Raw genomic sequence first — 142,888 nt, 5'->3', positions numbered from 1 at the left:
CAGAGCTTCATCTCAGTTTTCTTCCCAAACAACTTTTAGGCTGATTTGCAGAGCCCCAAGGTCCAAAGCACAATTGGAGGCAGAGACGATGTTTTCCAAACTGGATTTCAAAAGAGCTAAAGTGTAAGTGAGAGATGGAAAAGAATCATATTTTGCAAGAGGAACCAGTCTGGAGACACAAAGAAAAATCACCCTCAATGCATGCAGTTGGACTGAAAATCATATTCTGAACACTTTAAGAAATCACTCTCTTAAACAGGGGAGCAGTAGCAGAATATTTTTTAGCCCATGCTACATAAAGCATGGCATGAGAACAGCCTTCCTGGAGAGAGGACACACAGTGGAGAATTCACAAGTCCCAAGAACATGGAGTGAATAAGAAAAGGCATGGTTGGATCAATGAGAGGAGTAAGGACAGTGAGGAGGAGGAGGAAGGAATACCTTTGTTGTTTTGTTTTGCTATATAATACTGAGATAGACTAGTACATGAGTGAGTGGTCATCACTGCCACCCTCAACCCCTCTCTGGGAAGCAGTAGGAGAGGGAGGACTAAAGAGTACCACCAGCATCCAGCACTTTCAGAGAGTGCCTGGATGCTGGTGCATCACAGAAGGCAGGTGGTTCAAGTGTTAAAACTGCCCATTCCTCTTCAGACCAAAACTGTCTTTTTGGAAAACACAGCTCTAGCTGAATGTGCACGTGCTTTTCTAGGCCTTTTCTCTCTAATATAATGAGCCAAACCCCAGATCTGGTGTGCAACTACATGGCTGTAGTCCATCTCTAAATTACATCCAGCTACTCTCAGGGACCTTTCCCATTAACCTTCTATCTGCCTTTTGCTAATAACACTATCCAAATATCAAACACTGTCTGACAAGTTGCAGAACAGCTTGCAATATGCAACTGATGCAGAAATTATATTCAAGTCTGTGATTATTTGGTCTGTGTTGCCTTCATCCAAATGACTAAGCTGACTTTCCTTGGTATCACAGAGTGCAGAGCCTTTAGCATGGGGCACACCCAGTGTGCAGGACATTTCCGGTTTGTAGAAAACCACAGAGTCCCTTCATCCTGAGGCTTTTTACAAAGGCACCACTGAGCTCTGGGACAGGTTCTCTAGCTCACTAGGGCCTCCTCCCTCTGAAGAAAAGGGTCCAAATGAAAATGAAGCTGGGCAGTGAGGAATTCCTCTTGTACTGGGGTTATGCAGGGAAGTGGCTGCTTGCGATGGGCATGAAGAGGAGAAGGCAGAGCATGAGAAGAGCAAGGAGACTTAATGCTAAGGCATCAAGGTAATGCTGGAAGTCAGGGCTACCTTTGTAGCATGAAAGCAGTGGCTGTGAAAGAAAGGACTAGAGACCATAAAAGTAAAGGTCGAGAAGACTGGACCTCACATGCAGCGTGTGACAGTCACCGAGTCCACAACAGAATTGCAGCACTGACAGTGCCAGACTGAGAAGGGCAAACACTTTCAACCTGGGTAGCTGGCTTGGTATTTATGCTCTCATTAATTTATGCTCTCTCTACAGCCACCTGTAGATCTGCTGAGTACTTTCATCCCCAAAAACCAGCTCTAAAAATAGTAGCAGCTAGTGAAAGTAACACTGCGCTGTTAACTGACAGTGGCTTTCCCTTGCCTTTGGGACTTTTCTTGCCTTCAAAGAATCATGGGCATCTCCTGCACTTTTAAAATACTATTTTATTGGGAAAGAAGTTTGCTTCATTGCTGACTTCTCAACCTTTAGCTGCTTAGAGGCCAGTGACTGAGCATCTGTCCCTGGCACCACTGAGTCTGTGAAGTCTCCGCTGCAACTCAGCCTTTTGCTCAGAGACTACGAGGTCACTTGGGGAATGTGGGATTTTTTTATTCCAAACGGATTTCCAACACAGACATGATGTCAGGGCAAGGCAGGGCCATGCTATTGAACAGCTCTGTTCATGCATGATAGCAGATTGTGCAGTTATATAGCGCACAACCCTGGATAACGATACCCCTCCCTCAAACAAAGTTATCTTCTGGGGATCTGCTTAGCTAGGAAGTGGCACACGCTTCCTGTTCTTCTGCTGAACACACAGGCCTCTCCCTCGTGGCTGAGGCTGGACACTGGGCACATTCAGCCTCCCTGCAAGAAGCTGGGACCTTCCCAGTTCTCTAGTAACACATGTCCTTGTCCATCCCAGGGCCAAAGTGATGCATCCTCTGATCACCAGGACCAGTCTCCCAGATTTTATCATCTCTCTGCCACCTACTGGTCTCAGAAATCATCTAAGTGTAACCAGCCCTGGACAAATCTTTAAGCAGACCTTACCATGTCCCTGCAAGCCTGGCAAATGTCACTGCCTGCCTTTTTAGGGCCAGGCTCCCAGATTTTTCCAGGACTCTCTCCAGGCAGTGGTGGGTGTGAATTGCTGGGGAATATATTTTGCCAGGGAGCTGCAAGCAAACCATAAAGAAAAGACTGGAAGGAAGATATAAAGCATGAAGGAGGAAGTAAACTGGGGAAGTATGTAACAGAAGGGCAGGACACAGAAGAGGTGAAGCTAGGGCTGGGTTGTGCTGAGCCTCAAGGGGAGGATGAATACTTATGGGAAACATGTTTTTAATTTAAGGGATGGAACCAAACTAGACAATTAATAAAGATAAGCAGGGCAAAAGTGGAATGTCTTTCAATATCTGTTAAATGCAGTTCTTCTCTGAAAATTACTGTTCTAGGGGGACCCGGGGAATTATAGGCCAGTCAGCCTAACTGTGATACCTAGAGAGATACTGGAACCAATTATGAAACAATCAATTTATAAGCAGCTAAAGGACAATATGCAGATAAGAAACAACCAGCAGGGAATTTTGAAGAACAAATCATGTCAAACTAAGCTAATTTCCCTCTTTGACTAACAGGCCTGGTAGATGAGGAGGAAACTGGGAGGTGTAAAATACTTTAACTTCAGTGGACACTCAGAAAGTATCTAGATTACAGACTCCCAGGGCAGCACACAAAGTCACTGTGCAGAGGGTACAAAGGTTGAAGTACCATAATCAAGGGTAATTATCAAGGTTTCACTTTTCCAGCTGGGAGAATTGTGTCCCTGAAATTCTGCCTCCAGGGCTGCTCAGTATTTCCTTGAGTGTCTTGGATAACAGACTAGAGGACAAAACGAAGAGGATGACAGCTGGGCTGGGGGTCAGCAGTCCCCCCGAAGGCAGGAGGCTGAAGTGATTGGAATTTGAGAGGAATGTGAGACACTGGGGAGCTGGGCTGCCTCTGCAAAGGTGACTGTGCCGAGATCCAGTTTAGGAGCGGTGGCTGCACAGACACCGGCAGTGCTGCTCCAAACTGAATTGTGTGACCAGTCCAGCAGAGAGAGCTGGGGTGGGACCCAACATGTGTCTGTCAAGGGAGATCCCCACAGAAGAGGACAAATCTCATTCTGAGGTGCTTTAATGCAGATTTTGCCTATAAGGCAACGGAAGCAATTATTTTGTGCATTTACTCGATACTGCTGAGCTCCCGGCGGGAACAGTGTGTCCACTCCCAGGCACTACATTTTACAAGAGATGCAGACAAGCTGGAGAAAGTCCAAGACAGAACAGCAAAATGATAAGAGAGGTGAAAAAAAAATACTTATAAGGAATGGATAAAATAATTGAGTTTGTTTGCTCTAGGAAAAGAACAACAGGAGGGGAGGCATGATAACAGTCTTCCAGAACATAAACATTTGTTGTAGTGGGTGGAGAGACTAAACAGTTGTCCCCTACATTCACCAAAAGTAGAAGAGGAAATAATCAGCTTAATTTGCAATAAAAATGATATAGCTAAACATTAGAAAAACACTTTGCAATGGCAAGAATAGCAAAGCACAGCAGCACACTGCTTGGGGAGGCTGTAGAATCGCAGGAGGCTTTTATGAAGAGGTAAACAAACATCTGTTAAGGATGCTCTTACCTCATAAGCAGAAAAACAAGCAAGGGGAGAGGGAGGCTTTCTGAGGTCTTTGGCCTTGTGGGTTTGGGTAGGGCCAAAGACCTGAAGATATCTCAGAGAAATATTTTCAGCTGGGAAAAAAAAAAAAAAAAAAAAAAAAAAAAAAAAAAAAAAAAAAAAAAAAAAAAAAAAAAAAAAAAAAAAATTTGTTCTGAAAACCCTGCCTGGGCACTGCGGGTTGTCTACACCACCCAGTGCAAGGCTGACCCGGGGGGACACAGCTCAGGAATTGCGCTCGAGTTACTGATCTCCTCCGGAGCGGGGCTGCTTAGCCGGGGCAGCGTGAAGCGCGGAGGTGCCGCACTGCTTCCCAGCGCTCCCCCCAGCTGTCTCCACGCTGCCCAGCGAGGAGGGCTGGCCCCAGGGCACCTTCAGGCCAGTCACCAGCGCGTTCTTTGCCTCCAGCGAGGGCGCTGAACGTGCGGCAGGGTTTGGAGGCGTTTGCTGACCATAGCCCCGTTCGAACCAATTCGCTCCGTGTTCTCGCCCAGCCCGGCGAGGGCCCTTCCCGGGGATGCTGACTCGGCCCCGGTGCGGCTGCTGGAGCAGCGTCAGCGGAGCGGCGGGAGCGGCGCATCCCGCAGCCCGGGCCGCTAGCGGGCGGTGCGTCCTCATCCATGCGCCGGCGCCGCGGGCACGCTGTGCCTTCTTCTCCCGGCTACACCCGAGCCTTCTCCTCGCTCATTCCGTGAACAACTTCTGCGGGGACAAAGCTAAGCGCGGCAGACGCTGGGGAGGTGCGGTGATGCTGTAAGGACGGTCCTGAATACGGTTTTTTACAGTAGTTTCGCAGTGGTTAAACAGATGGAGTTAAACCGACGTGAAGATCGTTTTGATGTCTAATTTTACCTATAGACTCGGTGTAAACTTTGTTGCCAACGTGCCTTTTTTACTAGTAAAAACCTGTGTTTTCACCTGCACCTGCATCCCTTTTCCAGCAAATACTTCACAGGTGTACCAGGTGACCTGTATGGTTTTCCCTTTAACAATAACATGGTTAATAATGGAAACGTCACTAAAAGTATCTCAACAGTAAAAATTCATTGAAACTACAAAGAACTAGTAAGGCAAAAAAAAAAGATGAATTCTCATGTCTCAAAGGTAGGTGCTGTGCTACTGCAGCAGCAGCAGCACCAGGGCCAGGAAGAGAAGAATACTCCTTTAGATGCATGATTTAATGGATCTGCATAATTTCACTTAAAACCTGACCAGTCTATTTCTAGAAGCACAGACCTTTACTAGAGCATGTTAGTTAGAAATTCTAAGTTCTTTGAGCATCTGCAATGGCATTTCTGAAGAGCAGCACTGGGACAGGGCCCAGAGCTCATGGGCAAATTGTTAAACATGCATTTTGCAGGCATCAGACACAAAATGCCTTTCCCTAGGCCCCCATATAACCTCCCCTGACCTGTCGTCCCTTTCTCTGACTCCTGCCTAAAACTTTCCCCCCTGTCACAGAGGTGGAGCACATCACTGAGAAGATATAAAAACACAGGCATGCTGCATACTGAAGTGGTCCACGGACTCAAATTTCTTTCAGCATATATTCAAAGTTATGGCACTTCCACCAGTGCTGAGATCCTCAGGAGAGGAGCAGAGGAGCTGTTATCAGGAGTTGTGAGGTATCAGGCCAGTCAGGGAACATGTTGCTTACAGCCAGTCTGGGCTATGTGAAGTGGATCCAGGGAAAGCAGTGACAAGTACCTGATAATACTTCTGGTAATAATTAATTGCTCCAGGCCTGCCAGTAAAAGAGGAGCTAATAATATCTCCCAGCCTCTTGAGGGGATCTCCATATGTTTGTTTTATCAAGACTTTTTGTACAATCTCTTAACATTCCCAGGCACTAGGAGCTAGAAGGGACAAAGCTCCTGAAAGACGGGAACAAGTCTGTGTGTCTGGAAGCATCCCGTGTCACCTCACTGTCCATGGGGGTTTTTGCCATCCAGTTTTTGATGGGGGCTCATTCCCTACTCCTTTCTCACTTCTTCTGGGCTCTTCTCACACCACCAAGGCCTGCCCTGCTGAGTGGTAGGCTCAGGGCTCTCAGGAACGTTGTCACCACCCACTCTCCACCTTTATCTCCCTGCCTTCACTTCCACACCACGCAATGACACAGCGGAGGTGCACTCTGCACGCAAGGTGCGAAGGTGGCCCAGGGGAGCTCAGCAGCAGGCCAGGGTAGGGATGGGGATGACAAAGCAGGCCATTATCTACTCTTCCCATCCCAAAAGATGTGCATACCTGCTGTGCACTTTGGCTGACCTCTGCTTCCCATTTCCCAAAGCAGAGCGTGTTCCCAGCCTCTCTGGGGAGGACATCCGTGGGGATGGTTCCTGTTTCCCTGCCCTTTCAGTCTTCCTGAGCCTGATATGATTGTTTCTTTGGGCACAGTGTAAAAGATGCCAGCAAGGAACGGAAGCATCTCATGCCTCAGCAATTCATTAAGAAGTAAAGGAGGTTATTGAACTTGGAAGCTGTTGAGCCAGTCATTCTCTTTTCCTGATCGAGAAGACAACATGTCCATAGATAACATCATTCATGCAGAGGTGTTCAGCATTCACTGAGACAATTTGGCTTCAAAGTAATAAACAGCCAGATGGAAGGAGCCAAGGATTATCTGTGTACAGACCTGCCAGAAGACATAGGTGGGAGAGCCAAAGGGCTTATCCAGGTTGGAGAGGACTGGAGGGTTTTTTCTTCATTATTTCCAGCAAACTTCAATCTCCTGCAGCCCTTCACTGCTCAGTGAATATGATATTCTTAGGAAGAAAATGGCTTAAAGAATATCGGGATCCTTTTAAAAGAAGCACTAAGACTCTCTGGGGATCCCTTGTCCAATGTGAAACCTGGCAGAAATTTCAGGAGCTGCTTCTAAATCCCACCTTGGCAACTGCTGAATACTGTCCCACATGCCCTGGGCTATGAGGCCCCATTCTTGCCTGATTGATAAACACCATCCCAGTGGATGCAGCTATTACAGGTAGTTCCTCAGCAAAATACAGGCATGTTTTTTAATGGGCTGTGTCTCTCCAGCTCCCACAGCTCTGAAGCGAGGACATGAGCTCTAATATTTCAGTTTGCACCCCTGCTTTGGCCCAGGGTGCAGAAGGTTTGGTGGGTTTCTACTCCCCCTGAGCAGTGCTGAGTTTATGCAGCTGCAGCCCTGGCTCTGCCTTTCCAAAGCGAACCCTCTTTTACAGGAGCACAATGCAGAAGTCAAGTCCATTCCAGTACATCCTCTTTAGCTGCATACAGTTGTGGCATTCCTTTACAGCTTATGTTCATCAAGGCTTTGCCTGCCCAGGGGACTACAGCTGTAAGACATTGGAATAAATGCTGGCATGGTTTGTAAGACCATATTAAAATCAATAGGTACAGCCCTAAGACAGAAGGAGTGGAGCAAAAATAAAAGTGCTTGCTAGCTTGTTTGTGACTTTGAACCACAATTTCCTAGCTATCAGTATTTGATATTTGTGAGTGGGTGCTCCAGTAACAGGACTGATGATTTGGATGGATAACCAAGAAAAACTGGAATATGGCAACACTGGTTACTCAAGCACTCACCAAAGAAAAAACCTAAGTTATTTCTTAGTTTAATGCATGGTGACATTGCTGACTCAACAAACAGCCTTGGGGATTCTTAAATGTTCTTAACAGCTTCCTTAACAGCAAACTTTAAATGCAAATTGAACAAAACTCATATTTCCCCTATCAGGATGGGTAAAGTGGTGACAGAAATGAGAGGCTGGTAGCAAGTTCACTGATTCCCCAGCTCACTGCACTCTTATATGAATGCAGAAGAAAGTCCAAACTGGTAATGCAATGCTTTAAAAGAGATGTTGCTTTAAAAAGTCCCGTCTCCCAGCCCTGAAAAGAATTCTGGGCTAAATAAACACAAAGAAAGTATTAAAATACAAAAATATAAATAATCACTAGCAGCTGCTTAAAAATCATTTACAAGGCACCAAAAATACACAACTCCCCAGTAAAGGAAGAAAAGTCCAACTGAAAAAAGACAACCTGATGGAAATTTGAAATGAGGCAGCTTTAAATAAGTGAGGTATAACACATGTAACTAATAGCATGAGAGAAGCTGAATATAAATAAGAATTATAAAAAATACAATGGAGGTGAAAGCTGGGGGGGAAAGACTGACAAAGACATTTTTTAAAAAAGTAAATTAAGACGAGAATGAGTCCAACTCACAGTATTGATCTGTTATCAGATGGAAATCTTAGATTATTCAATAACAATGCAGAGAACAACAAAAGAAATCAATAAATACTCCTATCCTACTGCTGAGAGGAAAGAAAGTAGTTGATGAAGACCTTGTTAATGATACGTCTATTCTGGTAGTGTCTCAGAGGAGTTAAATACCACCTACTAAAATCAGGCATTTTAAATCACCAGGACTAGGTACCTTGTGCTGAAAATTTCTATCTTTTTTCCATTTTGGGTTTGTTTTTGTTTTTTTTCATAAGCTGCATACATAATTCCATGATTATGTTGATCTTCTGTACTTCTTGGTGCAGTGGGTAAGTCCTGGAGGAGAAGAAGAAATCCCATAGTCTGGCATTTTGTAAAGACTATGTAGAAGGGCATCATTATTTTACAATTATTTCATAATTACTGACAGGTAACTGCAGACCTGTGACAGGATCTCAGACCTGAACTAAGTAATGAAGTGGCTAACAAAGAACACAGGGAATAAAAAGAGGAAAATATAATTAGGGGCAACCAACACAGGTTTATAGAAGATTCACCCCCACTGAACTGTGCTACTACTTTTCTCTGAGGAAATCGCGTGTACAATTGTTAAATATAACAAAGCTGGTAAAATATACTTGAGATCCTGGAAGGCGGTTTCCCTTCTATCATGTGGCACTATGATTAAAGAACTTGCTTGGCATGAAAATAAGACAGCAGTCATTAAACGGACTATAAATGACCTATCAGACTGGTTCCAAAACACAACTGAGAACTGGAAGCGATTAGGGGTTTTTTAGTAGTATGTTGGTACCAAGATCCTGGAGGCTGTTTGGCATCAGGATATTTTTAGTCAATAACCTGGAAGAAAACATCAAACACTTTACAAAAGTCACCAAGTCCTGGAGTGGGGTGGATCGTGAAAAAGGGGACTGCTGATCTAGAGCACACCTGATGGCTCAGAGGGCTGGACAGACACAGACTGGGTTTGCGGAAGGGAAAGGGAAAGTCAGTTCCTGTCCTTCTGCAGGAGAACTGCTGTAGCTCTGCTGTGGAGAGCTTTGTCCCAGGAAGCAGTGACTTTGTGGAGGACCCTGAGCTCAGGGTAGTTGAGGAGCTGCATATGAACTCCCACCTTAGGGTTGACACCTAGAGGCAAGGGGGATACACCTCAGTCCTGCCCTGGTTTATCCTCCAATTTTCATGGAAGCCCTCTGCTGTCAAAAGCTCCCATAACGTGTTCTCCATGACCCCTAAATCATCAAATTAGAAAAAGAGTGCTTATTTTCTGGTTCAAAAGCCAGCTTATTTTATTGACTCCCTGGCAGTTTGAATGAAGGTGTCAAGGTACCCCCCAGAAGTGTCTTCTTACCTTGTACAGATCACATGAGATTGCAGATCTATGCGTGGGCTGCTGGTGTGTAATTTTAGGGGCTCAAATCTGCTCATCTCCACTCCACCTCCCAGAAAGAATTTATGATTTGTGAGGTAGCACAAAAGCAGAGTAACAAGTGCTGAAGTGCTGCATCATCCTGAGGATTCTTACACAGCGTGAGGGTGCCACCAACCCCCTTTTTGGTACTGCACCATTTCAACTCCATTGGAGCGCAAACACCAATCCTGCAGAGCTGCTGGTGAACCTACAGAGACTTCTGAACAACCTGGAGACAGACACTTGCATGAACAATTGTCTTGCCTCTCCCTGATGCCAAAGACCAGTCAATGACAAATCTCGGATGTCAAAGGCTGGAGCCACTACATTTTTCTGCAAACAGTCGCATTCTTTGAATGTCAAAGCACAGAAAACATGGATGTCTTCGAAACATCAGTCCTGGGAAAGCCAAAGTCTGCCAAAGAATTTAAGGAAAGGTTCTTTGTTTAAGGAAAGGATGCCTGAGCTTGTCTGGGCAGAAAGGTCTCACTCATGGAACAACAGAACAAAATAAACAATACAGGGTTTCTCCTAGTGTGGGGAAAAGGGCAGGCTGAGGCTGGGACTTCTAGAGGCAGAATTTAATCTACAATATGTCCTTAGAAAAAAGATAGAGCTTCTGTCTACTGCCATGAAAGGAGATTTGTGAAAGTGCCAAGGGATTCTGATGATCCAGGCCCAACTCTCCCTTTTAGGCAAGGTATTTAAGAGTGACAAAAGTAGAGATGGTTGTAGGCAAGACCACTCATCCCTGACCCATGGAAACCACTGCAGTAGGCTGGGCCTGGGCCCTGAAGGACTGCATTTATTTATCCAAGAGGTTTCAACAGCTTTTGGATAAATATCCAAGAGTGTTTGCTACAGAGAGGGGAGTGAGCTTTTTGGGAAGGATTTCCATCCGGGCAGCGAAGTCCGCATGCAGCAGTAGCATGGACCGAGCGTTCTTAATGACTCATTAACTCATCTGTTTTGCACAGCAATAAACCCTGGATAAGGAAAGAGCCAAGAGCAAGCCCTGATTGCCAGGGAGGGCTGGGACAGAGCTGAGATCCTGCTTCAGGGTCTGACAAAACCCTTCACCTTTACTCCTCACAACCAGATCTCCACCTCGGTGGCATAAGTCATCCACGAGCACAGCCAGTTCTGGTACCACTGGAGACAAAACCACGGAACGGGGCCGTGGCATATTTCTGGCAAGAGCCGTCGAGGCCAAAAGCTGTAAGGCCTGGAGAAAGTCTCCTGGGGCCCCCTGTGCGAGCACAGCCGTCCTGACCATGTGCTGGCTCTCAGCGATAACATTGTGTGCCGAGGTTGGCACACAGTCCAGGTGAAGTCACAAGAGGAAAAAGCTTCCCACCCGGCACAGCCTCGGCGGTCACATCCACAGATCCTCGCACGCCCCACCCAGCCAGCCCTGCTGCCCTGCCTGGCTTTCCTCTGCTGCCCTGGGCTAGGGCTGGCTCACAAGTGGCCATTGTGTTTCCTAGGAAGTTCTGTTACAGCAAGGACCTGGCCGTGCTGGCTGTGTGCAAAGGCTCAGAGCCTCTGCTGGCACCTCTTGATGCTGTCCCAGCCTCCACCTGCATCAACACCCATCCTTCTCCTGCTCTCAGACCTCATTTCCTTTGGCACATTCCACCTCTGATTCTTCCACAGGCACAGACTTGGCCTCTGACAAAGTTTAAGTCTGAGGGGAGTAAGGTAAGAAATAAAGCAAAACCTGGCATCATGGGAATATAGCTTTTCCATTAAAAAAAAAAAATTAAAAAAATAAGATGTTCATTGAGGTAGCAGAAGAAAAAACTCATTCTAGTTTGGCTAAGAAATACAAGAGAGTAACAAGGTTAAAAGTTTGAAATGGATGACAGAGCCATAGATGGTGGTATGTAAAAGGAATGCCCTCATTTGGCTAGAAGGGAATTAAAGCACTGTCAATAGATGACAATTAGTCATCGCTGACCACTTCACTGGGCACTAATGAAGCTTCATTTACTTTGGGAATATCAGTGCAACATTATCCAATAAAAAGGTGAACCAAGCACAGGTGAGTGTTTGCACAGGGCAGGGTGAAAAGGAGCAATGCCTGGGCTGAGAGGGCATGCCTTTGGTCCCAGTTCTCAACCCCAGAGCTGCCAACAGCTATGAGCCAACATCTGTAATGTGTGTAATGCCAGAAAGAAGTGGCACGATCGTCCAGACCCACATCTTCACAAACCTGCGTCAGAAAACCTGGCAGAAGTCGCTCCCATCTCTACAAGGGTCCGCTTTCTGACAAGAATCCAGCCACAACTTTAAAGCCTTGTGGGAAGGATCTTCCAAAAGCCTCACTGTTTTTCTAGTGGTTAATTACAGGTGATGTTAAAAAATAGTGCTTTTTCTCATATAATGTTTTGGGGTTTTGTTATTTTTTTAATCCAGTTTCATTCCTGGTTTTGGGTCTTAGTGCCCCTCAGTCTACTAGACCATAGAAAATTTGTTCTCCTTGTAGGTACATCTAGACACTGAAAAAAGTTAGCCTTCAGCTTTCCCTTTTCACTCCACCTCTTCAACTTCTTTTACTGGAAGGCACACTTCCAATTCTTTAACACTGTCAGGCATTGTCCCTGAAACCTCTTCCATCCAGGAATTACCAACAAAAGCTCTAAACAGAGTACATGGGAAGTGACATGTTAGTGCTAAATCACACACACACATACTCAGCCCTTCCTAGAACCATTCAGTTTGAGGCTATTTACTGAAATCTACGTGAGTTCCCCCAGCTACAGCATCCTCCTGGAATTCTCTAGTCAGCCAGGGAGCTGCACCAGCCCCCACTCCTTCCCGAGACAAACTTGCCAACTGATAAATGTAGCCTGTATTCCTTATTCTCTGACATCTGACTTAGAGCAGCTAATGTTATGCTTGGCCCCATCTTTCTGAGTCATCCAGACTATTGCAGTAATGGGGTTTTTTTTTTGGTTTGTGGCTGGGATTTCATTTTTTTTTGCAGATCGCTGATTTCTGAGTCATTCCTACTGATCAGTTACTATCTTGTTGTCCTGCTCAACAGCATTCAGCCACAAACTTTCCAATGTTTACTCCTCCCTACAACTACACATCTCCACCCATCTGGAGAACTGATGGGTTTCCCCTAAAATCCTAACATTTGCATTGCAAAAAACCAGCAGCAACAAACCTCTCTAGAGGCATTGTAGCACCACCATCTATTCCTGGCTCTGCCTACCTCGTGTGATTTGATTCTAAGAGCTTTAAGTCAACATTTGGTGAGTGTTTCTGTAGAGCCTACCGCAAACAGGCTCCTAATGAAGAAAGCTTTCCCCCCTCTGGCTGGGACAAAACCAAGCTTAAGCACACTCTCAGCTCCATCCTGTGTCAGAAAAGCCAGTCTCAATGCACGATGAAATACAGGATTTCCACAGGACTGGGCACTGGGAAGATGACCTGCAACAGGGGAGGTGAAACAGGAGGTTAGACAGTCATAATTTGCTTTATACTGTTGTAAACCCAAACTTCTTCTCACATCATCTTTTGAGTTGTTAAATACACAAATATGGGATTACATTCCCATGCCTGGTTGCCTCAGGGGCAGTACACAAATTACAAATAAGCAAATGTATGGATTCCTTGACTTCCAAGGGATTTTTTTAAGATTAACTACTTAACCCTTAATTATACCAACACTAGCTGGCTAGTGAATAAGGTGAGGCAACACCCTTGGGTGGTTAGATTCACAAGGAAAAAAAAGGAATTCATCCCAGGAAGGAAAAGAGCTCATGGGCCTGGCTTACCATGCAGATTTCCCATCTGGGACAGAGTCACATAGCCTGTACCCGCAGGAATATCTGAAGTTTCACATTTTACTGTAGGATCACTGTACAAGAAGGTATGAAATCCCATGGGTTTGCTCTGTGTAAACAAAGGGTCCAGGTGAAACAGACCCTTACCTGGTCAGGCACTTTCCCCTCCCACTCTCACAGCTGATGAGTGTGAGGACAACCTACCTCCTAGAAGATTTTAGTTTAGCTATAAGGGACACCTCTGTTCCTGCATCACCCAAGTGGTTTGCATTTTAGTAACCTTTACTTCAGTCCCCTGCCTAGGACTAGGCAAAACAGAGCAATGCCTTACAAATAATTCCAAAGCACCAACACCCTGCACATCCTGCACCCCAAGAATTGGCTGTGGCCTGTGGTGACAGACCCTTGGAGATTTTTAATGCCAAAAGAACACGCCAAGAACAGCTTCAGAGACTCAAGCTGCAGCACCACTGTCTTCAAGCTGGCAAGAAGGGTGAGGATAAACACAGCATCTGTGACTACTGCATGTGGCACTTGCCCTGTGATCCACACTCCCTTGCTCATATCAATCTTCACATTGCTTTGGGGAAGACAGGCTTACTCGGAAATCTGATAGAGAGGAGCCAGACCATGCTGGAGCCACAGCACCTCCCCCCAGATGAATTCAGGATCATTATATAGGTGATAAATTCTACTCTCATTGAGAGAGCAGCAAGGCTCAGGGACCCATCATTTGTGTGCTTGCCCCCAGAGAGGCCATTAGCCCAGCTAGCTGAAAAAATGCAGTGTTTATGGGGTGTATTTAATGGCTGAGCCCCTTCTCCACTGTACAAAACAATGCTAATAGTCCTCCCACCTTTGCCTAATTATTTTCTTCCTGCTTTTTGTTTTAATTCTTTCCCCTTTGTGTCTCTGTCGGCTTCAGCTTGATGGGACTTTGATTTCTTCTTTGCCCCAAGACTCTGTCTTCAATAACAACTTCTTGGACGATCTGCACCAATAGCACTGGGCACTGCTGTCCCCACAAGTGATGGGCTTAATCCTCCCCACAGAAGCAGATCTCAGTATTATCAGACCTGTTCAGAAAAGCAGACAGCTCCTGAGTGCTGTTAGATCCTTATTGTTTCATACAGGAAAAGCCTGTTTATAGCCTGGAGCTTGCAAGGAATTTGAAATGCCTTCTCCTTCCACTTGGAGGGCAAGCAGCTGAAGAGAGCAGGAATCCTGCCTCCCCTCACAAATATCTTGGCATTCCAGATATCAGCCTTACCTTTAGATCCTGCAGCCCAGCAAATATGCTATCACATATCCCAGTGTTTACCCAGCCTATGCAATCTGAGAGGCCACCTATATTGGAGGGGGTGATTAACATCTAAGAAGGGATGGGAGGTAACCTTCCCCACATCCATGATATATTTTTGGAAGGGCAAGGCGAAGTCAGAAGGTCTTACTAAACTCTTTGATCATTTAAGTTTCTGGTTACCAAATAACCACCAGTATCCTTTCCATAAAGGCATCTATTCTTAGCTGCATGCATTCCCATCCCCACTTCTGCAACATTAGTGTCTAACTCCTAGGCTACATCTTTCCTCCCAGCTACCCCACATCCCCCAGCAGCTCCAGTAACCCATTCCCCAAATGCTTTCCTTTTCCTCACTGAAAACATACCATGCATCCTGCTAGCTGCACCCTTCTCTCGCCTCCTGCAACATCTCAATCACTTGACATGAGCAGCCAGCAGGACTCACTTTGGAAACTTCCACTCCTAAGACCTCCACACAAAGAAAAGAAGAGAATCTACTTAATTCATGGATTTCTCATAGCTTCTCTCATTCCCCTGACAGTTGTACAGCTGTTACATTCACATCTGCTGCTGCTAACTAGACTCGCTTTTAGCAAAGCGCAGCAGGAGCTAAAGAAACCAAATTCTGGCAACGTTATGACACCAGAAATACTCCCCCACTTTCATTAACTTCATGCTCCGCTTTTTATTTCCTCTATTCCCTTTTTCTCCTCCTCCTCCCTTTTTTTTGCTGGCATGGTGAACTTTTTCACTAGGTCAGCAGCAAACAGGAGCAGCTCAGCTGGCAGCTCGCATCCCCTCAGTGCTGCACAAAGAGTGGAGGTGGCTGGCACTGGGTGCCTCAGAGGAGCACCAGGGAATACCTGCACCCTTAGGGGATTCCACATTAGATATCCATGGAAAAACAGTTGCTGAGGGCATGGTTTCATAAGGGCATGGATATCTCACACCGATCTGTAGCGTGTGAATCCCTCTGAAATTGGGACTCACCACCTTGATGTCTTTCCTGGTCTATGTACAAAATGCAGGGCGGGGAGTGTCATAAAGCACTCAAGGAAAAAAAAAAAAAAAAACACTATAATAAGTCAGGCTGGTGGTAAAGTGGCCCAATAAGTCACTAATTAGGATGTTTCACTAGAATGTGTGAAAAAAGCAGAAAAAAGAAAAATCAAGATCAACAATTTGTCCACTTGACCTCGAGTGTCTTGGACAAAAGGCTCTGCCCTTTCAGGCTGGAGCACATTCTGGAATAAAATTCACTGAAATCTGAAGTGGAAGCTCCTTGAAAGAGCTCCTTAAATGTCAAAGAAAAACCTGTATGAGATCTAGCCCTGACAGAGGGATCCCAGTGGACAGAAGCAAGACCTAGACGCCATCCTCAGGCTGTTACAAAATACAGACTTTGAGGGCAATCCAAGAATCCAAGTACTGCTCTCAAAGGGCTAACAGTGGGTGCCAGGTGGCATGCTGGCAACAAACACCTCAGTGCTCCCTTGCCTAACTCCTAGGTGAGCAGACAATCAGTATTCATGTCAAGGGGAATTAGTCATTCACTCTTTTCAAGGTGTTGTGGCCTCAACCCTGCCTAGTATGAACAGAGCCAAAAAAAAAAAAAAAAAAAAAAAAAAAAAAAAAAAAAAAAAAAAAAAAACCCAAACAAACACAACAACAATATTGAAGTGCAGTACAGTAAATTTTGAAGGTTTGGAAAAGAGGCATAAAGGAGCTTTGCAGTCAGACGGTAGAGGCAAAAAGTCAGGTTTCAGAGGGAAAAAATGGTGAGATTTTATAGGTTCATCTGCAAGACAGAGCTTAGATACAGTAAAAGGTGTGGGATCTGAATGTCACTGTCAGGGAGAAGAGCAGGAGTGCTGAGGGTGACGAAGAGTGGTGGTCTTGGGAAAAGGCTCAGGTTTCCCACACAGAGGTCGAGGTGTTGGCGGGGGATGACAGAAGACTGGAGAAATGGTGAGATTCCAAAATAAAGAGATGCTAGTACAAGATGCTGGGCAGAAACAAAAGAAAGCAGAAGAGGAGAACACTTCAAATGCACAGGAAAGATCAAAGTTGGTGGAGAAAAAAGTAAGAGACTCCTAAAGGTGACTGGGGCAACACTAGATATTCCTGTGAGAAGAGCTTTGGGACTATGATTTAGAAAATAAACCTTGAGGTATCCCAGCAAGTACTGGAGAATAAGAACTTGGCAAAGCTCATGTCAATACAGGGAATATGGAGGGAGTTTGTTCCAAGCTGCAAGTCTGCAGCATGTGGAAGTGATTACAGGGACGATTGCAAGAGCAGTGCTATAAAAGAGATCTGGGATAATAACATTCAATGAACAACACAGTGCACAGTAGAGCTCTAGCCAAAGAAGAAAAAAAAAGAAAATGCCAAGAGCTGCGTAAGCCTATTTTCTGAATAAGATGCAAAAGAAGAAGTCAAATTGAAACCTTTCATTGATTTCACTGCAAGTTTCTGTTGTTAACTATAATTCCCTCCTCCAAAGTCCCTTGTTTCACCTTTAATCATTTAGAATATTTGCACCAGTAAAGGTGAAGGCAAAACTTCAACCATGAATCAAAGGAAAAGTCTTTGACCCCAGGTTCCGTGGTAAAAACTTTAGAGGTTTTTCTCAGCAAGGAACTCTGGCATAATGGATTTTTTCTCCAGTTTAGGACAGTTTAGGAAGTTTCTCCAGTTTAGGAAGGACACTAAGTTTAAGACCATTTCAAATTTTTTAACAAAATAAAAATAAAGGAAAAGCACATACTCTATATTTCAGTCTCAGAAGGAAAATTCTTCTTTCCAGCCAGTCAGGTTTCATTGTTCTCTAGTGACAAGACACTGTTCACCACTTTGGCAGCATTTGCAAGTTTCAAAAGTTACATACCTGCTCAGTAGACGCTCAGGGTCTTATATTCAGGGGCCCTCAGCTCAAACCCATCAAGAAGACTCTTCCATGTGTATCAGTGCAAGCTGCTCACCTGTTTAAAAAAAAAAAAAAAAAAAATTAACCTACTTTTAAAAATAGCTCTGTGCAGAAATGAAAGGTTTCCTAGATAGGAAGGCCTAGAGGTAATGTAGCAGTAACGTGGGAAAATAATACTCTGTTTTAGTGATAACTAAGGTTTGTATCAGAACTGCTTAGGTGCTTAATACCCCAAGAGAGAGAAATGTTATTACTAGAGAAGAAAGAAGAAGAAGAAAAAAATGCTAAGGGGAAAAAAAACCAAAAAACCATACCAAACAAAAAACCCCCTGGGCATTCCTTCCCGACTCTATTGTTTACAGCTCTGAGAACTAACATCCTGCAATCGCTTCACGTGGCTTACACTTCCAGCTCTGCTAGATATGGGAAAGTCACAGCGAGCCCAACTTTCGCAAACCCCTACTCTGACCCAAAATTCCCTTTGCTGCCGTGCCAGTCCCACCGTATCCACCTTGGAGATCATCCCGCCCTCGCCCTGCCCCAGCTTAGGAGCGTTCCTGCGTTACCTTGCTCTGCCCTGGAGCCCCGGGCTGGTGGCTGGCAGCTCGGGCTCCCATGCTCTGCAGGGTTTTCTGCGGGGCCGCTCAGCAGATCGCCGCGGCCGTGGCATTTTATCGGCGCCGCGCGAGGTGAGCGCAGACACGATAAGGAAGCGCTAAAAGTCAACGAGGTGCCGCTGACAAGGGCCGAAGCTGGCCTCACGCTTCCCCACGGGCCACGTGTGTGGTGACACTGAGCAGCCCGGGCTCCTTCCCGCCAGCTGCTGCCTTGGAAGGAGGCGCCTTTCGCCCTCTCCCCTCGGTACGCAGCCTCCTGTCCGTCCGTCCGTCCGTCCATCCATCCCATCTCCGCTGTCACAACACCAGCCCTGCAGAGAACAAATCTTTTCCTGTGAAACGCCCGTGCGTCCCTCGGTGAGCATTTAAGGGATTTTTTGATGGACGCATCCCCCGGTTGCTTCATGCCTGCCCCTCGTTCCCTCCCAGGGAGGAAAGATTTGCTGCCTGAAGTGACTTCTTCCCCAGGCAAGCACTCCCATACGCCCGGAGCAGAGCCCCCAGGAGCAGGATTGGCATACACCCCACAGGGATTAGCCCCCTGCTCAGGCAAGCCCCAAGGCCTGGGAAACCTGCTGTGACTAACAGCTTGATTAGGACTTGAGCCTTTTTCCACCAGATTTGCAGGGGAAGGCGAACAAGCTCGTGAGAAATTTATTTCTGTTGTGCACCCACAGTCCCTGAGCTGAGTCCCACAAAAGAAATGCAGGTTTAACCAGAACACAGGGCAACATGTGCTATCAGAGCAACAACATCCTGGATCCATCCTTGGCATGGTGACCATTAACTCCACATGGCAGGAACAGAGACAGCCCCACTGGCCACAGACTGATTGATGTGTTTCAAAACAACCTGAAACTCAGGAATCTGGGCCCAAACGTGTACCAAGGACACCCCCACTACCCGGGCTACCACAGGTGGGGCCCAGTGGCTCAAGCAACACTACTCTGGAGAGCAACCAACTCACCACAGCCCTGCTGCCAGGCTCTGACACCCAGCAAACCCCCACCACCTCTGTACGAAGCTAAAGGACTCCCTTGTATTCCCATGGGGTGGGTGTGGTTGGCTCAGCTGCTCCCTTTCCCAGCTGGTGCCAATGAAGCCCTTTGGAGCAGCCTCAGCACAGACACCCAGGCCTGAAAAGAAATGTTCAGTTCACCTCCAAGGAGTCCCCACCTGTGCAAGGCTGAGCTGCACTGAGCTTTTAACCAGCGCAGCTCCGTGATCCTCCGGCACCCTGAATTTACATTGACAGAGAGGGAGGAGAGAGTCACTTTTTCTTGGTGTGTGCTTTTTGGAAAACACCCCCTGAGATATCCATGCTTTCTGTTTCCTAGTTTCCATGAAGGCGTCATGGGCAAAAAGAGCCTGTCCCTGAGATCCGATACAAAACCACATCTCACCAGTGCAGCTCACAGGCAGCAGCAGGACAGGCAGATCCTCCTGCTCACTCCCAGGACAGCAGGCACGTAGGGTTTAGGGGTGAGAGCTTGCTGTTGGGCCAGGCCAACCCTCCCCATGCCATACCATGCTTGTGTTGGCAGGCACCACTTCCCGTGCTGTGAAAAACACATCCGAGGCTCCCAGGAGACTCAAGCGCTCCGGGATATCACTAAAGGGAGATGTTGCTTTCCCAGGAGAAGCAGATTTCCTATGTGGGAACTCTGTCGCACACTTAGACGTGGATGCTGACCTGTTTATATCTGCACAGAGGGAGGAGGCTGTGGTGGTATCTGTATTGTGTGTTGCTGCAGGGGTATCAGTGAGCAGCAATCAGAGACTACGTGCAGGAAAGGCCCCGCTCAAATATCTCGTAGATGCTATTTCAGCTTAATTTGAAATCATTTCTCCTGTGTCTGTAATTTCTGTTTCCCTCTCCACCCCTACCCCTCTCTCTGGTTCCTGACAGGCATCTGCAGCTCCTGATTCCTCCGTGCCATCAATCCTCAAGCATTTCAGTCGAGAGCCTGGCAAGCTCCTCACGGACTCGATGGATAGCGGCTGAAGGTCTGCTCCCAGCCCCAGACAGGAGCAGCTTGCCAGTCTGCCAGGCTTCTCCCCAGCATTTTCAGGACCACTTGCTTACCTTGTTTGAGCTTCAGAGAGTTCAGTTTGGGGTGAAGGGTAGGTCAGCTCTTATCTCACATCTGCACGCGCAAATGTAACCCTTCGCCAATTCCCCCTGCAGCTCCTGCAGTTCCTGCCCGGCGGCACAGCCAGGACCAAGCTCTGCCCCTCTGCTGAGGCCTTTCAGGGGAGACAAGCAGGGCCAAAGAGCCACAAAGATATCCTGGGGACCCCCAAGCCCTGAGGAAAATCCTGAAGGTCTCTGAGCTTTCTCCTCCACAGCCTTTGGCGCAGATGAAGGAGCAGAGCCACAGTTTCCCCTGCCCCACTCCAGGCTGGTGAGAGGAGATCTGGGGTGATGCTCGGGGATGACAGGAGCTGGATGAAACCCCCAAAGAGGATCCTGCACGGCCTCATGGGATTCAGAGATTTAAAAAATCCTCCCTGGCTCCCTTCTCCTCCTGGAAAATGTTTTTAGTGCATCTGAGGTGGATTCAAGAGCTTGAGCTACTGAATCTTGCAGTTTGTTTAAGCAAATATCACTTCTGTCAATTTTCCAAATGTCTGTTCACACACCGACTGTCTTAGCATCCTGCCAGGGCTCTAAACACTCTTTTATGGAGAAATTTTCTGGAAACTTGTGCCTGCGTCCCTGTCTTGCCTTCTGACCATTTTAAAACCAAACACATAAATGTGGGTGTGAAAGAGTGCATTCTGTAAAGCCTTGCAGGAGTGTGTCACTCAGGGTGCCCTGCTCAGACCACAGTCACCTTGCGCTGGCCACAGCACATCACACTCAGCTCCAAGTCCAAACCAGCAAATCACATCCCTCTCCCTCACTGCTGGAGGCCACCACGGGACAAAGACAGCAAAACAGCGTGGGGGTGGTGTGGGAAGGGAATGGTGGAGCAGGCAGAGACACTCGGTCCTGAGTGTTTTCTTTCCTTGAAGATAAAACTTCACCCCAGTCAAATGAGAAATCAGGAACAATGTAGGAATTTTAAAGAGGCCCGAGCTGCCACCTGACTCAGCGTCTAGGCAGGATATCGATTAGCAAGGCCATTCTTTATCCCTCTGCTATTGTTCAAGACCGGCCTCCCTCATGACAGCAACAGGCGTGGGAACACAGCAGCTTTGGTGTTAAAAAAGTGCTTTTATCACTGAGCTGAGGAGAGAGGTCTCTGGGAACCAGAGATGGTTGTGCCTGATAGTCAAGGGAATGCATTCAAACCGAGAACCTTATTCTAAGATCTCTGAGGCACACCAACACCGTGCAGCACACCCCCCATCCACCATTTCTACTGAGCTGGTGAATTTAGAGGAAGAAAGAACCTCTGGCTGCTAAAAATTCTTGGATTTCTCCTTGATCTGCAGTAGCTGCAGTAGTGATGGCCGTCCCTACCAGACCTTGTGTTTAAACAAGCCACGTTGAGTTCTGTAACTCGTGTGGCACAGCACAGAGAACAGGCTCACCACCAATGTCTTATCCCTCCTCCTGAGCAGGTTTTTTCACCAGTTTTTTGCAGGGTTATTTTTTTGCAGGACGGGCTCCAGCCTGCATTCTAGCTACCAGAATGATGTCAGTAGGTGAGGGCATCTCCTCCTTGTTCAACAGACCGAACAACTGTAGGGTGTTACACGTCACTGCCACTTAAATTACACAGCTGTCTGCAACACAAGTCCCGACCAAGTGAACTGACAGACACTTACACAGCTTCCTGGGAGCTCCAGGCAGGAATAAAGAAAATCTTTGGCTTCTTGGTAATTCACAGTGCATTAAAAAGCAACACGCTTCAGTACTTGAACACTTTGAGTGATTTGGCTGAGTAGAGGACAAGCAGTGGCTAAGAACCAGGTTTTCAGCAAGCCAAAATAGTTCTGGCCATCCACAGAGCCACACAATTGGCTCCTGATTTTATATTCTTGGTAGGTTTGTTCTTCATTTGCAAAAAAATCTCATCTCCACCTTATATATACACACATGGTGGTCTTTATTATCACCTACCCGTAACATAAAATATAAAAATGAAAGTCCTTCAGGTACTGACTGGGCAAACATCAATATACAAATTCACTTCAAAGACACCCCAAATGAAAGAGCACAGTGCACTAGGGAGTGGATCTCCAGACACAGCACGTGCTCTCTGCAGATAAAAGGTATTTATTCCAGCATCTAGAAATGCTCTGCAAAGTTGTCTGTGTAAGACTGCACAGTTTGGTAATAGTGTGACTGCATCAACTTTTCCTGCAGGCTTTCATGCTCCAGTTTCATTCTTTACACAAATTTTTCACCTTCCAAGAGCTGAAAAGCAGTCAGGAATCAGCCAAGATTCTCCTCCTCCAATCTGTGACAAGTGGACAACCGGCTAAACTTAGATGTTTAATAGCTGATGGCTCCCCTTCTACAAAAAGCAGAGTTAGTGCACAAGCACTGTTTTCAAAAGATGATGGACACGTTGTCTCAGGACTGACTGCCTCCCTGCCAGCTTGTATTCAGTGCCCAGCACAGAACGAGCCATGCACAGTTTGGGAATTCTGATGCCCAGAGCTTGGCTCACTCTGCTCATGGAGGTACCACAGACACAAAAGGCTGGAGCCACTTGGCTCTGCAAAAGCCAGACCTACTCCAGCACCAACCTGCACATCAGTCCAGAGCTACTCCAAGTAGCTACTGCATTGGCTCATCAGTTGAGCAAAGGGGATGATTATGTCCTTATCCACTTCTTTGGGCAGCCAGGAGTTGAGGATTCCATCACCTTATCCACTGCCAAAAAGCAGTCCAATAAGTGCAGCAGGTTGCGATTTAAGGGACTTAATTTTTCCTCTCTCCCTGAGCTCAGAGGCATGATCATAATTTCATTGTTTACTTTGTGACCTTCCTCCTCTTCCAAACCTAGTGTGCTCTCAGACAGTGAAGGTCCATCCAAAACTCACAAACAGGACCAAGGCACAGGCCCCAGTCTAATCCCAGTACCATCAGTGCTGCTGAACACTCAGCGTGCTCCCTGGCCATGATGCTCTCCCAGGATGATCCAGGAGGTTGGCTTGGTGAAGAACAGCTCCCACAAGACGCCATGGACAAATGCACCCAGCTTGAGGTCTGAGGGAGGAAGGGAGGCAAAGGAAAGACAAATGGACTAAGCTGTGCTCCATCAGTTGTTCTCAAGATGAGCGGAGCAGTCTCTCGTCAATATTAAGACATTGTCTTTTCACCTCCAGCAATAAGCCCCATGTTTGGGCAATCATGCCTCTCTTGTCAGGGAGCTGCTCACAAGAATGCTTCCTACAACCTTTTCTGTGAGGAGTTAAGGTTACCCTGGAGCCTGGAGTACTTAAAGATCATTACACTTCCTCTGCCAGTGCAGCAGCTCATATTCCTCACCGGGGTTTCTGCTGCTACTGCACTGCTTCGTTTCCTGCCCATTTTAAATTGCTCCATCACAGGAGTCCGGGCTGCAGCCCCCACAGGACTTGTGCCATGGTGTCTCAGAGCAGGAGAGATGGCTCTTTGGGACAGCCTCAGAAATCCCCTGGCACGTGAAAAGAGAGATCCATCTCTGAGGCACTTCAGCAATTGTTCCCTAAATGGAACGGGAACTTGGAGGTGAGAATAGGCTCTGTGAAACCTGGGGACAAAGAATCCTCTGCCAAAGGAGTCTCAATCACAGAATAATGTTCCAGGGAAAGAAAACTAATCCAGAATGTCTGTATCCAGAAGGTATGTTTTTCAGGACTCCTTCTTACTGAGAAAAGCTGGCCATGGAAAAAAATTGATACATTTATTTCTAACCAGGAAAACCCAAGCAACTGAAAAAAAAAAAAGCCCCTCTGACAGATATGCACCTAGAAAAGTAAATAAAATGGGTCAAAACATAGAAGAGACCTCGTCAATGAGCAATTTTACCCCCCAAATTAGGAATGTTATTGATGCCATGGGACATATGTGCCTATGTATAACACTGCTTACCAGATACATACATCAGTAGGTAGATACATTTGCACTAGTGACGATTTTGGTCATGTTCTTGTTCCTTTTCAGGTCACTACCATGTATTTTAAACAGTATCTGTGCTTTGGGATATGTCCCTTTATTTTTTTTTTTTTTTCTGTGTTAGATTGGCAAACTCCTTCATTAATTTCCTTCTTTTTACTTATTCATGATCTGTAACAACGCTTCCTTCTCAAACCAAGGCCCCTTGGTCCCCTTAACAGCCTGATCTGAGGGGTTTTTTTGAAAAATAACACAAATAATTTCTCATTTTACTACTTTTCTTGAAATGCTGAAGAAATTCTGTTCATTGATATTATTTACCTGTATAGATGACGCTGCATTGACCTCGACCTGCTGCATACCCTCTGCTCCCAACAATTTATAAACACAGCGTAATTCAGGTGGGAAGGGACATCAAGAGACTTGAACTTCTTGTTCTTTAATTTTATCAGCTGAGATCAGCCTTCCTTTTTGACACCAGTTCTTCCAGCAGCCCATCTTTTTTTTTTTTTCCAGAGAGACTAGGAGTCTAACCTGGATGGTGGCAAAGCTGAGGAGGAGTAAACTGTTACCAGATAGAGCTGCTTGGAGGCTGCTCTGGGTAATGCAAGAAGCCTCAAACAGCTCCAGAACTCTGAGGGCTTTAAGGTGGCTCAAGGTACAGAAGTGATGGGTCTTCTCTGCTGTGACTCCACTCTCCCTCGCCTCACAGTCCAGTCCAGGATGAATTTCTTCATATTATCCACACTGACTATGTCACCATAGTCAGCACAGCTCCGCTCCAACAACAGGAAATGCTGCAGGACATTTCTGACCATCACCAGCTGGGTTCAGCCACTTGGACAGGAGGTAACAGCAGAAGACTAGGGGAAGCAGAAGGCCCAGAAATTTCCATCTTTGGAGAACTCTGACCATTACCAAGGCCAGATAATATTAATGTTGGCATCACATTAAGTTTCTTCATCTCCACCATCTTTTTTTTTTCTGTGGCTGAACCATCTCACAGCTTTGTTGTGCTTGGAAACAAAATGTGAGTTCCCATGCAGGTGAGCACAGAGCAGATTAAAAGCAGGCCAGATACCAGTCCACAGATCACCACTGACCTCTGCATGGATTCCTCTGAGGCTGCTCTGTTTGTTTACACACCTGCAGGCTCCTAGCTCACATCACCTTGGTAGCTGAAAGATAATTTTGCGTCGTTCCTGTGCTAGAGTTTTCACATGGGCCCACTTTTCAGGTTGGAGAATAATTCTTTTTGACTATATGAAGTAGTTTATCAAAGCACCTTTTATAATGCAAGAATGATATCTGAGAGGAGGAGGAGAAATTAAAAGGATGGCTCAGGTGGAACGAAAAGTTGTGCAACCTGGATTAGAAAGAATTTGACTGGAAGGCTGGCTTGGATTTGTTTAGACCTACCAGATAGAAAGTCACATTTAGATTCGCCCTAAACTGTGGTACTTTGAGAGTTCTCCAGCTCTTAGGAATCTGGTGGCATTAAGGCATCAGCCTCTGCTCTCAAGGCAGCATTTCTCATGTTTTCCAAACAATTTGGGGACTGCACATCGGTGCAGATTTCTCAGCTCAGTAATTGTGGTGTTGCCTCAGCATTTTTCTATCGGGATTCTTCAAAGCTCTTTAGATTCTCTCCCCAAACGCAGCCATCCATCCTCCTTCATGAAATCCCAGACCTTACTGATTATTACCAATAAAATTATTGATGTTGGAAGTGCTGATACAGGAGGATGAGGCCATTTAGGAGTGTTTTACCAGATGCTGGTTGAGCGATACTGCGTCTTTTCATGCAGCACATCACAAAACCTCTTTCTTCCCTGCTGTGTTAAATTGTTACTTTCCCTGAGGGAGAAACGTGGCTCTTCACAAATCTGGCCTGAGAGGAAAGCGGGGAAAGAGTGTGGGAGTAGCAGACAACATCAAGGATTCCCATTTCCCTATTCTCTGCTTCTTGTGAGCAATCTTGCATGGCTTTTACCCACTGCCACTCGTTTTCTGAAGTGCTCTTTCAGTGGCCACATCCTGTGCTGTCTCTGGTTTGGTGACAGCACTCCTAAATACTGAGAGCATTGTCAGAAAAATCATTCTTGGGTTCCTCTTGGGCTGAAAGGACCAATTTACTGCTCTCCTTCAACAGGCACAGGATAATTATAGGAAGTCCCTGTGCCACATCACATGGGCATCACATGCAAAAAACCATATATCCTACTAACGTGCACTGCTTAGGCATCTCTGTTTCTCACACACAGAAAGATGAAACCGATCACCCCCAACCAGGAAAAAAAATGCTTATTATTTTGATAGCTATTTTTTCATATCCCAATTGAACCTGAGGGGTAGTTTTAAAGGAAAATGAATTTCACATTTCTCACCAAGAAGCCAAAAACAACTGCAAGATTCAGAACAAAACCAATGAATTTATAGCTACTTCAGCTTGTTTCAATCAAGTTGAAATACTTCTTCCTTTTCCACCATTTCAAGGAAAGCAATAAACATCAGCAAGCAAACACAATCCTGTCTGACATCACTTACTGGTCAGATTTTATCCCCAGGTTTCTGCATGAGCTCATACAGGGGCTCTTCCACATTGCAAGCCCATTTTGATAACGTCTGTCAATCACTAAAGCAGAGAGATAAAAGACATTAACCCACAAATGAAACATTTCTGTACAGGTAACAATTTTGGGGATGGTTTTCTCTTAGGTGTCCTGTGGTCATACTTCATCTTTGCCTCCACTCAGCGTTAAAAACAAGAAGCTCCAGCATGCAAAGGACCCAGTGGGAATGCAGTGCCTGGATTTATGTGGAGCAGGGCATCACACTGTGTATGAGCACCAAGAGAGAACTCAAATAAAATGGGAAGCTAGGTGGGGAAAGCTCTATATTAGGCAGGACTTCAGTCCCCAGAGAACTCCCTAGCCTCCTCCCCACTCCTTGTAGCTTTAGACATGAGCTTGTGGCCACCTGGAGAGCCAGCAGGGCTGTGGGGAGAAGCCAGGGCACCACTTCCTTGGCTTTGTGGCTGCAGGTGACTCATGCACACACCTGTTTCCTCTGCAGCCTCTCACCTCTCTGGGCAGGGGGGTCCTGGTAGACAGACAGGGTTTTGCCAGGAAACCCAGGTGTCCAGAAAAACAATTAAGGAGATTTGAATTGACCAAATCCCTCACCCTTCCAGAAAGCAAAACTGTGTACAAATATTTTCCTCTTTCCAGAGCTTTCCTCTGATAAATCCTCTGGACACCACGTGCCTGGTGCATGCCTGTGAGAGGATTTGCCTTGGTGCAGCCACACAGAAGCGCAGCATGAAGGAGCAGGGCTGCCTGCTTCTCTCACAGGGCTCGTGGCACACTTTGGAAAGGAAAGCCCCTTGAAAGGCACCTTCCCTGCCCCACAGCACTGCTGGGCTCGTGAGCTCTTGCACACACATGGATATTTGGTCTTCTAGTATAAAATGCACCCTTCCAATCTGCTTGGGCCAGCAGTGTCCTCACGCTCCACCCCACCACCCCCCCATCCCCATTTGCTGTGATTTACTTTACAGAAGGCTTCAGAATCCAGCCAACACACATGACAAAACTGGTGGGAAGCACCATGATTCGTGGATTTTTTTCAATTAATCGAGTTATTAATTTTACCCGGGAGGTCGCGCCTTGAGATTCTTTCAGACCATCACAAAAGGGAACAAGCTGGCTGGGAGCAATGAGCACCATCTGAGAATCCTCCCCTAGCTCAGGCTTTTCAGTTTCACTCACCATCACCCAAGCACACATCTCCTTTCCTTCAAATCCTTTCAGCTGTTCCTTCCTCTGAAGATCACTCCCAGGGAAAGCTCTAGAGGACTTTGCCTTCAGAGCAGATTCACGTCCTGATTTCTCTTCCCTCTGTGGAGAAAGTATAGAGCAGACTGAGGTCCTTCTACCCCACAGCTTGCTTTAGGAAGAGACATGTCCCTGTGATTCTTTCCACCTTGGCAGACTTTTCCTAAAGCCTCAAGATTTAGAGCTGGGATCTTGCAGCAGCACAACTCCTTAATTCCAGGATGGGAGAGCACATCCCAGAAGGAACTTGGTGCCAGCATGGGCACCACATGGCTGCATGTCACAGCCTTCTTGGGTGGAAAGTCCCCCAGCAGACATATGTGCAGCAGGCTTGGAACTGCTGTCATTCCAGAAGTTTCTAAGAAACCATGTTTCAGGAGTTTCAGCAATCTACAGCGTTTTCCAGTCTATGACATTTGTGCACAGGGGACCTTCTCCACACACACGGCCCCAAGCTGTAACTATATCAAGTCACTCACATGACCAAAACTGTGCAGTACCTCAGCCTCAGGGGCTACCAAGAGTCCGGCAGGCCCGAGAGACTGACAAAAAGACTCTCACAGCTCACACTCAGGATCAAAACACTACTCCCTAGAACAAAGCACAGACTAAGTGATGTCAGCCCAGATGACGCAGACCCCAAATAAGTGCAAGTAGAATATTTTTCTGCTGCCAAAACACCATCATGCGATTTGCACGTGGCATCTTTTCCTGCAGAAGCTATGGACAAGTGTATCCACTATCTGCTGCCTGCCTTGGAATTCCCCCAGGAAAGCTGGCCTGGCTGGCAGAGTAGGGTGCCTAACTTCCAGACTATTAAATTACACTGCAATCAGTGCAACTGAAGAGTGTACTTAGTTTTAAGTAAACACCTACAGATCGTGATGAACTAGGATGCTGCATTGCTCAGCGCACTTCTTTGGCTGATTTGATCATCAAGGCAGTATCTCAGAGGGACAAAAATTACAGAAACCTTCTAAAAGCTGCAAGGATACCTTAAATAAAGGGGAGACTGTTGCATTTACATTAAAACTACCAAGTTTTTAAGGCCCAGTTTCTTAAGCCATTACAGAGAAAACGCACTCAGTTTGACTCTTTTATAAACACCTAACCTGGATAAATTAAAAGGAACATATAACCAAGTTCTTCTACAACTTGCCAATACAAGATGCATTATTGCCCCAGGCCTCAGAGAAAACTGCAGCTTTGCATTCCCACTTTTAGTTAAGCTAATGAGGAGAAGAAGGAAGAGAATTTTTGAGGTGGGCTCCTCTTCCTTTCATCTGAAAAGTGGTTACTGGTCTGTGCAAAACCTGCGTGCATAGCTCTGCGAGCTCAGTACCTCAGCACCTGAATTCCTAGAGACTGCACCGCTGAAAGGAGAGGTGAGTTCTTCCTATATCCTCCCTGGAAGCTGGTTAACCACTCAGTTAGCAGGGAGCCCTCTGAACAAGGGATATAGCTTTGCACTGGGTAGAGTTTGCAAACGCTTCTCAGTTACCTGCTTTGCTCTCTTCTTGTTTCGTTGCGAACCGTGAAGCTCCTCAGGAGGGTTCAGGCTCACAGACACTTTGTGACTCTGATGGTTTGGCTGCCCATTCTTCCCACCAGCCACATGCCAGAGTGCATTCAGTGACTTCATGGTGTGGCTGCTTTGGGGGAGCTGGATGGGGAAGCAGACTGCAGCTGCTTCTGAAGGATATAAATATTTTTTGCAGCCGAGGGGCTCCAGCAGTCCAACAGAGTCAGGGACACCTGGGCTCTATTCCTGGCTCCCCTGCAGACCTGCTGCATTGTTTCGCTCCTTTCAGTAGCTCTAAATGAAGACCTTTTCCTGCCAAATTTGTTTTCTTAGGTGTCAGGCTTCCACCTGAAAATCTGAGCCGCAGTAAGGAATTTGGGGTGATGGGACTGGCCTGTGAATTCAAGTCCAGGCATTCATTTGATAGCAAATCCCACAAAAGCCATTGCGCTGGTGAGCGCCACGAACGGCTCACAGGCCAACCTTACTCACACCATTTACCAGTTAGCCATCTGCTCCCTTCAGATATTATTTTATGGCTTTCCTTTGTTTTCACTAAGGCCCAAACAGGAATGAAATCGTGGGTCCTGTAGCTAGCCCTTTCAAATAAATAGTTCTGCCATCGCTCTAATAAGTTTGACAAGTTGGTCACAGGCCCTGGGCAGGAAGCTAATAAACTTCAAGTTGCTTTTCTATTGTTTTCCTAAAACAATTTGACTTCCTTTCTGATAGCCTCAAATTCCTTCAATAAAAATAGAGTAGCCGGGAGCCAGAGGAAGAGCTGAACCTGAGCCAAGTTGTGCTTACAATGCCGCCTGCGTAAGATCACATTTTATCCCGATCCACGAAGACCCTTTAAAAGAATAGCAGGCAGACAGCTGCCAGTGCATGTCAGGAACAGCTCAGGAGCGAGTCTCCCCCAGCACTGGTCCTCCAGGCTGGAGGGGATCTCCAGCCAGTGAGACAGTGTCAGACCACAGGCTGAGCTCCTGGGAGCTGACCGGGGTTCGCTCACCCTGCCCAGAGTGAACTCAGCCTCCCTCAGATGCTCCAGGATCTCTTCTGGGAGCCGAACACTGGTGCAGAGGTGGGCTCCAGCAAGACCAAAGGGCTGTGCTAAAGCTCTGCCACCCTTCAGTCAACTTTACCTGTTCCTCTCTCTACCTGTGCAGGCTCAGCAAAAAGAGGTAAAGGTCTGTTCTTTCTTTTCTTCTTTTGGAAACATATCTGTGTATACATGTATACACCACATATTTCTGTCAAGCAGCAATTCCTCCAGCGGGAGGTTTGCAGGACAAGATGAATGTCTGGTGGCTAGGTAGATTGGAGACTCCTCGCTTTAAAATGACTTGCTGATCCCTTTGGACAAATCCTTTATGCTCTCCGTGGTTCCTCCACCTGTAAAACAAGGAGGGTGTTCATAGGAGCTGCAATTTCATTATCATCTGCAAAGCACTTCTCAACTACTCAGAGATGCTGCAGAGTTGAGAACTGGAAGCAGGAGGGGTGAGAGGGTCATACTTTTTTCCCAGTAACATAAAGCTGGCAGCTGAGCACTTATATTGGGATAGATGGCAATTCCTCCTCAGTGAGATGAAAACCTCTTCCAGTTTTTCTTGCTGAAAACTTCACTGGCAAATGAGCCTGACACAGAGTGGTGTTTCACAACTTGCTGTTTCTTGTTTCCTCTTCTCTCACTCTGTGCTAGTATGGTACTCTGGGTTGGGAAGATGAAAACATCCATCCATATGGAATAATTAGGGGTTTTTTACTAAATGAGGAACTGTGACTATAAAACTGTTCTTATTCAGAGGCCTTTGCTACTCATCTTCCCTTGGGCTCAGCCTGTCCTTGGGAATTTTACTCCTGCTGGAGGATGCCTTCAAACTGTCTCCAGAGGTCTGATGTATGACAGAGAACTTCCCTCTCTGGCCTTCTCTTTCAATCACGTCCATGCAGGGGGATTTGAGATAAAATGTTTCATCATGAAGGTACCATCCCCTGGTGCTTTAGAGAAGGTACTAGAGGTGCCTGTCCAGCATGGAACATTATGAAGAACCAGAATAAGTGCAGTGCTTTGGCCAGGCAGCAGAGATTAACTCAACCACTGTTGGGTGGTGGGTTTTTTTCTGAAATTTCCCAGTGCAGTAAACCTGACATCCTCCTCAAGGACAAATTCCTCGGTAAAGGCAGGAATGTACAAGACACTTTCCCTTCAGATGACCTCTTTCAGTTTTCACATCTCAAGAGAGCATCTAGCTGCATTTGAGACAACCTTCCAGCAAAGCCAGATGCTCTGGGAAAACCTGTTTTATGTGAAGAAGCTCTTTCATATGTGAGCTCTCATCCACACTACGGCATATTTGCAGACCTTCTCCACACATCATCTTGGCTTGCTCTTTTTGTTTGTTTAAATCTCAGGCACAGAATGAATCCCTCCATTCAATATCCATGGGATCAGTGATAAAAAGCTCATCACACAAACTCTGCTCCAGATTTACCTGGCTTTTGTATGCAGGGGTGCAGATCTGATAAGGCACTAAGGCAAGTACAGGAAATAGAATGAAAAAGGGACCTCTTGGCTTATCAGGTTCAATCCCTTTGAATAACGGGCAAGTACAAAACAAATGGCCTTTTCTAAACTTCCTAAACTCTGTCCTAAATCTCATTAGGTTTCCACCCTAACTTGTGCTGCTAAAATGCTGTTCCAGCACCTCCTTGCCTGCTCGGTTGCTTAGAAACCTTCTGATTTCCAACCTAAATTCATTCATGGCCAATTTTTATCTATTTATTCTTGTGCCACATTGTCCTTTAGCTTATGTAGCTCTGCTCTCTCCCAAGCACTTACTTTCCCAGCCCCCAATTCCTAAAAGTATTTATAGGCAGCAAATCTCTCCTCTCTTAACCTTTGTTCTGCCAGACTAAGTAACGAAGCTCCCTTATAGTATTCACCCTGCAGGCACATCACACGGTTTAATTACTTTGTGTAGCTGCACTAGCATGAAGTTCAGTGCAAAATAATTAATGCTGAAAAGCTCAGACCGGTAGCACATCTATTTTCAAATTAGCTCAAACATCTCTGTGCAGTCACTGCTGTGACTGATGAGTAAACACTCTGCTGGCTGGGACACCTTCTATCCCTCTGACCACCCCACTGCCTTCCTCTGCACCTGCTCCAGGCTGAATATCCTCCTTGCACGTGGGGAAGCAGCACTGCAGACACTAATTTGGAGAAGTCTCATTCTCTTGGATGACCTTACTTCCACTCACTGCAACTGGAAATACTGCTCAATCCTCAAAGTTTGCTTGCCTTTTTCACCCCCACATAGCATTGCTGGTTCCTCCTCCTTTGAACCTTGAACCTTCCCCATCTTTCTCCATCACCCTCTCCTGGGAGATGGAGATGGAGATTCCTGTTAGACTTCAAGCAACAAGTTCATGGTGTGTGACTTTGCACTCTCCCACTTGACCTCACCTTGATCACCCCAGTCACAAGGAGCTTTCAGCTCTTGTAGTGCTGGAATCCACCTCTACCCTCATGATACCTCCCAGCTTGGTTCCATCAGCAGATTTCATTAGTGTTTCCACATTCCGTGCCAAGGTAATTAACAGAAATATAAAAAAAAAAAAAGATCAGTCCTAAGAGCAATCTTTAAGCAGCCTCACAGATAATTTCCCTTCAACCTATTAAGGAATCAATTCTGCCAGTCTCTTGCCCACTTGAGGATTTATTTAATAATCCCTGTCTTCTTCAGCTGAATCTTCTACACTAATTTGCTACTTCTGGGACACCATATCATATGGTTTACTGAGCTCCAGGTAGATAAGGTCTGCTAGGTTTCTTTTACCTAGGGGGTCGGGAATCCTAATCCAAGAAAGCTCTTAAATTTTGGACAAAAGATAGTACATGTTGTTTTATTTTCCCTTTCCCTCCCCGTTTTATTTCTGCTTTCCTTCAAAACGCATTGCACAGCATCACAAACTGCTGGGACCTGCGAGCTGCATATGGCAAGCTGTCAGCTGTTCTCCTCATTCCCACTGTTCTGGGGGAGCATTCCCTTCCACTTGCTCTCCTCACGCAAGTTTTGCCTAACAGGCTCTTGGGGAGGGGAGTCAAAATTCCTCTTCCCTGCCTAAGATTGAGCAAACCAGCTATTTTCCTAGCTGAGGGGCTGGAGAAGCTGCCAGGACACCTCTGTTTTCCCTTGAAGAGGGTGCAGTAGAGAAGGGATGACACATCGAGGGCTGGCTGAAATATCTGTACAGCGTCTCTTTCTGTCTTTTGTCTCCCTGTCTGCCTTCTACCGTTGCCTTTCCGTGCATCAAAATCCAAATAGTTACCACCAGCACCAAAACAAAAAGAGCTCGTAACAGGTACCTCCTGTGCATCATGCCAGTGTTGGACAGAAGAAACCTTCTCCCCTCCCTCATGCATTCAGCAGAAGCAGACTTTATCTGCTGGGTTCAGCGTACCTCTGTACGCTGCTCAGGAACAACACCTGGGCAGGAAACGCAAAGGAGTGAGCAGGGACAATCAGACCTGATCACACTGAGTGTACAGCAAAGTGTCAGCCACGCAGGGAGGTGAGTGTATTTCAGACAGCTCTCTCACAGGACCTGTCTCTCTGCAGCATGTGAAAAACACTTGACAAGCCTTATCCCCAGCCTATCCCAAAGCCATCTGTGAGCTAGACCTGTATTATTAACACCTTTTTTTTTTGGACACTTCTGTGATGAAGTCCCTGACAATCTCACTGGCATAAAATCAACATGAGTTTACATAATAATGCTTTGTGGAATTTACTCTAGAAAGACAAAAAGCTGGAATGATATTCTCCTTCTCACGAATTTCCATTGCGGATACACAACTGCCACACAGGAGAGGGAGAAACAACTCCAGAAACATTTCTATTTTCTTAAAAGCCACAGAAGGGCTTTCAATAAAGTTAGAAATGTAGCAGCAGATGACTATAGCAGGAGGTCACTGAGCTGCTGTGGGAATTTACTGTGCACTCCTTGTCCTGCATCCTGCGCTAACCATCAGTGAGGATACAGCCCTCCTGGAAAAGAGTTTGCACTCCTAGTTTCAGAGTGAGAGTGTCCACATAGGACATACTTCCAGAGGTAGCCTCTGCACAGCACTGTCCCTCTGTAGACTGGCTTTCAATCTTGTGATTAAAGGAGTTATTAAATTAGTGGGAGGAAAGTTATTAGAAGAGCTGTGTTGTGTTTCAGTCCCTGGATTGCTTTTGTTTCGTGATCTGCACTCACTGATGCAGAGAGGCCACCAGGCAATGTTGTGGGTGGGAGATACCTAGCCTGGGGAGGATTGCTGGAGGGATAACCACCAAAGCTTGTGTGCAGCAAGTCAGTTCTCAGGTCAGCAGGGTCCTCCGTGCAAATCTTGCTCTCCTGCCACCGGTTCTTTGAGACCTTTATCAAAGCCAGAAGGCATCTGTGATTCTGCCTCCTCACTGGGCCATTCCTGAGGTGCAGGGATCAGGGCCTCAGCTTGACACATCCATGAAATACAAGACCTTCAGACAGCTGGTATATCAAAAACATTTTTAAGAGAGGCCCAAATGCTCATGTATCTGACTTGTGTGTGCGGGGAGGTGGTGGTAGGGTGGCGTGACAAAAAACACCTCTCTTGACAGGCAGATTATTCTCTATTTATCAGTACAAGAGCGTGTAAAAAGTTCTTGGGAAGCATTTGGTGCCCTCTGGGACAAGGCTGCAGCTGTGCTGGGCCCTTGGTCCAAGCCAGCAGAGCAAGTTCTGTGTGATTTGAAGAGGTGGAAGACCCTGCTCCACATGATCTCTGCTTTGGCAGATTAAGCTCGAGCGAGTCAGAAATATGTCCTTTGTTGGTTGAATTGTCTTTTGTCCTGCATGGAAAAAGCTTTCCAGGGTCTGGCTGGTGTGAACTGTGGGGCAAGGCTGTCTCTTTTCGTTCGGGGAAGGCTTAGACCATAGAATGTTATCTGTGGGAAGATGTGCAAAGGAACAGTAGCAGCAGTGACTGGAAGGGACCGCGCGCGAAGCCGGCAGCGAATGCATCCTGTCGGCATGAGGAGGGTGGCACGGGGAGAGGCTGAGAATGGAGAGGGAGGAATGAGATCCATGGTCTTTAAAGGAAAAACAACAGGAAACCAGGTTTGAAAATAGAAAGATTAGTCTGGAGGGGGTGGGAGAGACAAGAAAAGTAGGTGAAGAAAGAAGAGGGGGAAAGGCGGAGAGGCAGTGGGGAAGACAGAAAGTGACACAGAAAGGGGGTGGAGAAAAAGAGAGGAAGAGAGAGAGAGAGAGAGAACCATATTAAAGGAATAAAACGAAGCAACTGAGGAGAACAAGGAGTTCAACTTAACTACAACAAAGGAAAGTGCTAAAGCAAGGAAAAGAGACTGAAGACGAGACACTGGAAATCAGGTAAGCAACCATGAGGGGGAAATAATAGAACTGCAGAAGTGCCGATGGTAGATCAAGTTATTACACTCAAGGGGAAAACAACATGAGGGAAAAAAAGGATTTGGAGAGGCAGGAAAAGAAGGATGGCCAAAAATAACTTAAGATATTTACTTTTTCTTTAATTTTCTCTTCAATTCATTCCCACTAGTAACATGGTGAGTTTTGGGACATTTTAAAAATTAAACTGTTTTGCTACAGGCAGCTACAGAAATAGCAAGTAACTTCCCTGCGATGAACCTAAATACCAATAGATTCCAATGCATAGGAAAACGGGACAGGAGCCCCAAACCTCCTCCCTCAGACAGTATAAAGTGCAAATTGCCATTTCTGTCAGATCCCATTTCAGCATGCTGTCAAGCTGCTCAGGGGGCAGTGGTGAAGGGAACTCTTACCTAGGAGAGGCTCTCGGAGCATAAACATTTTATCGAGTGTCTGCATTAACCGCCGATATTCTGAAGCGCGCAGGACGCTTTCAGAACACCGCAGTTTTCTTTTCCTTGAGAGTATTGTGTCCTGGCTGGTCTGTGACAGGGAGCTTGGGAATGTAACTCCAGTGTAGAGAAGTGCCTTGCTGGTATCTCGCAGTCACACGTTCTGTGCGCGCCGCCAGGGAATGAATGCCTTTCTCCTCCATCCCGACACTGCCCGTGGCAGCCTCAGCAAGGAGGCACGCAGACCTGAAGGGACAAATGTCCTCTCCCACGCCAGCAGCCGCTGCTTCTTTTTTATTTGCCTTCCTAACATTTCTCCCCCCTTTTTGTCCTTGGAATAATTATGCAATTACATTTATATAATTTAATGCGGATTTTTCAAAGAATAGCCCACCTTGAGAACATGGTACCCCTGGAACACACCCACCCGGAAAGAAGCAGGATCTCACTGAGTGTAAAGGTTGCTGACTGATTGCCACCTCAGATCTGCGGTGGCTCCTTTGATTTCCTGAAGGGTCGTTTGACTGCCCATTTGTCGTGTCTAAGGAGCTTTGTGGCATTCTGGTTTTAACAACTCAGGTAAACTGAGGCAGTGCCCCTGTTCCTCAAGTACTGTAACAGCCTGTAGAGAATCATGTAAGTGGCTTCTCTGGACAAACCTCAGTTACAAATGAGCTTTAGGCATTGAACTCTCCTTCCATGATGATAAACCCATCAAAATTCCTTGGTGAAGCACCGTGTATGAGAGTTTTCCCCTACTGCTGCCTATGTGTCCCTCTCTTTAAAGAGCTCCTGCATGTAACGTGTGTGCATATGTGTGTTCAGCAAGCAGCAGCTTAAACAGTTATTCAGAAGCCTCACAGTTATTCAGCATTTGTACCAGAAGCCAAAAAATTCTGCATTTGCTGCTATTTTCAAAAGCTGCTCTGAGAAGAGCACACATTTCTAACTTTGTTCCCCTTTTCCTTGGGACCCAAGCAGTACTGTAGGAGAATTCCTGAGGCTTCAGGGTTTAAAATATTCATCAGGCTCTGGTCACTTGGGAACTATGTTAAGCATTCTTGTTACTATAAGTATTTGGGGCTGGTTGTTTTTTCTTTTTTTTTTTTTTTTCCACTCAACAGTATATATTATCACAGTATTTTTAGTATTGTATGGGCATTAAAAAGTTTAAGCTCTGACAGAACACACAGGACTTCATCCCTTAGTCTCTTTTCTCTTTCTGACCTTCAGACAGATTTCACACATTTTGCACACATTTGCCCATTTTTCGACTTACCTTGCAGCATTGAAAATTGACAAGGAGGGATGAGTAATCCAGCACTACACTAGGGAGTCATTAGGGAGCAGAGTTTTGCTCCACGCTTTAGGTGCTGTTGTATGAGGCCCAAGGACAGAGGCTTAAAATTAGAAATAATTCCCAGAAGACAACAGAGGGACTTCAATATTTGGGCTAAGAATCCATAAGGGGAGAGGAATCAATTTTATTGCTATCGATAAGCAACGGAGATTTCTGTGAACAATACTCAGCATGCTAGCTCTTCCCTGAGACAAAGGAATATTCATGCCACACAGCATGCAATGAGCAGAGAGATGCACTCTTTTAAGTCTCTCCAGTGTATCTTTGAAGAGAGGTCAGGGGGGTTTAATGAAAGAACTACAGAGTTTACACTTATATTTCTGCCCTTCTCCGTTTTTTATGTCATTACGGACACGCTTTGAGAATGGCTGAGAATTTCCATACGAAACTGCTCTCCCTTAGAAGCAGAAAAGCTGACAGATGCCTTGGTCAGGGCACAGGGTTGCTCGGAAAGTGAAGCAGCCTGGCAAGGGTGACGCCTGCAGAGCTCCAGGGTCTGCTGCTGCACTCAGATGCCTGGTGAGGAAAGGAGGGAATAGTGGGATGGGAGAAAATCTGTCTCCAGTTTGTAACCAGATAAAGCTATCCAAGAGGTCTGGGCTTAATTCTTGCTTCCTAGTCCAAATTCCTCTGTCATGATGAGGCTAATCACTTGAGGCACATCCCCCCACAAATGCCCATTTCTTGTCTTTTGGGTACCTGACTTCTACATGTGGTGCAACTGCTGGAAGTGATAAACTCTCCCACTCCAGCACAAACCAGACAGAGCTCTGCTTTGAGTACACATTATACACTGCTAAGTACACTGGGGGGAAAAAGCACCAACAGATTAGTCACATCACCAAAGAGCTTCCAAAATTAATGAACAGTTTCTTATGTTAATCTCTCCCTGCCTTAGTTCCTCGGCTGCACAGCTGATCTAATACCACCTCCTCACCTCTGGGTGGTAATGAAAGTAAGTAGATTTATAATTGTGAAGCGATCAGATACTGTTGTGATGAAAGCCATAGGAAAACCCATGAGGAAACTAATAATTCTGTCTTTAGAGCTGGACTTGAATAATGTACAGTAAATGAGGCACAGGCCACCCACGGAACAATGAGGAGAAAACAAAACATTGAATAGCTGCTGTTCAAGAAAGCCCCCGCCAGGCTGGCACAGAACAAGGCAGGCATCCTGTGCAAAGAATGAGGTGACAATGTGAGGATGTGGTTAAGGACTCTGAGAGGCACAGGCACAAAGAGATTGAATTAAGATTACTGAGAACAGTAGCCCCGGCATTTCCTAACTCCCTACTGCTGGGCTTTGCCAATTTAGTGTTAGCTGTTTGCAAAGGGGGGTGCATTTTTGTGCATATATATATATATATATATATATATATATATGGTGCATACACTGAGTACAAAAAAATTATCCACTCACGTAGCCAGACTGAGGGAAGGATACAGCAATGAGGCTGGAGTGTGAAAAGAATCCCACAGATTTTTGGGAAGAAGGAAGAAAAGAGATTTGACAAGGTAGTAATAAGTGGGAAATAGATAGTCCTTTCTAAGGCTGAAAGAATTAGCAATTTGGGTGCTGTGTAGAGTCAGCTGGTCAAAACTGCTGAAAAACTGAGGCAACGCTCTCTGGGGGAGCCAGACTGTAGGGAAACCATGGGGAACTGATAGTCAGGGAGATACTGGGGCAAAAGGAAGGAAGAAAGGACGGGAAAAGTCTGAATGAGAGCTCCTCCTTCTCCTATTACCTCTCCGGTCTGTTTTATTTCAGCACCGTAACGAGTTGCAGCTCATGCAGTGTGTGAAGGAGCCTAAAATCACACGGGCAGGTTTAATTGCTGCTGTGCTGTGCCCAGTGTGAGGCCTGCCATCGCTGCACATCTCCTTGCACCAGCCTTCCCCACTGACTGAGCAGCGCTTGAGGTCAGCTCCTCTCGGCAGAGCTCGGGGACAGCTTTTACTACAGCAGCCCTCAAATTTCTCAGCTTGTTTTTGTTTTCCAGAGCTCCTTATGCCTTCTTTGGCTATCTCCTCACCTCTATTTTTGCCCAATTTAGTATCATCTGCAAATTCATGCAGGTCAGCTTCTCTCTGCAAAGAAAAAGATATTGGAAAGAGCATCAAGTTTCCAGCATTTACATTACAGAGAGAATTTATGGGGTGTTTTTTGGTTGTTTTGTTGGGTTTTTTTTTCCCTTAAGAAAAGCACAGTGACCCTTCATTTAGTTTATCCCAAGTCCAGTTTTGTCACATCTGTTGTGGTCTCTAGGCACCCACATTTCTCTAAGGCAAAGAGAGAATCCCAAGAGAATTAGAAGATGCTCCCTGCATTTTGAGTGTAAGCCTGGATACAACTATTGTGTAACTATTTGATGCCAGCTTTTCAAAGACAGTGGGACAAATTCATCCCTCAGCTTGACTCATCCGAGTTCAAGGTCTCTTCTCTCCTTGGTCTCCTGAGACTACATCAGGCAGAACTTGGCCCTACTATTTGGATATATGAAAGCACATGGGGAGAAATAGCATTAGATGTTCTGGACAGACAACTAATAAAAATTCAACTGACTGGGAGCCTGCAGCTTCCACCATCACTTCAGATGAAAATATTCTACATATTATTATCATCGGTGTGTGTAACACATCCCTGATGTACACACTTGAAGGTGTTGAGTGATTCCCCTCTGTCTGTGTCCCTGTGTGCGTCAGGGCTGTGTGCCCGTGTGTGTAGGAGGTGAGGGGTCATTCAACTCCCTTATCTTCTCACCCACTCTCCTTCTCGTGAACTCTGAGATTTTCCACATTTGGAGGGGAGGGGGAAAGCACACCTCGTCAAGGAATAACAAGCTGTCTGCAACTACAAGTAGGGCCAGTGGTCTGGATACCAGTGTGACCCTTCCAGAAATTACAGTGAACTTGGGAGGAGGAGAAAGATAAGAAACATTGGATGTCTGTCTCCCAGGACAAGAGCTGTTAACACAGAGCTGTTCTTCTTCCATGAGACTTCAGCTCTAGAGTCAAAGTCACTCTGATGCTGGCTCAACACAAGACTTTGAACTAGAAACTAGGAACCAAGGAACTAGAATGGAACCAATGAAAACATGTCCACTATTCTTCTTTAAAAGTACAAAGCTATTTTTTCCGGGTTCATGTGCAGATCAGAGTTACAAATCTGGCTAATGGATTGGCCTGGTTCAGGCAGAAACTTCTCATATGAAGCCAGAGATATGATGTTGGACAAAAATGCCTAATAGGTTGTTGCTTGTCTATTGTATATCCATGAGAAGGAGCCAATGCCAGCAAACTCAAAAAAAAAAAAAAAAAAAAAAAAAAGATACCTGCTGAGGTGGGCTTTAGCATCACAAATCCTCTGTAATCCAAAGCACTGCACCCACTCTGCACAGTAAGCATTTCTAACTCTATTCATCATTTAATATTGTAAGCCACATGTCCCCACGAAGGAAAACAAAACAAAACAAAACAAAACAAAACAAAACAAAGCGCCTCTGGTTCTGCCAGGTGTACCTGCTCTAGAAGGGCAGCAGGAGAGGGTTTTGTTTCAGGTGACCAATACAGTGTTGTCTGAGAGCACAGGAGCAAAGGGCTGTGGTCTGTAGAAGCAGATGTGCTGTAGAAGCAGTGTTGTCTTCCTGTCATGAGGTTTAAGAAGCAGCTTTGCACAGGAAAAAGGACCCAGTCTTGCAAGTAGCAACCCCTGAGCTCTGTCCCTAAACTGTCTCTAACACAGTGACCTCAAACAAGCAGTTTGTCCCTTCTGTACCCCAGGGGTCACCATCTGCAAGACAGAGGTGAAAACATCTGCACTGCATGGGATGCTGAGGCTACTAACAAGGGGCTGGAGGTCCTTAAGTAAAGTAGCATTAACCAGCCTCCACTCCTGTCTGGGTTCAGCCCAACAAGTGTGAGCACAGGGCAAAGATCTCTGCCCACACACCCACCATGATCTGCTGTGCCACGTGCGGGCCTGGACCTGTATGGGATAACACAGCTGGAGGGAGGGAAGCCACGAGAAATTCCCAGGCACTGACCATGCCCCAGCCAGCCTGGATGCCCCTGCAATGTCACTGCTCACATGCCCAGTCCCCAGAGGGGACAGCTGCCTCCACATTCGGTAGCTTGGAGGGGATGCGCTCCTTGCATGGCCTCCACGCACAGCCACGTGTCCGGGTCCTGAGTGTGAGCTTCCTAAAACATCCCGGGCCCTCCACTTCATTGTGAAATCTCACTAATCCCCAGAGACACACATTTGCACCTGATTGAGAAAACCAGGAACAGAGATCGGGCAAAAATGCAATGGCTTTGAATGCGATACTTTCCCCCTCCCTGGGAACTGTGCTTGCCTCACACAAAGGAGCCCTCCTCGGAGAGCCTCTCCAGGTGCCCCTGGGATCTGCCACGGGGAAGAGGTGAGCTCAGCAAGGGAGAGCGAAAACAGTGTTATAATCAGACCCTCCGCTTTATTTTAGAAACATCCCCCAGAGAAGGCGACCTCCTGTCACCTTCCTTGTGGGAAAAGCTAGCTTGAAGTGTTGAGCTCAGCTATTTATATCACTGCTGATAGTCTCGCCCATCTTCTAAAGAGGGGAAAACTTTCTTCCTAGCGGCCCCCAGGGAAATAAAGTCGTATAAAGATGATTGCAGGGGAACAGCCCTCCTGGCTCCCTGGTGTGGATTTGCTAGCTGTTCATCCGAGCCTTGGCTAGTTCCAGCCAGAATGAGCGTGCCGGCCGGAGCCAGCAGCAGTGATGTGGAATGCTCGCCCGTCTTTCAGAGCACGTGGCATCACCAAGAGGATGGGCAAAACTGCTCCGAGGGCAGCAGACGCTTCCCCTCCCGCAGATAAAGGCAGTGCAAAAAAGGAATGGCAGAGAGCAGCCCACGGCTGGCGAGGCAGCCCGGCCTACTGGCAGGTGCCGTCCCCGCTGGGGTATTTTTATCGTGGAATTTGGCAGTCACAAGGCAGCCTGGAGCTGAGCAGGCTCCGTGCTTGGCCTGTGGGGTGATGCTCAGTTTTCCTCAGCCTCAGTGGCGTTCCAGGTGATGATTGAGCCGGGCTGGCCACGTCGCTGGGTTTGTGCCAAGCTGCGCTGGTCTGTGTCACACACGCGTGCCAGGATCCCGTGACGGCGGCGCCCGGCTCCCGTGAGGATCCTGCAGAAAGCTGCCAGCCAAAAGCAGGGAAGGGCAGTGGCACAGCCCATGACTCCTCATGAATATGCATGACCCTGCTGCCAAGACTGTCTTCTACCCACAAAAATACCCAGAGGTGTTTTTTGCCCTGTGACACCAGAGTTAGACAAGATTTGTCCCACTGAGCCCAAACTAGGAATATAAAAGGCTGCAGATGCTCAGCCGCTGAGAGGTCAAAGCATGTCAGGGCAACAGTAGTCTGGGAATGAGGAAAAGGAACTATATGGAAAATTCCCAAGAATAGTAAAGCTATGAGGAGAAAGGCTAGGTCAGGGGCAGCTCTGCATGGCCAGGAAAAGCTGTCAGGAGGTGACAATCCTTCTTTTCTTGCTGGCAGCAGAGAACTAGATGCTCTCAAAGACCCTTGGTCTGGCACCGCAAAAATAGCTCACTAATAAGTATCATATGTCTAAGCCAAAAATGCTGCTCTAGGAGGGGAACTCCTTCTCTTGGTTTCCAAAATCCCTTCCCCTGTGGCCGCCTACGCCCTTGCAGCAGCCACCTCAGCTCTCTACGGGGCTGTAGCGGGATGATCAGGGGGCACCTGCAGGCAGTCCCTTCTTTAGACAGTCTGTGCAGGAGTGGGTAGAGGAAGTGTCCCTATTATCTACCCTAAGCCTCACGACTGCCAGCCTCAGATCCCTCTGATTTACAGCTTCTTGAAATTTTCTCTGTATATGTGAGAGAGGTAAATTGCTGTTCTTCTCGCATCCATAAACATTTTTTATCTCTGGATTCCTCTTGCACTTACATTTTCTTTACCTTGTGTCCCGCACATTCTGATTTTTACAATTTGCAAGTGTCTAGGCTTAGAAGTCTTCCCTGGGGAAGACAAGCTGTTGAAAAACCCCAAACAACCTGCACACAGGAGAACGGATGGGAAGAGGGGCTCAGTTTGTGACTGTACTTCCCTATGGCAGTAAGAAAAACTCTGAGCCTTTGCACAGCCAAGGAGAACTGTGTCTATATTTACACTGCCAAGCAAGGTGAAACAAGAAAAGGCATGTGTAAACAACATAAACTCACCTGGAGAAGTGAGGACACCCACCACTGTTCATGCTGCCTTGTAAGGAATGTTCCACACATACAGCCGTGCTACAGCATAGTGATGTAGGACACACGTAACTCTGAGATGTAAGGAGCTGGTTGCCTTTCTGCACTCTGGGGGAAAAAAAAGCAAACACACTGATTTCAGTGTCACAGTCTGTAAATATTTCCCATCACTGATTTATCTGCCTGTATTTAATCCCCTGGTGCTCCTGGAACAAAGCCATATGCTAATTCCCCCAGAATGCAGAAAGTGCACCAAAGCCATTTGGAAAGGTAAGACAGACCCACACGTCCACCAGTTTGCACCAGTGCAGATGAGAGGAGTCAGAAAGACCAGCTGCTTTTCTGTCTTAGTGCTCCTCCAGCTCTGGGCTGGCAGCAGAGCAAAGCTTCTGCACGTGCCAAGCAGCCACCAGGATCTCCATCAGCGTGAGTGCAGCATGCCTGCCAGGGCAGGAAAGAGCCAGACCCCGTCCTTTGCTTCCTGTATGTTCCTGTATGTTCCTGTATGTTCCTGTACGTTCCTTCTCCCTGCTCACATGGCTTCTGACAGGTGGTGGGGCACCAGGTGGCCACTGCCCTGTCTCCATACCTGGGCAGCCCTCAGCAGCACCAGGAATTTGAGGATTCGGCTTTTGCTCTTTGTCCCATCCATCCTCGCAGCTGGACACAACATAGGAACAAACGATGGGATGAATGATGGTGTGTGCTGCTACATTAAATTATATCACTCATATAACTAGAGGAGAGGATATTTTTCCCTCAAGAAGTGTATCTGTTCTCCAGCTTTTGCTCACATGAAATCTACACAATATTGCTACAGTAAATTTTCAGCTTTTAACAGTGCCTGCTCTCCACAAATATTCTTTGAACTATAAAAATAATTGGCTCCTAAAGACAGGACAAGGAACAATAAAGGAGAGTTAACATTTTGGTCCCTGTGGCTTTGGAATTTACCTTGACTAGTGTTTTCAATATTTCATTATGATGATTATTTTTACATTTACTTATTAAAATGCTATTTTCCAAAGGAATGACTGTGGGAGGACATTAGCTCCAAGGTAATAGTGCATGCTTTATAGCACCCAGCCCTTAACTCTCACCGGGGAGAGCTTTGCAGTGCCCTGGGAAAGTATGGTGAGCATAACCGGATCAAATGATTGCTCAAGCACTCCCACAGAGCCCCACAAAAGATGGATTAAACCCACTGCTCTCTTTTTATCCATCAGGTTAAGTGACTTGGCCAGAAACAGTCAGTCAGAGTCAGGAACAAAACTGAAGCAGGCTCTCCTGCATCTCCACTTTGCAATCTTACTCCCAGTCCAGCAACCTTGCCTGTCATCAGACCACCTACCAACAGCACTTCCCAGGAGTTGCTGGTCCCCGGGAGGCGCTTCAAAGGAAGCGTTTTTCCTTGTCTGTTTCATTTGAACTGTGAATTTTTCCTCAGAATTTAAGTAAAGCAGAAGGAGCAAGACCCAACATTTAGATTTTGCAGCAGTTACCTCTCAGAGAGGCATGACAGGGTGGCAGTGGATTAGCATTCCTGGCACAGCCCACCAAAGTCTTACACTTCCCTAAACATTTTCAGCTTGTAAAGGAAACCCCTGTTGCAGCTGGCAACACTGGAAAACCAAAGCAGAACCGATGGATGGGGAGCAGGTGGGCAACAGAAAGGTTTTCTCTGCGCTTCACTGGTGGCACTGAGCTCATAAAGGAAGCCCAGAGCTGCACACACTTCACATCCCAGGTGTTGGCACAGGTATTACACACAGGCAACATCTGACAGTGCCACTGCTCAGGCCAGGCTGTAGATTCCAATCTTATCTCCCAGGGATCAGCCCACTAAGGATTTTCAAGAATGCAGTCCACAGGCAGATGAACGCTGCTTTAAATCCCTGGCCCACAGAGGATGCAATATGCAGATCACAGTGAAAGGACTTTCTGAATCAAAAATAAGGTTTTGGGAAACTCATTTAGCAGGCTGTAGATGAGTTATGTATAAAAGGTAATTTTTCTGTTTCCGTAGCTGAATTTAAAAAGAAAGAAATATCCCCAACACAACGCAAGATTACCAGCGGATGTGAAACAAAGTTTTCGGCAAACCAGACCTCATACATTTCAGATCAAATGAAAACATTTCCTCTGACACAAACCATAAAAACCCATTTCACTCTCTCCATTACCAGATGGGCATTACCTTACCCCTCCTCAGAACCACTCTCTGTTTTCTCCCCACAGAGGCTTGCACTCAGCTCTCAAGGCTTCTCACCCCTCCTGGTGAGCAGAGATGGGAGAGTGGAGTTTCCTGGGAGACTTCCTCGAGAAGGTCCACAAACACTCCACGGTGGTGGGGAAAGTCTGGCTGACCGTGCTCTTCATCTTCCGGATGCTGGTGCTGGGAACAGCGGCGGAGTCCTCCTGGGGGGACGAGCAGTCTGACTTCATGTGCGACACCCAGCAGCCCGGCTGCGAGAACGTCTGCTACGACAAGGCCTTCCCCATCTCCCACGTGCGCTTCTGGGTCCTGCAGATCATCTTCGTCTCCACCCCGTCCCTGGTCTACATGGGCCACGCCATGCACACGGTGCGCATGGAGGAGAAGAGGAAGATGAAGGAGGCAGAGATAGAGGCCCGAGAGAACAAAAACGGTGGCAGCACGTACTACCAGCAGAAGTGCTCCGTGGCAGAGGAGACGAAGCTGTCTGGCTGGGACGAAGCGGGAGGCCAAATCATACTGAGGGGCAGCCTGCTGAACACCTACGTCTACAGCATTTTGATTCGAACTGCCATGGAAGTGGCCTTCATCGTGGGGCAGTACGTCCTCTACGGGATCTTCCTGGAGACCCTGTACATCTGCCAGCGGGCGCCGTGCCCCCACCCTGTCAACTGCTACGTGTCCCGCCCCACGGAGAAGAACGTCTTCATCGTCTTCATGCTGGCTGTGGCAGTGCTCTCCCTCTTCCTCAGCCTGGCCGAGCTGTACCACTTGGGCTGGAAGAAGGCCAAGGAGAGGTGCTCCCGGTCTTACAAGGCCGGCCCCAGCGCAGCCCCCGGCAGGCTGGAGTCCGCCCCGCAGGCGGAGAGGGCGCAGATGTACACCCCGCCGCCGGATTTTAACCAGTGCTTGTCAAGTCCCAACGGGAAGTTCATCAGCCCCTTCAGCAACAAGGTGGCCTCCCAGCAGAACACCGCCAACTTCGCCACCGAGAGGGTCCACGGCCAGGAGGATGCTGCCGGGGAAGGGCCCTTCATTAAGTCCAGCTACGTGGAGAGTCCGGAGGTGGCCAGCGAGTGCGCAGCACCTGCCTTCCCCGAGAACTACTTCAACGAGAAGCGCCGGTTCAGCAAGGCCAGCCGTGCCAGCAGCAAGGCAAGGTCGGATGATTTGTCTGTGTGACCCGTCCCCAGCAGGGATGAGGAGAAGGAGCTGTCCCAGCACTCAGTAGAACTTCTGCAAAGTGGACTCCAGACTCTCGCCCCTAACCTCCCTGTTTTAATATCCTCTCTCTATCCTTTCCAGACAGCACCTCTCACAGCTCAAGGCAGGGGCAGCCACAGGCACTGAAGAGAGACACCAGTCTCGGGATATGAAGCCCCCAGCTGTATTTTCACCACGGGACCCACGGGGGTTAGAGACTCCCCACCCTCAGCCTGGCAGAGCTCAGGCCGGCAGAATCCTGCCCAGTGGGTATCCACGGCGACACAGTATTCAACAGACTGACGGGACCTCCACGCCTTCTGTGGTCTCTATTCAACATCTGCAACATCAGCTTGGCAGTCATACTGAGCTGAAGCTTCTCTCACCTGCGGGGAGCAGAAACACACCAGTCGGCTTTCTGAAAGAAAGATTTTTCTCATCCGCTTCATTTTGGCTCTTTCTAACCCTCCCTTTCTCTACCTGAGCCCAGATATTTTGTACCAGTTTACCTACACAATAAATCCTACTTGAATTTTTTGACGCTGTGTATATAACAACTCCTCCCCATAAATAAGGACAACCGTGGTCCCCAGTGCACAGCTGCCTCGTGTCGAACGTTGGAATCCCTTCCTCATTCCTAAGTCAGCGAAGCAGACTGGCCCCAGGGAAATCACTTAGATGACCAGTTGATGAAGACTGGGGAATTTTCCCAAGATACTTATGTCATCAATCCTAAGCAAGACATCCATTAATAGGAAGAGAGACTCTCCTGTGAGAACAGATATCTCACGAGTATCATGTAGAAACAAAGCGGTTTTTCCCTTTTCGAAACTCATCTTTCAAGCAACCTGAATTCTGCTGAAAGGGTGCTGCCAGCTGCCCACTTGAGAGAAAAGCATCCTCTGTTTATCTGCGGAAGAGGTACGGCCTGTGTCTCCTCACCAACCTACCAAAACACTCCAGCATCCTCTGCAAGCAGAAAGAGACCTGCTCAGCTCCCGCACAACATTCAGCTCCCCCCTGCTCTCTCAAGCTTGCCAGCCGGCACAAGTCAAGTTATTTGTCCCCACATCAAGGCTCTGCTCTGCCGCCAGGCCTTCCTCTCCCCTCCTTCCCTGGCACACGTGGTGCTAGAAATTCGCCCATGGACCGGGTCTTCCTTTTTCTTCTCAGAGCAACCACTGGGGCCCGAGGCTGCACTGTGATTCTGGTGGGTGAGGTCTGCAGGCAGCTCCCACTCAAGATGCATTTTCTCAGTGCAGAGCTGACATCCCTCTGTCAAAGATCTGCTAAACAGAGCCAAGCTGCTCCCTGTTGTCTACCCTGCACTGCCCTTTCAGACACAGGCCACAGCTTCCCAACGCTGCACTGCACAAGCAATGGCCTGGGACCAGCTGATGAGGGGACTGAGCCATTCCCTCTCTTAGGGCCACTGAAAGTGAATCCCTGCTCCTGATACACAGCTTTGGTACAGCTCCCTGTACATTTAAATACACGTTCACGCTCAGACAGGGGAAACCGTGTTTTTGTTTGTAAGTTTTTATATATTTGTTGGGTTTTTTTAATCCTGAAAAGACCTGTGTGTTTTCCTTAACATGAGATTTTAGTTAGTCGTGTCTAGGTTTCTCCTAATAAAGTTCTAACCCTATCTCTCCTTGTGGATGTTTCTCCTCTCACATGGCTGAGAATGCAGGGATCAGGCTGCCCGCCAGCCTTTGCTGCTCAGAGATCGCAAAAATTCCCATTGCCCAGAGTGGCAGGAATGAGGGGAGGGTTTGGCCAGGGGGATAAATAAAAAACATAGGGAAAAGATTGATTGACTGGCTAACAGGAACCCTCCCCACCACCCCAGCTCCCCAGCCTGCCTCTGCATTACCAAGGAAGGAGGAGCTGGTCGGGGAGCAGAGCTTCCATCCTCTTGCAAACCCTAGCTCCCTGCATCTCCTTGCACATCCTAGCACACCTCTGTACCCTGTGCTGTGAAGCCAACTCAGCAGGAAGAGGGAAGCAAAACCTCTCCCTTGTGCATCTGATTGCCTGTCCATGCAGCAACCAAGCCCTGAAGTCTTTAAAAAGACAAGGCCCTGGGAGAATCCACCGCTAACCATCTCTGCAGCGTTCCCGTGGGTACTCAGATCTCTCAAGATGTATTTGCCCAGCCCAAAGAAATTCCTTTTCTTCCTTCAGCTGTGTCTTTCCTCTGAAATTTATCCTTTGCTCTCCCACTTTCCAACTTTCACAGGCTCCCTCCTTCTGGCCCTGGTTCCCCCTGTCCACCCAAAGGAAGTGCCCTTCTTCACTTTCTCCGCACAATCTCCCATCCCGTGGGATTCTGCAGGCTGGGAAGATGGAGAACAGTGAAGTACTGGGTCCCAGCAAGGAGCCTGAGAGGGGACATAAAGAATGAATCCAGAATTCACTGTGCACACTGGGACAAGGACCTTTAACTGCATTAGAAACTGCAGGGACCCTTTAAGATTAAGGAGCTGTGGTTTGGGGGTTTTCAGCTCGGGAGCGAGGATGCCGCCCGAGCAGCCACAGCCCCGCGATGCAGCAAGAAGGCAGGATGGGTCCTGCAGACCCGGGGTTTTTAACTGGCATGTGTACAGCCCAGAGCATGCCCGTCCCTTAGGGTGCCACCTCGCTGCGAGAGACAGGCAGCAGGGAAGGCAGGAGCGCTCCCCATGGAACACTTGGCTACTGAGTGACATTAATGTCTACTAAAGCCACTGGAGCACGAACACAGACCTTGTTTAATAAACCATGCTGGTTTAAAACAAGCAGTAGTTCAAACTTTAAATACTCTGAGCTACACTCTCTGCTGGAGGGCAAGGAAGGGCTGCAAAAAGAGGACAAGGATCTCCTTTGTGCTGTCTCAGACCTCTGTGATCCAGCGACGTTCACATGTGGGGTTTTGGTGATCTTTGAGACCAGGGCAGCACAACCATCCCAGCTCTCTCTCATCCTGGAGACTGAATGCATCAAAGCAGATAATTTCCCTCTGCCACCCATTTCTTAATGCCTCCATGGTTCTGTCTCCTATATAACACGTGGGGGATATTTCATGGAGGGATGTTTGCACTAGCTGACAGACCATAAACTTGTGATTCTTGGAACCCGCTGGCCAGGCTGTCACACCACGATAGGAGCACATTTACTTCAGGGTGGCCTGGCCTTTCGGACAGATTTAGTATATATTGCTTTGTACCAGATGGATGGGTAGACAATCTTACAGCAGCAACTTGAATCAACATTACTTATTAAATTCAGTCCTTGGATAGGTACTCAATCTTTGAATGGCGGCATTACAAAGACAATGCCCTGAGGGGGAGCAAAGAGGAAACAGAAGAGCTTTTCATTCTTTTCTTGCCCCTCTTTTCTCCAATTCTACCTGCTGGGACTGCTCAGACTATCTGAACTGTGAATTCCCCAGCAAGAGCTGGAACCAACATTTGACAGAAACACCCACCCCAGTCATCTCCTCGGTCAGCACACCTCAAACCGTTTCCTCCTCTAGCTGGTGTCTGAAGGAGCCAGAAGTCGGTTCTGATCTACAGCTTTGTGCTGATCAGCTGCTGAGCCTGAGATAGGAAAAGAGAGAAACCTGTTTCAACAAGCCTTTAAACCAGAAATATTTAATCCTATAAAAGGAAAACCCATATTTAAAAATACATAGAATGCCAAAACTAATAAAGTATTGAACCAAGACAAGGTCATGCCTCTTGAGTTCTTCTCCACAAACAGCACAGTGGGACAGCTGAACAGGCTAAGAGAAATTTGAAGGAGAAATTGAGGGAGAGACTGAAAGTAGTGGCTGATCCGAAGGACATGGGTCAAGCAAGTTTTTTCCTCTTTCAGAATATGTGGGCGAGACAATACTCAGGCAAATTCAACGCTGATAATGTTTCAGACTGTTAGAAGGGAATAGGTAAGAAGATGACAGACTGCACAATCCCCCTTCAAACACTTTTCCATGAAGCATCACTGAGGCCAAGGAATTAGGAAGACCCAAACCCCGAAGAACAAAAGTGCCCGGTGTTCACAGGAATGAGACCGTGTTTGACTGGACTGCAAATGGCCAAAGTACAAAGAAGGCAGAAATTCAGAACTCAAAAAGTCAGCGTAGCAGAGCAGAGAGCCTGACACACAGCAATGGCAGGTACTCCAGAGCAGCTTCCCTGCTGGCATTGCTCCCTCCTGGGAAGCCTAGGACTAACAGAGGCACAAGGGGAACTGCTGTTCCCTGGGGAGCTCCCTTGGGAGGCTCACAGCAACCCTGCAGCGTGGCCAGAAGGCTCTAAGTGCCCCTGAGGGAAGCCAGCACCTTCTCCCAGCAGGGGTGACAGGAGGGGATCCTGAACGGGGCTGATGGCAGGATCTGCACTTGTTTGTGAATAAAGAACATTTCAGTGATTCGGGTTAGTGGCGGCACCAGAGGTATGGATAGACTGAGAATGAGGATGGAGAGTGGCAGCTCTGTAAGATACACTTGGTAGGGGAGAAAACCTGTGACTTTGAAGTGCAAAATTAATAGCTTTGCTTGTGCCTGAAGTGTTTGTTGCTTGTATGATCTAGGTGATTAAAGATCTTTCTGGGGAGCTCGGGAATTGTCATACCATACATATATAACTTTGTCATGAAAACCTGATGACAGAAAAAGAAAGAGGATCAAATGAGCTTGTAAGACTCACTGCAGCCAAATAATGCAGAAATGTTTCATTTTTTTCTCCTGCAAACATTTTTAAAAATGAATTTGCTGAGGCCACATTCACATACCACCACCGGTTTCCCACAGACATTTGAGCAATTGAGTTTGACGGGCAACAGAGTTCTCTGAAAGTAAATGTCAGTCAAGGAAACCAAATTTTAAATTCATCTGGGCCAATATCCGCCCCAGAGGCAGCTCTGTGTTTCTCCAGCCCTCGGGAAGCACAAACAACATTGTGTAACCAATCCAGTGATGTGTAGCCAATCACAAACCAAACAAAACACCTCCACTGGAGACTTTATGCAATAAATTCTCATCAAAAGACATTTAAAGGACCGTTAAATGCATTTAGATTAGTAATAGAAAACACCGAAGAGAACCATGATGCACTGCCTAGTGGAAATGGGGTTTACAGCACCAAGCCTGACAGAGTTCAAGAAGTGTTTGGACAACGGTCTCAGGCACATGGTGTGATTATTGGGGTGTCCTGTGCAGCGCCAGGAGTTGGACTTGATGAGCCTGATGGGTTCCTGCCAACCCAACACATTCTATGATTCTGTGGTTCTATGATTCCATGAGCACACTGCTGCACCAGCATAAATCCCGCTCCCCTTTCCTCTAACGTGCCAGGGTTCATAGCCAACCCATTAACACAAACCCACTGGTCTCTGAGTGATTAAAAGCAACCATCCCACGTTACGCTGGAATAAAGTACTCCCCCAGAGCAAGTCAGAAAGCAAAATGCAGAAAAGCTGCAATATTTACATATTCCTTTGAAATTATTCCCCGACTGAGGACTGTAGGTCTGCTACATTAAGCCACTCTCCTCCCCTGAGGTGGCTACATTTTATTAGAAGATTAGGCAGTTTTTTCTCTTTTTATTCCTGTACTACAAACTCTCTTTGGCTGGCGTATGACAGGCAAGAGAAACAACCCCACTGCAGCATTTGCAGGAGCAAGACCAAGTCTGCTGCAGACCCCTGCTATTTTTTGAGAGGACATCTCCACCTCTTGGGGCTGGATCACAGCAGGGAGCTGCTCAGGGATTACTCAGAGCTGGGATTTGTGACTCACTGTTCGTATGCAAGAGCTCCTCTTTACGATAAAGTTGGTTTAGACAGCAAGGGGTAAAGCAGCTAGGGGTCAAAATGAACTGGTAGGGACCCGGAAGAGAGTTAAATTTCATGCTCTTACTGGACGTGAACATAATCTTAAGAAGGCATGTCAGTGATGGTCAGCCATATGACAATATAAAGAATGCAAAAGAAGTATCGGAAGATTTTCCTAGAAACTGGATACGGGTGTGTGGCCATGACATTTTTATCAGCAGCTCCAGCAAAACCCAACACTCTCATATTCAGCTGCAAGCGGGGTTTCACTAGAAATCACGTTAACCACCAGCTCCTACCCTTAAAAGGAATCAGATTAGCAGCAAGAGGCAAGCCTGAGGTCAGAAACTTGCTGCTATTTGTTTGGGTTTTGGAGTAAATGCCATGCCAGCTCTTCAGCCTGGGAACAAAGTTTGAGGTTGAAAAGTGCTTCTGACAGAAACGGTTTGATACACGCCAGGCTACAGGCAAGACTTTTCAGAAGCAAGTGTCCAAAATTAGCCATTGCAAAATCATGTAGTCCAGTGAAACCATCTGTTCTTTCCCACCTCGCTTTTCTTACACTACTCTAGAAAGCACTTAGGTACAAGTACATAGCAGAAATTACCATCATCTTTGCTGCACATTCACAGAAAAATGCACTTTTTGCCAATTCATATTAATTTTTCACATTCAGTTCAATTCTTTTTTTTTTTTTTTTTTTTTTTCCCCCAACCCTTGCATATCGTAAGAACTCTTTTCTCACCTGCTTTTTTCCTCTGAAATTAAGTTCTGGATTATTTTTTCCCTCTGTGGTCTTGTATTTTCTTAGGACATAGTTACACTTTGCTTTTCCTATTTCTAGCTTCACGAGCTTCATCTCTGACATTTCCAGAGAAATGCCAAATTTGAGGACTTTCTGAAAAGTTCATTAAAGTACTCAGTCCTAAATCAACAATAAAGACATTCATTAAATGAAAGAGAACTCGGAATAATCCTCACTGATTCCTGATGGATATCTCTGACCGCTCGAGCACGTCACGGTGAGGTGCCTGAGAGCTCCAGAGCACCAAAGGCAAAAAGACGAGATACGTTTTCCCTTTTCCTGCCCTAGTGCACGCCTGGCACACTCCAAAGCACTCCTCCCACTCCCCAAATCAGGGCTGCCATCATACCAGGTGCATTTCTGAGCAAGCTGCAAGGCTGCAGAGCACATCCACCTCGCAGCATCACACATCCACAGCATCTCAGGCACACAAACACAGACACAGAGAGGCCTGGCTGCTCTGCGCTTCCCTGCAGTGGCACCTCCCGTGCCGCCCCCAGCATCTCTGCAACACGGGCTGGCCTGCAGTGGGAGTCTGCAGCTTGCTCTGTTTCACTTCCCAAGACAAAGGTGAGAAAGGTTTCAATCCTGATATGCGGGTTCTTGCCAAAAGGAACAACATTTCTGACAGCTGCCTGCTCTTCTAACAGAAGCACTCTTACAATGAGAAGTATTATTTAATTAACAATCGGAAAGCACAGTCTAGGGATGAGGTAATTTCTAATTATTGTGATGGGATTTAAAAAGGTGTGCACTGGTACCAATAGAAGTTACTGACCCCATTGGAAATGATGGGGTAAGGTCCTCTCCCCTACACTAAGCAAGCAGCCAGACCAGTCACCCCAGCATTAAAACCTACAAATCTGTGGAAATGTCACTGTGGTTGATACACTGCAGCTCATAATGACTATTTTTTGTCCACAGTGCTGCTGTTTGTTTCAAACCATTTAGCAATATTCATTAGCTCCCCACTTCAAATTAGGGTAATTGAGATTAGGAGAACATGCAATCAAGTTTTTTACTAAAGGAGACGTGCCCCTTCTCTGATTCAAGCGTTGACTCTGTTGACTTGCAGTCAGGCTTTACCAGGAATCTTTTCAAAAATGCCAAATGCATCACGAAAAATGTTGTGCTGCCTATTTCTTAAAATCTCACCATCACTGGAAATTTTAAAACATAAGTTTCTCCTCCCACTTATTCTATTTATTTACAAGAGAAGGAAATTAAACTCCAACACCAAGACAGTCGTGCCTCTGACCCTATTTTATGGCTGAAACCACAGATCCCGAAGCCCAAGAAAAATCATGTGTGTCAACAGTCCTTAAAATTAATATTAAAACATAGTCTTACGACAAAAAACTATGTCAGCCATACCATTGTCTGAGATACTTGGAATTCTTCCTCTCCAGGAAGAATCTCAGTCACCTGCATTAAATGACTCCCAATTGAGACATGAGAACTGGCAGCAGCATAAATACCCACGGAGCACTGGCTGGTACAGCTGACAGCCAGATGGGATCAGAACAGCAGCAAAAGATAACACTGAGCCTGGACAAGCAGCTCAGGCACCAGCCTGGAAATTTGGAGAGTGCCCTCAGGTTCCTACTCCGAGAAGTTTTATGTCTGACAACAGGCCAGGCATCTTTGGCTTTGCCTGCCTGAAATTCCCATCTGAAATAAAGACAGCGGCCCCTGCCTTTCACTAAGGAGGTGCTGAGAGCTTACAGGAATGCCATGAGATAGGCAATAGATGTACAGGGGAGCCAGAATAAAAAACCTTTGTGTCTTCAGAAAAATCAGTTGCATGGCAAGACAAATTGGGATAAAAGAGTTTTAAACTCCGTGTCTTCAACAACACTCTGTGTGTACCTGTGCAACACGCACAAAAGCAACCCAACTATTTCCATTTTGTAATAGCAGTGTTTTCATAACCATAAGGGTCTGGAGCTGTCAGAAAAGACCTGAAGGAAAGGTCGTGTCTGTCATTCAAACAGTCACTAATACAGTGTGAAAAAACAGCTGAGCTCCTGCATATACAAAGCCTCCTGCATGTACTTTTGCTACCTCACAGCCTTCCTGGAGAGACAGGGAGTAAGTGCTACTCCCATCTGCCAAAAGATAATCCGAGTTTGAACGGCCTGCTGAATGCTGCATGAGAAACCACCCTGACTTTGATTTAGCTCGAGTTCCCGGCGCTCCCTCCAGGCTCCTCACTGTGCATCAGGACCCAGCTTCAAGTTCATTACCTTCGTGTTTTGAATTAGCGCCTACTGCCTGCATACAAATGTACTGTTTGCAGCCAACATTCCAACAGCTTTCCAAACCTGGGAAAACTCTCAGAAGAGATGCAGCTCACTCCTTCTGGCACTGTTGCATGAGTCAGGTTCCTGTGTGCTGTTGCCTGTTTTGCCATGGATTCTCAGCAGCACCAGGGCACTCCGTTAAGTCTCCTCCCAATGCCTTCTCTTCTGGGTGGACACCTGGAATCACCAGGATGTGTGTAGGACTTCACCAGGGAACAGTGCAAATGAACAACTGCAACCTGACTTGCACTGCATAGATGGGACACTTCCAAACCATGGACCATAAAGTTAATAAGGGACAATTTCTTAAAATTACCAACTGCTGCTCTGTACTGGATTTCTCTTGCTGATTGCATGAAACAGCAAAATACATGTCCTTTATTTATGAATGTAAAAAACCATGGTATGTCTCTGCTAGTCTCTCTGCTAGTTCTTGATAACGAGGAGCATTCACCTTGTGATTCTGCAACTGGTGTCACCCCAGAAGTGGAGACTGCCCAACCTCTGCCGTAATTCAGCTGGTTTTATACTTCCTCAGAGCTGGCGCTGGGGAGCTAACTGCTGTTGGCTCCCTGACATTTTACACCATCCAGCGCCTGTATCAGCCTGATAAGTGAAACAGCTTCTCCATTCCACCATATGAAACACATTAAAGAGACGTGACACACATTTGCAATTAGGTGATGAAAAATAAAGTGACAAGACTCAGTGTCTGCTTTGAAAAAACTCTTGTTAAGGCCAACAAGTCAGATTTCCACAAACACGTAGGGGAAAATGTAGTTTTTAAAAAGTTCCTTGTTTTTTTGGTTTTTTTTTTTCTTTTATTTTTTCCAGGGCATGAGAGCTGCAAGACCAAGAATAGAAGGATGAGGTATAAACCTTTCAAAGCAGAGATTTAGCATGGAAATTCTGACAACCATCAATGTGAGCAATGCTGCCAGGCACCACTCACAATCCACAGCATCCTTCAAACCTGTCGGGGGTTTTTAGGAAGGGCTAAAAATAAATGCATAAATGCAGCAATACACACACACACACACACACACGTATTATTGTTCAAAAAAAGAACAGGTGGTCCTGCCAGCAGTGTAAACACAGATTACTCTTGAAAACAGCTAACAAACACCCAGCTGAGCAGATTTTCCTAGCCATACAAGCAGCACTTTGAGAAGTTTCCTTGAGTTCTCCCAGCCAGAATCATCTGGGATCCAGACTCTCTGTCATGGCAAGGCCTGGGTACTCCCAAGCATCTTGATTTCCTTCACCCAAACATGGAATATTTACACAATTCCACCCTCTTGACCTCCTGTGGATTATTGCGCTTCTGAAAATAACACACATGGAACAGCTGGTGGGGCCAGAAATGTCTTAAATGTAAATAGCACAAGTCCCTGTTTTCTAGCTCCCCACCACTTGATCTGACCCCTCATGTAAAGAGAGGAGAATCTACTGAAGGGGGGAAAGGATCAGGGCACTAGGGACAGCCCAGAAGGATTCAAGCAGCAAACGTGAGTGGCTGCACGTTGAAAGCCATCAAGTCCACTACTTGCAGGGGAAAGTGAAGAAGAAAATATGAAGCAGTGCTGGAGTCTCAACAATTATCCTAAAGGGGAAAGAAAAAAAAAAAGAAAAAAAAAAAAAAAAAAAAAAAAAAAAAAACACATAACATTTCAACCCAGATTTTGGTTATGTCTCCTCTGCCCACCACAGGAAGAAGACTGATGTCACAGGCTGAATCACACACATAAATCATCCTCCTGCATGGTCACTTCTCTCTGAATAAGAAAGCATAACAGAACAAGGAGTCCACTGTAAGGCTCAACATAATCTCTTTGCAGCTCTCCCCTCCTGGCTGTTTTGAAAAAGAGCAAAAGTAATCTACACTTGCACCATCTCCTTTTTAATTTCTTATCATCCCAAAACATTTGGTTTAATAGAAATACCCTTGGTTCAATATATATCCACAAAAAGTAAATGAGGTGATAAAGCTTAAAAGTGCCAAATGGTTAAGTGCTTCCACAGGGGAGTACATCTGTCACGGCATCGGAGCACCAAGTCCCAGGATACAGCATCTCGGGCACGGTGACAGACTGGCAGCTCTCCCACCAGACCTGGACTGCACAGGCACGGAGAGTCCACCTGACATGGCTGGGAACTGCTTATCCAGCTTGCTGCTGGAGGCTCCTACTTCTCTCAGCCTTCCTGTGCAAAGGAAAAGCACTCTTTCAAAGCTGAAGAGAAAACCGGCCTGCTGTTCTCCCAGAGCGGCGCATAATTGAGTCGGCGTGATGCCGCAGACTACCAAGTGCAGCAGATGGCTGCAGGCATCATCCAGTTTAGGATGACAAAGTTGGAACAAAAGAAAAACAGAAGGCAGGGAATGCATCTTCTGCGCTGGGTTCCTGGGCAGGGGCTGAACCTTGGCGCAGTTAGTCCGTCTGCACACAGCAAGCTTCCAGCTCTTCCAGTGCCACACCAACAATGACCAAGTGCCCAAGCCTGGAAACAACAAAGAAAAGTGAGGGAAAGCCACATCTTTCCAGGTAAAGAGTCAGAAAACTACCAATTGTCTGATGACCTGTTTCTAAAATACATAGAAGAAAATCTCCAAAAATGTCCTCACGATGTCAACCCTAAATATGAACTCTGACTTCCCGGACTCTCCCACGTAACCTGCAGGAATTCAGAAATCAAATTATGACCTCTAAGTATCGACATACATCATTTCACTGCTGGAAGTGATGTGAAGGCATGCAGAAAATGAGACAAGATGCGTCAGATCTGTACAGTGTACCGTGAATGGTGTCGTGCTGGGAGAGCTCAGTCTGCGGTGGCATTTAGGGGTTTATTTTTGCCAATTCCACCCCAAAGGATCACAGACTTTAGGAGTGGAAACATTCCTCCCATTTCCCCAGGCGCCTTGCTCACAAAGCAGCTGGCTACTAGGTTCACCACAACAGACAGGCTGGAGGAGACAAGAGTGATACGGCTCCACAGGAAGCAGACCAGCACGCTCAAACAATTTATAAATAAAGTTCAGCCCTTTGTGAAGGCAATACAGCTTCCATACCCAGACTGACCGGTTTATAATAGCCACTGTGGTCAGCAGTCCTTGCAGACACAGAGACATCACCATTAGCTCCAGAGCTGGGAATGGAGAAAGCTCCTTCGGCTGCAGGATGCAGCAGCCTGTGATTCCAAACATGAATCCCGCACAAACTCCTGCCCACGTTGCATTTGAGATTTCGGTACCTGTGATCACTTCAAGGAACCAGAGCAAAAGCACCTTCATTGCACTCAGAAAGCCAGCCATGGGAACATTTTGGGGTGGAAGAAGTTTTTTGGAAGGGCAGGAAAACACTTTGCGCTACAGCAGAGCAGCCCATACTCCACCCAGAGGTGGAGTTGCCCAAAACAAGGCTGGCACACAGAGATATTATGCTTGGCAGGAGCTGCTTGTGGCCCTCTTTGGGCAGTCACACCAGGCTGGTTAAGCCACCCTTCTCCAGCGGCCAGGCTCCCAGCCCAGCTGCAGCCTGCATGGGGAAGAGCTGTGGGAGAACACTTCCAGTTCACTCTCCTTGCTGAGCAAAACACACTTGGGAAAGGAACCAAAGAAAGCAACACGTCTACTTTCTGACCCCTGCCAATCGGGGGGAAATAAACCCACCTCCTTTAGGGACATCCAAATGCTACTTGTGCCTCTACCATGCATTTTATGGTAAACCTCTGATTTACACCATAAAGAGATGAGGACCTTTCATAGAATGATTTGGGTTGGAAGGGGACCTTGAAGATCATCCAGTTCCAATCCCCCCATGGGCAGGGACACCTTCAACAGGTTGCTCAGAGCACCATCCAACCTGGCCATCCTTTACCTTTGTTCAGGGACAAGGTGTTCACTTTGTCAAAAAAACCCCAATAAAACACACAAACTCGTTAGGTTAGATTGTTTATTTTGTGGGGTTTTTTTAAGCATTATTTAATTTCAATCCACGTTGCAGAACAAAAAAAAAAAAAAATCCAATCTAACTGGCCTCACACCTTATCAATTTATCAGCCACGCAACAACTTAGTGACTTGGTCAAACTACAAAACTCACTATGACTCAGTTTCCTCTTCAAAAAAAGGAGGATGTAAATGCAAACTTATCAAACCAGACTGTTCTGGCATGATACACTTTTGCAGCCCTGTAAAAGGCAAATGACAGCAATGGTAATATTTTGCAAAGATAGCAATCATTGCAATTTGGTTACAATTCCAAACAGGAGGAAATTTGCCCTCTGCTTTCAGAGTGGAAAGTTTCCTGAAACTTGCTTGTTCATTAGAGCTCATTACTTCAGTGAAAAAAATTTCACCCCTGGTGGCCATTGGATTAGCCTTCTGCTCCTCGTCTGGTCACAAAAAGCAACAGAAGGGTAAAAATAACACGTCCTTTGAAAATGCTTCTGTAAAGATGGTGCATCTTAGAATAAATTTCTACACAGTTGGACAAAGAAAAAAAAAAAAAAAACAGGGCAACACCACTTGCTAAAAAATTGACAGCCGCCTGCTATTTTGGAGATCTCTCCTCTAATTGCACGCACCTGCTGTGGCGTGGTGTACTGTAAAATATATCTCACCAGTAATGCTGCTTGGCAGCAGCCAGGGCCACCCAGGAGGGACCCTGCAGGCCCAGTCTTCACAACTTTACAGGAACTGGGGTTTTCTTCCAGGGTAACATTTATATGGAAATACAGATAAATTCACTGTGAGCCTCTCTCCCTGCTCACTTCTATCACATCACCTCTGTCTCTCGTCCACTATCCCTCGTAACTACTTTTTCCTGTTCCCTCAGCATTCTTGAACACTCACTCTCTTGCAACACAAGATTTAGGCTTGATTCCTTCATTTGTTATTTTCTTGGCTTCTGAAATGTTGGGTTTTTTTCCCTTCTCTCTCTGCTCCTGTGCCTCTGTGTTTCACATACTCTTAAGCTCAGAAAACTGAGGTAACCCTTTCAGAATTGCAGAGCTTTGAGAGACACGAGGAGATGACCAAAATCCCCTCTCTGCATGTCCTGGTGTCTGTGCCAACCTCGCAGCACCTGCAGCGGCCCCTCCCTCTGGCCTTTGTGCAGGTCACCATCCTCTCCATCCTCTTTCTCCTTCACCCTTGCCCTGCCCCTTGAACACCTCCGGGGACAGTGACTCCAACAATGACTCCCCGGGCAGCTCATTCCAATATCTAAGCACCCCTTCTGTGAAGAAATTCCTCTGAAAAAATCGCTTTGAATGCCCAACCTGAACCTCTCCTGGCACAGCTCGAGGGGATTTCCTCTCATCCTGTCGCTCCTTCCCTGGGAGCAGAGGCCAATCCCCGCCTGGCTACACCCTCCTTTCAGGTGGTTGTAGGGAGCAGTTACGGTCCCCCCTGAGCCTCCTTTTTTTCCAGACTAAACACTCCCAGCTCCCTCAGTGGCTCCTCATGACACTTCAGACCCTTCCCTTCTCTGGACCCGCTCCAGCACCTCAGTGTCTTCCTTGAAGTGAGGGGCCCAGAGCTGGGCACAGCACTGGAGGTGTGCCCTCCCCGGTGCCGAGTCCAGCGGGACGGTCACTGCCCTGCTCCTGCTGGCCACGCTATTGCTGACCCGGCCCAGGATGCCATTGGCCTCCTCGGCCACCTGGGCGCACCCGGCTCAGTTCAGTCGCCGTGACCAGCGCCCCCGATCCTTTTCCAGTGGGCCGCCTTCCAGCCACTCTTCCCCAAGCCTGGAACGCCACTCGGGGTTATCGTGCACACTCACTCGCGGCCGGCGAGTCCCGTAAGGAAGTTTAACTAAATAAAGACGGCGAGCAGGGGCACGGGAACGCCGGCGGGCTCGGGTGACGGCCGTGCCCCATCGGGGCGGGGGCGCCGCCGGTCCCGCCCAGCGCCGCCCGGTTCCCCTGCGCGGCGCCCGCCGGGAGCCGCAGTCCGCGCCCGGCCCTCGCCTCTGCCCGGCTCCGGGCGGGGCTCCGGCCGCGGACTGCGCTTCCCACTGTTCCCCGCGGTGCGGCCGGGCCGGCGGGGCCGCCATGGGCTGGGGGGTCCGGCTGTGGGTGCTGGGCGGCCTGGCCGCCTGGACGCAGCGGCGGCGGGCGGCGGCGGCCGGGTGGGACGGCGGCCGGGGCGAGGGGCGCCGGGATCTGGAGCTGAGGCTGGTGCAGGTCGTGTTCCGGCACGGGGCGCGCACGCCGCTGCGGCCGATCCTGGGGGCAGCGCCGGTGAGCTCCGGATGAACGGGACGGGACGGGACGGGGTGGTGCGGAAGGTGTCCCGACCCCGAGCCGGAGGCGTGCTCGCTGCTGAGCTCCCGCCTTGCTCCCGGCAGCCGGATGGTTTGGCGTTTATTCCCCTCCCCGAGGCGATACCGAGAGTAATTTCCGAGGGGAGAGCGTGGGAATTTGGGAGCTCGCGCCCCGTGCCGCGCTGCAGGCTTGGGTAAGAGCGGCTGGAAAGCTGCCCAGTGGAAAAAGGCCTGGGGGTGCTGCTTGACAGCGACTGAACACGACCCAGAGTGTGCCCGGGTTGCCAAGGATGTCGATGGCATCCTGGCCTTGATCAGCAATAGTGTGGCCAGCAGGAGCAGGGCAGGGATCATCCCTGTCCAGTTCTGGGTGCCTCGATTCAGGAAGGACATTGGGTGCTGAAGCAAGTCCAGAGAAAGGCCACGGACCTGGGGAAGGGTCTGGAGTACGAGTGTTAGGAGAAGCCACCGAGGGAGATGGGGGTGTTTAGTCTGGAAAAGAGGAAGGTCAGGGGTGACCTTATCACTCTCTACAGCTTCTTGAAAGGGGCTTGTAGCCAGGTATGGGTCAGGCGTTTCTCCCAGGGAATACATAGCAGGATGAGAGGAGACAGTCTTTTATCTGTACTACAGGAGGCTCAGGTTGGACATTAGGAGGAATTTCTTCACAAAGAGGGGGATTAGACATTGGAATGGGCTGCTGGAGAAGGTGTTGGAGTCACGCTCCCTGGAGGTGTTAAAGGAAAGACTGGACGTGCCACTGTGGCCTGATTGACACAGGGGTGTTCAGTTACAGGTTGGACTTGATGATCTCAGAGGTCTTTTCCAACCTAATTAATTCTGTGATTCTTTAAAGTGGAATGGTGATAGCACATAAGTGGGACAGATGACAGTAGGGGGAACAATTGCTGCAGCTGCAGGCAGCCCTCAGGGACAGGATGCAGGGATGGGCAGCCCAGGGCTGCTGTGCCCGTGAACTTTACTCCAAGGCCAAGTTCTGCACCTCACAGTGGGTGCTCAAAAGGTGTGGCTCCTGCCTCGGTATTACCACAAGTGATCTGGCTCTGCCAGCATCCACCGAGGTGGCCTGGGGAGCCAGCAAGGGTTAGCTCAGGTAGTTTCCTACAGCAGCTTTTTAATGTGTAACAAACAGCAGCAATTGTGATTTCCTACAGATGCTTCTCCTGTCAGGGGAGGAGAGCAAGTACTGCATTTCCTGCACATCAGATCTGCAAATCCAGAGAGCAGCACTGCTCTCTCATTTCTCTATGAGCTGTGTAAAGAGATCCCTTAGTCTCAGTGTTGTGTTGTTGGCAAGGCACCATGGTGTAATACTGCAGCTTTAGTTTAATGTTCTTAAAAGTCCTTGGTCTAATGCCCTTGAAAGTTTTCCACTGAAATACTGTTTGTTTGTTTGTTTTGAAGCAGGTGGAATGGCATCCCACTATTTTAGATGTACCTGCTAAGACTAAGTTTGATTATGTGGTGACAGACCTAAATGGAGGACCTCAACCGCCCTCACACTTGGATGAGGAGTACAAAAAGACTGTTTTTAAGGTGAGGGTGTATTTCCTGGTGGGTCCTCTTTCCTCTGTAGACCTTTTTTTTTTTTTTTTTTTCCCATGGTTCACTGGATGCCTCTCCTTGTCTTTGCTCTTAGGGTGGTGTAGTCGCAGGACAGCTGACAAAAGTGGGGATGCAGCAGACGTTCACCCTGGGGGAAAGACTGAGGAGAAACTATATAGAAGAAGTCAAGTTTCTTTCATCAACATTTAAGCCTGCTGAGGTCTTGTGAGTCTCTCAGTTCCCTCCTGAACCTTCCCTTTCTTCCTGCCTCTTAACAAGTAACCTTGTTAAGGGAATGGGAATCTAGCCTTGTGCTAGGGAATCTCTGGCTAGCATATCCTTCTCCACCCCACAGCACACTGCCTGACCCCTGGGCCTTCATCTTTGCTCAGCCTGCAGAGCCTGGCACTAGAACTCACTTGTGACACGAAGCATCCGATTGCCCAGCAGTCCTGAGTGTGATGCCAGGGATAGATTCATCTCACCTAGGCTGAGCCAGTGGCAGTGCCGTTAGGCACTTCCATGGTGAGCGCAGAGAAACGGGCATTTCTGGGGCACACTCTTAACTCACTGTTAAACAGTTAAAGATCAGTGAGATAAAACAACCCCTGCTGCTCACATCAGTAATGGTGTGGGAAAGAGAACACCTGGCTTAGGATGAGATAAGAAAATCACAGCAGAGGAGTGCCCGTTTGTTATCTCCACTACCTCTGATGTGCAGGTAGAGGGCAGTTCAGATTACAGGTGTCTACCTAAGATATCTATAGTGACAAAAGATGAGTCCCACCACAGGTTTCCAAAGCCAAGGTGGAAGCAGAATCCTCATTTCCAGCAAGACCTCCCCAACTGCAGCCATGTTAACATGAAGGAGAAAGTGCTACCTCTGTAAGTGCTACAAACTGCTTTCTCTCTTTCAGCATCCGTTCCACTAATATCTTACGGAATCTGGAGTCCACACGCTGCCTGCTAGCTGGGCTGTACCAACAGCAGAAAGAAGGTTGGGGAGAATTCTGAACAGTGCCTTTCCTTGCTTAGTCTTCCCTAGATGCACACACCTTCAGCATCCTAACTCTCTCTAGCTCCTAGTTGTTACTTCTTCCTTGGCTCTTTGCACTTGGCTCCGTGCCCCAGTTCTCCTGGTCCTATAGATTCTTTACCAGCTTGTCACTTGCTCCATCTCTTTGTGTATCTTTCTGCTGCTCTTTCAGACCTGCTAAGGAGGTTAGTGTTAACCCTCTTCAAAATCAAGAAGGCAAAAGGTTCACCCATCTGAAAAAGGTTTCTCAGGGAAACCCAAGTATCTTGGTTACAAGTTCAGTATCTGGAGTAACTTCCACCTGTACCCTGCAGTTGATAACTACTTGTACGTTCCAAAAATACGCTCTGCATTTTAAAGATCTCACATCTGCTCCTTCCATATTCAGTTCCACAAACAAGTAGAAGTGACTTGCCAGAGCTCCTTAGACTTCACGACACAGAGACTAATTTTTGGCATTAAGTAAACTGAACAAGCAACTGGGAAGCTTTACAATGTGCACAGCAGGTATCCCTGTGGAAATACAGGCACAGAAGCAAGTACGGTGACTTGTGTGGCAGGTGCTAGCTCGGGGGGAATTGCTGGTTGATAACACTGGACTTGAGCACAAAGACTGTGGGGAGTGATTATAAAGCAATCTAAAGAAACACAGATGCACTACTGATCACAGAAACATCCTTCTTCCACAGGACCTGTTGTCATTGTCACTGATGAAGCAAGCTCTGAAATGCTCTACCCCAATTACTACAACTGCCCGCACCTGAAATACTTGACCAGGTAATTGCCAGCAATATCTCCCCATATGATTTCACTGCTGTTTCATTTCAGCAATAGTAATTTACAACAGCACATTTTCTTCCCATTTCCCACTTTCCCTACCACTTACTGTTCTTTGGGAATGGTTTTAGCTAGTTGCATAAAATACTTGGTAAGCGGAATTAACACCAGGCAGTGGCAGCAGAATAAAATAAAATAGAGACTTTTCCTTGAAAGACCAGTTTAATTTAGTCTGTGTCTAGCAAACACTCATTACTAGCTAATGTACAGCTAGTCTGTGGCATTGCTGCAGGGCAGAATTAATGTCATCTACATCCCTTAACAAGCCTTTCAAGTGTGAACATATTGGGCCTCCTTTTTATATTCAGCTTCTGGTTTGGGAGTTATTTCAACATTCCCGTCACATTCATACCTTGAAGAAACTGAAATATATTCAGCCTTGACACATTTAATGAAGACTAATGAAGTGAAATAGGGAAGATCCTACATACAGCACTCATGTTTGCAGAGTCAAGTACTCTGAAATGCTTGTGCAAGGTTTGGGCACCAAACCCAAGGTTTGGGTGGAAAATGAAAAAGAGAGGCAAATATATTACAGTTTGGCTAGACTGTATATTAGCATATTTTTGTCCAAAATTCAAGAGCTGTCAGAATTCACTTGCAAGAGCTCACTGTGCAATGCTTGACTCTGCAGGTAAAGGATTGGTCTAGACAGTGGTGAGGTGACAGCCCCTAGAAGCAGCATATTCAGCCTCCTTGAGTAGCATCACCTGCCCAAAAAAGGAGTAAACTGCAGGGTCTGCTGCTCCCTGCCCCCCTCTGCCCACCAGCTGCACCTTTTGTGACCCTTTCAAGGTAGACTTTTTGAGCTTCACTAAGCATTGCCTCAGCTTGCAGGCTGCCTAGGGAGTACATGGCCAGCATGGATATGCTCAGGAAAATTGTTAAAAATAAAATTTAAAGCAGCATAAAGATGCAAATGGCTTATAACAAAGCGAAAGGTGGATTTAAGCTACAAGGGAGTATCTAGGTGTTTCCCATTTCCCACACCATACAGCAATTGCTTCAAAGCTTCTGCCCTTTCTTCTTTCATGAGGCACTTAAAGGCTGCTCCCTGAAGACATAGACCTGTACTGTTCCAGTATGACCAGATCTGTTAGCTGATACACAACCCTTGCTTATGGGAAGCACTTCTGGGGTGTTCTCATCTCAATTTTTCCTCCTGCCTTTGTGAGAGCAGAAAGCCAGCTCTGAACCTTGAAATCTGGATACAGCATCTGTCCGTTCTGCAGCTCAGACTCCCAACATCAGGAATCTCTCAGTATACTGCAGTGCTTCTCTTCTACCCCCTCACTGATGTGGGACAACTCCACTGGGCTGGGTGATGAGAAAAGCAAAAGATAGAAAAACCTGGTGTGTGAAAAATTTTTGGTGTTCTTAATTCCTTTACAGGGAGAGGTCAAAGAATGTTATGCATCAGCCAGGTATCTCTGATGACTTGAAAAAAATTAAGAAGAGGATGGGTATTGATGATGATGATGAGTCTGTGGATTTTTTTGTCCTCCTGGATAACATTTTTGCCGAACAGGTGAGCTGAGCTGAGCCATTCTGTTGCACTGTCACAGAAAAAAACATCCTCTTACCATGCACATGGAGGAAATCACAGTGCCAACACCCACAGATACCAATGTGCAGTCCAGTACCTTTCTGTGCAACCCAGAATGTTTATAGAAATAGCATGGCCTTTTGAAAAAGCAAGATGTGGGGTCAGCCTTGCTGTAGAATGGATGAAGACTTGTCTCCAGTATTTTTGTTCTTACCTTGAAACCCAGTATTTCTTTCAAGTGTAATGTAGAACTAAGAGAGGCGTTGGGCCTTGCTTACCCATTACAAAATGCTTTCCCTTTTTTGGCACTCAGCACCTAACAGTTATCTTAATCCCAGTTCCAGCACACTACCTGTAAGCCAAACTGCTTCTGCTACTGGAAGGAAGTTGGGCACATTTTTACCCCTCCTTAGTGCCCCTTTTTTGCTGGAGCTAGTGAGAACTGTTCTGTTGGCTGAATGGCTCAATGTGTTACGCTTCCCATAGAATTGGATCCTAAAGAACAAGCATCCATCCTTTTGGTATGCAGAGCAAGTCCGTGTGTTTCAAGCCATCCTAAAAAATCCTCACATGAGTATCGTAGTACTACAATACTGTGGCACAAATGGTGTGACAGGAGCAGCTGTTTTCTGTGGGCAGTCATCCATGTGTCTTCAGGGTGGGTTCAGGAAGGGTCAAACCCTACCACTCTGCTGCATCTCCTCCTTCCAGGTACACAATATGCCAAGCTGCCCCGTGCTGAAGAGCTTCCAGCAGACAGTGGAGCGCCGAACTGTTGACTCCATGCTTTTCCTTCTGGAAGACAGTTCCAGGTGATTTCCTGTGTCCATGCCTCTGGCCTCACAGGCTGTCTTACCTGGGGTGGATGTGCTAAACCAGCTTACTTCAGCAGACAGAAGTGCTTTCCCATCTGCAGCATTCCCCCACCAGAGCCCACTCATGAGGTTTGTGCCTCAGCTGTCTCAGTCTAAAGTTCAGTGCCTTGAATCAGTACCATGAGCTAGGAAAAAGGAGTGCATGCTGAGGAGACCAGGGTGTGGGCTTGCACCCCTTTTTGTTGATCCTCATGGAGAGAGAGGGTGGGCTCCCAGAAGCATCAGTAAGGCACTGAGGTGGGCAGTGAAGGCCTCAGTTGCCACAGGGGTTTAAGTGAACCAGCGGCAAAAGCAAAAGAAAAGGGAGATGCTTCCAGCCCATGCCCTGAGGCTGCCCTTGCAGTTGCACAAGTACAGTCCAAATTCCAGCCTGGGAAGCTTATCCCAGGGATGGCACCTGCACAGCTCGGCTGAGAAGTGCTGGCGCTAGCGGAAAAAGTGATGCCAGGTCCTGCACACATGTAACTACTTGCAAAGAGAATCTGCTGCTACGTGCAGCTAATTACCTCCTCCACAGTGGTTTGTAAAGGCTGGCTGAGTTGCTAGCCTAGCAGTCATTTTCCTTTCAGATTCGTTTGCAGCTGCCACATTCACCAGCTCTTCTCAGGTGGTAGCATAGGACTGTCTTTACCATGTATTAGAGATCTCAGGTAGTGAAAGACAGATTTACCCCATTTCCACAATACCCATGAGAGTTAATCACACTCGGCTTCCATTCCCACTGATGTGTTCATTAGGTAGAGGGAGTTTCTTCCCACCAGATATTGTATAAAGATCATCTCTTTGTGTAATAAGAGGATAAAAACCACATTTTAAATATAGCAGCCACTTTCTTGAATCCTGCTCCTCCTCACCAAAGACCCCAACCATTTCAGCTGCTATTTTGCAATGTCATTTTCCTTAGCTGAAACTCACGCACTCAAAAATATCAGGGAAACAAAATAGCCTAGAGAACAATCAGAGAGTTTCTAGATTGCCATTTACATGGCCACACCTCATGAGACTGCTTGTTAACACCTCTCCCCTCCCAATCTGCAGTCACACCAGCTGAACTAAAAACTGGCCATATTAATTGCATTTAATAGTTCTTAGCTACACTCAATGCAGGTTATCAAGTCATAAGAGAAAAGCAGGTTCTTTTCCTGTATAATTGAGTGAAAGTTTTAAAACCAGTAAATTTATTTCTGCTCCTTTTCTAGAGAGATTCTTCAGATGAATATTGGCCTTCTGTTCAATACCTTACAGAAGAACATTAAAGCAGCAGTAAATCCCTCAAATCCAGCCGAAAAGGCCAGGTACAGCACAGAACTCCTCCTCTAACAGTTATAAATTCTAACTTGATGTCAGTGTGAAAAACTAGTTAAGAAAAACATTGAATGTGTGGGATAAAAAGGAGTGCTCACCTGCTTCAAAAGGCATGAGTGCTACTGCCTGTCCATGGAGGAACACAGCTGACATTCCAGGTCTTTTTTTTTTTTTTCCCTTCTTTTTTTTTTTTTCCAGAAAGCTCTTCCTGTACGCTTCTCATGACTCCACTCTTATTCCTCTCTTGCTGGCACTGGGCACCTTTGATCACAAGTGGCCACCTTATGCTGCAGATGTGACGCTGGAACTGTATCAGCACCGGCACTCCAAGGAGTGGTTTGTGCGCATGTCGTATCGTGGAGAGGTGAGATCCCATGGGAAGTCCTTCCTACTAATCTTGGGCTTGTGGTTTCACCATGCAGCAAAAAAGGGCATTGGCAGCGCACAGTATCTGTGATTCTCTCTTTGCTTTGCAGGAGCAACTGGTGAAAGGCTGTAAAGCAGGTCTCTGTCCACTCGAAGAATTTTTGGAAGTTCTTTCACAGTACTCAGTCACTCCAGAGGAGTACAATAACCTCTGCTCCAAAATGGACAGGAATCAGAAAACTAACCCATGATTAAGATGTCTTAAATTAAAATTTGTTTATTGTCACAATCTTCTACTATTTTTCTTCATGTCCTTGCCAGCCTTCTCTGTTCTAAAGGTGTCTTAGATGAGGGGACATTTTCCTACTAGACACAGGGTGGCACAGTGTCACTTTACACTGTTAGCAGCAAGCTGAAAGAAGCCACGTGACAGAACGGCTCAAGTTTACTTCTGAGGTGACCACACAAAAGCAGGGAGAGGCTGAAAATATCCAAGGCAAGAACAGGCCATTTTAAATTGTCCATCTGCATCAGGAGTACAAGACAAGATACACCTCTTCCTCATAATCTGGGACTGTGGGATGAAGCCCAGCTTGCTTTGTGCTACCAGACTTGAAAGCTTTTACATAACATTGATCTTATGTTTGGTAAACTGCAGAAGCCATTGTGCCTTTCCCTTTCTTTTGGCATGTTGGAAGGCTGCTCTCTGCAGACAGATGAGCCTCTCCCTAATTGCATAGGATTTAGCTACCCCATCTTACTGAGGGCATTTTCATGCACAGAAAAAATCTCCTAAGGGACAGAAAGCCTCCAAACCTCTTCCCTGCACTCCTCTAATTATGGAAATTCTGCCATGAACATGCAGAGCAACCACAGTGGGCCAAGTACAAGAACACACAGTCTTGGTGAATTGTGCTTAATGTGCTTTACACAAGGAAGCCTGGGAAGCTGCTATCAACTTCAGCTTTGGGCAGCAGTGATCTATTTTGCACTTGCTGAAAGAGGAATACAGCAGTACTTCTGGCTGAGATGACAGTACTGTAAGACAGTACTAGGAATCACAGTGTTGCCAAAGTCATAGAATCATAAATTGGTTTGGATTGGAAGGGGCCCTAAAGATCATGTAGTTCCAACCCCCCTGCCACGGGCAGGGATGCCATGCACTCCAGCACTCCAGCAGCTCAAAGCTCCATCCTACCTGGCCTTGAACCCTTGCAGGGATGAGGCATCCACAGCTTCTCTGAGCATTCTGTGCCAGTGCCTCACCACTTTCACAGTAAAGAATTTAATCTAAATCTCTCCTTTAGAGTGTAAAACTCTTCTCCCTTGTCCTATCACTGTCTGGCCATATAAAAAGTCACTCTCCCTCTTTCTTATAAGCCCCCCACAAGGCACTGGAAGGCTGCTCTAAAGTCCTTCTGAAGCCTTCTCTTTCTCAGGCTTAGCAGCCCCAATTCTCTCAGCCTGTTTTCACAGCAGTTTTCCAGTCTGAGAATCTTCGTGGCCTCCCCTGAACTGATCTTTACAGGGCCACATCTTTCTTGCGCTGGGTGCCTCAGAGCTGGATGCAGCACTTCAGTGGGGTCTCACCAGAGCAGAGCAGAGGGACAGAATCCCCTCCCTTGACCCTGCCCTTGGCTTTGGATGCAGCCCAAGAACATGGCTGGCTTTTTGGGCTGCGAGCACAGTGCTGGCTCATGTCCAGCTTTTCACCCACCACAATTCCCAAGTGCCTCTCCACAGGGCTGCTCTCAACGAGTTCTTCTCCCAGACTGGTCTCGTGTCTGGGATTCCCCTGAGCCTGCAGCACCATGTACCGGGACTCACTGAACCTTAGGTTCTCACAGACTCACTTCCCAAGTTTGTCCGGGTCCTTCTCTTGTGTCAACAGTACCACTTGACTTCATGTCCTCTGAAAACTTACCAAGGGTGCACTTGACCTCACTCACTATTTCATTGAAAAATATCTCCACTTTTCAATAATAAAACATGGTCCCTACTTTCTTTGGGATGGGCAGAGTTTAAAATAGGGGGACAGTTTATTAAAATAGCCCTGTAGTTTTGGTTCTGGGTTACCCCTTCTGGCTTAGTGAAAAAAATCACTTCATGGAAGTCATTGACAGATCTCTGATGGAGGCACTACTGCACCTTTTCCTTAAGAAGAATGGGCTGGATTTACCTCTACTCTTCCATTAGCCTGCCCCCACCACAATTACATGTTGACACCACACACAGTGAACAGAATCATTTGAATACTAAATACATTGCTGGAGGTCTCACTGAGCTGCTATTAGAAGCTGTCAAAAAAGCAAACAAAACATTGTTATTTTCCATCAAGTTTTTATACAGCCTAAAAACATAATGCCACTATATAAAAATCAATGCCCACCCCTGCTTAAGAACAGTGTGTCCTGCTCTAATCAAGCTCTCTCTCTTATACACAGTTTCAAGTCTTTGGAGTACAGTGATGAAAATAATTATGTCTACAATTGCAAGTTATTTGTGAAGCATGGACTGCTTGGAAAAAGGCATCAGGAGCTTTGGCCATACAAAGGGGGAAATCACTTGCTCTTAAATAATAACTAGGAGCATCCCGACAAAAGTGACCAACAGCCAGGTTAAAAATTGCAAGACAGCCACAAGCCAGAGCACTCAGCAGCGCAAGTTGTTCCAGAGAAGGTAAGGTTGTTAAAGGGCACTGCTTTTACACAGTTAAGATCCTCCTATCACTCAAGGCAGGGTAAGACAAACTTCAGTAACAGCAGAAGACCTCAAAAAGCAGGCCAGCTTCTTGGCAGCGGCTTGGAGGAAGACACCACTGAGAACAGGTTACTTCACTGCCTCCTGTAGGGTTTCTGCAGTGCCCCCTCTGCCCCGTTCTAGCCTTACCCTTCCCCTCAGTGTGTAACTGTTTGGGCCACGCAGTGGTCCATCCCACTGAGCACTTCCGTGGTAGTTGTGGCCCACAGGATGAAGGAGAAGTTACTTCTGACCACAACTAGTGTAAATGATCATTTCAGAAGAGGATTGGTTGGACAGTGAGAGTTTTAATACCAAAGGACACAGGTAAGTGGGAGTTACTGGAGTGCAAACACACCATGGAAGAGCTGAGGCATTCTGAGAACGTGGAACAAAAACTCCTAGAAATCAACGATTTCCCAACATCCCAAACAAAACAGCATCACTTTTTTTCCTGTGTCATTGACTATTTTTAAGTTAAGAATTACTACCATTCAACAAAGTGAAGTACATTTTAGTAAATACAGGCCTATATCCAACATGGGTCATTCTTCCTCGAGAAGGGTCACATTAGGGAACAGGTTTCAGCCAGCAGCCTGATGAGGCTGCACAAGGAAAGCACTCACCATCATGAGTGCAGAAGGACACCAGCAATAAAATGTAGCCTGTCCCACTACCTGAGTGAAAACCAGCATAGCAGAGACCACATAACACACCACAAAATTAAGCCCTGCATATACCATATTTGTAATAGTCCCAACACTCTGGGGGAACAAAAAATTCTGCATTGCAACTCACCCTCAGGAAGATTTGGACACCCACATCTACTCTTGAATCAGGACAATGTATTGTACCAGAAGCACTGCCAGCATTCAAATCCCAACCAAGACTGATGCAGATCAGATCTCCACACACTGGTCTGTCTTCCAAAATGTGATCCATTTGACGCCCCAAGGATGTCAGGACTAACTCCTAGGGCTGGCTCCTTGCTGTCATCTTCTTTGGCAGGTTAGCTAGCCCACGATACAGGTACAAATCTCGAGTTTATTTGGACGGTGCTTAAAACTGCCGGTGTACCTCACAGATGACCTGAGTGCAAGTTTACTAATTTAAAACAAACAGATTTCAAATATTTTAAACTTTTGATTTAGCAAGCACATTACTTCGCATTTCAGAAGTTCACCATCTGCTGAGTTTACCTTTTAAGTCTCTCCACACTCCGGCTGCGCAGCCATCTGGGATGAGATAATTTGAACAGCAGACTGTTTCCTCCCATGTTACTAGAGAGGAAGAGCAGCCAAGCATGTATGAATAAAGTCTATTTCATTCTTTCAAACAAAGGTGGAGGAGGATGATTTGAAAGCTTAAAAAAAAAAAAGGGGGGGGGACGGAGATGGGGAGGGGAAGAAAACTAAAAATGGCAACCCACTTTCCATCTTCAACTGTACCATGACTACCAAAGCTGAGTCACAGTTAGCATTGATAAGCAGGAGGGAAAAGAGCCTGACTTAGAGATCCTCAGGTGAATCCACAAGGCTGACAGCTAGAAAGCTTTTCCATTTGCAAAGCAAAAAGGAAAGAAGTAGAATCAGAGCAAAACAAAGTTCATCTACACATATCTACAAAATCATTTTCATAAGTGGAGCCAGCTAAGACCTTAGCAACTCTTGTCCATCTGCTGGTGCAAACACTGAGGTTAAGTGCACCTATGTGGACTCGGGAGAACTCACATCTTCTGCACTTTCTGTAGGAAAAATCTCATTAGGACACCAAATGCCAGCACAGTAAGTTAGACAGACACAGAAGGAACTTTAATTATACAGCGTGTTTTAAATGTATCCTCTCGCTGCTCAGTGGCTTTGAAACAGTGAATTCCCTATGCTAATTTTCCTAGAACAAGTCACAGCCACCTCAAATACTTCGCTATTCAAAATCTCAACAGGCATAGGAGGCACTAAGACAGTTTAAAAAAATCCCAAAACCTCCAGCTCATTTCTTTGTCAATCAAGAACTTTGCTTTGTTCAACACGGTAAAAACAGACAGGCGTGATGGCAGAAGCGGCAACGCTAAAAAAAAGGTTGCATTGTGACAATCCCCATGCAAGGTCCTCAAAAGGGAACTGTGCAACCACTTAAAGAAGAGGTAATTCCGCTCTACAGAAATAACACTTATTATGTCATTGTCAGCTCTTTCTAAAATCTTGACAAGCCCGTGCTTCAGGCACGCTGCCTGTCTTGTCAGAGGGAAGCACCACAACAGACATCCTACACTTTGTCAAAAGCGTAATTCTCACCCAAAATCATCGTAAATTTGCATGACAGCACAAAGGTGAATTTGGAAGCAGACAACAGAAGGCTCTGAGGCTTTCGTGCCTCCAACAGTGCACGGCTTCACTCATTTTATAACACCAGCAACAAAAAGTTTAGTAAATCAGCCACCAAAAGGAATTCTTTTTCCACCTGTTAAGGATCAGTTAACTCTAAAAAATTCTCACACAGAAGCATGTTAAAAATACTCATTCTCCACATGAATTTTCACACTAATGGCCAGCCCTCTGAGGAAACTACCCATTGAAATAATTTTAAGTAGTGGCAAGTGGATGGAAGAACAGATTACACACTCCATATACAGTGCTGGGAGACCAGAGAACAGCCAGCCACAGCACCCACACCCTGGCCTACAGATCCATATCTGGCTCATGCTGGTATTCTCCAGGAGCAGGGCTCAACTCCCAGTCCATGTTTTGTCATCCAGCCTTTCACTCCTCATAGGCAAGACCATAAAACCTCCTTGCTGAAATCCTCTCAAAAGGCAGGTTTGAAAAGACAGGGGATTAGGAAGCAATCGATGAGAACTGTGGCAAAGCAACCATTTACTCAGCAGGGCTGTCTTGATAAAAATCTGCTCACTGACAATTTCTGTCTCACCTTTGTTATTAAAGTTCATCCATTCCCCACCATCTCAGACGCTCAGCGCTGGCAGTCAGTGACCTGAGCCACTCCAGAGTCCCCAGAGAGGGACACAATCCCAGTGCCTCGGCAGACAGACACTGCTGCTCAGGGGGAGCTCAAACCCCCACACCCTGCAGTGCTGCAAACACTCTCCAGGAGGAGACAAGTTTCATCTGTTCCTTGACCCTCAACAAATTGAGGAAGTCTCTAAGTACTGTTCCCGGGATGTTCTGAAATAAGACCTCACTCCAAGGTTTGAAAACAAGCTCAGTTCAGGATTAAGTTAATGGAATTGCCTCAAAAGGAGCACACACCTGCCTATTGACCAGACTTTTAGGAGCTGTCAAAGTTTACCCCACCCGGCCTCTAGGCAGGCAGTGACCACAAGGAAGAGCCAACAGTCATCTGGCCAGCTGTTCGATGTACACGGAAACAACTGGACTGGATAAAGGAGACAGATCATTTTTGTAAGAAACAATATATTTTATTTTTCTGACACCACAGCCCTGGCGAGTGGTTTTGTACCAAATTTAATGGAGGTTACACAGAACGTTTTACGCTGGGGAGGAAAAAAAAAAAAAAAAATAACCACAAAAAAAAAAATCCTGGATAACTTTTAGTGTCTGTTCCACTCCCACATTAATAAAATCACTTGGGGTTTCTAAGAAAAGGAGAATAGGAAACAGTGAGAGAGACTACTGTAGGATGTAACAGTGTCCAAGTCCAGCCCCTTCCTAAAAGTGGGAAGAGTCCCCACGTGAGGAGAGGCTCTCCTAGATTTACTCCCCAAAATAACACAATGTATTGCAGCTGCCATAGGAGGAGACAGAAGGGGACGGAGAGAGAGAAGCCTATTTAATAAAGAGTGGGAGGGAGAGACAGAAGGTGCTGGACAGCACGCCATAATTTGAAAAATATGTCCTTAACTTATTATTTATTTCTTTTAAAAGATTCCCCTCACTGAACTTAAGTTCCTTTTTTGTGCTTTTCATTAATACTCTGCTCTGAGGTCGTAGTTTGGTTTTTCTATACATTGGAGTTGAAGGAAAATAGTCCGAAGTTCTGAAGATGGATTCTCCACCTAAAGTAAACAGCCTAGAATCCCATTCTCCTCTCACCCCAAAGACTAAAGTCTCTGCTAAAATCCCTTTTACAATATAGTACAGTACACAAAAAACCCCAAAAATAACCGAGAGTCCTGGGAGAAGCCAGTCCGAAGGACGTAAACATACAGAGAAATGGTGCAACTTGTGACAAATGGCAATTCTCAAAATACAGCTACAGATTCTCAAAGCAGGTGCCGTCACGGGATACCCAAGTCCACAAAAATAATTTTTAAAAAATAAATCTTAAAAAAAAACCAACCTGTTAAAATGAATTTTTTTTTTTTTTTCAGGTAATTCCATACATTCGAGATTTCCCAAAGCGTCCTCTGGTCTCTTTTCACCTATTGCATGGCCAAACTGTACTCCTGAAGCTCCCAAAAAAGCCCTCAGGACTTGGAATCTCATCTTGACAAGGATCGGAACATCCAGTCTTACGGTAGCAGCTTAAAACATCATGTTCCCTGGGTTTCCAGGGCCTTGGCTAAATCCTCCCATGCCAACATCAGCAGCCATACCTCGGGGCCTCATCTGGGGGGGAATCATGATGTTTTGTTGGGGTCCCATCATGCCCTGCATTGACATCATCATCCCGGGTGAGCCCACGGGGCCCGGGTGGCTGTACAGCCCGGCGGGGGCTCGGTCCTTGCCCGGGATCATGCCCACGGCGGCCACGGGGTTGCTCATGAGCGCGGGCTGGCCGGGCATGGCGGGCTGTGCTGGTGACATCATGCGGTGGTGCGGCCCCATCATGCCCTGCTGCAGGAAGGCCGGCGGCCTCATCGGGTTGTGACCGGGCATGGACGGAGCCGTGCCAAGAGGGATATCCGGAGTTCCCACCGGCCCGGGGCCCCCCATGCCGGGCAATGTTAGTCCCATCCTCGGGGTCTGCTCTCCTATCATCCCCTGCATGTGGGAGAAGCCAGGCCCGGGACCCTGCGGCTGCTTGCGGCCCGGCACCTCCCCGCGAGGGAAATACTGTAGTGTCTGGCTAGGCTTCTCCGATGGGATGATCCTGGACAGGTCGAACTCGGGTATTCCCGTGGCTCCGGGACGGATCACCTCCTGCAGCTCTGGATCGGTGAAAACCGAAGGCATGTTGTTTCCGAGAACAGTGAAGGAGTCTGGACCCCCAGGGCCTCCAGTCTTGCAAAGTGCTGGATCTGTCGAACTTTGGGGCAGGTTGGTCGGACGGCCCAGAGGTCCTTCTCCGTGGAAGCCCATTCCCGCTGGGAAGTTGCCTTGTCCACCGCTGGGCCCGTTGTGTGGAAATGGCACCTGCTGTGGAGGGGACTGTACGGGAGGGAACCCCTGCGGGAAGCCCAGGCGTCCTTGAGGTACCATTGGAGACTCCTGGGAACCATGCCCCATCATTGGGTTGTGTGACATCAGGCCGGGTCCCACGGGGACCCCGTGAGGAGGTATACTGGGTCCCATAGCATTTGGAGAGGGCATCTGGTTGTTATGGGAAAGAGGCTGGGTCATTCCCATTGGGCTAAGGGTTGGCATTGGACCCACTGGGTTTGGACCTGAAATTCGAGGATTCTGAGAATTAATACCCATTCCTAGGGAAGAAACAAGGAATCACATTTAGACAGCGGCCAGTAATAATGAATAAAGCTATCAGAGAGCTTTCTGCAAGGTTACCAAATCCGTGCACACACACAAAGAAACAGTGCTACTAAAAACAACCATCAGCGGTGGCTCTGAAAAGCGTTATTTTAACCAGAAATTTGATGTTACTCAAACAGCCACCTCCCTCAGCTTGCCCTATCAAGCAGTGACTAAAGCCTGCTCCCTAAGTAGGATTTCAATCCAAACCATACTTTTACTACCTCCCTGGCAGTCTGGATGACACAGGCAGTAACAAACATGTCTGTGACAGATTATCAGCATATGGACACTTGTCCACTGGGAAGTGACCGGAAGTCCTTTCAAAACTCAGCAGTGATAAATCAGGTAACCCTCGTAAGACTAAGAGGCAGTGATCAATGAGGTTAATGAGGTTACCATCATGAACTTGTTCAATTAGCCAGCTTCCCCCAGATATATTCAGCCACTCTGGTCATTACTGTGTCAAACACACTGCAAAGCTACAGGTAAACTCATCAAGAATTCATTACCAATTGCCACTTTCTTGAAACAGCCACACATCCCCTTTTTCAAGTATTAATTCAATAGGGCGGAGGTGCTACAGCCTGCTTTTTTATTTTTGATGATTCAGTGTCAAAAAAAACCAAACCCCCCAGAAACAGTGAAGCTTCTATGGTACTGCCTTAAGACAGGAGAGGTAAAGTTTCCTCCGGATAACACATTGTAGGTCTGACCCTTAATCCCATGAGCAGCCTTCATTCACACAAATAATCCCAGTCTGCCTGAGGAAAAATCTCTCCCATACACAACTGTTTACCACAGTAGACACCTTCTGGTAACACACACTTTCTGGACAGGAAAAAAAACAATTGCAAGGAGAATTTCCATCTCTACATTTCAGAGAATTGCAACTGCTTCCTCAAAAACAACCCATGGCTACATATTCCTCAAGTTTTTTCCTGTCTCACTGTCTTCATTTCATGAGGCGTCCATAAAAATTCACCCTGATACCTTGGGCTTCTGTTCCTTTGATTTTCTTACCTGGTACACTGTTCATAGGTGGCAAGTTTGGGGAGCGTGCTGGAGGGGAGTCGTCATCCGAGCTGGCCACAGTTTTGATGGCATCATGATAGAGCGGCGTAGAGCTGGGCATGGCAAATTTGGACATCCTGGACATCATAATGGAGAGGGGATTCTGGGAGAGGGTTGGCTCTGGAGGCATTGTGTAAGGACTGCTAGAGGGAAGATTTCCAGGGAGAGTCACAGGCGCAGACTGGCTGACTGTGGAAGGAGGTGGACCACCTTAAGGAAAAAAAAAAAAAAAAAAAAAAAAAAACAGGACAAGAAAGAAAGAGAAAGAATTTATTTTTTGCTCTTTCTTACTGCTTTCCTTAAATCGAACTCTTTTCCCCTAGAAATCTCAAAAACTAGAATTCTTTTTTATCGCAAGACTTTGCATGACTAATCCAGTCAATGACTGTGAAAGGTAACCAGAAATATAAGCCTATTGGTCAAGTTGATTAACATCTGTTATTCTACTGCATAACACTTCTAACTAAAACTATCTTCAGCTTCCACAAATCCACATGAAGAATTACCAGTTTAGCCTGAAAATCTTACTATTCAATCTCCTTACACTGAAGACAGACTTCAGTACTAGAGCAAGCCATCAAAATCAAAATGTATAATCAAAAAAGGTGCAGGCAGCACAAGGAAAGCTGTATCAGATATTATGCTGAGACGTGAGAGCACATTTCTGACAAGCTACATGAGGAGCTACAAGTAAAACTCCGTGTTTACATTGCATTTCTTGTTTCATAGAGATATCAGCTGCTTATTCCAGTGAAAGAAACATTCTCTGCACCTATTAGCTTAATGCCATCCTTTACTCTCACAAAATTAGAAGTAACTTAACTGCACTTCCAATCTCCTTTGTTCTCCTCTCATGAATTTTATGCCACCCAGACCAATGTGAAGGAAAGATGCTAAAATGAAGCAGTACTCTCACTGAAAATTCACTGCACGTTCCTCGGCTCCCCCAACCAAAAGAGGAAAGCAGAATAGGGAATATAGAAAAACTGCAATGCCAAAAGATCCATGCTTTGGAGGAGCTGCATCTCAAAGCATTCATTAAGCACTATGTAAGGCTCAGCCTGAAGCACTTAGGTGCCTTCCCGAGCTGCCAACCCCACAGGCACATCCCGGTCCCAGTCCCCGCTGTTACCCGCGGCAGCACTAGAGGGCAACGTGGGCAAAGGGCTCCTCTTTCCCAGCCAGGAGAATTTCCCGGGCGGAAAGGCCGCCCGGGGCTGTGGAAGCCTGGACTGAAGGGCGGGTGAGCTTTGAGAGGATGAGGGCAGAGGTGTGCCAGCACCTGGACCCCGAGGTCCCAGGCACAGCACGGCTCAGCCCGCAACCAAATGTTATGTACAGAAGTGATTAGATCGCTCCAAAATGCTTGAAACCTGAACAACTGACTCACAACTTCCTGTCTGCAATGTAAACTCAGAAAGGAGCAACAATTCCAGACAAATACCTAGGTACACACCTGGCTAACTGCTCGGCATGTCTTTGTAGGAACCTTTTATACCAAAGTGCTTTAATAACATCATCAGGATCTTCTCCGTTGAGCTACAATGATTATGAACTACGGAAGAACAGCAAAAGACCCCTCCAAGGAGAGATTTCTCCCATCAATCCTCCACATCTTTTCACACCTCTCGACCCCGTCCTTTTGCTTTTACATCCTCAGAGTGACCAGCCCTCAGCTCAACACATGGGAGGCATGCTGCAAACCCACAAATACAACAGGAGGAGAAGCCCTCACCCTCCGCTTGCACAGCCACCCACCAGACCCTTGACACAGCCCCCCTCAAGCAGGGAATGGGTCATCCAGCACTTGTCCTGCTGCAGAAGCCCTCCTCCCTCCCTTGCTGCACATCCTGGATGACCCGACACGAACCAAAGCACTAAATCTGGCTAGCGGAGGCAGCACTCACCCGACTCTACGTTCCCCAGCATGGCTGGAGAAGACATGGTTAGAGACGCCTTATGGTTCGGGGGAATCCCAGGGCTCTGCAAAGGAGGCTTCGGAGATGAAGTCCATCCAGGTGAAGGTGCGGGGAGAGACGGAGACTTGAGGTGGACAGGAGAAGCAGCAGCAGACCCCAACACAGGGGGGGATTTAATGGAGGCAGCAGCAGCTGCGGCAGTGGGGCCCGCGAGCATTCCCGCCAGCTGGGAGGGCGTCTGAGGGGACTTGAGGTTCCCCGAGGGAGACCCCATCATGGGAGACTGGACCTGGCGCATCGTGGGGGACTTCAGGGGGTTGATTCCCGGCGAATGCACCTGACCGGCGGCAGAGATATCCAAGGGCTTGCGACCGAGGCTGCGCTGCGCAGGGGGAGCAGTGTTGAGGCTATTCGGGTTACTGGTGGGATTGAGAGGTAGTGGCGGCATGTGGCTGAGCCGGTTGTTAGTCCTTTGGTCAGGCCCGATCTGTTCTCTGAGATTCCGGAGTCCGACTCCTGGGCCCTGAGACATGGGAAGGAAAGGCCTGGGACCCATGCCATACTCCTGCTGCGGGTGCTCCCCAAACGGCAGCGGCACCATTTTCTGCTGAGAGGAGAGCATCTCCGAGACGCCGGGGCGCAGCTTCATCATCTCTTCCGGCCCGACTCCTGCCTCCCTCAGCTTCTGAGGGACCAGGGGTGGGTTGGAGCCCATGCTGACATTCATGCCCATGTCCCCCTTCATGCTGCCAGGGCCCATCCCAAACTCCAGCTCCCTGCTAGAAGCCATTTGTGGGGGCATTCCTTTGGGGAAGTCCCCCCTAGAGGGGCTCATCGGTCCTTCTACCGGCATGCGAGGGAAGATGGGGTTGCTCCCAGGCTCCATGTGTCTCTGGGAGGGCATCATTCTGTTGATCTCCATGCCGGGCCTGATGCCTTCCATGTTCAGACCAGGAGGGAGGCCCATCTGTTTCTCAGCCAGCTGCTGCTGATAGAGCTCTTCGGGCAGGCCCTGCGGATTGGGGAACCGCTCCCCTCGGCCAGGGCCGCTGAACACACCCTGACCAGGAGGGAAGTTTCGGCCGTCCGGGATTTTTGGCACATCATCTGGCCAACTAACTCCTGAAAGCCCAGGCCGTGAGACGGGATTTGGGACATTGGGGCCTTCCATGTCAGGGTTCATCATTCCTGCAAAACCAGGCAGGCGCATCTGGCTCCCGGGCACGTTGGGATGAGGGGCCATGCCCCTGGGGGGCAGAGAGTGTGACATGTTCATGCCTTCAGGGAAGGGCTCTGGACCGCCAGGTCCCCAGCCCTCACCAGGGGTCATCTGGTAGGGAGGGGGAGGACCTCGGACCACCCCACGAGGCCCGTGCTGGTGGACCATCATGTCCTGCAGAGAACACTGCTGCACAACCACCTGCTCTTGCTTCCTTCTCTTCTCCTCATAAAACTCCTGCTGCAGCTTGAGCCAGGCCACCTGCTCAGGAGTCATATGGTCCAGGTGGTCTGGGCCTATGGCTCCTGACTGGGAGTTCATTGGTGGCGGCCCCATTTCGTCTGGGGAAAAAGGCATGTCCCTGTGTCCTTGAGGGCCAAACGGAGCCCCTCCATCTGTCCGAGACCCTGACCCTTTGCCTAAACTTTGGGATTGAGCCATCATAGCCTGTATCGGCCCTTCAGGTTTCTTTTGGGGACCATCCAGCACCCCAGCATTTGGGGGTGGCCCCCCACTTTGCCCTCCTGCAAACTCCTTCTCATCAGGGAAGAGCATGCGCTGGATGTCTCTCAAGGTCTGCAACGAGCGCTCTCGGTGCTCCAGCTGTTCCTGTGACAGTCCATCGGGATTCTCACCCAAGCTGGATGGGTCCCCACCAGACCCCTGCTGGGGAGGACCTTTGGGATCCGCAGCAGAGCTATTGCTACCTTGGGAAACTGGGCTAACTGCTCGATTATTGGGGGTTGAACTCTGCCCAAATCCTTCTGTCTGCAACGGGGTAGAGTTGGCAGGGCTGCCCACAGACATCACTTTGCTTTCCACACTGGGACTGTCCTGATCTATGGGACACGGGGGGCCAGTGGCTTTGGATACTGGCGCTGACACGGGTGGAGTCGGCTGCATTTTGGCGTTCTGGGGAGGGTTCTGGTCCTGGGCAGCAGGGGGCTGGGGCTGCGGCAGGGGCTTGGATTCAGTCCGAAGTGCAGTGATCTGGGGGTTCTGCAAGAGAAAGCCACACTCAGTCACTCGCTCTTTTTACATCCATGTCACATAAACAGCGGTGCAAACAAAACACCCAATCTCAATCCAACCAGCCCAAAATTTGCAGGGACGGGTAGCCTTCACGCAGCAACTGGCAATGCAGAAACCTACTTTGCTCAAGGCATTACTGTAGGGACCCCTTTTGTCTGCGCTGGCTCCGCATGACCAACGGATTGGAAACACACTACCCAAATATTGCAGGACTCTAACTCTTCTTTGGATGACCCAAGACATTTATGTGCAGATGGTCTGAACAGCAACTGTCTCCCTAAAGCTCATTTCAGGGTGTCAATAGTCATCCATCTCTCTGAATCACACACAGGCACATTCACAATTTCCCCCTCTCGCCCCCATGCAGGTATTCCCTACCAAGGGTACAGTGTTTCGTTCCGCCTTGCTGTTTGAGATGTTCTGGATATGAAAGGACACGATGGTTTCCACCTGTCCCTTCAGCACAGCTTCTGCAGCCCTGCAAAGATAGACAGACAAATGCACATATCCAATTGAAGCTAAGAATCAATTTTTCTTATCTGGCCTCCTTTCTATCTTTCAGCTAGCAAAAGGGAGAAAGACTTAACCACACATATTTCACTCCAGATGAGTAGCAAAAGAAAAATGCTTATGTCTACAAACTCATCAGAATTCAGGGTTCATGTCTCAGTTTAAGCTATCCTGGCAGCTATTCATTGCATGGATTGCAAAACTGTATCTACCAGTATTTGCAAAAAAAAAAAAAAAAAAAAAAAAAAAAAAAAAAAAAGAAAGATCCCCATACCTCAGAGAAGTAAACAACTACTTCTCAGAGCAAAAAAAGGTAAGGACATTATCTACTCCAACCCCTTCTGCATCCCCCAAACAAGCAATGACGTTTTACTACTTGATGCCCTCGATAATCTCTTAAAAGATGAGCACAAATATAATTCCTGCTCCCAGAAGACATTCAAGCATCTACCTACTTACTTGTTGGCCATCTCAGTAGAAAAGACGTAAACCACTTTGGATGGAGTCTTCTGCCCGCTTGCTGGCTCCAAAGCGGCACTCAGACCATGGGAAGGTGTGGAAGACCGTGGGGCTGAAGCATTTGAAGGAGTCATGGAGTGTGGTGTGTGCTGAGACTCCTGGGACTTCACATGATCAGCAGAATTGCAGTCTGGAAAGGGACAAACAGGAAAAGAAGAGAATCACTGTCTTGGGATCTCTTTGGAAATCAATTCTGGAAACAGATCAGAGCTTTTTCTCCTCTGAAATTTCCTGCTTCTTCCTCAAGCACCACTAAAGGCAATTCTTCTATTACACCACACATCTTTCCTCTAAAGCCTTGGTGTCCTTCAAGCAACACTGAGAGAAAGCTCCTCCTGGGTCCCTTTCCAAGGAAAGTGGCAGCTCCCACAACTGATCTCTTTGAATTCTCTAATGACCACATTTTATGTAGGAACAAAGATAAATATGTCTGCCTCAAGAAAACCCCCCAGCAAAACTTTACCTTTTTTTTTTGCTCAGCCACTGTGCTAGGTGACCCAGCAAATGGACAACAAAGATGGACAACTGAACACGTGGTCTGGTTTTGCACTGCCTCACAGAGACAATGTTAGAGCCAGGAAGAGAACACAGAAATCACAACTCTCTCTTGCGTTACCAGTCAGGGTGCTACGGGTTATGTATCTGTGTTGACAAAACAGACCTGCGTATTGTTTAAAACCCCAGTCACAACAGAACAGTTCCTGAAAGGCCAAAGGCCAGAAGGAGACCAACAGGTTGCATTTGTACTTTTCAATCCTCTGGGGGAGTTTTAGAGTTACAAAGGAACTTTCCCACCATAGTCAGGTCTGGACTCTAACTGAGGGTGAACACAACATTTACCAATGCCAGCAATGACAACCTCTCCTCCTGCCTGCTTTCAAGACCTTCGAGTGTTCATTGGCTGGAACTCACAGAACTCCAGACAAACAAATATTTCACTAATACTTGCATTGTAATTCTCCATCTCACAGAGGATTCAGACTGATTGTCTGCACTTGCACATGAACCCCAGCAAACATACCTTTGATTTCTGGGTCATCATTAGGAGTCCCAGCTTCCCTCTGTTCAAAGGAGTCTGCTGAAATGCTCCTCTCTCTCTTCCCCTTCCCCTTGGCACCATTTCCAGCCCCATTCTTCAGCCCCATACTCCCACCCGGGCCCGGGAGCACTTTGGGGGTGTGACCTCCACTTTTGGGGTCACAGGGAGAGGGCTGGGATTGGCTGGTGGAGCCCCCTTGTTTGCCCTGGTTGGAAAATTTGGAATCCAGCTGAGGGTTGCCAGACGGGGACATCACTGTAGGGGGACGGACCATCACCTCCTGCTTTGATTTGGGGCTGCTGGAGAGAGAGAAAAAAGAGAAAGGAAAAAGTGACAAATCACACCATTGATTCATTCAGCCCTGTAGGAACAGATTAGAGTGAAGCAGAAACAACCACTGTCACCTTTACAAGCTAAGACAATTGCTGACAAATAAAAAAATGCCTGCAAGCTTAGAGTCATGCAGGCACTTTTTTGAACATGCCCTGAAAGGGTTATTATCCAAGATGGGATCTCATTGCTCAAGAAGGCACCAGGGCAAACCACAGACCTGCCAGATCCCAGAAACTGCTGTCACATGAGGAGCCACCTCTGGTGCTTCTGTCAATAAAGACAACGGTTTCTATGTGCACAGAGAAGCACCTCACACCAAAACCAGCTCAGAGTAAACAAACAAGGCACAATACAATTCCCCTCACCATTCTCCTGTACCCCAACTATGCTGGAGCTCTGATCAGAGCAGACCCCCCCCACACCCCCTCCCTTGCACCTCCCTATCCAGTTCTACAGGGAGCACAAGGAAAACCCAGCATTACTGCAGCATTCGTCATACGCTGGGGCGAGCTGCCAGAGAAACACAAACCTCTGACCGTGAAAACAATTAAACCAGCTACAACCTGCCCCTGAAGAAGGAAAGAGAAGGATACCATCTCCAAGCACACTCCTGCAAAATGGGGCAGACAAATTTGCCAAAGGAGACTCAGAGTCTTTCATTCCTCTTCCATCCAGCAAATTGCATCCTAAAAATATTTTGCTCCTCTGGGTTCTACGGATATTAGGCACCCCTTCCCTCCTCACCCTCCACTTACTCCATTGCTATTGGATCTTCTGCATTGTTTTCCCATCATTGCTATCACTTTCAACAGGCAGTGCTTGCTAGCATGCTCACTGTGAGACTCACACAAGCTGTTCCTTCCTTTGGACAGACATCTGACTCAGAAGCATTCCCTCTGAAATACTGTTAAGCTCCAGATGACCTCTAGGAGTAAATAATCAAACTCAAGAATGCTGTCAATCAGAACCATCCTAAGTCCCTGGACACTGCTTTGCTTTCATATTTTTCCTTTTCCAAATTAGTGAAGAAGAAATGCTGACCTGCTGCACTGACAGGAGACTGACGCAGAGGATCTCAGTGCTCAGCTGATCAGTTCTCCAGGTTGTTCAAGACAGTAATATGGAGAAAGCATTTTGTGTGAAAATACAGACAGAGAGACCTTTTGCTGCCCAACTACCCCTTGGGAAATGGATAATCAGAAGAGGAGGAAGGGGAGAAAAACCGAGAGAGAAACAGCAGGTTTACTCTCCTATCCAGGCACCGGGTGGAAGGGAGGTGAGCACCAGGAACGGAGAACCCGCACCTCATGGGTTTACAGCTTTCAGCTCATCCTGAGCCTTGCAAACATGGAGAACACCAGCACCATACAGCCACGGCTCAGGTACTCAGCAGATCCGATGGGAGCACAGAGGGACCAGGAAGCCACACTGCCCCAGTTCTCAGGCTATTCCAGCAGCACAGCAGGGATGACAATGTGCACCAACCCACAGCAGCTGACTGCAGGCTCTCGTCCTTACCTCTGTGTGTTGCCTGACGGGGAGTTCCTCACTTTGGGGTTACTGGAATGCATTGACAGAAATCCTGAGCTCACAGTCTCACACACACGCAGATGGGCTCTCGTCAAGTTCCTCTGGGGAGCGTGCCGCCAGAGGCAGCGTCGAAGCACTTTCTGCCACCCGCTTCTCTCAGTGCTGGCTGCCTGCTTGCCTTTTTTCTCTTTGCTCCTCGCTGCTTTTGCACTGGGCACTTCCCTCCTGCAGCTCCAGCATTCTCTAGATGCGTGCCTCCTGCTGCCCAGGGGAAGTCTCGCATCTCCAGGGCACTCTGCAAACCACCCCACAAGGAGAGAACAGAAAACCAATGAGGAATTTCCCAAGCAGATGTGTCTGGTGTGAAGCAGTGCATGGCAATTCTGCCCCCATTCCAAAGAAGACACAGAGGAAGAGCTTTCAGACAGATGTGCATTTCCAACAAGAGGCAGCCCTGGCTGGCCATTCAGTTTACAGGCAGTGAGGCCATCTTCCCTGTGTCCACAGCAAATCATCCTGGAGTCAGTGAAACAGGGAAGCACCTTGTATCTGCACACTTTGGTTCTGCATCTGTGCTCAACTTCAAGACACCTCACAGCAAGGTAGGAAGCCAAAAGTACAAATCCCCAACATGACTTAGCTGTCCAAAATTCCCCTGTGAATGGCCGTAATCTGATATTTCTTAAGAACATAAACTCTGCTTAAATCTTTTGTCTCTTTGGTCCAATATACCTAGATATGCGTTCAATGATGTGTGCTAAGGGTTACACAAAGGGAGAAAAATAAAATAAAATGCCTTCCTGACCACCTGTAAGCTACTGCTCTGTGTTATTACACTGAAAAACACGAGGGGTTAGTCACTGATCATATATATTAGAAAGGCCAAAAAAGCACTGGAGTAGTACCCATCTAAATTTGCTCAGCAGCCTTCTACAGATTATTGAGGCTTTTAAAAAAAAGAAGGGATGGGGAGCACAAAAAAAGAAGCTGCTTTTTCAGCTTCTTTCTAAGAAACAATATGCATGATGCAGGCAATAAGACACATAATGCTGTTTCTGGAGGTGGAAACGCTAGAACATTACTGTTTACGTGCTTTGGGCTAAATTATTTTGGAACAAATTTCTGCTTTGTTTATGTTTCAACAAAATCTCTCCTGTTCATCTCACCTACTCAGATGCAAATCCACTTAATTTAGAATCTAACCAAGATTTATTGTTAATGTATTAAGCATTGCTAGTTAAATATTATTCAAATGTAAATATTCCCGATATTCCTTCTCAGCACCAAAGAAGTAGTTTTTTCCTATACCAAACGAAACAAAATAAATCCTATTAGGATGGACTGCCTTGAATTTTATGAAGAAATACTGTTCAAACTGCATTTCAAAACAAAAAAGATTGGCTTATGTGCTGATGACACCAGAGGATTAAGACATGGGCACTCTATGACCACCTCTGGCCAAGCAGAGTTAGCAACAGCTTGTAGTATTGAGCACCACGGTTTTCCAGTTCCCCAGATTTGTACAGTTGTGAGGTTGTGCTGTTAGACATTTTAGTGGCTTTGTGATCCTCTGCTTTAATACGATAGTTATGCACATTGCAGTAGTTGTATGAAGTTCTGCATCGCCTCCAAAAATTCTCCTCATTATCACGAGCCAGAGCAGTCATCCTACTCCCTCTTCTCACCTCCACTGTGCTGCACAAACCTATTAATGTGGGGAATGTTTCCACAGCAAATGTCTCATTTTAAAGGCCTCTTATCAGGCATAATCAGATGAATTCTATTCTGAGCCACACACTCCAGAGGATCCACATGCCTCTCTGGGGCTATTAGCTAGTTATCCCACTGATTTTGGGAACAATGTTGGAGTCACCCTATCACTATTGTTCCTACTATCATGTCGCAATTACAGCTGGTTCTATAGAGATACATTAAAGACGAGAGAGAACCTCTCCACACACAGCTAAATTATATCATCTTTGCATGCAAATTTGTCTCTTATGTCTGTTTTGTTAAACAAGACTGTAGCATTATCAACAGCAGCCAACTCTGCTTTCCTAAGGGATTGATACATCTGTAAAAGTCAGGGGAACTCTGTGAAACCTCAGCACCCTCACTTAAGCTGAAGGTATGACTGAAAATACAGTGAATTCCAGGTTAAAAAAAAAAAGACAGAGAGAAAAGGAGTAACAGCATAAAAGTGAGCAGAGCTTGATGTTTACAGCAGCACTTAGATGTATGCATGATGAACTTAAGTATTCTGGCTGTTTCATCCTCTGCTTTTCCATTTGGATATTTAACATTATGTTACCTTTTACAAGATGAGAATTATCACAAGAGTCTCAGTCTTGCACAGTGCAATGAGAAAACGTGAAGGGAAGAATCACAATCACACTGGCTACATGGTATTCCTGACATCACCAAACTTTCAAGTACTTCACCCAGCAGTGGAAGGAGAACCCTCCATTTTTCTAACCTTACTTTTTTATTATTCTATATACGCGTATCTTCCATATATTAGAACTGATGCGCTGTGCAAGGGAACAGTGTTTTCCAATTTCAGTTTAAATTTATTCTTACCAGAGAGAGCTATAAAGGCTACATCAATATATTCATTGGAGGAACAACAGCAACTCAACTTCTTCAGCTGCTTATTTCTGCACATGAGGAATGCACCACCTTTTATAATGTGAAATGGAATGTCTCATGATTTTTCTCAATGCACTTCTAGCATATATATTCCTGGGAATCTAGGCTTCAATAATGCAAAAGCTCTAGAGAAATGTATTTTTGCAGCTGGAGTCTGCCTGCCGTAGCAAAGCCTGTATCATTGCTTTAAAATTAGAGGTAGGGTCAGTGACAGTGAATGGTCAAACCACTGTTCAAGACATTTTGGAAAGCTACATCCAAGACTGTATTTTCAGGATGGCTTTAAAGCTTGGCAGGCAAAGGTTGTAGAGAAAAGGGATGGTTCAGCTGGCTACTCATCCTCACCACCTCTCCCAACCCCATCAGGGAAAGATCTAAATGGGAGCTAACCCAAGGGAAACAACAGAAATTTCTATTCGGCTGGACTTGCCCCCTGACCTGGTTGATTGTGTTACCACATCACTAACATTATAAGCTCAAAAGAGGAGGTGAGAACAGGTGAAAATTTATCCCCACCCCACTTGCTTGCAGCCTACAATTTGGATGGCTTTAAATTAATTCAAACTTCAACTGCAGAGACAAAAAAGATGGATCTCCATTCTCTGTGGAGATATTATAGATCCTTGTTTTTCCAATAAGTAGCTTACCAAGACCCCTGGTGTCACGACACTGCAGTACTCATCGTGGAGGCCACGAGTTGCAAACTGCTCGTCTCACAAAAAACAGTCACCTGGAAAAAGGAGAGGAAAAGTTTCACCAACAAGAACTCCCAGCCAAGCTGTGCACCCCTTACCCACATTCAACCACAGAAGCAAAGAAATCAAAAGTTGCTCTGAACCACCAACAAGGGGAAGCCTCTGCTCAGCCTGGGAAGATTTATCAGAAAGAAGCCACCATCAGACTGGAAGACTCAGAAGCTCCATGCTGCCCATGGAGGGGAAATAGGGCAGACCTGCTTTAGCACTCCCGTGTTTAGCCAGCTGGATTCCCATGAGCTCATCTGTGCTTAGAGAAGCTGGCACAAAGCTTGGACATGTCACCTTCCCTTCTCTGCACCCATCTCTCTTCAAAGGCTCACGTTCCCCTCACAATGTGCCCAGCAACTCCTGCCAAACCCTTGTGCTTCATATATGCAACCTCCTCCACAGCCAGACAATGTATAAACAGAAACATCAAGAATCAGGTAAAGCCAGGCAATCACATCTAGGGGAAAACCAGGCGGGTTGTAGGAGGAAGCACTGTCTACTGCTCTGGCAGCTCCTACTTCACATCATTGCATACCCTACAGGAAGAAGGGAATCCACAGCAAGTTTAAGTGCCTGAAAGTTCAGCAATACAAGGAAATGCAGGCTCCGAAGAGTCGTAAATTCGAGGTTAGTTTAAAAAAAAAAAAAAAAGAAAAAGAAAAGTGCAGTGACCTGCCAGCTTCTCCCTCACCCACTGTGAAAACTGTAGAGGCTGAAAGAACAGTATGAATCCAGACAACACATACTGTCAGCGCCAGCATGGTATCTCAGAGCACTCTCAGCTATTTACACAGCATGGACAGCCCTGCAGTTAAAGTACAACTGCAAACTGAAATCACTACCAAATTTTTTCTCTGTACTCCCAGTGCATTCTGCTGACCAGGTCTCCCAACAGAAACACAGGAACCGGAGGCTCGGTTATGCATTGTGAAAGCCTGGGCATATTCTTTTCCCTCCAAAATTCTCCATATTATCTACTGCAGCTTCACCTTAATAATGTAGCAATGTGCTGCCATGTAATCCACTTCACAAAACCAAACTACAAAGCTAGTCCCAAACAATGCAGCTACATTCTCCACCCAGTCCAGCCAAATCAAACAATGAAATCATCAACGTGACAGACCATCCTTATCTAGCCAAGTCACACCTGCAGACAGAAGCTGAAACAAACACCTATCGCAACAAGCTGCTTCATCCAGTAAAACTCACCACAGCAGCACAATCATCCCTGGATCCAATTACCCAGTTATAGCTCCTCTCCCCTTTCCCCCACCCCACCCAATGAAACAATACAGGCTAAGCCGTGCCAGTGCCAATACTGACACACCTCTACCAAAGCAGGGACAGAAATCACTTTTTCCCTTGAAGAGGAAAGCATGTGAACACCAGCACACATCAGGATGGAGAGAATCTATCATAAACATTGCTCAGAGCTCCATTCCTTGAAACATTCAATCCCAGCTTGGCAGGGAAGGACAGCCTTGCACACCACAGCTCAGGACTGCAAGAGGGGCACCATCCATCTTTTAAGCTACCTGGTTACTGCACTGTAATTCCATTCCCCAGTGTCCCATCTCTGCTGCTCACCTGCACAGTCTTAGCCCTGTCAGCACAAGGCAGTTAAATTCACAGTGAATTTAAGAGCAAAAGGCTGAGAGTATGCACACAAAGCTACCACAGAGTAACTAACAAGATGCAAATGCACATCTTAGTTTACCTTTCAGTTAAATATTTTGACCACCACTGTACTTCTACAAACCAGCCACCACATTACTGTACTGCAAATAGAAAGTTTAAAAAAAAATAAACTAGCTAATTCCTACTTTATGGCCTTAAGCTGAAGAAGCTTGATAGTGACAAGTGGTCAAGTACTTGGAGGTGTACAGCATTATGGCTACTCCAGCAGGAACAGCTCCAGTTATCACTGATTCACTTCAGCCTTTTCTCCCTCTTTGAGAAGGAGAATGTGGAGAGATGAAATAAAGACATACCAAGTAGATAAAAGTATCAGACTTGTGGCCTGACTGTGACATGAAGCATTAAAGGCAAGAAACCTTTCTCTGCATACAAGAAAGAGCACACTGCTATTTTCCCCATGGCCTTTCTGATACTGTCAGTCTGTGCTGGACTGAGGCTGGTGAGAGCTCAAAATCAGCATGGAAGAAGAAAAAAGGCTGGAGACCTGCTGCTGCAGAAAACAAATGATAACTTTGAATGCATGCTGAGCCTGCACCCTGAATTGTATCTGTGACAGTGGGGCAGGTAAGGAAGGAGAGAGAGTGGAATAAGAGATTGCTCGGGGAAGAACAGAAGCTTTAGGAGGAACCAAGAATAGCAGCAGCAGGAGGCATTTGAGCAACCACTGATCCTGACAGCCACCAGGAAGCAAACTTCTGCGAGTGCATCCACCAGTGGATTCCCTGTGTGACCTGAGAGGTGGGGCAAGGCAATGAATCAGCCAACGCGCTCCTTCAGCACATTTTTACTGGGAAGGGCGCCTCCAATTTCTCCGACCCTCATTCAACCACATGAGAGGGAGAATAGCTGCACTGGCAAAAGGTGACTCCAGCTACACCCAAGACCTACCATTGGTTTTCATCACGTGCTGCACTTACCAGTTTTGTTGAGCATTTGCTTATTTTACACACTTGCAGCAGAGCTGCATGTTACTTTTTAATAAGCTGCTGTTTAATAAAGTACTTGATTACACACCTCATTGATAAGGAGAGTGACTGGGAAACAAGGACACAGGAAGTGTTATTCAAAGCTTTTATTGAGCTGTCAGACTTCCTTAAGATCATGTAAAAGCAAATAGATAAAATGACATGGATATGCCACACCCCATACATCTCCCTATGACACTTGAGGATATAAGGACACAAGACACTCCAATCCCTTGAAGCAGTCCAAATTTCTAGATAGGGCTCCCTACCAAGGGCTAATAAATACACCTTTAAATCTGCCTCTGCCTCCTAGCAAAAGCTGTCCTCCTCATCCTTTCCAGGAATGGGTAAAGCACATGCTTGTCACACTACTAGGATCGAACCCATCAGCATTCATATAGGTCTGTCAAAAATGCAACCTTACCTTCTGCACACCAGCTCTGTACTGGACCCAGGAAAGCAACCTCAACCAGCTTAATCCTATGCAACTCTATCCCTTCCAGCACTTGTGATAGAGCTGAAAAGGAACTCCAGATAAGATATGAATAATATTCAGGAGACAACTTTCCTGTTTCATCCCACCAGGTGTCCAAGTGCTCACTGGCACAAAGGAGGCAGCACTGACTGATGGCAAAGGCATGGACAGACACACGCTTATGGAAATACATTTGTGCCCATCTTCTGCCAGGTCCCTCTTCCCTTTTTCTTAAACAAGGGCAGAAAATACCTCAGGTACCTTCACACAGGTAAGCTGGATACCTAAGCGTAGGTAAAGTTGTTCATCTAAAGTGATTAGATAGCAACTCCCAGCCAGTCATCAGTTTCTAGATGGTCCTAACTTATCCTGAAACAGTATGGACTTCTCTATGTTTATGTCATAACAATAATAAATGATACACAAAGTTCTCACAGTTCCCCAGAGAATTCCATCCTACCACATCAGAGAAATCACTGCTATTCCAAAGTCTGCATAGCACTATCTCTCTGCTCACAGTTTTATACCAGAAATTACTCTGAATAAACAGAATAATCAAGACTTGTAGCAAAATAATTTTAGGTGACATGAATGTGAGGGCTACACAATCTCTACCAGGCAGCATTGCAACCGCCACAGGAAAAACACCTTCTCTTGCACACACGGTGTGCAAGCACCTCTCTGTTAAACTCTAAATGAGTAGGTTACTGCCCACAACGACCTCCAGCCCTGAAGCACAGAGAAAGGGGCTGAGCAAAGACAGACTCACCTAAAATTAGCACCTTGACCAACAGACAGACAGGGAAAGGGCATGCAAGATTCTATGCCATTACATGGAAAGAAGCTCCCTTGAGTTGCTTCATTTAACGTAAAAATTTAGGACCTGAGGATAAGCCTCCCAGAAACTGTAAGAATACTTAATCAGGCCCATGCAAATGCAGTAGAATGTGGTCACACAATGCAGCTCTGCTGAGCCTACCTGTGCCTGCCCATCCACATCTCTCAAATAAGAAAGTACGGACACCCTTCCTCCCATACTTCCCCCCAGCCCCTATCACCACACACGTGGACCTTTCCCAAAGAACAAATCTCTCCTGAAGTCTATGCAAAACAACAAAGGCCACAGAAAATCCAACCTTTTGCTCTACTTCCTTAAAATGTGCAGTGAAGATAATCACTGACAAAGCACAATACAAAACCAAGGGCTCAGAGAATTAAGTGTTTTATGAGTTTCTCATGTCACTATCCCCTTTTCTGAGAAAATGGTATCTCTAGCAACTATTCTCTTCCTTCTGACAAGTACTTGGATAACAAACAGTAGCCATGATATAAAGGCTGTATAAAGTGATCAGTCTTTTTAGGCACTTTAAAAAAATCATTCTAAAACACTCTTTTGCAACAGAGACGTTGCCCGCTACTCTCAGAAGCATAACTTCTAGGAATTGTGAGTAACACTAACACTTCTGATCAAACAGACAACTATATGTCCGTTAAGCTTTATTTTCAATGTATTTAACAACACTTCCATGCATTATTAATCCACTGGGGATGCACGACTGTCCTAGACAGCTTCTGACTCTGTACAACCCCTTCCCCAAAGTAGTGGTGGAGATGGACATTTATGGACACTGGTGATCAAATTCAAGGTGTACACAGACAAACACTGAGAGCTTTTCAATTTTCCATCTGCTATTATGTAAAAAACACTTGAACTACTTGGTTCACTTGGGACTGGGAAGAAAACTCTTGGCAGATTCTGACGCAGTTCCAGAAATCAGTCTGGGGAAAAAGCCAAAAGAAAAATTCTTTAAAAAAAACCCTCAAAGCCTAAGCTACAGCTATCTGCCTCTGTACAGGAACATTATGAACACTTCCGCTCGGTGTTCCTGCCATTTCAGCTTCACCCAGCAGCAGCGGCACTGGCAGGTGCGGGTCAGCCGGGCCGCTGCCGGGGACGCCGTCGCGCTCCCTGTCACGACATCGCGCTGACCTCAGCTCAGCCCTGGTGCACTCCAACGCAGCTGCCAACATCACTTCAGCTCCACCTCTGTTAGCAGTGCTGGGAGCAGCCTATGTACTTTACAAGTGGAGTTTGGAGCTCCCTATGTGGAGAGTCGCTTACCTGAGCAGCAGCCAGGCTGCAGTGGAGTTCCAGCTATTGTTAAAACCGATAGAGATCAAAAGCTTGAGCAATAAGGGGTTTTTCAAGAAACATTTTAAGTGTTTCCCTACTATATGACAGGCTTCTGCAGCTTTCCATATCATGTTAGCAGTTAACAGCCTTAGCATCAGTCAGCATTGCATACAGGAGTCCAGTGGGCAATGAGAATTTTCCATGGCCTGCTCTCATAGCTTTGGCTTCTGTCAAAACTTCATTTACAGGAGTTGAGAGAAGCCACAGGCAATCTCTTTCCCCTAACTTCTCTGGGTTTATTTTTTCAAAAATTTAAATAGGGACATTAGCATGAACAACCACGGGTAAAAGACACCTGTGTCGAGCTTGCCAGCAGCCCATTCTCTAGAAACTAATCTGCTGAAAAGGGCTGAGGGAAAATATGCTGAAATACTGGATGGGGAGACAGCACCAAGGAGACAGCAGTTTGTTCTTCTACACCACACCGCTTAAACAAAAGGCTTGGGAGAAACAAGTCACCAATCAGTTCATCATGGAAAAAAACCCCAAGTGCTTTTTTTCCTTCCCTTTCAGCATCCCTTCAACAGGCTTCCAGAATGGAAGATAAGAGGCAATCCTCAGGCGTAACTCCTTGGGCTGCAGTCTTGTCAGTTTTCATAAGCTAAGTGGGGCTGGGATGGGTCAGTACAGGACAGAGCTCCTCTGAGAAAACCCAGTGCTACAGCAAGCAGTAATTCCCCTCTGCTGCAAGGGGACATGACACGACACCGGTCGGAATTGCTGGGGGCAAGCCATACACTTTCCTTCATGTTAACCTTCACCCTTACAGCTCTCTGGTCTCTCTCCTCCCAAATGAGCACTTTTCCAAGGCTCTCCTGAGCATCACTGCCTTCCAGCAGCACCTGCCAGACCAGTTTTCGTTCAGGACTGTCACCACCAGCCATCCCTCTGCTCTGCTCCTTTACACGAGCCCTCCCTGCTGTTCTCAGGCACCTGGGGAGCTCAACACCACGAACCCGGCATTCCCACAGGAGCAGAGCTGAAGAGTTACTACATCCCCTGCAGCTTACTGCTGGGTAAAATGTGTGCCAGGGTGTGCTTGTCCCCAGTGCATTGAACCTCTCACTACTTTGATTTCAGACCCACATTAGGCATGTGAGAAGCAGCATGACCCTCAGTCTCCCAGTGCAGTGATTCCATACTGGCTTCCCAGTCGTTCTATACAGTATCTTCCACACAGCAATGACTCTTCTAAGGAGTAATGCACTTCAAAGAGCTCCAGCAAGCAAAAACTGCATGTACACAGTACTCCACGATGCTACATGATTATATCAAAGCTGCCGGGATGAAAAACTGACATTTGATAAATAACATGAGGTCACCTCAAAGATCTCAGAACACAGCATGTAAAACTGTTATTCTGACAAGAAATTAAGCAATTGTATAATCAGGTCTATTATCAAATCTACTGCTTTGACACGATCTTATAGAAGTATGAGGAGCACACAATTCCAACTGCAGCAGGATCCTCCCTCACTCAACACAAGATGTAGGCATTTAATATTCCTCTAGTTAGCCACGCATGTACAGCACAGCCTAACGCACTTCAAAGTATTTACTGTGCTGTATAAACACAGCGCTATTTTCAAAGCCTCATAACTGTCAAATCAAAGCTGGCTTTCACTAAAGCATTCAGAAGCATTTCTGCTGGATGGTGGCTATTTGCCTGACAGTTTCAACCTTCTATCCCCCAACCACAAGAAGGTTAAATATTTTTTCTTGTATATATGCATATATATATAAAATTATTATTTTCAAGAGGCAGAAGAAAGTGTTTTCTTGCTACCGAGCTGTCAAATAATTTTGAGCTGAACTTTTTTTTTTTTTCCCCTCATACATTCATATAAAATGTGGCGGAAAACCTCCATTCCACTAGCAGAAGTCCTGAAAAGAGTTTCTCCGTACATAGGACTGCCTCAACTGTCCATTGTACCAGGTGTCCCTATTGAGGCTGTGGCTGCTCACCTCAACAGGCTACAGCTTAGTTTTATATTACACTGCAAATACACTTCTAATCAATCCTCAAACAAATCCAGATTGGTACATAGATACAACATTGCCATTTCGCAGGCAGTGGAACAGTGATATCAAGACACCTGAAGGAGTCAGTTTAGCAAAATGCAGAAAGCAGAGCTCTGAGAACCTGAAAAAAGGGTCTGCGCACTGCTTGATCTCACCCAGCGTTTTTATCAGTGAACCACTAAACTAGAATTTTTGCTCAGGTCTTCACAACTCTGTACACACTGCAAAGGTGGCAAAGATAGCTTGACACAACACACACAGGCAGACTCACAGACTTAAAGCAATTTGTAGAGCGTAAGTAACGTGGTCGAGTAGATAAATCACAGGCACATTAAGAGCCAAGCTCTGTTCTCAAGTTTGCCACCAAATCCAAGCAACCCTGGTTTTAAAAAGAGCCCATGGGCCCCAGCCACCCCGCTGATAAGGTAAAACAGATATCCGCACCCTTTGTTCAGAAGGCAGAGGACAACCACAGACACATGGAGACCATCCAGTGACAAGGTGGGTCAGTGATTTACAACTCTCTTGCCCCATCAGAAAGCCAAGGAGGAAAAACACAGTGGCACTGCTTTCTTAAGAGGCCAAACAGCCATAAAAACAAGACACCTAGCTCAAGAGTAACTGCCAGTGCTAGGAGTTGAACAGGCAGCTGTATGGCTGTCTGTTCCTGAACAACAACTGCTCTGAACTCAATACAGAAAACAGCAAGTTCTCCCTCGATTCCATATGCAGCTAAATTATTGTGTATATCATCCACTCTTTATGCCATCGATTGTACCACTAAGGAGCACTTAAAACCAGCATTGTTTTCAAGACTGCAGCACCCAATTTTCAGTGAAATCTCAGAGGACATTGCTCCATCTTTCTCTGTTGAAAGAAATCATGTTAGTGGTAAAAGGCACTTTCCTTTTTCCTCTCTTCAAAAGGATTTCATTGATTCTACCTAGGCTTTAAAAAACAAACAAGCCAACCACCTTACAGTTCCACTGTTCATCTCCCTTCCCTATTCCATGAGCATCTTCTTGGAGGCCAAACAAGGAAACTCCCACTCCTGCTTTTAAGTCTGTCTGAAAAAACGGGATCCCTCTAAAGGGATAAGATTCATTCTTCAGATACAGTTAACTGCAATTTCATAACGGTATTTAAAATAAATTCAATTAGTGTTGTCAAAGTAGATCAAAACCAGAGTGCTCAGACTCAACTCTGCAGAAGAATAGGCAAGAATAACCTACAGAAGTAGGAGTAAAGGAAATGTAGAAAGCTGTGAAGCAGCAGTTCACTTCACGATAGCCAGTTTAGTAACTCAGACCAGATTTCAGGATGGTTGAACAGAGTCCAACCATAAGCCTATGGCACATCTCATACACTGGCTCTCAATCAGGTTTCCAGAGAGGAGTGTGAGAATCCTGCAGCAAACCCAGGCACAACAGGCTATTCCATCCCTCCCTTTCCCAATATGGAAGCACAACTGCTAGAGCAGAATAAAAAAAGAAGGTTTAGACCACAGGCTTAATACCTCTTCCAAAATTTTCATTGTCACTGATTAGGATAATTGAATATTCTTCATATTCTTAAAGACATCTGATGCTTTTTAACTCTTGTTGAATTCTTGCTCCTCAGCAAGATTCTCACAGCATGAGTTTCACTGCTTAATTGCAACCATACTAAATAGTCTATCGTCAATTTACAGTACATGTTCTGTATCATCAGAAAGTCTTGAGGCAGCAGAAACTGCTCCATGGCAAAGCCACCACATGCTTCTGTTGGCCCTGCTTAAAGCTTCTTAAAGAGGGCTTCTCTTTTGATACCTTGAATGTGTTCAGAGATGATTTTTGGCAAAAAGGACAAGGTAAGCTGGAGGAACTGTTCTCAGGCAAGGGAAGCTGTAACAAACAGGTGTAAAAAAACATTTAGCAAGTTTAGCAGACTCTTAGGGGTATAGTTAGATGAGCATTCCTTTTGGCAGCAATGCCAGCTTAGAGAAGTGCCAGTACCAATGTTTACTCCCACCCCTGCACCACACTGTCTGATGTGCCTGTGGCCAAACTGCAAACCAGTTTGGCAAATGGATGTAGGCTAAGTATCATCATCTCCCTGCCAGGCTACTTCTAATCCAGATCAGCTCCCTGATCTGTTCCAGCATCCAGCTGTTCCAACAGCAGCACCAGCACACACAGCACGGTGGTGCAGAGTCAAAACAGATGGGCACCCAGGACTCCTCAAAACCCAGCTCCAGCACTGAAGGAAGTGCTCACAGGAATAGGAACAGAGGGCAGCTCGGCACACAGGTAAGCACAGCCCTGCTTCTTCAAAAACATAAATCAGAAGTTAACACTGGAACAGCCCACTTGTATTCAGCACATTAAATGTCACCTATTGTTGCTAACCAGCGTTTATGAGCCTGCACGGTCTTAAAGGCAACCCTTCAGAAATTTCCCAACAGATCCATTTTTTTTTTTTTTTTGTTCAAGTTCTTCAAGATTATCTGGACTTCCTAATTATGAATAGTTTCTGCTCTTCTGGACTTGTATAGTTCCTACTACAAAGGAGGTCAAGCTCCAAAACAATTAAAACTTTTAAAGCAGTTAAAAAAAAACCAACCTAACAGACAAGTAAGGGTACGTAGGGGAAAGCCCTTCTAAATTCAATAGGCAGAGCAGTTCTCCAACAAAAATTCAGCAGTAAAAATTCAGCTCCTTCCATTCACAAATTGCTCTGAAAAACTGAGTTAACACCTTTATTTTGCCAGCAGGAAGACTAGAGGGACTCCAGCAGAGCTTGTAAGCAGGAAATCCAAGCCCACAGCAAAACTTGCTGGGTTAAAGGACTTCATATCTATGTAAACAGACCACAAACCTTAGGGAGGCACAGAGATTTCTGTGAAGTCCAAGGCCACACAAACGAGTCAGAAGGATTTTTGAAGGCTGCCTGCATTGCTATGAAGAAATTCTGACAAACTTCTACAAAGCAGAAGAGAAAAAGCCCTGCAAGGTAGCACAGCTCGCATTTAAGGCAGGGATTAGTCTGAATACTCACTTGAGTGTAATTGCTTCACAGAATAAACTTGTTGCTGTTTGGGGTTGTTTTTTTTTTTTTTCCTATTGAAATTATAAAAACCAGCGAAATTCCTAAACCATAGGCACAGTTTGTGAGGCAAGAGAATTGACACAGCATGTCAAGAACTCAGAGGAAAAAACAACATCTAGGAAGAAACACGTAGGAATAGGTATGGGAAGCCAATGTGCTGCAGAGTAGCAAGCCTTTGAATAGCTGGGAAATATGGATCAAAGGTACTCCATTCTTATCCACATCAAACATATAAACTGCTCAGAAAAGATCTAGTATATGAATATTTTAGCCTTGTGGCTTACAGTCGCCTCAGTTTCTATATTTGGATATTTGGTGACAAATGTAGCTTGGCTGTGGACTAACCCTAACTGAAAACAATCCAAGTGCATGAACTATAAAGATGAAATGCAAGACTGGGGGGGGGGGGGAAGGAGGGGGAAAGCACAGGGAAGAAAGAGTCCACACCCTTTGTATTCATAATATCCAGAAGAGATCTACAAAGTTTCTGGTTGTATGACCAGTAACTTATTTATTTTCTTTCACATTAAAATTCAGCGTAGCTTAGAAGATTGTGTTGACCAATAAACAAATTAACTGATCACAAGAAAGAAAAGCAAAATACCTCCCCAAAACAAACAAGGGGGAAAAAAAAAAAGAAAAAAAAAAAAAAAAAAAAAAAAACCTAGCATACAAAAAGATGGTCACAACAGTACCATCATAGTCCAGCTACTCCCCCACAGCACAGCAAATCACAGTTTCTCCCAGAACATCTTTAGACATCCAGGAGCTAAATAATCTGGATTTAGAAAACTACATTGGGAGGTCATAAACAGAACCTTTACCAAACACCGCAAAAACCAAGTGTACAGGCACAAAATACATCCCCAAAAGAATTTATCACGTTAACCTGACCAAAGATGAGCAGCTGAATGGGAGGGGGGACTTACACAAAAACTTGTTTAGGGTGGGGTTTTTTTTTTGCTTGGTTTTGTTCACACTTATTTAACGTCAATGATTGATTAACATTTTGGATAAAGGAGGTCTTTGTTAGTGATTCAGCATCTCCACCCCTTCAATTAAGGTGTTAAGAGTTCACACAAGTGCAGTGAGACCCAAGATCCCCAGACCCCGCTCCACAATAAAATCCCGACCCAAAAAAAACAGATTAAAAAACAAAACAAAACAAAACAAAAACGAACTCGCCCCACTGAGAAAATTCCAAAATCCCAAAACTAACATCGTTGCTAACTCCAAGTCAAAAAAAGAAAGATGCCTTTCTTTTGTTGTTTGAGGAGAGGCCAGCAAGGGAGACAGGGAAAGAATATGAGCCCTTGAGCCATTTTTATGCACTGAGTAAGAAAAAAAGGACACATTCATTAAAAATAATCTCTTTGGAGATCACTGTTAAAAGAAAAAAAAAAAAAAAATCCACACCGCGTAACAGAGCCATCATGCCAACTTGTCCAAAATGGCTATAAAACCTCAGGAAAACAACCCCTGTAGTTCAGGCAAGAAAGCAGATCCCTGTGCCACAGGACGCAGGCTTGTGCCCTCCTGCAAGCACAGCTCCTCTGCCCCGGGACTGACACAAAATGACTGTGTGTGTGCCCCCGACCAACTTCCCCGGTCCCACACCTGTGACGCCCCACTTCAGTCAGAAACTGGCCATTACAGACCTCGTAGGAAACGGGAGAGAGGTAAACAAAAAGAAGTGGGAATAAGGCTGTTTAAGTACGTTAATTCGTTTGATTTCATATCATGCCTTGCCTAGCTTTCCAATGGTTGTTATTGTAATATCTCCAGCAATCACTGATCAAATAATCCAACAAAACAGAAGGAAAAAAAACCTACACCAGTTTTTTTTCCTCATGCTTTAAAGCTTGATACATTTAAGGATACTCCAGAGCATCCTATGTCTGTGTGGGCTTTTCACAGAGAAATCAAGGACAAAATACTTTCAAGGAAAATAAAAATGTAACTGGAACCCCTAAAAAGAGAGAGAACTGTCTCCCCCACTTCCTTCCTTGACAGAAAAGCAACCAGTCACCAACAGGGAGGCTTAAGGAGACAAACTTGACTTGGCACAACCCCTTCTTCTCTGCCCAGACCAAGGAGAAGGTGTTACTTTACCAGGTAAGGGCTACAAGACTTGATGCTCCTCTCCCTAAAGTGAGGTTCATGGTTATTTCCATACCAGCTTCGGACTCCATGTTAGGTTTGGCATCTGAAGAATAAAAGCATCTTCCCTTTCACCTTGGTGGGCTTTGAATCACTCCACAACCAACTCCCATCTGACACTTATTTCATTCTTTCTTTGCTGAATGACAATTTTCTGATTTCTCATGCAGTTTACTATTAAACCACTAATCATGTCATCATCCCACCTTAATATTTTACACCCAAATAACAACCCACAACTGACTGTCACATCAGATTCTTCCCATCTGTCTCCTCAGGCTTTGTCTACCCTCCCCGAGTAAAATCCACTTTCCACATCCCAAACATTCCACCTTCAGAGGCCTTTTTAGAACCATCACCTACACACAGAACTTGGGGACAGGGATATGGACAACACAGACGTAGAGAGTTCACTCTCATCCTAGAAGTGGAGCCTTGCTGCCTGCACACATCCACCTGTCCCACCATTTCCCTAAGCATTTGGAGTTTCCACCATTCTTTTTTTTTTTCCTCATCCAACCCTTAACTTCATGAAGCTTCAGATTAAGCCTCTCATCCCCCTTTGCAGCCAGCCAGAGCACAGACTCCCTTTTCTCATGCATACACACACAGAGCCTCTCCTCCACCTAGTAGGAATCCTTCCAAATAAACACATTTCCCCTGCCTTGACAGATACTGCTCTTCCCCACAATCCCCATATTCAAGATCCCCTCCCACACTTAGTATCCCACTTGCTAGTTTGATACTACAGGTTTAGCTTCGCTGGATTCCTGCTCCCCTGATCAATCTACACTGCTTCCCGGCTCTGGAGCCCTACTATTCCCCTCATGACCATGTGCACCACCTCCCTCACGCTGAAAGCACTCCCTACCCCACATTCTGGCTCCCAGTGCTTCCCCAATCCCACTCCAATATATCTTTTTTACAATGACTCAAGTCCCAACTCCTCACATGCCTCTCTTCATGTACCACTCTCCCCAGCAAACCTCATTTCTTTATCCAGCTCCTCACATTTTTCCCTGCAGATGCCCATAGTTGAGTACTTCACACACCACAGCCCCCCATCCCTTCCTCACAGCACATCCAGGTGATCTAATATCCCACACAGCATCTCCCACCTTCTGGCTGCACGTTTCACCTTGTATCCCACTCCCTATATCCCTGCTGTGGATCTCTGTGCCCCAGCCCTTCACCTCAGCTCAGCCACAGAGTTCACACACGCAGCTCCCGCCCCACTTTTACACCAGCCCCTTTATCCCGGGACAGTCTTCATTCCCAATCCAACAGCCTCAGCCATCCTATATCCCAGCCCCTCACTGAGACTGGAATCTCACAGCCACCTCTCTAGTCCACCTACCACTGTCCTCTTCCACATGCCTCAGGGCAGCAGAGATCCGCCAGAGCTGCACCCCACAGCCCTCCACACAGCAGAGCCCCAGCGCATCTCCCGCACCACCGAGCATCCCACACATCCCTCCACCGAGCACAGCTCTTGGAGCATCCCGTGCACCACACCGCGACCCAGGACAGCCCACACATCCCTCCTCCCAACGCATCCCCTATGGCATCCCATACATTCCTCCATATATCACAGCCCCCGGGGCATCCCCTGCACCACAACGCGAGGCACAGCGTTCCATGTGCCGCTCCATACAGCACAACCTCCAGGGCTCCCAGGGCACCCCAAAGCCCCCCCAGACATCCCAGCACAGCTCCCAGAATATTCCTCCATACCCCACACAGCCCTCCATGGAGCACATTCTCCAGGCATCCCCTGCTCCCCCCACATTCCATGGAGTACAGATCCCAGAATATCCCTCATGCCCCACACATCCCTCCACGGAGCATAGCTCCTGCAGCATCCCCTGTTCCCAGCACATCCCTCCATGGAGCATATCCCCCAGGCATCCCCTGCTCCCCACACATTCCACGGAGCACAGCTCCCGGAGCATCCGCTGCTCCCCACACATCCCTCCGCGGAGCACATCCGCTGCTCCCCACACATTCCTCCATGAAGCACAGACCCCAAAGCATCCCCTGCTCCCCACACATCCCTCCATGGATCTCAGTCCCCCAGGCACCCCCTGCAACCCCCGAGCTCCCGTCGCCGCCTCCTTTGGGGCACCCCCGGGACCCCCCCGACTCGGGATCTTGGGGCGGGCGGTGCGGGTGCCGGTGCCCGGTGCCCGCCCCGCACTCACCGCGCTCAGCCCGGGGCCGGCGGGGGCGGCGCGGCGGCTCCGTCCCCCTCCCGCACACACACACAGGCTCCATTGTCCGCCGGCGCCTCCCCCCCCGCTCTCCGCGCACATGGTACCGCCCAGCGCAGCCCCTCGCGCCCGCTCCCCCCGCCCGCTCCCGCCCCCCCTCCCCCCCCTTTTCCCCACACCGGTTCTTCCCCCCCCCCCCCAGCGCCCCCCCCCGTCCCGCCGTATCCCGCAACCCGCGGAGAGAGGAATGGTACCGCCCGTCGCGCGCGCCCCGCCCCGGCAATGGTACCGTCCGCTACTCACTCGGCCGGCGACGGGACCGCCTCTCGCTCCCCGCGCCGCGCAGTGGTCTCGCCCGGCCCCCCCGCCCCGCCTCTCCTCAGCCAGAGGGAGGGGACTGCGGCCCTTCCCCCTTTGCCGCACGGCGGTACCGGCCGGGCTCTTAAAGAGACAGGCTCCCCTCGGCGCGCGGCCCCGCCCCTTCATTAACATAGCCCGGCCCCCCGCCCCGCGGCGGCCACGCCCCTTCCCCCTTTTAAAGAGACCGCGCGCCCGGGGCTTTTCTTAAAGGGGCCGCCTCCCCCGCCGCCCCCCCTCCCCTCCACCCCAAACTCCCCTCCGCGGAGTCGGGCGCAGAGAGCCGCCCTCCCTCCCCTGGTTTCCCGGACGGCGGGAAGGGTGCTCGCCGTGCTCCCGGTGCCCGCCAGGTACCGCAGGGGAGGCGCCCCCGGTGGGGCCGGGGAGGGGCCCTGGCGCTCCCCCTGAGGCGGCGCGCGCGGGGGGCCCGCCCCCACCCTGCGCGCCCCCCCCCCCCCCCCCCCAACGGCGGCACCCCCGTAACGGAAACGGCGCGCGGGGCCCCTGAGGGGCGGCGCGGTGCGGGATACGGCGTTCGGGATGCGGGATACGGGATGGCGCCGCCCGGCCCCGAGCCGGTGACCTGCCCGCCCTCTTCGGCACCGGCCTGCCCGGGCCCGCCCCGCTGCCCGTGCCGTGGTACCCCCGCCTCAACCTCGCTGCTCCCCACGAGGGGCATTCCACGCGCCCTGGGAATCGCCGCCAGCCCGATGGCACGGCCCGGGAGAACCGCAGGACCATCGTGGAGCGGCCCGGGCCGCTGGCACATGTCCCTTCCACACGTTTCTGAGGAAGGCGGGGTGAGAGCAGGGCGGGGGGAGGAATTTGTGGAGGAGAAGCGAGTCCCTCCTCCCCGGGGGCTGAGCACCCCGACTGCCCACCCGCCGAGTGACCCGAGGGCTTTCTCCTGATGAGAGAAAGCGCCGGGATAAGCAGCAGCTTGGAACTGAACAGGGAGGGACCAGGCTGTAATGGCAAACAGACACAACCTATCAACTCCTAAAAATGCTCAAGGGCCCCATCCTGGACAAATGCTCCGTGTTTGGGGGATTAGACATCAATGTAGTTTGGTTTCAAACTGGCAGTGAAGAGTTTTGAAGATTTGCAGCAATCCCCCGCCCTTTTCAGTCTGAGACTTACTCTGTGAAAAGACGGCTTTCAACATCCACTAATCCTTCTCCTTCCCCTCCACAAAAATGTTCTTAAAATGGGCGATCTCGTGGCTGTAAGGAAGAGGTCTCCAAGCCACCGGCGGCACACCGATGCAGCCGAACAGAGAAAGTCAGGGGATCAGTTTTGCTTATCCAGGCTGCCTGAATAACCTGTTTAGCCAATACAACACCAGTGAACAGAAATGCAGTGTCCTCCCTCCCCCTTTATCCTCAAACGACCCATTCTTTGTTCAACTCCCATCTTGTCCAACTCCCACTTTTAAGTAACTCAAGTCTTTGGAAGAAGACCCTTTTAGCGCAACATTCACGCTGGGCGTTGCTCTTGGCAGGCAAACCACCTCCTTCTCTTTGCTCAGCCTTCAATCTCTTTTTGTCCGTCTCTTCTCCTCCCCTTGTCCTTGCCCACTTGCATATACACCGTTAAAGAACTCTTTACAGCTTCCTGAGCACTGCCACAGTAGCTAATTATCACCTCTTAACCCAAATAGATACTCTTCCTTCAGGGAATACTTCTTAACCGTGGGGTTTCAGTCCCCTATGATTCACAGACCAGAGACCCGAAGCATTTCCCGCTGGACAGAGTCTCAGCCCACTGACACCTTTTATAGATAAGCCCCTGGGGCTACAAGTTCCCAGGATCCACGACCCGAAGGGGGAAATCTTTGGTCTCTGACAAGTCTTTCCACTCACTGACGCCAGCCCCACCTGCATCTTTACAGTGATCACGGCCAGCACCTTCTACAGCTGAAGTCTCGGTGAAACTGGAACCACCACCTTTGCTGCCATCGGTTCCAAACGCTCCTTTACCCGATGCTTAAACCTTGCCCATCTTTTTTACATTGATACAGGTCTCTTTTAACGCAACACCTGCAATTCCTCCTGTCCTTCGTGCATCCCACCATGCTGGCCAGGCAGCCCAGCATGGTGTAAAGAACAGAATGTACCTCACAATGCTTCCGACAGAAGATCCAGTCCCACTCTCACCGACACCAGGAACACATCGCGGTTTGCTTAAAAGGAAGTTGTTTGCCCTCGGCAGTAGAGGCTGGGATTTCTCTAAGGAGCCTAAGGAAGCCAGGCACCCAACTTCCGTTTTCCAAAGGCACCTTTGAAAATCCTACCCTGTGCCTCAATCCCGACACACGGGACAGCAGCGATAAAAAAACGAGGAGTTAGCAAACTGCCTTTTTTGTTCTCCCTCCTCTGACCCAGGACTTGGCTGTCTTGTCCCTTTAGGAGTTAGACCGGGGAAAACGATCACAAAATGCTACTAGTTTGCAGATGCTGTGGTTCCTCCGACTCCCCTCCCATCCCCCCGACCCCATCCCCCCACATTTCAAACAGTTATAAATGACTGTGCAACTCTGCAGGCAGCGGTCTCAAATAACCACACCAAGCCTCTCCCCTCCAACGGCTTTAAGTCTCTTCCTTCCTTTCTCTGGGGCTCCGGAGAGCAGCGATCAAGGTGCTTTGCTTCACTCTCAACAGTTAAGTTGCTACTTCACCCACCACCTTTGGGAATCCGCCACAGCAGTGAATTCCCAAGGCTGTCCTTGAAGGGTTTTACCAAGGGAACTGACAACAACAGGCTCTAAAACGATCCTAACTGCGAAGACAGGTTATAAGCCGGGATTTCAGGTAGTAGAGCCCCAGATGGTGGGACCGTCCCCACCAGCCTCGAGAAGAGCCCCCTGTACTGGGGTCTTGTCCTCCCCTGGCCAAGCTCATAGAGCTGCCCCAGAGAAACCAGCTGTCCCGACTCTTTAGAGCACTCCGGCAAATCCAAGAACATCTTGGAAGCATTACAGCTCTCACCACACTGCGTACGCTTTCCTCACAACTCCCTGTCTGCAGCGAGGGCAGGAGATCAGCCTATCTATTCTAAAGCAAGGCCCTCTTCCATTAGAGCAAACCAAGCCTAAGGAAAGTTGCCACAGGAGCTCCGGTTCTGCGGAGCAGACAGATCAGACGAGATAGCCCAGCCAGCAAAATACATTTGCATGACACTTTCTGTACATGGTTCAGAGCATGGCACACCCCGATCACAGCTTTTATTCTCTTCAAGGGCCTGGCCCTGCAAACACTTAATTTTACATGTGTAAGTAGAGTCCCACTGAAGCACAATGGAGCTACTCATGCAAATAAGATTGAGAGCGTGTAGGGCTGTGGCTCTGTTTCACTGTTCCATCTGCAGCAGACCCAGTTTTAGAGGATCCTGCCATGCTCTCAGTTATTGCCGCTCACTTGTGCCAGTTAAACTATTTATGCAGCTACACGCATAGGTGAGCTGTTTAAACGATCCTACTTTTTTTTCTTCTTTTTTTAAAAAAAGCCCTACTAACAAGGACAAAACCTTAACACCAGATCAGCTCTGATGTAGATTTCATCCCCACAAGCAGCTGAACTGGCACAACTGGAGGAGGTGGAAATATCTGAGAAGCTGGAACTTTTGAAGATGGGACTGAGGGAAAGTGAAATTGAGACCTGGATCCTTAGCATGTGAAGGCTGGAGACATTACCCTTTTCTGAAGGCACACCCTGCCCCGACCATCGACTGTCTGAAGCGGAGCCTTCTCCAACCACATACACAGTCATTCCACATGAAAGACTTTCACCTCAAATACAACAGTAGATTGGGCCTTTTCAATCAATAATGTTTAAAAAGAAAACCTTGCCTCAAGGAAAGCTGTCAGCAGCAAGAAGAATCTGACACCAGCCCCTATACCCAGGATCAGGGATGGGCACTCCTCCTTGCAGGTAAAGGATGTCAACACCATGCACCATGTAGCCAGTATGTTGCTGCTTCTGCAGTTACAGGACCCCTTACTATTAAATGCTTTGACCATGGGCCATTTGGGCCATGCAAAGTGTTCCTTAACAATTTTTTGTTTTGTTTTAAGTTTATGGGCAATTCTATCTCTAGCAACCCTGTGCTGAAATTGCATCACGTATTTCCTGTCTGCCCAGGCAAGATTTCCCTCTTTCAATGCGATTCTAACCTTCCAGCAGGGAAGCTCAACTAGCTCCTTAAGAGCTTTGCTCTCTGCACTGCTTCCCGACCTTCACTCGTACACACCTGCACAAAGTGGGTATAAAACACCATCACGGTTGGAAATCAAGAGCACACACCATTAGGAGGATGTTTTGCTTTGTTTGTTTGCTTTAGGTTTGGTGGGTTTTTGCCCTCTTTTGTGCTCCCCTGTAAATGATCAGAGTAGCTGTGGGACAAGAGAGATCAGTCTCTATGAAACCATTTTCTTACAAGCTTTGAGGTTTACACTGCTGCATGCTCTAATGAGCCTTCTCAAAAGGAAACAACCCATTCCTGTAAGGAATCCAGGTGATTATGGTTTGCATACCACCGTGATCTCTCTGCATGGGCACTGGGGAGTTGCCTTCATGAATCTTGCTGCAGGATGAAGTCTGAAGCTGGACAGTGTGAAAGAAATGGGAAAGGACCACAGGGAGGGGTAGTTTAACATCCATTGTTAACTTGGGGAAAAAAAAAATCTTATTTCAGAAAGTCTTTTATTTATTGTAAATCATTCCTAAAAGATTAGGAAATCAAGCCTGGGGGAGGGGGAGAGATTGTTGTGGCTTTCTTTCTTGTGCAGTTTCTTTTAGTATTAGACATTAACCCGAGTCTCCTCAGTTTTGCTGAGCCTCCATCATCCAAACCACCAGAGAATATTTTTAACATACTTCGGGGGAACAGAACCTCTGCATCCCATTGCGGGTGGGACTTCACAGCCTCCCAGAGGAGGGAAACGTCTCTCTATCCATACCTATGTCAATAGCCACATACAGTCACACACACACCCCCAAAACACACGCATATGCAAACCCCACCTCTGGTGAAAAAATGACTTGTAAGTCACCTACATCAATGACTACTGCCCAGCTGGCTGCACAGGGCATGGAGCTGTGCTGGGAATGAGACTGGCTGATGGATCTGACCAGCACTGGCTGCACATCACCCCAAAGCAAAAGTGTGCAGATGATGGCAAATTCACCTGAGCAAGAAAGGCCCTGCTCTCACTTTCCTGTCTGCACTGAAAAGAGAGAAACAGTTGACATCCTGCTTTCCTGTTCACATGAACACCCAAACAGTGTGAGCCTCAATCAAGTTTGGGCTGGAACGTGACTGTGCCTGTGGTTAAAATATTCTTCTGGACATCCAGAGAGACTTAGAGTTGATCTGCCCCACTTGAAGACATTATTTCACATCAGACACTCTGGTGTGCATCACTTTGTGATGAACAAATCCTCTGTATGAAAAAGAAATTCCAGTTGCAGGATGCTCTTGCCCATTTAGAAAGCCTTTTCTCAAGTCAGTAAACAGGTATGAGACAAATATCATAGCGATAAATGCTCAGCTGTATCTCCTATAATTAAAACATATTTAAAAAAAAACAGGGAGAAGAAAAAGGAGAACATATACTGATTCAGAAGGGAAATCAGGTAAACAGAATCTGGGGAAGCATATGCTCATGCAACACACGAAAAATATGAACTCATACCAAACAAAGGTGGGAAATTTTGGCACAGAGAAGACTTCAGAACCAATGATTGCCCAGAAATACTGCTTCCACCACACTGTCCCCATGTTTTACAGAGAACTGCTAACACACACTGAGGGCTGTGGTGCTACCAGAATTTGTCTGTGGAACTGCCTGACCCTTGAGCCTTTTAAGATTCTCAGGCATGACTTTACACTCTCTTTGTATGTGTATGGCCATCTTTGACATCAGTGAGAACAGACACGGCAGCAGCTCACAGAATTGCCAAACTCACCTCCTGCTTCCCTTCAGCCACCTGCTGAGCCTGGTACAAGCCACCAAGGCCCCTTAAACAGCCACGTTCTCTGTGCTGCCTGCCCACAGCGCTGGGGCACGCATGTGCACCTTCATGGTGTAAAACCGAGCAAACAAAATTTCAGTCCCAAAGCAACATTTCTGAGAAAGCCATAAGCAGATGAAGAAAGCACCTCTCATTAGAAGCATCCTTCTCACAGGATAAATAGGAGGCTAAAACTGCCCTCAGACAGACAGAAGAAGTCATCTGTCGCCAACACATACAACAGCTCTCCTGGCATAAGGGGCTTTTTGTGCCTTCCAGCACTGCTCCTCCAGCATCCAGCTGCTCAGGCTACCCGCCTGCTGCACAACAGGCCAGCAATGTGGACAGATTCCACTCGTGCTGCCCTTACAGTCAGCACAGAGTTGTTTGAGGGTAAAATTTTGCTTGTGTCTCTCCTCCTAGGCTACGAAGAAATAAAAACAACTTCAGCATGAATTCCCCTCTAGACTGTGCACAAAGAAACCAAGCCCCCACTGTACCACAGACTGGCCCATTAAAGCAAATGGTTACATTCTTGCTATGAAAAAGTAGGCGTTGTTGTCTGTTTTGCGAGGCAGAAATCAATATTCCCGCCTCCTCTCCTTCTGCTGTTTCACCTTGAGATACTCATGCTCAGTTAGATGAGATCTGAGTCTTACTCACTGTTACTGCAAGTTTTCTCTCTCCAGCATTTCACAGGGTCACGGGTGTTCTTGGAGTCCTAACCTGCCTGTAATTTACCGCCAGCTCCCTAAACTGATCACCACTAGTGACTGAAGTAGTGACTGATTCTCCTTCCAAATCACACCACTGCAGCCATTTCTAACTATTTATCTACACCCCCTGTCTCTGTCATTTTCCTCCCTGTGTCCTCCAGTAACATCCCTCTTTCTGCCACAGCCTCTCTCCTCTCCAGACCCCTATAATTCACCCCCTGGTGCTAGCCTCTCCTGTACTGTGGCCATCTTGTAGAAACGACGTTCTACTGTGAAATGCCCCTCCTGCTCTCACTCTCCCTCTAATCCAACTGTGGGGGGTAGCTTGGTTAAGTCTATAAACTTGGGGAGCGGAGGGCTGAGCAAGGGGGGAAGGACCTGAGTGACTGATGCTCAGCCCAGGCAAGCCTGAGACTGGCAGGGAAGATAAGCCAGGACCACAACTCAGCAGCTGCTCCTTCAACCAGGTTTCCCTGCGGCACTTCAGATTCAGGGCCCGGACCGATTCCCACAGATCAGGTAGCAATAATGCCAGGCTGACTGGGCTGTTCTGATGAGTCCTCTTGGATGCAGCTCTGCCTACAATCATGCCTGCCTCTGACACCTAAGGATTAGACAACTGCAATATGGTCTGTTTGGCACCATGCTTTAAATCCATTCATAAACTGGAGGCAGCGCAGAATTCAGCGCTCAGTTAGATAAGCCGTCTCTCACCCACGATCATTCTCACATTTGTGCTCCATTTTAATGCCATCTGACCACTGGCTCCCAGAGAGATTTTAATGTGTTCCTGTTGACCCCTAATGCCTTGCAATGCAGAACCCTTCCCAGCAGACATATCACCTCTTATATTCCCTAGAAGCTGAAAAGACACCAGGTACTCTAGCACAGGTACCTAGGAGAGTAGAGCTGAGCGCTGTTCAGTCTTTAGTTTGCCATTGTTTTCTGGTGACAGTCTGATGAAATTGCTTGAGTTATAATGAAGACAGTTTTCATTATCTGTCATTTAAAAATGTCAAAGGAGCTTAGACTGAATGGAAAGGTGCAACCTGTTGTTTCAAATAGCTTTTGATGAAAGAAATACATTTCAAAAGTACCAGCCACTGATTTACAGGTGTTGTACCAAAATTACATAAAACAGAGAGGCGCCTCCAAAGAAAACAAGCAGATTTCCGCCTTTGCTCTTTAGATTAGACATTAGCTTATCCTTAGTATGGTGCTGACTTTCTTCTGCAGTAATCATCAGCTTTCAGATCTGCGAGGTCTCAGATGATAAGGGACACCACCAACAAAACCAGGACTCTTCAGTATTAGAGGGCACTCAAGAGTTTTGGCTTAGCTATATAAATGCTTCCCTCTTGTTCTTTTCCATTTTTTACTTACACATTCCTATGGTGCAAACTATGGACCACTTTACCAACAGATGTCATGACTGGACATACTTCTGCCCAAACATTTTGCTAGTCCCTGTCCGCTAATGGTGCTGGCCTCTCACAGCTGAACTGCAAGAACAGACTGCGTGAATGTTCCTAAGTTCATCTGAGCACAAAATCTGCCAGCTTATTTTAAATCATGCCAGGCTATTCCCCAGCAGGAATACATCTGCTGACAATACCTGCCTTGCAGGTCCTGAGAGACACCTGGGACAGCATGCTTCTTTCCATCTATATCCTTTTAATTCAGAGCATGATATTTAACATGCGAGCTGGTGCTGCACAAGGGACCAGCCTTGGTAATGGAACTCTGATGGGACACCCCCTGTGCCTTGACTGGCTTACGACACGGGCTGTTCCTACACACAACCTGCACCTTTTGCCTGCCCTCTCTGTCATAACAAAACAAAATTAACACCAGCAGTCCATCCAGCATGCAAGAAATGCAGGTAATACTGTGTGCAGTGTCCTTAGAAATCACTTGTATTTTTGGTAAATGCTTTAATATGAGCATCCAGCACCAAGAGTGTAGCAGGAATCTCCTGTAAATATTTAAACGCTGAAGCACAGGTACCTTCCACTTTAGAATCTGATAACAGATTGCTGCTGCTCTATCCAGTGACACAACTTCAGCCTGCCTGGACCCCATGCAAGTCAGCTGGCTTCCACTTCCAAGTCCTTATTTCCCCCATGTGCAGAGACTGAAGTGTCCCCTGAGCGTTCCTGCTCTTGGTGGTGTGTATGATGTTCAAAATTAAGATGATAGTGAGGAAGGAGAAAAGGGCTGAGCCTTAGGATGGTGGCTTCTGAAAGTCACAGATGTGAGGAAGAAATAAGAGTTGTTCTGAGACCTGATCACTCCAATGTCTTGTTTCCATTAGGACAATGTTTACCAGGCATTTACTTGAGTCATCATTACAAAGCATCTCCCAAAGAAAAGGGTTTATGTTCCTGGCAACGTGTTCCAAAAAAACGCGTCCCCAGCTCCCTGCTGCCATAAGCAAGCGCAACTCCAATGATTTCAATAAAGCTGCACTTTCTGTGGCCCTAAGGCTATAACACTACAGTAAACAAAGCCAAATTCCATAAACCAGATGCTTTAAGGTCTGAATCCAAGTCTTAAATGTCTTACAGATACGATCCACCAAAAGATGGCTGAACCCACACCATCAGCTGGCTGTCACTGAAATGTTTCAGCCACCAGCGGAACACAAACCCCAGGGCTTCATCCTGGGACACCAGCCCACTCCTTGAAAGGGCAGTGGTACCTCACTTCTCTAGGATCTGTGCTGTGCCAGCACTCTCAGCCTCTCTGCTGAGTCCTCTGCCCTCTCCAAAAGGAAATCCCTGCTCCCCACACTAGTGGCCACAAGGATGAGTTTGAGAAACAAAATGCTGACACCAAAACCAAACGACCTTACAATATCAGCCGCTTATCACTCCAGCTTCCTCATCTCCCCATCGTACAACTTGCTTTCCCTTTACACCTCCCTTTACAAACAATCACTGCTCAGTCCAAGGAAGGGCCAGCTCAAGGCTCTTGCCAGATCAGGTGTGGGATACACTGGCACATGGTAAAAGAAGACCCACGGCTGAGTTAGATGACAGTGCACATCCTGGAGTAATGTAATGCTGGATAGTTGTTCAGGACTGAGTGAACGCAGCAAATGAATGGCCTTTCCAGCTTCAGAAGTGGTCCCTGAAGGGCAGCAGTAAGGGACTCTGGCTTGACACTATAGTCCGGGGAATGTACTGCACACAGCTCCAGTGAGTAATGCTAAAAATCCATAGGCAAAGGAAACGTTTTAAAACAGAGGAGGAAAATCTACTTGAAATCAATACCGTGAAGATCTCTAAAAGGAAACACTGCAAAAAAGGACACATTTGCCACATATAAATTTTTAATGATATCTTGTAGTTTTAACAAAGCATTAAAAATCCCAAACAAACAAAAAAAGAAACCCCAGTTGCTGTAATACACCTGAGAGAGCAATCATCCTCACATGGCAAAATATGATTTTCACACTTGGTAAATGAAATAACTCTGCTGCATCCCAAGGCCAGGGTTAGGGTGTAAGGTGAGCTGTTAATGGAAGGTTAGAGACCACAAAACAGCTCTTCAGGGAGCACCTTTCAGACGCTCTTTTCGTGCGCAGCAGTAATCAGAAGGTAGTGGTAGAACACACTAAAGTCACTGTCACTGGCAGTGGCTCTAACTGTGCAGTCACCAGCTGATAGCTTGGATTAAGATAGCTGGCTCACGTGCCCGTGCTCCTCTGACTCAGGAGAAGGCTCACGCTCTTGTAAAAGCAGTCCTGTATTCTTTCATCTCCCTCCTGGCATGCCTTCTGCAGCACACCAGGGTTAACCACTCACTCTCTTCTCGAAGATGAAGAGTGAAGCTGCAGAGCTGAGACAACAAACTTTGCAACCGCATACCACCTAAAGCCTCTGCACCATTAAAAGAAAAGCAAGCACAGAAAATCAAGGAAAATCCTGATCACAGGCCATGCTGGTAGGAACCCAATGACATTCAGAATCTGTCCTGTATCAGCATGCTAGACTGCTGGATCCTACACGATTTGCCAATCATTCGGGAACATGAGAGAAGTGAAGCCTGTGGGGAGTCAACACGCCCCAGAGGTACATTCAGATATTTACAACAAAAAACCCAAGTGGAATCAGCAAGAGGAAGAAGCACAGAGAAAAACACTACGTGATCTAGCACCAAACAAGACACGTGGCTTAACAAGATGCTTTAGAGTATCTGGCTCCATAAATTAGACTGTGATTCCTAGATCTTTAGCTCCCAGCTCCTGCTGATTTCTGAGTATAAAGGGGATGTTTGTCACTCCCAAGATCAGACGCCAGCTCGAATGCCTTTCAAGAGGTACACAGATGAGCATGTTCCTAGGGAAGAACAAGCTAGAGCTAAGCCTTCAAACGAGCACAAGGAGAACCTCCTGCCCACAGACAGGAAAGTGGTAACCTCCTTCACTTCCTTTGTGGCTTTAACCTAAACCACAACTCCTCCCTTTGGGTTAGAAGTCTCTTCCACTCATTCAGATGTTTGTCAGCTTGTCTCTCTAATACCCAGCATTCGTCACTGCCACATAGGAAAAAAACCCAGCTCTCTTCTTTTTCCCTCTCTCCCACACCCCTTTCGCAGTTTCTTCCCTAAACAAGAATGGCTTCAATGCATGGGAAAGCAAGTCTAAACTACAGCTCTTCAGGCACAGGCACAGAAATTAGCAATTGCAACATAAGGGGGCTGGGAGAAAAGAGATGTTGGCATACAGGCTACTCCAACATTTGGGAATGCTGGCAGTGAGGAAACATTGCTGCCAGCAGGAAGAGCGATGCCAAAACAACTCACAGGGCTTTTCCATGAGCGCAAGCACTCCTTCCCGGCCCAGGGCGAAACATCCCTCCTGCTCCCCAGGAGAGCTCCAGAGCATGGATGAGGTGCTGAAAGCGAAGGGCGGAGCGGGATGAGCACAGGGCAGAGCAGTGGTGCCACTCGGGAGGCCCTCCCTTTGTACAGGGAGGTGAGAAGGACAGACCCCATTATCTCCAGCGTGGGGCAGGGAGAGGCGGCAGCTCCCCCCCAGAGATCCCATCTTCTGCTGAATCGAGGTTTAACGACGTGCCAAACAGCGGCTCCCACCCAAAACACTCCCGGTCCAAAGGCTTGACCTTAAGATATCCAGGTGTTACTGGAGTTTTTAGAGATGGTTAGGCCTCGTGAAATACTGGAGCAGTTTTTTGAGCAGGCATTTTTTTGCTACGCGCCTTTACCTGGTAGTCAGAGAGGTACTCAATGGGAAACCTCTCCCACAGCTCCCATTGCGACACACAACCGGGCAGCCACACAGGGAGCTGGGTGATGCAGTCACTCCCTTGCCACCTGCCACTCCCAGGACAGTTCAGGGCTGTGCACTGTGAAAGAACAAGCTTTTCATCCCTTCAAGATTTTCAGAAATTTCAAATAACTGTTCTACATCTGATCAGCTCCAAAAAAAGAAAACCCCGAAAAAAGTAGTTTTCAAAATTTCTACCTAGAAACTATGACTAAATTAATTAAATGCAAGGTTTCATTTCACCTTCTTGAAATGTTTCATTTTAACAGCTTTAAAATTTTTCTCCATTTTTTTTTTCCTAAGATGAAACGCAAAACTGGAGTCAACTTTTCCTGAAAATAGCAACAATTCTGGCAAATCAGCAATTTTCTAAGAAAAACTATCTCTGGAGAAAAATCCTAGCAAAACCTAGTTCTGTTACTTCCTCCCAACACCACAAAAGAATATGCCTCCATGGTGTAATTCACCCTTAAGTTTCATAGCAACTCTGATTCAGACATATTGCACACACAGATATTAGAATATGCCTTTGACATCACCAGCACAATGCAAAACAGCGTATATACAATATGGCCAAGCAACGCTGCTATGGAAACCCTTGCTCTGAATTCCCGTGTACGGGGTGTTTAAATTCCTATCCCTAATATCGCCTCAACAGAATTCTGTGTACTTTATTCGCTCAAGTCATCTCCTTCTTTCTGGGAGGACTCTCCCTCCTGGAAAAGAAAGATGTTTTTGTGGGTGAAGCAGAAGGTGATGAGACCTGTGCCGCGTTCCTGGTTCTGCCATATACACCAGCTCCATCAGCTGCAGCAGGAGAAGTAACTGATCTGTGCCTCAGTTTCTGCAGCCGTAAAATGGAAATAAGATGACGTGCTACTTCGGGTATGACTCGAATGTGCTTAGAAATCCTTTGTGACAGCCAGAGGATGCATGCATTCCTATTTGTTATTCTGTAGGCGAGGAGTTACTGTCCTCTACAGACCTATGCTGATGATCCCTCTATGTTGGAGAACCAAATCAGGAAGTACAGTCGCCCACTCATGTAGCGAACAGATAAGTAATAAAGCAGCACACTTGCCAACTCCCAAGGAGGTGGTTTCTTAAAAAGACATAGGAAGCTTTCGTGTTTTGATGCTGACTAATTTCAGAAAGTTCCCATTTCGCTCTTCGTTTTAAACTTCAAAAAACATGTTTACCTGATATTCTGAAGGGTCTTCTGCTAGGGAGGATCAGACCGGCCAGACTGACGGTAACACTGCCGGAAGAGGACTCTATCTGTCCATCTCCCCCAGTTGCCAGGTGCTCCCGGTGGCCCTAGCGGTACCTTCCAGGTCTCACCTCGACAAGGAGAGGACACTGCAGCCAGCAGTGGCCACCTGAAACGATGCCAGCTGCATCCTGGGACGTACGGCACCACCTCCCGCAAAATCTGAGCGGAATGTGCAACCTAATAAGCATCACCCAGCAGCCAAACTCACCCCTGCAATCCGGTGATCGCAAATGCAGATTAACTCACATTTGTCTGATGGTGTAATTGCCAGACTGCACATTCAAATGAGTATTTGTTTAACTGTGTGATACACAGATAGAGCTGATACACATGAGGCCAAATTTACCCCTGTTGTAATTTCCCTAACTCCAGTAGCAATTACTCAAAGGACTAATTTGGCCCACAGTGTTTCCTAGTACATGTGATTCATCATTTCTTTCCTATAACAAAGAATAATACGCTGTTTCAATCAGTGGTGATGTCCTGGCCTCCTTGAGGCTGCCGGACTCCCTGCTTAATCAGACATAAAACAAATCACTTGCAGAGGCAGAGGCGTACAAGCATGCTTTAATTACAATATTGTAACACCAATTAGAGATCTATCTAATCGAGGACTCAGTACTTCCTACTCGAGTATTACTCCCATGTTGGGATAATTACTGCTAATTAAGCTTGGAACTAATTAGGCCAAATGATCTCATTTATACCAACATAGATGACTTCTAGGAGTTCACACACACACAAAAAAAAAGTCCAAGGGTGATTTTATCATTCCTGGACTCATCAGCACTTCACTTTCTAAATGGACTGGCCTTTCCCAATAGACAATCCCTGCTAGAACTCAAGTCCCAAATCTCAGATGATCACACATTCTCCCAAGGTGGAGAAACACTCTCTGAAGGCGTTTCAGTTGGTCGGCCCAAGTCACCTTCTATTCTAATCGACACAGTGGATTAACAGAATCGTGTCCTGGTTAATTCCAAACCTCCAGGCCACTCTCACACAGTTATTGTTATAGTTCTCAGTGCACTCAGCACTACCCACACCCCCAGGATAGCTGCACACAATAAGGAGGTTCGCTGCAGGGTGCAGTGCAGCGTTAAGACAACAACTGAAAAAAAAAAAAAAAAAACAAAACACCACAACCCACCCAAAACAACTCTCAAAAAATGACAACAGTCACAGGTACTTGTTGAATGATTTGCATCAATCCTGCTTAAAATCCGAAATATCATCCCAAAACCACTCAGTAATGGTAGCTCAGCTGTGCTGGAAGTGATGGCTGAGGACAAGGGCTGACTCTGGCTAATGGAGCTACTGTCTGTGCAACAGGACTTCCCATGTCCACACTGTCACTGTATCTAACAAAGTAGGCTTCATACTGCAGTCAGAAAAATAAAGGACGACCCATGAAGCTGTATTTATGTTGCAGTTTCTCCTCCTCCCCCCCAGCCCCAAAATTCTGCACCAGCTCAGCACTGAGATTCTCAGGTTGAAGTGTCACCAAGGCAACTTCCATTTAGACCTGCTCTTGGCTCATGGAAACAAGTCACAAGCAGTAAGGAGGGTGTTCCCCACCCAATGGTTGAAGGTGGTGGGGTAAAACAAACCTTAAAAATAAAACCTTTACATCTTGTCTGGGTATTTTGGGGACTATGAGTTAGCTTCTCACCCAAAGGCAGATTGCACCAGTGGCATGATTTCCTTCTCCAGTGTTGGCTGATTTCAGATTCATGGCTGAGTGATGGAAAAATGCCACCTACCAGAACACCAGTCCCACCTCTACAAGTGACTGGACATCTTGCAAATGAAAGGGAAGGACCAGTATCCAAGAACTGGCTGGGGGCACTCATCCTGGCACCCATCCATCTGCTCTACCAACTTCACAAACCTACACAGTCTCTTGTCCCTGGGCACCTCAACACCTCTGCTTTGCCTGTGGTGTCTGCAGAGGCTGCAAACCAGCAGGTCTGTGCTAACAGACAGCTACAGGTAACTCAGGAAAGGTTCAGTCACAGTCACTGCATGTCTATTCTTCCAACTCCTGCCTCAAAATCAAGCCTTACAGGACCCACTTCAAGGTGCAGCATTGCTTTCTCCTTACTTCTGCCTTTCTCTCACCAGCTGCCTTTATTACTCCTAAAGCTTCCTCCTAAACACTTCATTTTCTCACGCTTTCTTGTACTTCAGGCTGGAATCCTGAAGCCCCCGAACCCAGGAATTCACCATTGTCTCCAGGTCTTCTTCCAGCCTGCCCCTTTATCCTCACAGCGATCATTGTTCCCTGGTGAGTCACCGACACCCCTCCCTTCTCCCCTCCAAATGCCTCCTGAACAATCTTCTCTTTTCCAAAGCCTGTCAAAACTGAGCCCAGCAGGATTCCCTACACCAACCTGACCTGGTTACAATACCTCCTGGAACTGATCCTCCAGCTGTCTGTGAAATTTCTGTAGAAGTGCCACTTCTTTATGCAGTACCATTAGCAGAAGACTAATAAATAATGTACAGGAATAACACAATCCCCAATAAACAATGTACTGCTTCTTCTCCTATTTTCTTAAGTGAGCAACATGGATCCTAAATCTGATCTCCCCCTCCAGTTGTTACCCAATCCTCATCTCAGCTACCAAACTCTCTCCTCCCTCCCCTAGCAAGCCTGTCATTCCTTTCTTCCCAGCTGCCAGAGGCTTCGCTGCTGCCTCCTCCAGCCCAAATACACTGGCAGACATGAATGCAAGCGTCCACACAACACAAACGCAAACATCCAGGCACGTCTCAGGTTGCATGTGGAAAATGCACGTTTCCATACGCTGCAGTAGCGTATGGAAACACGTGCACAGCCCACTGAATATCATATTTATTTGGGTGTCTGCTGGAACCCCTGCAGGAAGAGGTGAGTTGGAGGAGATCTTCTAATGAAAACAGTCACTGAACCCGAAGTCTGGGCAAGACAGTGGTAGATATATGGTCAGGGCAGTCTTCAGCAGAAGCACACATTGGGCCCAGGGGGCCTCTGAATGGCTTCTTCAGCATTAAAAGGGAGGAATTCAGGAGCTTTAGATCAGAAGTACATCCCAAACGGGCATTAACTCTAATAAATAAGGTGCTTTACACTGACAGAGTGCCAGAAACCTCCCAACATCCTCCCCACTGCCTGCATACAGGCATCTCTACAGTTGCTGGTGGTTTGGACGGCAGAAACCAAGCAAACAATCTCCCCACGTCACAGAGGAGGAGGGAAGGGAAGCAACATCCTGCCGAAGGAACATCAAGCCACAGACGCTACAGAAAGCACCATGAATGCTCTAATTTGGGACTGCAGTAAGCCCTTCAGGACAGGGACCGTCCCTTTCCAGGGTCTGGACAGCACACTGCACAATGGGACTCCAACCCCATATCAGCACTTCAGCATGCAGTGTACAAACATTTACTGTCACCAGCGGCCTGCAGAGAGAGGCTGTCTCAGATGGACCTCCCCAGGGGCCATCTGCGGAGATGATGGAAGTCTGAGTCAGTGACCTAAGACCCAGACCTGGGGAGCTCGCTGCAAGCCACAGTTCAGCATGTCTTCCTTCTAGACAGGTTCCCTTTTTTTTTTTTTTGGAGGTTTTAGCACTTTTTTTTTTTTTTTTTTTTTTCTTGAGCAAATCCCATAAATCTTATCCAGGGTCTGCATGCACACAGAGTTGGTGGTCAACCCTATACTTGAAAACAAGAGGCAAAATGTGCAAAGAAACACACAGAGGCAAGAAATAAACAAATTCTCATTCTCCCAGCACACTAGCCCTGGGAAAATATGCAGGGTCCCAGCAGCAAGATGGCAGGAGTGCGGGGATGTTGGCCCTGTCCTCTCACATCCTGAATATCTGGACTGGTTCCAGCTCCTTTTACAAAAGGAAAGCAAAGGGGCTGCTGCTTACTGCAGGCAGCTACCAGGTTCATAACCTCAGCACTCCCAGGAGCTCAGGCTCTTGTTGAATAAGGCAGGGACATATCCCTAAGTCTGAGGTTTAGAAACAAGATGTATTTATTTGTTATTATTTTCAGTTATCTGAGTGCAGTAAAGGTCAGAACACTTATCTTCTGGGGTTGGTTCCTGCTCCCACTCATGTGGTTCAAAACCAATTGAATGATTTTCTGCATACTTCTCAGGCAGAAAAAAAAAAAAAAAAAAAAAAAAATATCCAGGGGGAATGAAACCTGATACAGGGCACTTTTAAAGAGGATCTGTGGGAAACAAGGATCCACCGCAATGGGAGGAAGGGCTTGTGGGCATTCCTGGGTGCCTCCTCCCCAGTCCCTGTTACACACAATGAAACATGAATAAAGATGACTGAGGAGGCCACAGCTTTTTACCTACCTTTTAGCCCCAGCTGATATCAAGGACTGGAGTGCACAGTATCACCTACGTGATACTCCCAGAGCTGCATTTTGGTTGACAAGATTCAAGGACATAGCTGCATATCCTGTGCCCTGTGCACCGGCTGCTCCATAATCTCCAAGATTAATTTATGCAAAACATGGGAAGATGTGCTTTTTCCTTTTGCAGTGAACGACTTCATTAACCTTTCGGGAGCTTGCCAATAGTGAAGTAGAAGCAATGGGAAAATCACACTTCTGGGAAAAAGGGACTTCTGCCATGTAGCTAAGAGCGCATACCTGGGAGAGGCCAAAGACGCCAGCAGATGATGGACTCTGGTTTTGGATCTGCCTTCCTGCTCTGCTCTCCCTCACACCCTCCAGTCTCTGCCCTGCTCTTACAATGGTCCTCCTCCCATGGCTTCTGACAGCTCAGGGCATGACCAGGGAGACAAGGAAGCCAGATGGAAAGGCAAATGAGGCAGAGGGTTTTAGACAAGAGTCTGGAGAGAGACCTAGCCCAGAGGCAGACCAGGAGGGAAAAAGCAGGTAAAACAGGTGAAGCAGGTATGGAGTGGGAGAAAAACGGCTGTGGGAAAAACGGGAAAAGGTGCACACCACCTTGCATGGAGCGCGAGGGAGATCATCCAGCACACTAAGGAAGGGTTGGAGTGCTGCAGAGACAGAAGAAGAAATCAGGAACTGTCTGGTCGGGTGAACTGAGGCTCACGAAAGTCATGAGTGGGCCTGAGTGACACCTGGTAGGGGGGAATGTGCTACCCATGAGTAGAGCTAAACTCCACTGGAGGCCCAGAAGTCACCATGCCCTGTCCTGCAGGACACTGGATGAACTTCAACACGTGGCCATCTGCTTGATCTCTTTGTGCCTTGCTGTCAGGAACACCTCAGGAACCCTGACCTGGCTGTCTCTGCCGTCAGCCTAGATGCAGCCACCTCTCCCTGCCCTGAGAGAGGGACTTCTCCATGCCACACGTCCCCTACGTGGGAAGAAAACAGAGTCCACAAGGGGATATAAAAAACCCACCACTTCTCAATTGCTGCCGCTGGACACGATCCTTGCGGCCAAAATCCTGTCCCTGAAGAGAGGTGGTTAAATACACTGCAACCACCCTGGCTGACTTGGAGGAAACTCTACCCCACATCAGATAGTGGGATAGGCTCCTCGTGGGATCAGGTGGCTCTCTCAGGCAGATGGGAGAGGGGTTCTCCCTAAGGCAGTGATCCCGTTGTTCCTGTCTCATTGCAACAGCAGGACACTAAGCACAGGTCTCCCAGGAACACAGCACCAGTGTGTTGACGTGCTGGGTACTGGTTTGCGGGCTCAATGCAACTCTCCATCACAATGCACAGGGCTTCCCAGAGCTTTGGAGCTCATTCTCTCCCTCCTCCATCGTGGCTTTCCCTGGCAGAGCATAGGGCTCTGAACTAAGCTGGAAGCGACACGCGGGACAGTCATCCTCTCAACAACCAGAGACGTCAACAGGCAGCCAGGCACAACACAATCCATGTCTTCAGGACAGAGCGTCCAGAGCCAGGGGGAAGTCAGGGGAATGGGAACAGGACAAAGGGTCAAGACCAGAATAAGTCACGAGGTCATGCCCAAGGAGGTAAGGTGACGTCAGGAGACAACGTCTGAGACTCCAGGCAGAAACAAAGTAGTCAGGCATTGAAGTGACAACCGTGCCGCAGCTCACAAGGAGACTCGAGGCAGCTCCATCCCGAGCCGGCGGCACACAGGCGGAGGCAGTCTCACCTTGCTCCCTGAGAGGGCAGCCCCCACCCCGCCCGGCCGGGCACGGCTGCAGCAGGGGCTGTCCCGCTGATCCCACGCCCTGTCCTCCTCCTCCTCCCGGCCAGCCGGCCCTGCCGGCTGCTCCCAGGCAGCCGGGCCGCAGGGACACGCAGCCCGCAACAACGAGAAGGGGTCCGCGCTGGAGACGCACATAAGGGAGGAATTTGGAGGATAAACTGGAGGGAAGCGATAGGAGCGTGCGGCGCATGAATAGTGGGGGAGGGTAGAAGATACAGGGTGAGAGAAGAAAATGACATGAACAGAAGGAAGAGAGCTGCAAATAGAAGGGGATATGGAAACAGCAGAGAGAGACAGATTGCAAGAGCGGTGGAAGTAGAGGAGACCTAAAGGGACAGAATATAATAATAACAACCCTTAAAATGAGAGGAAAAGGGGAGAGAGGAGAGGAGAGGCGAAGGGAAAAAAGGTAGAAAGGAGAAAGGAGAGGGGTGAGGGGAGGGATTTATGATTTCCTGGAGAGGGAAGACAAATGCCCTGCATGTTTTTCTCCTTAGTTTTCAAAGGTTTTGTGGAAGCAGAGTGAAGACTTGTCCTCCTCGTTTGAAGAAGGGAGGAACTACGGCACGGAGACAGGGAGGCAGTGAATGAGTGAGGTGGTAGAAAGAAGCTTGGCTCCCTACTTTGAGTCTTCCATCAAAGACACAGGTGGAGAACAGTCTAGACTTTCTTCTCCTGAGCACACCACAGAGAATCCACTACTCAAAGATGGTAGAAAGAGGGCCTGCTAGAAAAGAAGGAGATAACCCAAAGTAACATAAGAAAAAGAGGGGTACCTGTTGGGGTTTTTTTTCTTCTTTTTTTGGCAGCACCACCAAACATCTCTGGAAATCTGTGTTTAGATGTATTCAGAGTAAATTAACCTAGAATACACCAAAACGAGCACTGTATGAGTGCTTACGTGGGGAGCTGCCCACAGAGAGGTGTTGCAGTGTGGGTTCAGGTACGTGCCAACCCTCCCAGCCCACAGCCAGCTGCAAGAAAAATGGAAGGAGGGTGCACGGGAGGCTGCGTGACAAGGGCTCTGCTCCTGCAACGCTCACCGATGTCTGTTGTTTGCAGCCTCTTTTTTTTTTAGGTGCCTAAAATTTATCCAGTTTCATTTGTACCACCTTTGTGGCTCAGCTGCCACTATAGAAAACAGGCTTTTTGTGCCTACAAACAAACACCAAGCACACGTACACCCAAGCCAAACACAGTTTGCAAGAGCCTTGAATAAACCAAATACCTGCTGCCTGCTTGAACTCCCGCACGCACTTGGGCAAACAGAGCTTCCCAGTAACTCCCTGCACACGGGAACCCAAAGGATCCAGCATTTTCCTAATCTCAGACAACACCACTCTATGGCTTGCTAGCACAAGAATCATCTAGGATTCCCTCATCAATGAGTGACGAAGGTCTCTCTTCTATAAATTGATGTTAATGGCAGGTTGTGTACCTTGTTTGTTTATTGCCAAGGAGGAATGTTTGCCGCGGCTGTCAAGTTTACAAAAATATTCCCATGACTTCAGACAGCTTGGCATTTTTACATGCAGCTGAGAGAGTGGGTGAATGTACAGATGAAAAATTGAAGAAACATTATTGAGGCTGGAAAAATAATATCTCCTAGCACCACCAAGGTGGCTTGGAAAGGCCGGGAAGGTCAGCGATACTTCTGAATAAAATGCATTTTTTTTCCCACCAGGGGTTTCCGAAGACCTGGCAATAATTAAGCATTACAACACCTTTCTGAAGCAGATAACCCAGCTGAGGCTGTCTGAGGTTAAAGGACTTGCCCGTGATCACACAAAGCAAATCGGTGGCAGAGAAGAGAATTAAACCCAACAGGCTTAGCTTCCATGACCCAAGTCCTACACACCTGGCTGACGTCCAGATGGAAGGACAGGAGCTGTACCAGCTGTGGACCTGACTGTCAAGCACAGGTCTTCCCAGGCAGTCTAGCAATTGGACAAAGAGCTGAGCGACAGGCACCCACCCCAACTTCAGACAGTAATTGTGAAAACAAGTGACAGAAGGCTGGGAAGCAGTGCCTAGTTACCGACCACGGTGCCAAGTGGATTAAATATACATCGATAGATTCAATTACAAAGAGCAGCATGCAAAATGGAAGTGAACGCAGTCGAGGACCCAGGATGGCAAGAAATAACCTCAAAATAAAATCACGGGTTTCACAGTAAGAAGAAATCTGTGCTCCCAGAACACGTGGAGAAAGTTCACCTGTCAGTCCCCAGAGGTACTGTCCCAGGCCACCCCAGGCTGGGAGGGTGCCGTGACATCCAAGCCCCGAGGGCTAGTGAGAAGCCAGCAGGACTCAATTTAGTGGGCTGAGAGAGATCCGTATCACCTAATGCTGAGCAGCCCTTTGTTGTCGCTGTCACCAGAGAAGCTGGAGAGTGAAGGACAGAGAAAGTGAGCTGCTCTCCTGTGTCCCCCCCACCAGCTGCCTGCATCTCGCTGGGCCAGGGCTGGGACACATCACTGAGTGAGGAGGAGGAGACCTGCTTCACACTTTGGGGGTCCTGGGCTGGAATACCCAAGGACGTCCCTCCCAGCACGGATATTCAGCCATGCATCCACCTATGCCCAAATGAACGTTCTGTTTCGGGGGCCCTGGAAGTACTGGATTTGGCAGAAGGTAAGGTCAGACCCTGACAGCACTGACAAACTCAGCAGTTCAATACTCATCTCTAGGGGGAACAGGGGCTCACTCTGCTCTCCTTCACCCATGCATTTCCCCAGGATTCCAAAGCCTCATGGAATTTCCATCGCAACCCCCCAGCCACCTCCATCCTGGGCTTATCACGACACGCACACTGCCATGATCACTAGTAAAGGTTTAATTTCCTTCTTCTTGGAGCAAAAATAGAAAGGATAATCATTCAGCACTCCACACACACAGCTGTCACCTGAAAAATGCAGGTGAACACAGTTAAATGGAAAGGCAAGTACAATCTCAGACCATTTTTTGGTACCCGGAGAACTAGACCAGCAGTATTTTGCATGCAAGATTAGAGGTCTGTGTGTAGTTGCATTTTCACATTCCATTACTGCAATTGCACACAGCCAGTTACGTGCCTTAGCAGCAGCTTACAAAAGCAATTGCTGCTAAACATACAAAATCCAGCCCCCAGATGCACACGCGCAAGACTAAAAAACTGGTCCTTATTTTTCTGCCACAGAAAAGATGTGTATTTGCTGGCTGCGCCTGCTCCCTGTGCAAACACCACACCAGCATATTTCCTTGCATTTGTATGTTGAGCCACATATTCATTCAAGCTTTGCAATAACCCAAAATGTATACAGAGTTTTGCAATTAGAAGCATCTCAAAAATGCAAAAAAGGCCCCAGTTTTTGCATAAAAAATTCTTCTCCCAGCAAGCAACTGTAACCACTTCTCCAGCCAGAATGTGCTGTCTGTTTAAGGCTCCAGAGAACACAGTGCTTACCCTTTAAGACAGTAAGAGATGAATACTTTTTTTCATTTAAACTATAGGGAGTTTTACCTAGATAGACTGCAATTTCCTGAGCTCGAATCTGGCAAAGTGCCCAGGGCTAAGACCACTCCCCCTCCTTCTTTTGGCAAAAATCACCATGGCGTCTTTAACGGGCAGAAGTAGTTTTTAGGGTTTTGTTTTCCTGAAAGATGCTGAGAAAAACCCAGTTGCAAGCAAGCAAGCCCGGGTACAGCAGAACTTCTAAGAACTAGACTGATGCTCAACATCTGAAGAGCGCTATCCCCAAATACCCTGCCGAGGGATGGTTCAGTTCTGAGTCACAGGGAAGTGGGCTGAGTCACAAATAGCCATTCCTGCTAACTGCTCTCATCCCCCCACCCATCCCACGTTTACAACCCAAGCAGTGACCAGGTTGAGGTTAGCTTGGGAAAGCTGATGAGATCACAGTCTGGGGAGATACAGCCTCAGACAGCCTCAAGATTTTGTTAACCGGCTCCTTGTTTTGCCGTGGAGACACGGGGCAGCAGTTGTTACACCGGGTTTACCATATGTTTATAATATTGCTGTTACGGGAATACATGTCCAGTCCATGTCACTGGCAAGTCGAGCAGTTTTCTGCTGGAAGGACAAAACAGAATTCACCGTCCAACAGAGCGCCGAGCGCGCGCATACTTCGAGCAACGTTTATCGTCGCATGAGTCACGCTCGGTGCAAAACCACACGCTTTGTCCGTGGGCTGGTGTGCGAGCCCGCCGCGGTGTCTGCACAGGCACACACAACCCTTTGGGGCGCTGGGCAAGCCTTGCCCCATCTCACAGACTGCAGCAGGAAGCTCCACGCGAGCTTTAAGGCAACTTGCCTAAGGCTGCCCATCAGATCAGTGCCAGGATCTCAGGATCTGCGAGACCTCCAAGTCCGATGGCCACTTCCCACACGGGACGAGTGAAGGAGAAAGCAGGGCCAATGTTAACTCAGTTAGGATCACGACTCTGCATCACACAGAAAAAATATTTGCTTCCCCACGTGTCCCAAAATGGTGTTTAGGGCCGTGAGTTGGCTTATGGGACACAGGAGTTACATGTCAGTGTGTGAGAGACTGCTGTCAAAGCCACAGTGCCTGGGCTGCCTGCACCCTTAGGCACCAGTGGTGCTCCTATCTGCAGTGGGCAGCAGCAATGCCAGCGGCTCAAGTGGCTCTGCCATGCAGAAGCAGCATTGAACAACTAACTGCTGAGGAGAAATCTCTTGTCTGACAGCCCCCAACAACATTCAGGCTGAAGGAATGAAACACTGCTTGCTGCCAGCCCCACCAACTCCTGAGCAGCCACTGAAGACAAGAGCAGCTGACTGGAACAGCACACCACCAGTTCAAAGGAAAACCGATTTACCCATTTAGTTCCCTTCTAGACATCAGCAAACAGCGTAAGAAATGGCCAACTCCCCTCCCCGCCTCCACCCCCCCCCAGCCCTGACACGTTGCCATTTTCTGTCCCCGTCTCCACGCAGCTCGTCACATCCCATGCCGTAGTTGAGGAACGCCGCGCAGGGCTTAATTGTGCACGCGTTCTCCGGGGAAGGGCGGCATGGGATGTCCACAAAGGAGCAGAGGCAGGAGGCCAAGGCTGGTTATTGGCCTCGAGTCATACTCGCTGATTGGCGCGTCAAGGATTTTAAAGCGCATAGCTGATCAGATCAGCAGCTTGTCCTAGAAGGAGAAAAGTGACATAAAATATGCACAAGCCTTCCTTCTGTCCTGACAGCAGGTTGAGTTTTCAGATGATGTGGAAACAGCAGCCTGCTCTCCTCCCCCCAACATGGTCTCCTCTCCTGCCTTTGCTGCAGCACTGCCGTCTTGTTCCCGACTCCAGAGACTCTGCTCCCTCCCCAGCCTCCATGCCGAGGCTCAGACTCCTGCCAAGGGGCTCCATGCCACTGTTTTTATGCCCACTCAGCCCTCGGCCTTTCTTCTCAGCACGCCAAGCAGGGGCTCATTAGTGTTCCCTGTTGTTAAGCTTTTGTGGCTCAAGCCCGTCCAGCGCCAAGCTGGAACAGAAAGGCCATCAAATCCCCATCCAGGAGGGTGCAAAACTTCCCTGTGCTGCCAGAGCAGCTGGAATTCAAACAGGTGATCCTGGAGAGGAAAGGTGCACACGTGTGATCTGCGTGCGTGGGAGCAGCCTGCAAGCTCTGCCTGCAACGAGCCGGTGCTGATTCAGCTTCTCAAAGAGAGTGACTTGGGGCACATCTGACCTGAGACCTGTCCTCTGCATGTGTACACGTGTAACATTTTATTTGTGCGTGCCAGACGCCCGTGCTACGTCCCCGCTCCATCACGGGAATGCTGCCATGAATGGAAAAGCTAAAACATGTCACACACCGGTTTGAAGTCTCAGCCACCTCACAAGCAGTTGGTGCTGTTGCAAAGTCGGCTGTCATACACTACTGCTACCAAGCTGAGGGGATAAGCTAACCTGTAAAACTGAGAAAAACACGAGAGCTGGGCCATGCCTGCGCAGGAACCACGCTCACAACACGTGCACATCACCCCTCAAGAGGAAGGGTGAGTAACACGAGCAGGTGTGTTTGCACAAACTTGCTTGTTTCCATGCGTGTGGAGGTGCTGGGTGCACGGAAACATCGATAATGCAATAAAGGTTTATTTCATCCCCACACTTCTTTTCACAAGGAACAGGTGACTTTCTCCTTGCCATTGTCAGATTCCGGCAAAATTAACAGAAATTTACAAAGATATTTTAACAGAAGCCCCCTCTACCAGAGAAGCCACCTACGGAAAAGGCAAGCCACACGCTCTCTCCTCAATCTCTCAAATACAATTCTTGCCCAACTCACAATCACTCCAGCTACAAAAATCTCTTCCCCTCACTAAATGCCCCAAACTCTGCCAAGTCAGAAAACTCAACCTCTGTGCTCTCCCACACTGGAAAGTCCTGCTACATCACGCTTAGCTTAGCTGTGCTTTACCCTGGCTCATGCCCGGATTCAGTTCAAAATTTTCCCTCTTTTAAAGCCCTCCAAGGAGACGGTCCAAGGTCTTCCTTAGACATCCTCCCTCCCCGTTCCCCCATCTGTCTGCATCCCCTCTGCACAGATCTTCCACCCAGTTTCAGAACCATCAGTGCTGGAGCCACCTATTTCTTCTCCTCAGGTCCAGCTGCCTGGAACAGGCATTTTTCCTCCCTACCTCACTGCCTGACAAGTCTCCTTTCAAACATGATCTGATACTTCTCCCCCTCCTGTGACGATAAACCTCAGAGTCTCTCTCCCTGCTTCTCACATACCTCCATCACTGGACTGACTGTAAGGCATGCAGGATAAAGGTATCATGGAAAACGCTACAGCAAATCACAGGGTTTTGCTTTGATTCTTTTTCTGCTTATTTATTTATTTTTTGAAGGGAGGTAACAAGTCAGAGAGAAGCTGGCTGAGATTTCTGCCGTACATTTTTTTTGCAGCAGCAAGATCCTCCATCTTCCTTGCTGGATTGAATAGGGTCTCAGGACAATTTAGACTCCCTCCCCCATCTCCCATTCCTGCTCATATTCTTCAACACATGATGCTCTCCTCCCAGCCTTGACTGGGAAAGCACATATCCTCACTCTCTCCCCCTCTTCTAGCTCCTGCCTCGCATAGGTTGCGCCAGGACTTTAGGATGATGAACATTTGTGCAGCTGAGAATCTTGTAGGTTATTTTTTAACAAAACAACCAGAGTCAATGAAACCTGAACGATGGCACACGACAAACTTAAAAGACGTCCTGAGGATGTACCTAGCGTTTCAGAAGGCTTTCTGTGTTTCGTGCCACAAGGAAAAAAAAAATAAATACCCATCCCTCCAAATTTAACCGAACAGAGTACCGATAAGCCCGGGTGTGAGGAGAAGGGAGATATATATATAGATATTTTTTTTTTCGTGTTTGTCTTTTTTTTTTTTCTTTTTTTTTTGGCTCTTGCACATTATCACCTCACCAACAGTAGGATAACAGCTACAAAACCTCCGGCAAGAGAGCAGGCAAGCAGGCTTCACATTGCTGCCCTCACGCCGAGCTCGATATTTACTTGCTGATAAACGGCAACTGTAAATAACATCTCATCTAATCTCCCGACATCCAGGAGGGGGGAGAAAACCATCTCCCGTCCCAGCGGCGATCCGCCTGGCTCCGGAGGCAAGGGGATGGAGGGCTGACAAAAGGACCCCGGTCCTTTCCACCCTCCCCCGCGGGGCCTCCCCCCGGCGCGGGGCAGCGGGGCCGGCGGCCGCCCCGGGCTCTCCCCGCGGCCCTTCCTCGGCCCGCCGCCCCCATCAAAGCGGCCGGGACAGAAGCCAACAGGTGGAAGGCGCTTTTTGTCCCTTCCTCGCCCGCTCCCGGGGTCCCCGCGGCCGGCGCGGCGCCTCCCCTCGCCCCGCCGGCCGCGGGGGCAAACCGGCGCGGCCGGGAAACTGAGGCACGGCGCCGCGGCCGCCGCAAAACTTTCCGCCGCCGAGCCGGGGGCGCCGGGCAGCGGCCCGGGGCTGACTGCGGCACACGCGGCCGCGCCGAGCCGCCGGCAGCCGCGCCGGGGGAGCGGCGGCGGGCGGGGAGCGGCCCCCGGGGGCGGCGGCGCCGGCCGGGAACCCCCGCCCGCGGCCGGCGCTTACCTGTCTCAGGCGGCCAGGGCGCGGGGCGGCATGGCGGGGGCGGCGGGGAGCGGGCGCTGCGCCGGGCGGGCGCTACGGCAGCATCGGGGCAACTCACGGGGAAGCCGTGCCGGGCCTTTTGTCTGCGCGGGGCGGCGGGGCGGCGGGGCCGCCTCCCCCCGCGGGCGCCGCGGCGCTTGGTACGGCCCAGGCATTCATGCCAAGCGGCTTTCACACATGGAGGCTTGTCTCCAGCGGCTGCTGACAAGCCACAAACAAGGCGGCCCCCTCCCTCCCTCCTCCTCCTCCTCCTCCTCCCGCCTCCCGCCTACCCCCTCCCTCTTCCTCCGCCGGCCTCCTCCATGCAAACTCCAACTCCGGTGACAGGCGCGGGGCAGGGAGAAGGGCGCCCGCCGCCTCGCCGCGAACGTGGCAGGCGCCCGCTTCTCCCCCTGGCCGGGAGGGACCGGGGCATCCCGGGCTCCCTCCGGCAGGAAAGCCAGCGCTAAAGCCGCCGAGTAAAGAGCACGGGTCCGCCGCGTCCCACCCTGGCCAGCGCCGCCACCAGCCACGGCTCCCGGTGCTCCGGCTGCCCGAGCAGCCGGCCGGGAATTCGCCCCGTTTCCCCCCTTCCAAGGTCGTGCAAATAACCGGGCACGCCAGACGGGCGGAGACCCGACGCCAAGGGCCTCGGGTTCAATTTCATCCCGCGGCAGCGCGGTGGTGGGAGGCACGGGGAAAAGGCGAGGGGGAAAATCGCAAAAATCCAAGCCCTCGTGGGCTCCCAAGGATTTTTGCAGACACCCATTACTGTAAACAGAAGGAGAGCCCAGTTGTCCAGGGAGAAAGTCTAGGTGTCACCAGGCATGGCCAGCTCTTAGAACCCAAGACACCCAAAAAGGGCCTGGCCCGGCGGCGGGGCCGTGTTGGGTCCAGGCTTGCGGAGGTTTGAGCTGAGTTTTTTCGGTGGCTTCAGCCGAGAGGGTTTCCTGGCCATGCAGGTTTGCACGGCCTCCGTGCAGCAAAAGCCAAACCAAAACATAGCCCCTGTGAATCATTAAACTCTGCTGCCTTTCGTACGGGTTCAGCAGGGTTCAGTCAGCCCAGAAAGCAAACCACATGACCGACTGTCGTAAGTTTCGTAACAAAACCACAAAACTCAATCTCAAAAAACACATCCCTGTCCAGGGATAACAAAAGATTTTTTTTTTTTTTTTTTTTTTTTTTTTTTTTTTTTTTTTTTTTTTTTTCCTCCGAGTCTCAACAGTAAAGATCTGTGGAGCCCAGAAGAGTGTTGCACAAGAATCAGCTGGTTCCATTTAATAAAAGTAATTATAATAATCATAATAATCACCAGTTGGATAGCTTTTGTTGTCCAATGATCTCAAAGACATTTTACTAACCCAGACAAATATTTTTATCTAAATTTAACAAGTGGTAAAACATTTGGGCAGATGAAGTAACCTACTCAAGGTCATCTTCCGAACCTGTAACAAAAGGGAGAATGCGTATTGTTGAGCTCAAGTGCTCAACAGAAAAGCCACTTCCCAAAAACAGAGCTCCTGCAATTCCCCCAAAACTCAAAAAAGTTTTATTCAAGTCACAGTTTTGCTGAAAGAAATTTTAGCCAGGTCTAATTTGTAGCTTGGATACGAGGACCGATGCAAATGTGCTTCTTCCCAGGAAAGAGAAATGGAGGTCAAGTGGTGAAGAAAGACTGCAACCAAGGTTGACTGAGGAGAAAGGAGAAGGGGAAGAGCAAAGCCAGGAGAGAAGGCTGGAAAATGAGAGACACACCTACAAATCTCCCAGCTGGAAGAGCAGGATAGTTCCAAGAGATCTGGGTGAAAGGTTCGAAGGCTATGTGAAGAGTATAAAAATGTGGAAGAACGCAGAGTCTGGAATTTGACCCGCAGGAAAACCAAATCAATCACTTGCAGTCGGGCACTTGAGAGCTGGTAGGGCGCACTCATGCCAAAGCTTTGGCCACGGTGTCAGCGAACCCCCCAAACAGGCTGCTGGAGCGCTCTTGCCTCAGCAGGTGCTGGGAGCTGGCCCTGCAGGTCCTCCAGAGAGGATGACTGCCACACTCAGCCTGTTGGAAGCAAAGCCAGATGATGGACGGGGTAGTCATCTTCATCACGTCCAGCTTCATCTCCCAGTCTCCACAAGGGGACACAGGGCAGCAGACATTCATCTCCGGGTTTTGGAGTCTTCAAAGAGAGAAAAGCCTCCCTTGTGTTGTCACAGGTTGAAGCCTGACCGTTTCAAGTATCCACATTCTGCCAGTGGGGTGAAACAGCTTAAGCTAAGCTTACCTTCTCTGGGAATGGCTGCACCCAGTGGATAGCCCTTTTCCACTGCTCCAAATCTCACTCTTTTGAGTCACTTTTCAGCTCTGATGAAGATGACCTGGTCTTCCTTTCCAGTCCCCGGACTTCCTAATGCCTAATCAGCTCTGGGTGAGGCCATATCTTCTTGTAACCGCTGAGAGATGCTGCTCTTGGCAGCGTGGATTTTCCCTCTTCCTTCATTTCCATAACGTTTCCCTTCTGTTTACTTTCCCATTGCTCTCCTCATGGCCGCAGTTCAGGACAGCATGTAAGCACATGTTTAATCTCATTGATCTCGTGGCACTCCACGTACGAAGAAAAACGCGCGTCCCTTTGCCTGGCTCCTGCTTACGAATTTTTCGTTAAGAGACACAAGGTAAAAAGTTAAAAGTGGTCACCCAAGGGTGGACTGGAGCATGGGCTTCCCTCTCCTCTCTGCCAAAAGCTCAAACATCTGGGCTGCTGATTCCTGTGGATGCTTCCTCTCCTGGGTGCGTATGTGTGCCCAGGGAAGCCTCAACGCTTTTAGGAAAATCATCATGCCTGTGGCAGGAGAGGTGAGCATGCCCTCTCCAAAGCAGCCAGCACCTTGGGAGCCGGAGCACTTCCGTGAGACATGCAGACAGGGAAGCCCTGAGGGAGAGAAGGAAGCGCGGGCTGGGTCTTCCATATATCCTCCTTGGGGAGGATACAGCATTTAAGAAGAAGGGTCATCCTCTCTGGGGGCTCACAGAGAGCCCATCCTGGAGTTATGCTCCCCTAGGCAAAGAGGAATTTCATGTCTGGCCTCTCCTACTGCTGTCTTGTGGGGTGTCTAAACTCCACCTGGGTTCTGCTTTAGGAGACTAGGAGCTTCCCTTTATTTGGCTCATCTCTCAAGTGAGAATTGTGGTGTCCCTTTCTTGCACTTCTGTAAGTTTAGATCATAGTGTAAGACTTGGGGGGCAGCAGGGGAAGAAAAAAAAACCAAACAACTTTTCACTATGTGCATGTACAATGTCTTCAATAAGAGGACCCCAACCCCAGCTCTGTATAGGTGACTGCTGTAAAACAAGCAGCATTGCCACAGGAGAGTCTGACCCCATCCACAGGGAATAGACCTAAGTTTCCTTGCCTGCTGCCCTGAAGCTCTTCCCTCCTCTACAAATACGTCAAGAATGTGTAAAGAGCCCCCTATGTTTGTCCTGTTTTCCAAGTAGGAATACATGCACCTGCACCGTATGGAAGTTCTGTTGAGTACAGGATAGAGCAGACACCTTCAGAGCACGCTGGGCAAACTGTACATATGCAGATCATCTGCACAGCATATGCACAGCAGGTCTGACAATTTTTGGATTCATTAGACATAGTGTGTGAATGTTACACAGTTCACCTCCCTGGTGTGCAGTCAACCTATCCTGAATTTCTGGATGTTCAGCAGTCCAACTATCTGAAAGGCCTGATGGGCATGTGGAAATTCTAGATAAGCCTATGCAGTATTGAGATTTCATCCCAACCAAATTCCCAGGTGGAGAAAGATGAGATGTCCAAGGAACTAGGCACATGGGGAGGCTCAGGGTGCTGAAAAAGAAGGGGCGGTTCACCTGCACCTGTGCAGCAACCATCCATATCTCTTCTGATCTATGCTACTCTGCCTTGCCCAGCACTTGTCTCATTGAGTTCCAAGGCTGTTCCAAAAGCTGCAGCTTTGTGTCTGCTCTGCTACCCTGAACTTGCACGGCTTTCTGTGGTTGTCCTATCTCATTGTGTGTGGACTGCTCATATTTGCTGTCTGTCCCCCCGTCCCTTGAAGTAAATGTCCTGAAGTTGTCGCATTCTGCAGCGCTCCGGAGAGTCTTTTGCTCAACCCCATCAGTATTTCCCCTTGTCAATACAGACATCTAATATCACTGCTAGAGATGTTTCACTCCTGCTCAGGCCTCAGACAAAATACTCTCGAGAAAATCTCAGGAATCCCATTATTGCCAACTTTCAAGCCGTCTGTTACCTTTCTTGAAGTCCCTGGTCTTCAATTCATGGGCTCATGCAAGAAGATCAGCCTTCCCCCCCGCCCCCCCCCCAAAAAAAAAAGAAAAGAAAAGTAACTTTTGTAGCTCGTGACAGGCTCGGACACTGGAACAGCAAAGGACCCTGAAGCGATTGTGTGTTTTCGAGCCAGATTTCTGAGCCGATGCCCTGATTTTCAGGTCCCGGCTCTCGGCGTCGCTCTCTGGGGTGACACTGCTCTGCCGGGCCGGGTTCAGCCCGTCCTGCTGGAGGCAGGGGAGTGTGGCAAGAGCAGCAGGAGGAGGGTGGCTGCGGAGGTATCCCGGAGCGTCCCGAGCCGGAGGGGGCTGTTCCCTGGCAGCGCATTGTTTCCCGGTGGTGTCATGCCGTGAGGTGGTGCCGGCTGTGGTTGTAACCAGCAGGCGGAGCTGGGCTGGATAAACAAGCGAGAGCTATTCATAGCCATGAGGAGGGCAGAGCGCTCCTCTCCTAGCAACACAGCCAGGAGAAGAGCGGGAGAGCTCTGCCCAGCTGGGGGAGAAATGTGCGTGCGAAATGTTGGTGCTCTTCCCTTGCCGGGCAGTTGCCAGTCCATGGCTGTGCGAGGCCTGGAGCGCTCTCGCCTGCTGCGCGCCCTGGCTCCCAAGCCTCGGTTCGATCCCGGCGATGTGCTCCTGCAGGTGGTGGCCAGCTCTGCTTCCTGGGGTTTGATCAGTGAAAATGTCCTTGCCTGGCTTAAAAGGACCGAGAGATGAGGGTTGAAAGGTGGGGACACCTCGGCCCTGCTGCCTGTCCCAGGGTGGGTGCAGGACCGCCCTCGATCCAGCACGCCCATAAACACCCACGATCCGGCCGAACTGTGCCGTTTCACCATTCGCTTCTTACCAGAAGGCCAGTTACATCGAAACCTGCAGGCGGGGTCTGATTTATTCTCTTGGATGCGTGGAGCGAGGCTGGTGAGGTGCTGAAACAAATTGTCCGAAGCAGATGTGGATATCTCATCCCTGGAAGTGTTCGAGGCCAGGTTGGATGGCGCTTGGAGCCATCTGATCTGGGGGAAGGTGTCCCTGCCCATGGCAGGAGGGTTTGGAAATGGATGATCTTTAAGGTCTCTTCCAACCCAAACCATTGTATGAAATCTCAACGCGTATCCCTGGAAGCTTTGGGCGCACGTATGTGATAAATCCATGGCGGGGGAATTATACCAGGGAAGTGTGGAGAGACAGCCTGCAAAGGAAGCCAGCACACCCAGCCGTTTGAAAAATTAGGCATGTAGTAGCAAGGTACTGACAAGTGTTCCACACACCTGTAACACTGCCAGTAAATCAAGCAAAGGCATTTGTCAGCTTGTCATTAGGAGAGTAATGAGGTAAGTACAACAGAATTTAGGGCAAGCAATGAGGCCAGCATCCCTCTGCAGTAGATTTGGCCAGAGACAAAGAAGAGTCAAAGTTTAAAAGCAAACAAGGCTCCAAGCAGAGGGAGTTCAGTCCCTAATGAAGAGCGTCCCTCGCTCCGACCTCTGCGTGGTGCAGACTGAATTGGATCTCTGGGAAGGACCAAGGCTGCCTCCCTCCTGCTCCTGCCACGTAAAGAGAGAGGCAGACACCTCAGGAACCCGCACTTCTGATTTCACCAGTTCGTACTCATAACGTTCCCTCAAATCAGCATTCAGGTATTTTGATCCCTGGCAGACCGTGATGAGCAGATTGCTGACATATACACAATAGTTTTCCAGCGAGGTTTCAATGTGCGAGTTCGGTAAATCCTTGGGAACAAAAAAGGAGGGGAAAAAATCAGAAGCTCAATTACAATGTCTATCTGAAAGCTGCATACTAGGCCTCCAGATCTCTCACAAAACATGCCACCACTTGAACTCCAGGAGTAATTAAATTTTATGGAGTTTGGCGAGAAGAGAGGGCCTCAACTCATAGTTTACCATTTGGTTACAAACTGCGTGCTAAATAGCAGGAGAATTATCAAATCCGGGAATACTGGGTTCTGCTCCTAGCTATGGGAGCTGGAGGTTAAAACAGTAAAGGAGTCAACCGAGTCATGGAATTTGGCCCATCCAGAGGAAAAGCAGAGTAGCTGAAGGACTAAGAGAAATGTGTTCTAGTCTCAATTGTTGCCATACTGTGCAGCTTTTTCCTTAATTTTTGCATTGCAGCACGGCTAGGGTGTGCATGGGGTCACAGACTGAAGCCTTGGCCAGCAAGTGAAGCTGGGGAGTGCTCTGCAAGGTAAGTGGAACAGCAGCAGGGGAAAGCCAGGGATGTAAGGTGTGCTTCCTCAGGGCAGCCTCCCTGAGTCTGCAGGAAATCCAGCCCGGGACTCTCACGTAATGATCTCACTGATTCAGCTGAAAAAGCAAAAGCCCAGCGCAGCTAAGAGTACGTGATAGAAACAATGATAAGGCAAGGGAGAGGGAAGAAAAAAAGAACAATTGATTTAATGCCTTCTTCATTTGTATTTAAATAAATAAAGATGCCAATAGAAGGCTCTAGGCACCTTACCACACAATTAACACAACCAAAGAGAAACCAAACTATGCACCACTCCCAAGCAGCATGAAATGATTATACAGAATGTGCTCTGCCACCTCCCAGAGGAAAAAAAAGAGACAAGACTCGCCCCAGCCCTCACAGCCTCTCTCTCCGAAGGGTGACGTTTGCAAAGTGCTTGCCTTTCGGGCATCTGCTGGGAAAGGGGGACAGCACACCCCTGAGAGCCACTGGTGGCCTGCCAGGGACCCCCCTGCACCTCTGCCTGCCCATGGCCTGAGGAGACATGAAGGGCTCCCAGGCAGTGGCACACTGGAAAGGGATACAACGTGCCACCCTTCTTCCTTAGCAGAAAAAATTTTGGCTCACCCGAGCCCCTGTTGACACAGAAGAATATTGCTGGCCCTGGTATACCGAGCTGGAAAACTTCTGTGTCCTAATGAGAAAAAGGAAAGGAAAAGAACCCCGTAATTTCAGCGGCAGTTGTTTCACTAGCAGGGCTGTTACAAGCTCCGAGCCGTAACGTTGTCAGTGTTTCTCCCACCAGCAGGCAGTTTGGGTTGTTTCTGTTTCCCATTAGCGTGTCTTGCCCAATGCTGCAGCTGCACACACACACACACCCACCCATCCCTCTTGCTGCCAGTGGAGACAGTGCTCCAGGGACACAGCCTTCCCCTGCCTGCACCCAGCAAGGACACAGCTCCCAAGCCTGCCTCTGCCAGGCAGGGGCATCCCAGGGCTGCCAGGTGCCGTGCCCAGGTTCTTGCAGCATGCCAGCTGCTCGTCCTGCACAGCAGCGATTTGTTGTTGGGTTCAGGTGGATGAACCTTGATTACACCTGGTGAGTGGAAATTACTTTTGCAGCGGTCATGCTCAAGTGCTAAGCCAGTCGCTCTCAGGGCCGGGGCAGAGTGCTCCAAAGTCATCTGTGAGTGAATGTTTTGTGCTGTAGGAGAGTTCCTCGTGCCCTGTCTGGCTGATCCCAGTGACCCCCAGCCCCACCTTTCACTCAGAAGCTCCCAAGAAGCTACAGTGCTGCAGGGCAAGCTGAAGGGCACACATCAAGCTAGCTAAACAGATCAGGGACAGGGATGAGGTGGGGGAATGGGGTGTAGCTGTGTGTGTTGGTCCAAAGAAACCTAGCAGGTGGGGCATTCAGATAGGACCCAGAGTCAGAGGGCACAGAGGCTGGGTGCCATGTGTGGGGACTGTGGGAATCAAAACTTCATAGAATCGTAGAATCAAAGAATGATAGAAAATCCTGTGTTGGAAAAGACCCATCAGGATCATCAAACCCAACTCCTGGTCCTAGGCAGGAGGCCCCAGGAGTCACACCCTGTGCCTGGGACCATTGTCCAGACGCTTCTTGAACTCTGGCAGGCCTGGTGCTGTGACCGCTGCCCTGGGGAGCCTGTTTGTGCCCAACCACCCTTGGGGTGAAATTCACATGTTCCTGATATCCAACCTAAACCTCCCCTGACTCATCTTCGTGCCACTCCCTTGGGAATGAAGAGAGCAGTGCCTGCCCCTCTGCTTCCCCTCATGAGGGTGTTGAACACCACAGAGAGGTCTCCCCCAGTCTCCTCCAGGCTGAACAGAACAAGTGACCTCAGCCATTTATCAGAAGGTTTCCCCTCCAGTCCCTTCACCATCCTCGTGGCCTCCTTTGGGCACTCTCCAATGGCTTCATGTCTTTTTTTATATGGTGGCACCCAAAACTGCCCCCAGAACTGGAGCTGAGGCTGCCCCAGGACTGGAGGTGAGGCCGCCCCAGGACAATCCCCTTCCTTGCCCGGCTGGCGATGCTGGGCCTGGTTCCCCAGGACAGGGGTGTCCCTCCTGGCTGCCAGGGCACTGCTGACTCTCATCCAATTCACCATCCACCAGGACCCCCAGGGCCCTTTCCACGGCCCCGCTCTCCAGCCTCTCAGGCTGTACACACAGCAAGGATTGTCCTGTCCCAGGTGCACAATCTGGCACTTGCCCTTGTGAATCTTCATAC

The 142,888-nt window shown here is 47.8% G+C and overlaps 4 protein-coding genes across 18 annotated transcripts in view; 2 read left to right on the top strand and 2 right to left on the bottom strand.

Moving 5' to 3' along the window:
• GJA8 (gap junction protein alpha 8) overlaps nt 1-19,272 on the bottom strand; it is a 25,408-nt gene extending 6,136 nt beyond the window's left edge. Inside the window, exons 1-8 of one of the 7 annotated variants that reach the window (XM_040055120.2) lie at nt 19,235-19,272; nt 18,217-18,578; nt 17,612-17,705; nt 15,087-15,190; nt 14,275-14,494; nt 13,410-13,527; nt 12,908-13,062; nt 8,404-8,525 (exon numbers count right to left, since the gene is read on the bottom strand). The gene's annotated coding sequence lies outside the window, so the exon portion shown is untranslated. The other 6 variants (XM_040055121.2, XM_058419338.1, XM_040055126.2 and 3 more) reach the window with 6 other exon arrangements.
• Nucleotides 19,273-30,137: 10,865 nt separating this feature from the next.
• On the top strand, nt 30,138-49,589 carry GJA5 (gap junction protein alpha 5). 2 transcript variants are annotated; one of them, XM_040056314.1, is made up of 2 exons: nt 30,138-30,870; nt 46,441-49,589. In XM_040056314.1, exon 2 carries the CDS (start codon nt 46,490-46,492, stop codon nt 47,597-47,599), a length of 1,110 nt encoding a protein of 369 aa, XP_039912248.1. In that variant the 5' UTR covers nt 30,138-30,870; nt 46,441-46,489; the 3' UTR covers nt 47,600-49,589. The 2 variants fall into 2 exon arrangements, with proteins under 2 accessions (XP_039912248.1, XP_039912249.1); XM_040056315.2 differs by lacking the exon at nt 30,138-30,870 and adding an exon at nt 36,013-36,112.
• Nucleotides 49,590-62,604: 13,015 nt separating this feature from the next.
• Nucleotides 62,605-70,636, top strand: ACP6 (acid phosphatase 6, lysophosphatidic). Of its 3 annotated transcripts, none has more exons than XM_040057126.1 (10): nt 62,605-62,793; nt 64,245-64,373; nt 64,477-64,607; nt 65,300-65,379; nt 66,108-66,195; nt 67,648-67,783; nt 68,513-68,613; nt 69,876-69,971; nt 70,180-70,345; nt 70,458-70,636. In XM_040057126.1, the coding sequence occupies exons 1-10, from the start codon at nt 62,605-62,607 to the stop codon at nt 70,596-70,598; spliced, it is 1,257 nt and encodes a 418-aa protein (XP_039913060.1). In that variant the 3' UTR covers nt 70,599-70,636. The 3 variants fall into 3 exon arrangements, with proteins under 3 accessions (XP_039913060.1, XP_039913063.1, XP_039913061.1); XM_040057129.1 differs by having other exon boundaries at nt 64,242-64,373; XM_040057127.1 differs by lacking the exons at nt 62,605-62,793; nt 64,245-64,373; nt 65,300-65,379 and having other exon boundaries at nt 64,475-64,607.
• A 5,911-nt stretch (nt 70,637-76,547) lies between these two features.
• On the bottom strand, nt 76,548-134,139 carry BCL9 (BCL9 transcription coactivator). Of its 6 annotated transcripts, none has more exons than XM_040055516.2 (9): nt 134,085-134,139; nt 91,224-91,306; nt 87,916-88,222; nt 86,047-86,363; nt 84,966-85,155; nt 84,375-84,474; nt 81,734-83,963; nt 79,776-80,036; nt 76,548-78,670 (listed from the first exon to the last, which is right to left on the bottom strand). In XM_040055516.2, exons 3-9 carry the CDS (start codon nt 87,966-87,968, stop codon nt 77,589-77,591), a joined length of 4,233 nt encoding a protein of 1,410 aa, XP_039911450.1. In that variant the 5' UTR covers nt 87,969-88,222; nt 91,224-91,306; nt 134,085-134,139; the 3' UTR covers nt 76,548-77,588. The 6 variants fall into 6 exon arrangements, with proteins under 6 accessions (XP_039911450.1, XP_039911444.1, XP_039911448.1 ...); XM_040055510.2 differs by having other exon boundaries at nt 76,548-78,706; nt 134,085-134,138; XM_040055514.2 differs by lacking the exon at nt 134,085-134,139 and adding an exon at nt 107,146-107,263 and having other exon boundaries at nt 76,548-78,706.
• Between the last annotated feature and the right edge of the window lie 8,749 nt (nt 134,140-142,888).

Source organism: Hirundo rustica, chromosome 2, assembly GCF_015227805.2.
Source record: "Hirundo rustica isolate bHirRus1 chromosome 2, bHirRus1.pri.v3, whole genome shotgun sequence".
Lineage (NCBI taxonomy): Eukaryota > Metazoa > Chordata > Aves > Passeriformes > Hirundinidae > Hirundo > Hirundo rustica.
The sequence above is the reverse complement of the archived record's forward strand: the minus strand, read 5'-3'. Positions and strand labels throughout refer to the sequence as shown.

Coding starts and splice junctions, on each gene's coding strand:
- GJA5 (XM_040056314.1), top strand. CDS start 46,490: ATGGGAGAGTGGAGTTTCCTGGGAGACTTCCTCGAGAAGGTCCACAAA.
- ACP6 (XM_040057129.1), top strand. CDS start 62,605: ATGGGCTGGGGGGTCCGGCTGTGGGTGCTGGGCGGCCTGGCCGCCTGG. Junction 64,608..65,299: donor TTTAAGCCTGCTGAGGTCTT/GTGAGTCTCTCA, acceptor TCTCTCTTTCAG/CATCCGTTCCACTAATATCT. Junction 70,346..70,457: donor GCATGTCGTATCGTGGAGAG/GTGAGATCCCAT, acceptor TTTGCTTTGCAG/GAGCAACTGGTGAAAGGCTG.
- BCL9 (XM_040055510.2), bottom strand. CDS start 87,968: ATGCATTCCAGTAACCCCAAAGTGAGGAACTCCCCGTCAGGCAACACA. Junction 83,964..84,374: donor AACGAAACACTGTACCCTTG/GTAGGGAATACC, acceptor TTTCTCTTGCAG/AACCCCCAGATCACTGCACT. Junction 80,037..81,733: donor GCTGGGGAACGTAGAGTCGG/GTGAGTGCTGCC, acceptor TTTTTCCTTAAG/GTGGTCCACCTCCTTCCACA.